At 41.1% G+C, this 136,694-nt stretch overlaps 2 protein-coding genes and 1 long non-coding RNA gene across 19 annotated transcripts in view; 1 reads left to right on the top strand and 2 right to left on the bottom strand.

The window, feature by feature from the left end:
• LOC116183171 (uncharacterized) overlaps positions 1-4,577 on the top strand; it is a 10,997-nt gene extending 6,420 nt beyond the window's left edge. The window contains exons 2-3 of one of the 2 annotated variants that reach the window (XR_004147718.3): positions 1,353-1,445; positions 3,095-4,577. This is a non-coding gene — a long non-coding RNA (uncharacterized LOC116183171). Of the gene's footprint in view, positions 1,446-3,094 lie in introns of both variants that reach the window. The other variant, XR_014952180.1, reaches the window with a different exon arrangement.
• A 27,817-nt stretch (positions 4,578-32,394) lies between these two features.
• Positions 32,395-39,667, bottom strand: KCNJ8 (potassium inwardly rectifying channel subfamily J member 8). Of its 3 annotated transcripts, none has more exons than XM_021539153.4 (3): positions 39,334-39,667; positions 38,651-39,097; positions 32,395-35,218 (listed from the first exon to the last, which is right to left on the bottom strand). In XM_021539153.4, exons 2-3 carry the CDS (start codon positions 39,013-39,015, stop codon positions 34,318-34,320), a joined length of 1,266 nt encoding a protein of 421 aa, XP_021394828.2. In that variant the 5' UTR covers positions 39,016-39,097; positions 39,334-39,667; the 3' UTR covers positions 32,395-34,317. The 3 variants fall into 3 exon arrangements, with proteins under 3 accessions (XP_021394828.2, XP_085425494.1, XP_085425495.1); XM_085569368.1 differs by having other exon boundaries at positions 39,349-39,667; XM_085569369.1 differs by having other exon boundaries at positions 39,439-39,667.
• A 9,593-nt stretch (positions 39,668-49,260) lies between these two features.
• Positions 49,261-118,765, bottom strand: ABCC9 (ATP binding cassette subfamily C member 9). 14 transcript variants are annotated; one of them, XM_085569357.1, is made up of 42 exons: positions 118,562-118,765; positions 111,980-112,083; positions 110,316-110,481; positions 107,003-107,144; positions 106,515-106,636; positions 105,471-105,637; positions 104,567-104,809; positions 100,337-100,531; positions 97,674-97,838; positions 95,995-96,150; positions 94,035-94,169; positions 92,588-92,750; positions 91,897-91,937; positions 90,811-90,953; positions 86,875-86,983; positions 85,639-85,749; positions 85,031-85,103; positions 83,053-83,158; positions 81,464-81,502; positions 78,032-78,070; positions 76,089-76,190; positions 74,625-74,709; positions 74,063-74,143; positions 72,997-73,134; positions 72,399-72,524; positions 71,686-71,782; positions 70,523-70,770; positions 69,478-69,626; positions 68,623-68,692; positions 67,643-67,800; positions 65,503-65,595; positions 62,770-62,872; positions 60,486-60,587; positions 57,598-57,718; positions 56,502-56,632; positions 55,872-55,950; positions 53,418-53,526; positions 53,098-53,201; positions 52,301-52,434; positions 51,958-52,020; positions 50,208-50,387; positions 49,421-49,561 (listed from the first exon to the last, which is right to left on the bottom strand). In XM_085569357.1, exons 3-41 carry the CDS (start codon positions 110,458-110,460, stop codon positions 50,250-50,252), a joined length of 4,725 nt encoding a protein of 1,574 aa, XP_085425483.1. In that variant the 5' UTR covers positions 110,461-110,481; positions 111,980-112,083; positions 118,562-118,765; the 3' UTR covers positions 49,421-49,561; positions 50,208-50,249. The 14 variants fall into 14 exon arrangements, with proteins under 14 accessions (XP_085425479.1, XP_085425488.1, XP_021394863.1 ...); XM_085569360.1 differs by having other exon boundaries at positions 110,316-110,478; XM_085569356.1 differs by having other exon boundaries at positions 111,966-112,047.
• Positions 118,766-136,694: the final 17,929 nt, after the last annotated feature.

Genomic DNA, 136,694 nt, shown 5'->3' with positions numbered 1-136,694 from the left:
TGTCCAAATTCTTGTCTCCCTTGAGCCCTCCCTCTACCCCAGGGATATGCTGGTGATAATTTCACCCCACCATCACTTTGAGCAGTATCAGGGGAGGAAACTACGTTCAAGGTTTGAGGTTTGTCACCTGGAGCTGCTCCAAAGTGGGAAGACTGCTGGGGACACATTGGGAGAGGGGACACCTGGTATATTTAGGGACCTGTTCATGCAGAGCAAAGTGACTACATTTGACAGCATGTGTTGTATGACTTCAGATCCCGGGGTTAGCAGTATGGCATGGGGTGAAGAACAGTTGTCTCTTGCCTCACCAGGTTTATTTTCCATTTACTTATGCCTTACCTTGTCTCTTCCTTTACCTCCAGTTTCCTAGTAGAGGATATAGCAATCAATCAATTTAGTTTTAATTATGTAAAGGAGGGGTAGAAGCAAAGGCCTGAACACTATAGACCACAGAGAACATTTTTTTCTCATATTACTTATTTGTTGGTAATTACTAACCCTTTACATTGAAGGGCTTTCCAGTCACCTGAATTATTTATATTCATTAATAAAACAGTAACATTTCCATTCTCCATGAGTGGCTGCCTTTCTGCCATTTTCTGCACTCATATGAACAATCTCTGAAGAATTCCAGATGAACTAGGGGGAAAAAAAAGGAAAAAACAAAAATCTGAGAAACCATGAAAAGTCTTCCTCTGATTTCCTCATATGCCTTAAATTGCACTGCTGCTATGTCACTGAGAGCTGAGTTAGAAACAAAGGAGTCAGAGGGGCTCCCTAGCAGCACACAGCTGGTCCCTTTAACTTCAAAGGCATTTGCACCAGCCTTTGACCTCCTTCTGAGGGCAAGGAGGACAGCAGTACCCCTTTCACAGTCTCTTGGCTCTGCTTCTTTTATTTACTGTAGATTTACTGCTGCTGGGTAGCAAATCACTCTCAACTTTTCACTTTAGACAGACACCAGAGGTTCTGCAGAGCGTTTGGGGCTCATTCATGGATGGGGTAGAGAAATCCTTAATTCAGAGCCCCTCAAGTCTCTCCAGAGGTCTGGGCTCTCCCACTGAGCTGCATTCATGACTGTGGAGCCAGAAAAGTGACTGGTTCTCACTGCAGCCTGTCCACTTCCCCTGCCTGAAATGAGCACCACAGGAGTCACCCAACTAAGTTTTCCCTTCTTGCAGATTTTTCTTTCAGGTCTCAGAGATGTGATCAGTTCTGCCCAGGCTCCTGTTTCACTCATAGTTAAACTTGTAATTTCCCTGTATTTTTCTGAAAACTTTGTTCCATATCATCTCCACCTTATATTCCAGTAGTTGCTGTCTTTTAATCATCATATTTTTTTTTCCCAGCAGTGTCCTAATGACACTTATAAAATAAAATTGATCAGAATAATTATGCTGTTGGGACAGAAGGGAGTGTTGTTCCAGTTTCTGCCTTTGCTACGGGTAGGTATGGTGACCTTGTCCTTGGAAGCTTCTCTGTACATTTCCTCCTCTGTGATGTGTTGGTCTTGATAAGATAAATTGCAAGGAAGTAATTCCAGTGGCCTGAAACAGTCAGCCCAGCCCAGGCTTCCTGCCAGGGTGTTGTGTATTTCCTTATGTCATGGTTTAACCCCAGATGGCGGCTCAGCACCACACAGCAGCTCCCTGAATCCTTCCCAACAGGATGAGGAAGAGAATTGGGGAAAAAAAGAAGTAAAACCCATGTGTTGATGTAAGAGTAGTTTAGTAATGGAAATAAATTAAAATATAATAATAATATTAATAGTAATGAAAAGGGAGCTAGTAAAAAGAGAGGGAGGAATCAAAGGCAAGAAAAACAAGGGATGCTCCATGCAGTTGCTTGCCATGTGCTAACCTGAATCTGCTCCTGAGCAGGGATTGGCAGCTCCCAGCCACCTCCCCCCAGTTTTTATACTGAGCTCTATGTTCTATGGTATGGAATATCCTTTTGCCCAGCTTTGGTCAGCTGTTCTGGCTCTGTTTTTCCCCCTCCAGTTTTTTTTCCACCTGGTGGCTGACAGAGCCTGGGAAACTAAAAAGTCCTTGATTTACAGTAAGCATGGCTTAGCAGCAACTAAAACATCAGAATGTTATCAGCAGTATTCTCATCCTAAATCCAAAACACACCATTGTACCAACTACTAACAAGAAAATTAACTCTATCCCAGACAAAATTAGGCCTCCTTCTCAGTGCTTTCCAAGCAGATTCAGGAGGTGTGTTAGCTGTGGGCTGCCCCTGGCTGCTGGAAGAATTCCTCCTTCTCTTCCTGGCAGCTGCTGGAGCAGGGCAGGTGCAAACTTGGCCTTTCTGGCTCAGTGAGAACAATTTTGGATGTGACCATCATCAGTTCTGCAGGAGTTTTAACAGCACTCAGCAAAGCATTTTTCCTTCCATAAAGTGCAAGTGCTTTAACTCCACCCATGGCCTATGAAATCAGCTCCAGAAGAGATTTGCATCAAGAGTCATCATCAAAATATTAGCAATGTTACCCACACCAGCAAAAGTAAAACGGGTCAAGTAGAACTATAAAGGTTGAAAAGAGGAACAGTTATTTTAACCAGTCATGTTACAGTAATTTTTGTCTCCCTCTATCACCATCTAATACATCAGACATTGCTCTGGCAGGATTTCCTTATGGAGACACATCATTACAAAAACTCTAAATGCAAAGCTGAGGTTGCTGAGTAGCTGAGTCTGTAAAGTGCATGGAAGGCTGAACCACCTCTCTACAGGTGTGAGTGCAAGGACTTTAACTGAGTGGTTCTTTAACTGAGTTCATCCCATCAGAGCTGTCATTTGTTCCACAGATGAGTTTCTCTTTGCCTGTGTGCCTATTTCACATCTTAGTTGTGTGGGCACAGCTCTGTCTTTTTGCCCTCAATAACTACCTGTCTTCTAATCTTTGATGTGCCTTGATACTCTGCTTTTTGAGCAGAGCAAACAAGGAACTTTTTGATTCTCCTAAGGGAACAGTAGCCACTTTTACCTCTTAATCAAGTGATTTTCTTAAGAACTCTCTCTCATAGGCTTTTCTCTTTATCTGTTTTGTGATTCATGTGGGCTACATCTATTTTGTTTGTTATCAAAGGCTCTGTTCTGATGCTCCTATGGCATTTGTGATGGAAAATGCACACTGCTGTCCCAAGGATGATGAGATCTGACAGCTGGTATCCAGATACAACCAGAGCAGAAGTCTCCAATCATTCCAACCCTTTTCCCCATGGCACAGACTGTATTTAAACTTTTGGTGAACTGATGGTAAGAATCAAGATCTTATTTGTGAACAGACTCTGCTCTGAAAATGAAATTAAAGGATATGCTGAACTCCAGGAAGGTGTAGCTATTCAATTCTGTGACCAACAAAAAAGGAATTGTGCTTGGAGTGAAATAAATGACGAAGCCCATAAAGCTTTGCCCTCACATGAAAAAGAGTCCAGGTTCTCCAAATGACAATGAAGCCAACAAAATTTTCAGGATATACACAGAGAATAGATAGATTAGATAGATAGATAGATTAGATAGATAGATAGATCATAGATAGATAGATAGATAGATAGATAGATAGATAGATAGATAGATAGAATGAATTTTTCTTAAAGTCCATAGCATCTCAGATTGTATGACTGTATGGGAAAATAATCTCACTTAAAGTTTAGGGAAAGCAAATGTTTCTACTGTGCTATAAAAAAGCCAAGCTGGAAGGCAAATGGGCTCAGCGGATAAAATGAAGAGACAAAGACTTACTGATTTTTTTTTTTCACATCAGAGAATGGAGAAACCCACTCAAACTTTCATCCTGGTGAGAATGGCTGCTATTCCTATAAGGGAGTAATTGATTTTGCTATTGCTCTTTGCTCTAGCCCTGGGTACATCCCAGGCTGGCAGAGACACCTTGCAGTGGTTATCTCCCACTTGTCTAGCTGGAACCTGCACACTCTGCATGTGCAGAGAAGATTTAAGACAGACAAAATGTTTCAGAACTTTGTTCTTGGTCCTCAAGGAGTTCAGTGTACATAGGAGGGGATTTCCAGCAGTGCCTCCAGGCATGATGGATCTCTTCAGTCTGTGGAGTAGATTCACCTCTGCCTGGTCCTTTTCCCCGTCTCCTCCCTCTTTTTCTCTGAAATACTAGGGGACACTGCAGGACTCAAATTTAATATAAAGTTGTGTAATGTAACATATGTGCTCACTACTTTAAATATTTTGGTAAATGTGTAGCTGCCATTTTTACCAAACACAAAGCAGAGCTTAGAGGTTTTCCTGTCTGAGGCATGGGAAGCTTCAACTTAAACTGGAACATTGATTTATTTACATGCTATCTGTGACAGAACAGTTCAGACTTTCCAAGTCACAGGGTTTTCAAGGCAATTAGTCAATTTATGAAGCAGAATTATGTGGGTGATTTTTGTTTTGTTTTCTTAATTGGCATATTCTAACCCACGGCAGATGAACTGGTCTGTTACGAAACCAACACACTAAACTGTGAGTGGTTTTATTAATTTACCCAAATAGATTATTTTGAGATTATTTTGGGACATGGCAAGTTTGCTTCCCCATCCACCCATATATATATATATATATATATATATATATATATATATATATATATATTTGCATGTGTGTGCGTGTGTGTGAAGTGTTTACACACATACAACAAGTTTAAAGAACACAGAAAACAGTGGATGCACAGAAATGCAGCACATCCGATGCAGAAACTCATCTCAGTCCCACTGGGTTTTATCATTATTTTATCATATGAAGAAAGACTAATTCTGATCTATGTGCAGCAATGCTAGGGGCAATGATTTTGATTTCTTGAAGGAGTGTTGATGTCAGTTTGGGTGGGCTTTGTGCCTACTCAGAGATCTCCTTTGTGGAGGAGAAAAAATCAGGAGGAGGCACAAAGTGCTGGGATAAACTGAAGAGCTCTTTCTAAAAAGTTGTTCTGGTGCAAGGTGTGTGGTACTTTTCAAAAGATGCTGCTGCTCTCAGGGGTTGTGCTCAGCAGGACATAAAGACATGACACATGCCTGGCAAAGACAGCAGCCCTGAGGTGTAATAAGTGACTCCTGTCATGTCATCATGCAGAAATTACTGCTACCACAGCCAGGCACTGTGGAGATCCTGACCCTGCTGGTAGTCCAAGTGCCTTGGAGTACTTTACAAACACACATTATTTGTGCCTCACAGCACCTCCTGAGCCACTTCATATCACCTATTGCAAGATAAGCAGTGCCACAACCAGGAAGGAAAAAAAAATAGCTAGTGCTGCCAGCAAAATTAGCTTCCCAACACAGAGCAGGAGAAGCCTGGTTTTCAGTGCTGTGCTGCATTTGTTTGGGTTGGACATGTGCTGTGTCCCCAAACAGAGGCACCACAAATGAGAAGCTGTACCTGCAAGAGCTGGGGTTCGTGCCTCACTTTACCTAAAGTCAAATACCTGCCAAAAAAAACAAAACCAAAAAACCACCCCGAACTATTGCTCAGCTCCCAGCCTCCACAAAGCCTCTGGAATGTGCCTGGATGTGATGTTCACATAGCTCCATGTGGGTGCTGAGACATCTGCTACAATTTATTTTTGTGGCAACAAAGCTTGGGCAATTTTCAGCAAACAAGAAAAAGGAAAAAAAAAAAAAAAAAAAAAGCAAAAACAAGCTATCTCTTTGTAAAGTTTTTAAGATGACTGTAAAAAAGAGAGTAAGATGCATATAATTTACATTCTTTTACAGAATTTCTTTTGTTAAGATTTCAGGTGACAGCAATAGATGAAGGGTTCAGATGACAAAGGCTGAAAACTCATCTGGAAATTGGAATGGACAATGGAGTGAGTGAACAACAGATATTTCTACAGTTACATGAAAAATTACGGATAAACTAAAGCTGGATAAATGTTCCTCTCACACTTAGAGCAGGATCTGATGTTTCCATCAACCTGGACTCTGGGAAGGTCATTTTACCTTGATGCTGTTTCATGTTTGGTTGGCATTTGAGCAAGCCTTGTTTAGAGCAGATTCTGTGGGCTGGGATGGAGCAGGACAACTTTCCCAGGGAAGACAACCTCACCTATGGTCATGCCAGAGTCTCCTGTCCTTTCAGCATCCTCTGTTCCCTGGTGGGACACTGGAGTGGGGAGAGCTGTATTGGATGAGCACAACTCCAGCTGTTGGCAACACAATCTCCTTTGTAGGGAACGTGAGGAAAATCTTATCTAGAGCCAGGCAACAGTGGACACTGGCTGCTACTGACTGGCTTCAGAGGAGGGAGCTTTGGAAGGTGGCTTAAGGCTCTGCAAGACAATATTCAGATGAGAATCTGGCAAAGTGTCACTTTCCTCACTTTCACAATCTAGCCATCCCCAGAGGGCAAGATAAACCCACTGAGAAAAAAGAGAACCTGCAGATTTATTTTCTTGCTGCTTGTTCTTTTTTTTTTCCTCTTTTTTTAGTGGCAAAAACAAAGCAAAACAAAACAACATCACAGAAGACAACAGAATAAGATTTCTAAATTGCTTTCAATTGGCCTCAGCTCAGTCCATCAGTCCTTCACACAACCTGATACTGGTTCCTGTGAACATGGGGCCTGGCTCTGCTTGGTGGGAATGCCATAATCATAAATGGAGTGCAGAATTCACAGAAAATTTAGCTGCTCAGGCCCAAGGGATGCACATGTTTCATAACAATTCAGTTTTCCACGTGCAGAAAGAAAAAATTCTTATCCACATAGCTGATGGCCCACCATAAATAGAAAAGGGTAAATACTGTAAAAACATAAAAATTCTGAAATATATAGACCACTAATATGGTAATATCAGCATATAACTGCTTACAGAGTTGGTTAGCTGACCGAGTCAAAGATAAAAGATTTTGATTAATTACTCTGTAATTAGCTGCAAATGCATCATTATCATCAAGATAAAGCACTGCAAGAGTCAAATAGTTTTGGGGAAAAATGAAAGATGTAACTTTCAACTTGATGGATCTATTGTACTTAGCAGCAATGGTCCTGATTCCTTATGGATCTTCTGTTTAGCACTGTACAATTTATATGGAATATCTGCAAAAGATCCTCAAGAGATGGAGAAAATACATAGTAATAGAATTAGCACTACAATAACCTGTGAGGACTAAGCAGGAATATAAACCCACACAGAATCACAGACTCCCAGAATGTTTGGGTTGGGGAAAAAAAATAATCTCATTCCACTCCCTGCCATGGGCAGGGACATCTTCCACTATCCCAGCTTGCTCAGAGCCTCATCCAGCCTGGCCTTGGACACTTCCAGGGATGGGGCAGCCACAGCTGCTCTGGGCAACCTGTGCCAGGACCTCAGCACCCTCACAGTAAAAACCTGACATAAAAGTTATTTTGCTGTCCTGGAGATATAAAATAACAGAGAAGGAAGAGAAAAGGGAAATCTGCTCCAGATGAAGCCATCCCTAATCCAGGTAAAGATTTTTATAGAACATCTTCCTGCCTTTTTTTTTTTTTTAATTATTCAGCTACACAAGACAGCCACAGCTTTATTTTGAACAGGTAATTTCTAGCCTCAGAGTCCCTCCCTCCCTCTGCAAGAGAAAGGAATCAAAACTGCTAAATGCCCAGATAAATTCTATCAAGTGTCGAATTAAGGGCAACAATTAAAAGTAGTCTTAATAAAATTGCACTATTTCTAGAACTGTGGACTGCTAAATGACTTGAAACACCAGGAGTTGATGATCAAGACTGAAAATAAAAAGTCCTGTTAGGATGTTTTACCCTGATTTACAGCATCTTCCATGCTCAGATACCACTAGTTCCATAACCCTACTGGAAACACTCCATATCCCCATTTTCTCTAAAAACAAACCTTTCTTTCTATACTGTCTTGGAGTGATTTGTTATGATGGTGTCATATACCAGGCCTGAGCATTCTCCAGGGTGTCTTATCTGGCTGCAGTTCTGCTGCTGCATAAATGTGGGTGCCACGAAAAGAAAGCCCAATAAAAAGGAAAATTTCCTATGAAACAGCTAGTTAGAAAAAAAGGCAAGGATATAAAAGTCTGACTCATAAGTGCTCCACCTTATTGGTCTGCACTATAGTTAGAAAGGAGGTTTTAGGGAGGATGGTTTTAAAAATAGGCAGGAGAGTGGGCAGAACACTGTCAGCATAGCTCTGCGGAGAGCATTGCAGCATGAGACTTCCAAATGCACTTCCTTATTCCCCATCCCTGTATATTTCTCTCTCAGTTTAACAGGTTTGTCCTCCAGGAAGCATTTCCAAGGTGTTCTCAAATTAAGTGCACAAATGAAAAAGGAGACACAAATGAAAACTCACAGCAAGACCTCCTGTTGGGCCTGTGCTCAGTCAGTTTGTAAGGCGCTGCTTTTTTTTGATACTACCGTTTCTAAAAACAAGGCCAGGATGCAAGAGGAGGCTGAAAAAAAGAAAAAGAGTTGGTATACCTGACTAATATCTACATTTACTCTAACACATAGAGGGATATGAGAAATATATATTCTTATTTGTAAGAATGAGTCATTTTCTAACTGCCTCAGATCAAAAAGAAACATTCTTGATAGATATGCATCATCAAAGTCACATTTTATTTATATTTCTGAAATGTTTGGCAGTGACTGCCTTCAGAGAAAGCCTTCAGGAAAATCTGTTTTCAAACTGGGGTCTCTGGCACTACACCTGCACCTATTTATGTAGGTGTACCAATAACTAAGAAAAGCAAGCACAGAGTGGTTGTTTGTTGGCTAATTAATGTAAAATTCAATACTTTTCATTGACTCTTTATGCTGGTTTGCATATTGAAAAAGTTTGGAAGTTGCAAGGGCTCTAAGCCAATCTGAGCTTCCTTTAGTGTTCCCAGATGGGCCAGGTTTTTAGAAAATATAATTGCCAAGGCAATTAATTTGTGGAATGGTCCCCTAGGGATAAAGCCAGGGCAGCAAGAGCTAATGGAGAGGTACACAGACAGCTGCCAACAAAGAGGCTTCGTGTTCTGCCTGTCAGAGGTTCAGTGCTGAACTCCAGGGGTTTAAAGTACCTTGTGTTCCAAGCCAGGCATCCCAGATCTGCACAGTGCCAAATCATAATCATGTTTTCCCTCTGATGGCAATTTCTCCAGTGGTCCCAGTCCATAAGCACACACACTTCCTCTGAGGGGAACTCAGGCTGTTAAGGAATTTTGGGAAGAGAGTGAAAGATGATACACAAAACAAGTAAAAGATGAGACACATATGTAAAAGATGAAATACAAAACAAGTATGGCATTTACACAAGATACAAATTTGCATCAGTGTTTTGCTTTTGATTAGAGTATTGAGCGTTTGGAAGTATTCAGTGCAAAGTAATCACTAGTGATGCCCTTCATATCATGGTAAGCCTAGTGTATATTTTAATGCTGATACCAGAAATGCTCTGGGAAGAACAACTTTGCACACTAGACTTGCAGGGAGTGCTACTTTTTATTAAACTACTTGGGGAAAAAAATAGGACATTTTCAGGCATCAGGGTTTCAACAACAGTTGCTGGGTTAAATGAATGTTAGGAATGCTCTCCTTGGGGTTTGTGTTCCTTGTATAATTAAGATACAGAGTTACCTGAAATACAGGCAGCCAAGGCAGTCATGTGAAGAAGTGAACCAATTCCTAAAGCAAATGTATCAATGATCATGATAAAATACTCACTTCTACCACCTAGTAGTGACTGCAGATGAGGGGTAGCTGGTATTAGCAGGAGCATTTTCCCTCTTCAGCTTGGCCTCTTTGCCCAAGGGGGCCATGAGTAACAAAAGCAGGTGAGAAATAATAACCAAGCAATACTAAACCCCACTCATTTATTCATATATACTCATATGTGAATCTTGGTGGGTTTAGGAAAAAAATCAGTCATTCCCCAGATATTGTGAAAGAAATGCAAACAAGGCCCAGGTCTGAGTCATTTAGGGCAAGTATATCAAGTTTTGCAGTCAGGAGGGTATTAATGTGCCTGCAAATTTCAAGTGCCCTCATTTGAGGTGTTACAGGTGCTGGACTCAGCTGGCCACGTTCAGACAGCCCTGTTAAACCTGTATGGACACACCAGAGCAGTCACAGGGTCTAATCTGCTTTTAATCTGTGTCTCTGCTGTGAATATTGCATGAGGAAATTGTGGTTAGAGGTGTAACATTCATGTACCAAACTAAACCTGGGGTGGGACCTACAACTGTTTCAGGTCAAAGATAGTTTAAACAGTGATTATCTGACAAACTTCCTTTGCATTGACCAAGTTAGAAAACCCCAACACCCTCTAGTAATTCCTTCTTTGATCTACATGCATTACTATTTTATTCTTAATATACAAGTTCCCCTTTATTGTCTTCATTGCTGGACCAGTCTTGAAGCTGGGTCTCTCCCAAGCACCAAATCTTGATTATCCCAAGACCTTCTTGGCTGGCATACTGGTTTCTTGAAAGCCTTGCATCTCTTAGTAGCAATTCAGCAAGCTGTGGAGCTATGGAGGTTCTGCAGGCTTAAAGAGCCACATTGAATTTATTCTTTAATAAGATGTTCGGTTTTGCCTGTCTGGACTTACTATGCTGCAAAATAAACCATACTATTAATAAATACTATTACTATTGTAAACTGTGCTGAAATGTAATGAGTCAGTCCTTAATTCGTTTTCAGTAGAAAAGGATTTAGGATCAACACATAATTTTCAATTTTCTATACTTTTTAACTGTATTCCTGTGTAAGGGGCACTTCTCTGGAAAGGGAAAGTGAGAATGCATGTTTTCCTCAAAGAATGAATGAAAGCTTTCCAAAATTCAGACTGAAATTATGTATGTCAGTCCTGAATCTGTCACTACCCAATTGTGCTGCTTCATCATACGTAGGACACAGGAATTTCCAATGTTTCTCAGGAATTTCCCCTCTAGAATACATTCACTTCTCCCCTTTTCCACCAGCTGCATCTTGACACCAAGGAGAAAAAAGGAGCGCTGCCGTTTTTTTTCTGAGGCATTCTGGTTTCAGGACTTGTCCGTGTGTGGTTTTTCTGTGTGTAGCACTGACATCTACTGACCGAGCTAAAACCGGGAACCGCTTCAGCTCTGCCTCTGTTTTAATGGCAATAGCAAATTTGGAGTTTCCCCTCGTTCAGCGACCCTGAATCCAGACCCATAGTGCGACATTAGGGCAGTTTTCCCAAAAAAGCCAAGCAGAAACTCCGCTGGCAGCATCACCCAGGCATTACTGCCCACTTCACTGTGCTCATCCCTGTACCTCTGGACTTTATTATCCAGACCTTTGGGACTGCAGATCACTTTAGATGAGCTGTGCCCTCGGCAGGGGTGTAATTTCATGTCAGGAACAGCATGGAAATACATGTTTTATGAAATTCTGTCCCAAGGTTGCACTGGAAAAAATGGCATAAGCAAAATTTACCTGAGCTGATACCAGCAGATTAAGGATCTGATTCAGTCTTAGCAAATATTTGTCTCATTGTGTTTGCAAATAAATAGGTGGAAGGAAATAAATGGTGGAAGTGGGGAATGCAGATAGCAAAATTCTCTGTCAGGTTTTCTGGTTCAAGATTCAGAAGAAGAATTAAGAGAACATGTAGTGAAAATGTGGACCTGTAATGTGCCTGTCAGTTAACGAGTCTCACCTGTTCCAAAGCACAGATGTACAAGTTTTTACATTCAAAGCCACTCTGGAAGGTGTGAATGTTCCAACAGGTGTCTCATATCTTGTTTAATTATCTACTGAGCCTATAATAATTAAACAAGATATGAGGCACCTGTAGGCACATTATTTAAAAAATAATTTAAAGTGCCTTTTCAATTTATTGTTTTATAAGAAATGAGAAAAGTGAGCACCCAACCCACCTTTGCTATATTCTATTACTTTATCTATTTTGAAATGAACAAGGAACATACCAGTAACTCCTATTATACTTTGTTTTGACTCCTTTTAATATTTAGAGAGAAGATCACCAGACCAAAAATATCTGGAAAGATGAGGAAAAGTTTATGAAGCTATTTATGAAACACAAATGGTCATATTTTAAAAACTATTTCTATCCTCATTCCGTATAATTTAGTTTGCATTTTACAGCAGTTAGTACCTAGTGCTTTGAGGTTGGGATTTTCTCGGGAAAGAGAATGTTTGGGCAATGCTCATGGATGCGATTCCTGAGGTGTCCTGCACAGGGACAAGAATTGGACTTGATCATCCTGATATATCTCAGAGTGCTCCCTGAAAACCTACTAAGGCCACCAGTAGATGGTGGTAACAACGCAGTTTCTTGGTAGTTTTTTGTTTTGGTTTTGGTTTTGGTTTGTTGTTGTTTGTTATTTGTTTGATAATTTTCTTTTTCTGTTTTTGGGTTTTGCTGGGGGTTTTTTGGGATGTCTTTTTTGTGTGGGTTATGGGTTTTTTTTTTTTTTTTTGGTGGGTTTTTTTTTTGGTTTTTTTTTTGCTTTTGCTGTTTGATGGAAGGGTTGACAATTTTTTGTGCTCCCCATCAGGCTCCAAATGTGATAATGAAGCACAGTTTCATCCCCAGCAGTGGGGAAGAACACAGCTCCCCTGAAACAGCCACAGAGGGCTGGCTTACAAACCCTGTAGATGTAGTTCTAATTTCAGAGCAGCTGGCTGCAAAGGAAGGGGGTTGTTTTCCTTGCTTGCTACAGATTTTCTTTGTTTTTCTTCTGTATTTAAAGGCTGGAGGGTTTAGATACATGGTTCAATTCCCACTTTAGCAGTAGCACCCACATATTGCAAGGGTGATACTGCAGCAGTTTTGGTTGGTATAAGGTTTTAAAACCTTAAAGCCCTACCAAATTCCTTTTTGAAATGAAATTAAAAAAAAAAATAATATAGAGGACAAGGTAAAGATCTTTCTAACTGCTGCTTCAGTATTTCTTTATCTGCAGCATTGGTTTGGTTTCAGTGGAACAAAATTTAAGCTCATGAATGTTTAAATGCATTTTGACTACTTCCCTGTTCTTGCATACTTCAAACAGTCATTTCAAACAGAAAACTCACCAAACCAAATAGCTGAATCTGTGTCCATTGGACCAATGTCCAAACATTGTTCTGCATATGCATTTTCTTCACCTTTGCAGCCAAGTCCTTGCACAGGCAGCACACTAACAACCAAGGTTTACCCCCACAAAAATCATACTGGAATGTAAAATTTGAATTCCCTCTGTGTCTAAATTAGCACATAAATTTGCTGGTAAAAGCATTTTAGCTGGTGTAACTACGTAATGTGTTCATTTCACTTAACAGCAAATTTGATGTTGTAGCTAAAAGTGTGAGAATATGAGGGAAGTGACACTGATATAGGATTAGTTGCAATCTGAGATGAAGATTTGCTGAATATTGCACTCACTTTGATTAAAGAACCCTATTCTACCATATTCACTTCTTCAATTTGAACATTTATGAAGCCTTCTGAGACTCAGTTGGTAAAGTGAGTGCATTTCTCCCAGAACATAAAGCTACTTTATATAAAATATAAAATTCTATTTTATGCTATCAAATAAAACATCTGACAAAGAAATAACCTTATATAACACATACAGTTGTGAAAAGTAGAAGGCTTTTATGCCTAGTTTGAGGAAAATTTTTCCGTGCATTTAGTGTTTTTTTGGAATTGCAGGATGTGCTACATTAGCATTCATGAATCTTACACCACTCTGTGTGGAATGATTAGGCAATATTGTGATTTATTGGAGCCAGGTGGCCTGTCACCACAACTCCACCGAGGGAGAAGTCATACACTAGAAAACAGCTCTCTTCTCAGGTGTTCCCTTCGCGCTCTTTTCCTTCTTTTTTTCACCAGCCTGGTTCCAGAGCATCCGAAAAATGAGCATAAATCAGGGCTGAGTTTGAGACCCGAAAAACCTGAGCTACTGGACAGGAACTGAGTTGAAAGAGCAATGAGCCAGGCCCTTTTTGTGTGCTTCACAGCACAGCCTGAGCAGCCCCACTGCTCAGAAACATGACTGAGAGCAGCTGTGCACATTGGTCACTGCGCTGCGCTGGGCCTCCAGGATATTCCCTTTCATCATCCCCATTAGTATAAAAATCCAGCCAGAAGAGGTCAAGAAGCTGTAAAAGACGCAAAGCCTCTTGTCTCCAATGCATTCTTTGTGGTCTATTTTTACAGAAATCTCTCTTGGTTCAAGCTGTCCCAAGATTAATGGTTCAGGGAGGGTTAGTCAGCCTTCCCGGCCATGGAAAAGTAATCACGCCACTCAGGCAGCCCAACAAATTGATAAGGTGCTGTGGGAAGTGCTCTTTTATATTCTGGCAGCCTGGGCCCCCAGCCTGTGTCAAGTGTGCTCAGAGGATGCCACAGCCACTCGGCCTAGTGTAAATATCTGCCACAAATCCTCTCCCAATAACGTCAAAGCAAATTCACTCGAGGGAAATGAGCCCTTCCTGCAAATAGCTGTGAAAGAGCTGCTTTGTTGGTTGATGGAGGTATTAAACACTGTTTTCCTGGAACATTTACACCACGGCTAATAACAAATAAGCCAGAGTACACTGAAGCTTTATCATTTGTCATTGCATTTGGCAGGTAAATTAGGGTTTTGCTCAACAACAGCAGCTCTACAAGCTGAGAGAGACTTTGCAGCTTCAACAAGCAGCGAGGACCATCTTGATGCTGCAAGTCTGTGGGAGATAAGGGGTGTGGGGGGACAGCTCCTGGGTATGACCCTTTAGCAGTGTCCCTGCACCCCTCTGGGGATGAAGTCAGGTAGCACAGCTGGGATGCTGCCTGATCACTCGCACTGAACCTGCTCTGCAGTGCTCATCCCAGAGCTGCTCAGGGTTATAAACTGGGTGATAAACCTCTCTCTCCTGCTCTTTTGGAGAAAGTCCTCTCTCTTAGCTCACCAGGCTGTCAGATGAGCTGATGCAGAAAGCAATTTTTTCAGATCAAACCACCGTGTGGCACTTTGCCCTCTAAGTAGGATGGCAAGTGGAAATCATGGGTTTCATTACCTTGTCTCTGTAGATTTTATTCAATCAGATGCAGGATTTAATTCTTTGAGTACCTAATGATGCTGGTTGGCAAGTAGTGATGGTTTGAAAACCTCTTAATCTGTCTCGGTGCTTTACAGGGGAACCTGAACCTGAACTCTTGTTTTCAAACTCTGTCAGTCCTGGCACTGTGACCTTTTCCCTGGGGAGGCTGTTCTGGTGCCCAACCATGCTCTGGGTGAACAACCTTTTCCTGATGTCCAAGGTAAACCTTCCCTGACACAGTTTCATACCATTCCCTCAGGTCCCATCACTGACCATCAGGGAGAAGAACGGGACAGTTGAAACTTATCACAAAAATTCTCTGTATCAGGTTGAGTTATCTTTTTTTCTTGAATCTCTCTCCTACCCTGGGCTGCTCCACAGCAGACTGCTCACCAATTTCTGCTCAGGAAGGTTTTAATCTGGTGGTTTACTTCCTCCAAACTCTTTTTTTCTGGTGTTACGTACAAGAACTGGACCCTCAGAGGTGGCAAGGACAGCTCCAGAGAGCCCCCGCCCTTAGCCTTATCCAACATACACAGCTCATTTTTAGAGGGAGTCCTCTGGCATGGTACATCCTTGGAAGAAAGTATTTGTGTGGATATTATTAATTAGTTACAGTTGGCACAGAAATTGCTTTTGGAATATTAGCTGTGATTATCTTTAATTTTAAAATTTCCTTCCTTCCTTCCTTCCTTCCTTCCTTCCTTCCTTCCTTCCTTCCTTCCTTCCTTCCTTCCTTCCTTCCTTCCAACAGATTTTTCCCTTTTCTACCTATTTTTTTAAAGTTCACTGGTTTCCATCTAAGACAAATGACCATCAGATCTGGTTAGCAAGACAAGTCATCCAAAAAACAGATTTTAGATATGATGCAATTAATCTGTCCCTATTAAGGCAAAGTTCTGCATTATTTCTATAAGGACAATGAAAATAAACAGAATGTTTATTTCATGTTTTGATTACAGTGGCTTTAGAGTCAGACAATAATTTTCATTCACAGATCAAAAAGAACCTTGAAGCTTTAGCGGTTCAACAGAAAGGGAGATGTGGCAAGGAGCTGAGGTTATGGGGTTCAGTTCTAAATATTCTTAAATATAGGGAGGCTCTATTGATGTGGACTTTCTGTACCTTGATTTAAAAGCCTCAGTCTGACCATGAGCTACCATGAGTATGAGCTTTGGGACTAAGACCCAGAATTATAGCTGGCTGTTTATGATCCATGGCTCCAGCTTTAATTTGATGAAACAAGGACAACTGGGGCCTCTATCTCTGTTTTCTTGCCCTTCCTCTTCCCATTTTCTTCTGCTTCCCCTTCGCATTTCCTTTTGCATTTTAACTTTCCTTTTTTTCTCTTTCTCCATCTCATTCTCCTTCTGTCTACTTTGCTCTCTCCTTTTTCTTTTTCTTCTAGAGGCAATTATTTTATTATTATTTTTTAAAAACAGATTAACACTTCATAGAATCATAGGATCACAGATTGATTTGGAATGGAAAGGATCTTACAAACCATCTTATTCCAACTCCCTGACATGAGCAGGGACACCTTGCACCGTCCCAGGCTGCTCAGAGCATCATCCAGCCTGGCTTTGAACACTCCCAAGAATGACAAATCCACAACTTTTCTGGGCAGACACACTTGGTGTTGTCATTGCGTGCTTTGTGAAATTTTTGTACATGAATTTACCTCACTACGAGAAAAGCTTCTGCATCTGTCATGACTTCTGATTTTTCTTTCTCCCAGTCCTGTTTTCCTGCTGATGGGTTAACCTACTCCTAGATAAGTTTTAAAACTCTCAGAGATGCAGCTGTTGAAATGCATGTTAGCTTAATCAAAAAACAAATAAACAGCCAAGATGTGTGGGAAAAGAACCAACCGTACTCACTGTGAACACAGCAGTGTGCAGGATGGACATCTTTTCCCTTTAGTTCCTCCTGTGATTCAAAGTTGGGTTTTTTCCACCCATGAACCATAGAGTAACATTTGATCTCAGTTTGACTTCTGAAATAGGTCACTGTCTGGTTGGGGAGCAGAGATACGCAGACATGATGCGTCTGCTTGGAGATCAGTTTCTTGTGGCTAAGACAGAGCAGATAGGAAAGCATAAATCAAAATAAATATCTTTGTCCCTACTGTCGTTGAAACAGGCTCCTGTGGTATCCAGGGACAGCAGAGGTTTTGGAAAGAAAGGTTGCAGTGTGATAGTATTTTTCCCTTTGTGGTTTACTCAGAATCTTGCATGGGAAGATGGGGAAGGGCTCTGAGCACAGATAATTGGGATGAATCAGTGTTTCTAATTCCACCCAGGATAGCCTCTGTGAGAACTGGAGAGGTTAGCCCCAAAACACAAGACTGGTTTGAAAACATTGCTGCTTGTTTCAAGGGGAGCCAGAGTAAATAATGTGTACAAACATGGCTCTGGCCTCTCATTACAGAGAGCAACATTAAAATTACTTAATCTCCTCTTCTTTATGTTTTGTAAACTAGATTACCTTGAGGGATGAAGCAGACAGTGAAGACTGCAGTGTGGGAGAAATCTCTAACTTCTGGCTCTGTTAATGGGATGGTGCACAGACTTGCAGACTGTGATATGACAAGTTCAGCACCACTGTTTCTAGAACTAAAGAAATCAGTACAAAAATTATTAAAACAAATTATTAAATATCAAAACAAACAAACCAGATATATACAACCCATAGGTCCTGATGGGTTGCTCCTACAAGTAGATTCCTGCTTATTGGAAGAAGCAAATTTCACCTTTATCTTCAGGAAGGGCAAGAAGGCACTTCTGGGGAACTACAGGCCAGTCAGCCTCACCTTAATCCCTGAGAAGGTGATGGAGCAACTAGTCCTGAAATTTATTTCCAAACATAAAGGACAAGAAGGTGACTAGGTATAGTCAGGCACAGATGTACAAATCATGCCTGACCAAGCTTATAACCTCACAGACAAACTGGCAAAGTGGAGTTTAGGTAGGTGGGCAGTGAGGTGACCTGAAAACTGGTTGACCTGCAGGATCAAACACTTGTCACCTGTGACATGAAGTCCACTTACTAGTGGTATGCACCAGGAATTCATACTGGGGCCAGCACTGTTTTAAAATTCTGTTGATGATGTATAAAAGTGATGATAGTTTGATTTCTTTCTCTTATTGTAAAGAAAAATGATCATGCATCCATCATCCTTCCAGTTGCAAAAGTCCCCACGAAGTTTCACTAGATCAAAGACTGAAGACATGCAACTAAATCCATATTGCAGTAATTATTACACTCCAGATGAAAATTTTCACCTCAGCATTGAAAAGTAGTGGGAAATTCTTGTATTTTCATAAACAAGAGAGGGTTATATGTGCTTCAACTGTTTTGTTCCTTCTTACTACTGAAAAAAAAAACAACTAGAAAAATTGAAACAAAACTAATGTAAGGAAAATTACTCTGTAAAACAATACCATGAGATTTTTTTTTTCTCAGTGTAAACTATACCAAGCTCACAGGAGAAGAAAAAAAATTCTTCAGTAATTGTAAATATAGCCTACAGTAATTAGACTGACATATTGTATCTATCCTACCATGGGAAACAATACTAGATAATGTTGAATTGCAGTGTGGTTTGTTTGGAGTTTTAGCAGTAATTACAAATGTTTATTAGGTGGTCCAATTATGGGGTGCTCATAGTCCCCTGCTTCTCCATGGCCTCACCAGCTGCAGGGTGACTGCCCCCAGCTTAGGAATTCCTCTTGCTGGACGTGCCCTGGGAGACTAGGACTACATCAGCCTGGAGCCATATCTCTGGGATATCAGAGAATATCCTGCCTTCTCCGTGTCTGGGAGGAAGCTGGGTAGCTCTGGAATAGAGTGAGCTGAAAGGTCATCTGTGAAATCAGGGGCTTAAGGAAGAATAGAAAGTGAGGCAAACCGAGAGTGGAGGTGCACCCACATTTTTGTGCTTGTGTGAATGCCTGCCTGGCCTTCTGATGTCAGGGACAGCTGGAATCCTGCTGCAGCACCTTCAGGATTTAAAAGAACTTGGACTTCACTGATAGTGGTCAGTCAGTCCCTCACATACCTGTGGTGCTGACAGCTGTAGCATTTTCATTGAGAAACTCTGAAGGGAAGAGGGTCTCATCCCCAGCCAGTGGACTCACTCATCTTCCTAAACCATTAATGGCACTTCTTTCAGAAAGAAGAAGAAACAGGTTTTTTTGTTTGTTTGTTTGTTTGTTTGTTGGGTTTTTTTTTTGTTTTGTTTTTTTCCTAGTTCCTGCCGTATCAGCGAGTGTCCTGGCACACTTGAATGTGAGACATCCATTTGAATGGGTGGAAGAATCAGTACTCCCTGCTGGATGTCTCTCAGAAGGCTCTGAGGGAAGGCAGGTGGGGGGACCCAAGGAGCTGGTGTGGGACAGGAAAGCCACTGGCTATGCAAATGGGTGAGGAGATGTTGCTGTGATGCTCCACCTGTGTCTGCTGGAGGGAGCAGCAGCTGAGGTGCAGGCAGAGGCTGTGAGCCAGGCTGCAGGTGCTCAGTGAGCCCACAGCTGTGCAAACAACATCCATGCTCCCACAGTTTCCACAGAGTGAACAGGTACACAAACCCTTGGATTCAAGGCTTCAGGCAGGATGGGGAACTGTTTGCATTTGGCTGGGGGCACAATAAGAGCTGCTGAGAGCAGTGAGGATCCGTGGGCTTATACAGCCCAGCTTGCATTAAGTTAGCTCAGCTGGTCAGAACCTGGTGCTCATAACACCAAAGAGGGTTGATCCCACATGTATGGGCCATGCACTGAAGACTTGGACTCAGTGATCCTTGTGGGTCCCTTCCAACTCGGAATGTTCTCTGTTTTTGTGATCTGAAGGCCCTGTAAATAAAAACTCAGTCTGGTCTTGTGATGCTTCTTTGTCATTTTTCTGGCTTTCCATCTCAAAACAGGCTACAAATTCTGTGCTAAGCTCTATGATTTAGGTTATACAGCTGAAGCTGGGTCCTTACAAGTTCATCTGATAGGGACAGAGATTTTTCCATACCTGCATCAGAAAGTGGCACATACTTCTGAAGTATAGTCCTTCCCCAAGCCTTTCGTGGCACTAATTGTGTGAGTCCCATTGCCACAGGGTTGTTTGCCTGTGTGGCAGACCAACAATCTGCTCAGCTCTGGTGGTGCAAATCCAGAATTTTGAGTGACTTCAGCAGAGCTGCTCAGAAGAGACACAGGCAGCTGAGGTCAGGATCTGTTCCGCTTAATTAAATAAATAAAGGTTAAGTATCCTGGAAGATCCATTTTCCAGTATCCTTAACCTTCTCTTTGCTGGTGACCTCCTTATTTATTTATTTACTTATTTTCCAACTGAGCTTTTCATGGCCATTTCATTGACATAAATTTTCCAGCTTTTTTAATACAGAACATCTGTGGTCCCTATGCAGTGTCCTCTATAGGTCATGGGAAAACTTTATCTTACTAATAAGCTCCATTCCTCTATATATTCAAGCCCAATTGATGGGGCCAAGTGTGTTTATAAATAAATATTGTCTTGTAATGACCATTTCCATATGTCCCAGAGGATTAGAGATTTTGTCCTTTTGAGCTGGCCAGCTGTCTCCTTTGTAACAGTGAGAATGGTTTTCCTCTGTCTGGTTAACATTTGATTTATGTGGAAATGAACTCCCCAAGGTGACAGGCCAGTGAAACTGAAGAATGCAATGCTCCCAACTATCCTTTAACAGTCAGGGAACTCTGCTCATCCACCCACCCTTCATTTTTCTCTTCATCAAAGTAAATTATGGTTGTATTTATTGAATCTTTCTATTTGTCCCTGACCAGTTCTGTCTGCCTCAGCCAAAACAGGAACAAAAGCATGAGGAAGGCAAGCAAGTTCCATTGGATCTCTGTCACATTTCTGTCACTAAGAGAAATGACCACTGACGTAGGCCATGGTTAAATTATGGGAGAATGTGTTTGCTGGGAAATGCAGAGCATGGATTGCCAAAATATATGGTAAATGATTGGCTCTTCTCTACTGATGAGAGCAGCAAGAAATATGCTGCCATATGGCTTCTCCTCTGTATGAAGTGTGATCCAATAGCTGCTTATCACGGAAGGATGATACTGTGCCCAGGGTTTATTTCTTAACACTGTCCCACCACAGAGAATATGTACTTCTTACACAAGCCTTGATCTGCTCTGCATCCTCTTCCAGTGAGGCAGCAGTGCAAAAGAGGTCAGGATCCATCTTTTAAAGGCTTTCAGAAGAAATCCATTGGAGACTTCAGAAGAACAACACACAAGACTTATTTAGGATATCTGTTAATCTTCTTTTCTGAAATTGTTCCTCGAGCCACGTATGCACATTTTTATGTGGAGATATGCACACAGAGTAAAGAATGTTTATTCTGATTTCCCACTCTCCCAAAACGTTGCACTATGTGGAAGGGAATGAATGACTGGGGATTTCGAGGCTTTGGTTTCTGGTAAAGCCAGTCTGATAAACTGTCTGATCAATCCTCCAGGCTTGATCAATAATGAGAATACATTCCTATGGCTGTAATTTCATCCTGCCCTGTAATCTATCAAAAAGGTAATGAAGAAAGAAAGGTAATTTTCAAGAACTTTATTTTATTATGCAGAAAAATAATCCAAGTATTGTCCTTCTCCCTTAGCATGCTGGTGTTTAGCACTTAGTAAAGAAAGGTTATATCAAAGTAGGACATGTATTTTGGGTATTTAGGTGTTTCTCCATTTTTGTGAGAAATCCAGTTTTGATTGATGCATCAGGCACTAGACAGAGCCTCCCTTTCCTTCCCCTAGGACATGTTCCAAGGGAGAATTCAGCAGAAAACCAATTCCTGTAAATTAAGTTATGACATCCTTATCATGTTTTCCAACTCCTCTCATGTAGCACAAGCTATGTATGTCAGAAGGGGATGCATGCACTGTGGTCTGGTTTTGAGATCACTGAGATTTTGTATTGCAGTCCTGGCTCTTCTGTTTCAAATGGCAAAGAGAAAGCTGTACCACCAGGAAAACTATATAAAATACTATTTGTGGATATTTAATTTCAGGTTTATGAAGTAGGAAAAAACCCAAATCCAAACAGTCACATGCCAAACCAGCACAATTGATCTGTTACTGCTGGGATCTGTTCCTTTTTTGTTGTTGTTATGTAAACTGCATGACGGTCTGGCTTTCCAACGGTGGGAAAATCTCCTGAGAAGAAACGTGTCCCTCGTTTCCTCTGGGAATGCTCAGTACCCTGGAGATTCTTCTTGCTTGACATTTTGTTTCTCAAGTGACTACTGGACCTTTGCTCAGATGAGATAAGTAATTTTTCTTTCCCTGGCTACAAGAAGTACATGTAATTATGTAATTGTAAGGCTTAAGGCTAAACTGGTTTATGACAGTGGACATGCAGGGAGCTGTTGTTTCAGAGTTTTTCTGAGCCAGCCTGAGCTGCGCTGTGTAATTTTAGCCATGTTTTGGTGGCAGGTAGCACAGCAAGCTCAGGAAATCCCTGTTCAGTGGTGGGCCATTGCCCCTCCCTGCTCTCTTACATTTTCCCACAGCAAATTTGGGGACCAACATACTTGAGTGCAAACTAGGGTGTACTTCTTATGTTTTTGAGCCAAAAACAAACCCTATTTATAAAATTAAAACAGATATTTTTTCTATCTTCTGGAAATACAGCAGAGTTAGTGTGAATAAAGGTTGTAAAATATGATGAGGTTTCATCTGGAAAACTTGAAATCTTCCACAAAACACGAGATTTAGATCATGCTCAGATTATGTCAGAACAAATCATAAATTTTAGCTAACCTGAACCTTTTCTTTGAATCTGATTGTGTTTTCAGATATGAGCTGCTCACATTCACAGCATTTGGAAGGCACTTTGCAGGCTCACAGACAGGACAGATCTAATAAATGCACACAAGTGATCCAAACAGTCAACTTAAATTTATTTTCATTGTACAGTGTTCAGATCTGGTGTTTCAAATAGCATCAGTCTACCCTGCAGTGTCTGGAGGTCTGTCTCCAAAAAGAGACAATTCTCTCAAAACCAACACTGAACTGTGAGATGTTAGGGAGTGCCAAATCTTGTTTTCTTACAGGATTAGTGATGTGTCTTTTTTTTTCATTATTAAGTGAGGTTCTGATGCTACATAATCTTTTTCTCCTATTTTTTGCCAGAAAAACTATGGAATAAAAGTTGCCTGCTGCCATATGGAAAAGGCAGCAGAACCTTACTGCTGTTTCCTTTTCCATCAGAGGTTGCACTGAAATGTCTAAACAAAGATAATTGTGGTTGTATGGAAGTTTAGGATTAAAAAGCTCCCTGGGGTTGGAAGGCACACACCCACGCTGCCTGGGAAGAGCTGCTTCAGGATTAGGAAAACTTCCTTGCTAGACAGACTTATGCTCTGGAAATCCTGCCACTTTTCCCTTTGAATGCTCTTCCTGCCTGAACTCCTTAAGTAGATATTTAACTGTAGGATCCTTAAGAATTCTTCTAATTTGGAGGGGCTTCACATAAATGTACAGGGGCTGCTGAACTGTTTAGGATTTCAGAGGTGCTCAGAAGTTTTACAGAATCACAGAATGCTTTGGGTAAGAAGGGACCTCACAGTTCCATCCCCCTGCCATGGGCAGGAACATGTTCCACTAGATCAGGTTGCTGAGATTCCCATCCAGCCTGGCCTTGAAACTTTTTATCTCAGTGGGTAACAGCATCCCCAGTGTTTTAATTTTGTTCTATTTACTCATATTAGCAGAGAGAACTCTACAATTCACAATTTATTAGGTACCTATGTCTTAGCAAGTGATTCCCAAAAGAACAACTGAAATCCAGCACTTGCAGATCTCCCTTTCAGAAGCCTTTGACCTGAAATAAACCAAAACTACATTTAGTTCACCAGAAAGAACAGTATATCTACTAAGAAATGTTTTTAAAACTGTGACCAGCTGACATTCATTTCTGCTTTCCTTAAAAATCGTCCATCCCTTGACTTCTTCAGAGCATTCCCACATTAGCCTGGCTCCCTAGAGGAGCTGTCCTTATCTCTTGGATGACAAATTCCTTCAAGTCTTCTGTCTCTGATATCTGTTTTCCATCTTGCCTGGTCATTGTCTCATTATAATACTCCATGTGTGCTGGGCGTGGCTTGTCCAACCATTCCTGGGTTTTATTCTTCCTTTTGCCCAGCAGCTCTTTATTGAACTGGTTCAATGGAGTGGCCCAGCCAAATTGCTTAAGCATTCACACTCCTCTGTTTACCACAGAGAATCCATATTGTCAGTGCTCAGAGTGTGTGCAAGACCCTCACTGCCACAATCAGTGACTTAGCAGGAGGAAAAGTGGAGGCAGGAATCTGGTTTGCCTTTGACAGCCCCTTGAACTGTGCTCTGGCAGCTCCGAGGGAGCCTTCCCTGGGGGCACATCAGGCACATGTGCTTTGGGGAGCAAGAGGATGCAGGGCTGATCCTCGCTGCTGCTGCTGGGAGTTCCCATGTCACGGTGTGTGACCCAGCTGGGACCGAGTCCCTGCCTGGCTGCAGGGGCTGCACGTAGCTCTGTGCTGGCTGCTGGTTTCCATGACCAAAATCCATGTCCTGGACGAAACGTGTGGCTCCCCTGCGGCATCATCCATGGCTGGGGAGCTCCCCAGGGGCACAAATGGGCACTGAGAGTAAGTGCTACCCTTTAAAAGCTCACATCTCTGAGTGAAACCATGTGGCAAGCTCTCTGTGTCTTTGCTAATGAACATTTCACCCCTTGAAAGGTATTTTTACTTTCTTCTGTGTGCATGGTGCTGATGGGTCCATATTTGTGGCAATTTTTACCAAGCTGAAATGCTTGATGATTTCAGGTACCAAATTGTTGTGGGCAATTTTTTTCAAAGGGAGGTCTGGAATCTGTTGCTACTAAGGAAACCTTTCCCCGTTTCACAACAGGAACAAAACATCAACAAACTTTAGATATGTATTTACACACAAACATCTGTACATCCACACATTTTTCCTTTGCAGTTTATTTCCCCAGTGACATATTCCAAATTACATTCCCAAAGTACCCGTATGAAATGCCTGGAAATCCTAATGGGGATAAGAATTCTTAGCCTTTTTCCACCACTGCATGCAAATGTAAGTCAAGTTGAAAATTGCCAAGAGGAAAGTGACCATGAGAAACTCACTGAGACACTTGACAGAAATCTAAACCAACACATTGGAAAGAGTTACAAACAAAAACCCGTCTCAAAACCAGCGCTCCTCCTGTGACATCATGTCACATTAATCACCGCTAGGTTGACCTAATAAGGATGAAAATTCCCACTTCAGAGCCTGCTCTCCCAGACAAAAAAATGCATTTTCTGCTGTGTCGGACCTTCCTTAATGTTTGCCAGAAGAGATGGAGCTGGAAGCTTTGCTCAGATGTCAGTGTAGTTAGCTGAGGCCCAGGGTGGGAGAGAAGTCCATATTAGTGAGGGTCTTTTCTCCCTAAAGCACAATGGAATCTCTGACAATGAGGATTCTTTATATATGCATATGTATATAGTGGAATCTTTTGGCTGGAAAACCAAAGTAAAAATAACTTGGAGAATCCCTACTGTCAAATCTAGCAGCGCTTCTTTAAATATATAAATGTGTGTGTATATATATATATATTTATATTTTCTTTTCTCCTTTGATTTGATAATGTGCCCAAAGAGAACTTAAGCTGAAGTATTTTACTGATAAATTAATAGTTCTGTGCTTGAAGTGGAATAGGAAAGAATGTGTTGATATACACAGATGCATGGTTTTGGAAAGACTAAGGAGTTATCACCACTTGCTGTCTGAGTGATCTACAGTGGATTGCAAACACTGTGCAAGGTGTGACTACCTGCTTAAAATGAGATTTCTGTTTTGTGGACACCACTAAGAGCCTCTCAGTGAGTGAGTGCTCAGATGTTGGCATCTGAAATTACAAAGATATGATTGATTACATGCTTCCATGCTAAATTGTTCTGCTTGTACATGTGCGTGATTTCAGATTAAATATCGCCACCTGTAATGTCTCTGGCACCTCTGTTTTGAAGACTGTTCCACCTACAGTACATGGTCAAGAAATCTTTATTTCAGTCTTCTGAACTTCTTATTTCTCTAGTTTTGTGCCTTTTCTCTCATAATTGATATGGCTGAATTAAGACTCATTGCCTGCTGCTTTTTATCTTTAACCAGAGTATTGAATTGATATTTGAACAGATTATTGTCCCTTAAGGAAAACACCCATGACTGATAACACCATACTTGCTGCTAATATAAACTGAAGCATATTCACATCTTTAAAATTAGGCTAAATTTAATATTTTATGGAGCACATTCAGTCTTGTATTCCATTTTTCATATGGATGTTGACAGTATAAGGAAGCTGGCTATAAGGAAAGGTCCAGAAATTTTATTACTCTCTTAATTTAACACAAAATATTTAAAGAATGCAGTGAGATTTTGTATATGGAAAAAATAGCGCACGCCAAACAATTTAATCTGATCATCCAAGAATAGTATCTGTTTATAATATGATTTAAAACACCAGCTAAGGCTGAGCAGACAACATTTACTATTACTTGATATATTTTTGAAAAGCTGTGAGACGAAAAGCTGACCACCCAAGGGGAAAACAATTGTCACTTGCTCTCGCTCAGACTCAGCAGAGTTTCTTTCAGTGTGTGTCACAACCCTTCAGTTTTGCTTCATGTCCTGCCCTTCACTGAATTTGGAAACCGTGACAGTCAGCAGAAGCAGCCCCTTTCTGACAGACCAACCCAGAGGATCCAGAATGAAAGACCCAACATCAAAAAATACACCCTGAAGGATAACGAGGCTGGGCCATGGGAGGATGCAATAAATTTCATGGCTATTAAAGAAAAAAAAGCACTTGAGGAAAGCAGTGATGTTCCCTGGATGAGGAAGATGCCGAGCCCCAAACCACAATAGCCCTTTGTAGTCACTCCAGTGCCATTCCTGTTTTATGGTCTTTGTAGTAGACCTCAGACCATAAAATCAAGAAATGTAATTTCACTCTGGCCCACACATAAACTGACTTTCTCCTCCTTGCTACTAAGCCAAAATTTAACAACAGCAGGAATCCAAGTAAACTCCTTTAGCAATGAGATACCCTAGTTTTTACAAATTGTCCCCAGGGACATTTGTCAATGCTGTTTGAAGAATCCATAATTAGCACTGAAACATGCTGAAATGCATAAATCTGCTGGGGTTTCTGTTCCCCCATGTTTGTCTTTTTCCTCTGCGGGTGATTAATTTAAGACTCAGAGAAAAACTTTCTCTTGACCAAAATTCATTAAACTTTCCCTATCCATAAATTTGGAGTGCAGCAGGGACCATTAGATCATCCCATGTGACATACTGAGCAATACAGGCCATGACATGCACAGCTACTCCTGCATTGGGCCAGAAAAGTGTGTAAAGAAGTATCCTCCAGAAAATTACAGCATGTTTGTGCTGGGAGTGATGTCTTCAGATAGATCGACTCTTTCTCAGGGCACAAAAAAAGGTGTTAAACTCTTTTAAAAGGTGAAGAGGGAATCCAATGTGGTTTTTTCCTCTTTGAATTTTTAATAACCTAAATGTTAAAATAATTGCTAGCAATAACTAAAGTATGGACTATATTTTCCTTGAATGGACATTTTTTGTCTTCCTTGCATTGAAGTGTGTCTTGATGATTCTAGAACATTCCTTTCTCTGCTAGCTAATAACTCATCAGTGTTCTGAGAGTCCTCAGCCAAAAACCCCTCAGTAGTTAGTATTTTTAAATATTTCTTTTAATCCATGTCCTTAGTGATGTGTCCTGACTGTGAGTGCCTCAATCCCAGTGGCTGTTTCTCTTGGACAGCACTTATCTTGTCTCTGCAGGCTAAATTTCTCTTCAGCATCCAATAAGGGAATATGGAAACATATTTTATCTTTATTGTCCAGTTATCACATGAGAAATCTCCTTTTTTTTTTTTTTTTTTTATGTTCACAGAATTTTTAAGGAAAAATAGAAAACACAATTCAAGGAGATAGGGTGGAGAAGCATTATTAATATGCTAAGGATATTAGAAATTCATGTCTGTCATCTTAGATTAGTCTAGATGTCATGTAAACACAAATACAGGGAAAAAAATATTTTCATATAAGCATGTGGGGGAGAGAAATTTAACTTTCACCTGGCTATTCAAGCAACCCCCACCAGTGCTTTGAAAACACCAGGCCCAGCAGAGATTATATTCTGTGAAAATAATGAAAGCTTTGTTCTTTCATCATATAATATTTAATGGTTTTTCTCCTGTCAAAGCTCCTTTCTGGTCTTGGACTAACTACTGTTGCAGCTTGCAGCAAAAAACATTTGCTAATAATAACCACTGGAGTGCTTGGAAACTGGTTTCACAAAATGTCCTCAATCTCTATTTTGTGAAGAAAAAAAAAGATGTGGAGAATTAACCATCTTTTTTATTTACAACCAGAAAAAAATAGTGTGTCCATGCTGCTATCCAGATTACAAAGTAAAAGCATGATTCCTGAACTTTATAAAGTGTAGATAAAGGCTCAGACTTCTATGAAATTTATTCATGATGGCTGTGAAGCAAAACCTCTGAATTGACCCTTTGGCCTGAAGTGACACATAGCTTGAGGGCAAAGGGCTATGGCACACATGAGGTGTTAAATAAATCTGAATTTTCCTCTGGCTTTCACTTTACAATGTCCTGAGTAGCCCAGAAAGCCCAGAAGGAAGGGTAACCCTCCTGTGGAAAGAGCCAGGCAGTTGTATAGGCCGGGGCAGATCACTGTGGGATGATGTGCTCATGAAGACATGTTCAAGGGGCAGAACTGTTTTACAAAGCCAGAGTGATGCCAGGGGTAGCAGAGAGGTTCAAAGTGTGGCTTGCAGCAGGGCCTTGCCAGTGCTGAGCTCCAGCTTCTGTCCCTGGCTCACACCAGATTCTGCAAAAGAGAGTTCAAGGAGCCCTGAAGACTCCTTAGATATAGAAACTCCTGACAGCCATGGAATCAGCTGCCAACAGGGAAAGTTTCCTCCAAATCCTATTACTCAGATCTTGGCTTCAACCCTGGAGCATTAATCTTTATATCCCCTGTAAGCACTGTCTGTGTTTGTTTGCTCTGTCCCCACCACAGTAACTCTGAATCTTCTGGGTGTCCCAAACAAGGACCAAGGCTCTCACTGCCATTTTTCTGTTTAAAACAGAAAAGCTCCTTAGGTGAAAGCTAGGAAGAAAAAAGAAAGTGTAATCCCAGACATTACACCTGCCCTGGAAGGACTTTAAAATTACTTTTCTAAGCTTAGAAAACAGTACTGATCTTTTGGCAGGCTGCACAAATAGCCAAAGCATATTAAATATACAGAATAAGTGATGTCAAGTAATGCAGTCCTAGTTACACCGTGTTGCAGAGGGATGGGAATGGTAGGGACACAAATAAGCTTGAAGGGATGATGTTGATACCTTATTGAATCTAATTTACTAAATTATTATCAATGAGATGGACAGTTAATTGCTGACATGAACTGTCAGCACTATTTGGTAGAAATCTCACCGTCATCCTTAACTTGTCAGTCTGTGCTACAACAGAAGGCTTCAAATTTAAAATGAAGCCCCTTTCTGATAAAGTTGCCAGGGAGAGTAAATAATTAAATGTATTGAGCTGTGGTGCTGTCAGCTGATCCCCTCTCAGCAGGCTGAGCTGGGTCAAAATCTGTCCTTTCAGTGAGGAAAGCAGCTCCCAGGCCAAAGACCTCCCTCCTGCTCTCCACCACTGGCTGCCTCTGTCCCTGACCTCTTCCAGGACTGCAAAACTTGCTCAGGAAAGGGGCTTTGCACTGAAGGATTTTTTGCACAGCACATAACATTCATGGCACAAAGCTCTACCTTGTTTTTCTGTTCAGCATCCTGTCATATGACTGAGGTGTCTTAGTGTTACCTCAAAATACTAATATCTTTGCAGTAGTGTTCCAAGAAACAGAGTGTGTTCAGTGTGAAGCAGAGAGAGCCATGAAGATGAAATAAAATTTGGAAGGAGAAAATGGTTCTGGGAAAAAAAAAAAAAGCTCATTTGAAATACTGAGAGAATAATGAGGTAATATAGGTAACATAATATTATTATTCAAAAGGACCATGGAAAAGGTTGGGATACAGGAAGGACCAAGAGTATAGAAGAATGAATGAAGACTACAAAGAGACAAAAAGGAAAGAAACAGGGAAAAATAAGAGGTGGAAGAAATCATGATTTGTTGGGCGTTAGGATTTTTCCTTTTGTTTCTTTCTCTCATAGAATTTTGTCCCATCTGTCACTAAGTGACAATAAAGACCAGTACTTAAGAGAGGCATAAAAAAGGCGGGGAAAGCATGAAGCTGGCTGCTCTCTTACCTGGGAGGTTTTCTCTTTGGAAGGGCAAAGATGCCATGAGATTTTGGCCGGGTGGTGAGGGGCTGGGCTGGGCTGCTCTTGCTCTTGGCACTGGAGTAGGCACAGCCGCTCTGCAGCCGCTGCCCAGAGGATTCGCTGCTTTTGTCATTCCATTCCATCTCCTGCTGTGGGTGAGCCTTTGCTCGGAAGAGCAGTCGTTGGACTGGGACATTATGAACACCCAATCTGACTGGGAGAGACCCTTTCTGACATTCCCCCTTCTCCCTCAGCCCCCTGAATTATCAGGCTAGCCCAGAGATCCGAGGCTTTGAGGGGAGGAATATCAGGAGATGGCACAGATTTCCAAAAGAGGCTCTTACCCCAGATAGGTTGGTGCAGCTCTCTTTATTCTGTGGTGTCCATGTGGAGAGCGGGGCAAAGAGGACGAACAGGAAATGTCAGGGGTCTGTATAGACTTTGGACAGGGTGGGCTTCCCTGGCTCTCCACCAACCCCGTTGGGGCAGGAAGGAGGGGTCCAGGGATATCTGATCAGAGTCACAGGGTCACAGGAAAGGGGAAACAGAGTGCCCATGAGCACAGTGTAACACCTTTCCATCTATTTGGGTGCCTGAGGGGAGAAACGCAGGACCCCAACCCTCTTCCCCTTCCCGGCTTCATGAGGCCGCTGCTGCAGGAGGAGCCTTGCCCAGTCCCACTGCCTCCTCCCCTACACTCTAACCCAGCACCCCCTGCCTGCCATGACACCTGCAGAGTTTCTGAGACATTCCCATGGCTACTCTGCTGTCTGCCCATCCCTGCTCTCCCGGCCACGGCGCCACCGTTCCAGCCCCCAGCCCGCCATTGCCGCGTGAGGGAGCGGCGCCCGCGCCGCTGCAGCGCCCCCTGCGGGCCGGGGGAACCAGCGCCCCCTGCGGGCCGGGGGACCAGCGCCCCCTGCAGGCCGGGGGAACCAGCGCCCCCTGCAGGCCGGGGGAACCAGCGCCCCGGCCCGCCCGCCCGGCAGCCAGCAGCGCCCCTGCTGGCCGTGCCCGGAACTGCGCCCAGGGAAAAGCGCCGCGGCCGGGAGTGGCTGTGGGCTCCTGGTTCTGGTCACATTTGTGCCAGTGTTGTTTGTTTGTTTGTTTGTTTGTTTGTTTGTTTGCCTTCTTATGCACGCTAGTAAAGAACTGTTTTTCCTTTTCATGTATCTTTGCCTGAAATACACTTAATTTCAAAGCTGTAATAATTCAGAGGGAAGGGGGGCATATTTTTTTTCATTCCAAGGAAGGTTCCCACTGTCTTGGCTTGTAAGATAAGCATGTATTCTATCTGCCATCTGTTGGAGGCTGGGCAGTTTTCTTATCTCTTCCAAGAACAATGTCTCCCTCAGGGGAGATATCTTCTGTTAATGGGCCATTGAACGAATCACTGCATCACTGGTAAAGTTACATCATCCCATGGTGAGATGCTCCACCCAGAGGGAGGAGCCAAGCATCCCTACCTGCATAAAATCAGCATTTTTTGGGACACCAGAGCAGCCCTTCGCTGGATTCCCAGAGGAGCAGCTTTCTTCTCTGCTGGATTCCCAGAAGAAGACCAGGCCCAACTACTCCATCACCAGACCTTCAGAGAAAACTCATCACTTCAGCAGCATTTCATCTGCCCCTCCAGGAGGAACAGCCACCATTTAACTGGACTATTACCAACACCCTGACTCCTCAGGGTGTCAGGTTTCTGTTTGTACTAATTAATTTTTTTTTAACTTTTAATTTTTTAAATTTTTATTTAGTTTTTCTCCTAGTAAAGAACTGTTATTCCCATTCCCATATCTTTGCCTGAGAGCCTTTTAATTTTGAAATTGTGGTAATTCAGAGGGAGGGGGTTTACATTTTCCATTTCACAGGAGGCATTTGCCTTCCTTCACAAACTCCTGTCTTTTCAAACCAAGACACCCACCTTCCTTGGCAGACACCTGTCTTTCAAACCAAGACATTATTGTAACTTTTTTTATTACTATTTTGTATAAAACCTGCTTTTGCACAGCATCTGACTTAACCATGTATCCAATAGAGAGCCTCAGAGAAGTTCACAGTCCTGGAAATGGAGGACAGAGACAAAATATATGTCCTTCACTCTGACTCTTCTTGGAAGCTGCAGCTGATCATTGTTTGGACACACAAGGAACAGATTAATTTCTCCAGATGTTCACCATCCACCCTTCCAGAAACATTAATGGGTAGGCCAGGGAATTAATGCTTTCAGCAGAAACTTCAATTTCCTCTGCTGATTCAGATGAAGTATTTTGTCAGAGTTTTTGTTCTGAAGAGCACCTATTCCAAATGCAGGGAGTCCACACCTTGGAGCAATGCCCCTCCATGTCACCATCCAACACCTTGAGAAGCCTGAAACCATCCATCCAACAACTGCTGATGAGCTACTTCCAAAGAGAATGAGAATGCAGCTTTGACTTTTGACTGTTTCACCTTAGAGAAAAAAGCAAACATTTAAATGTTTGAGAGGCTTGGAGAGTCAGAACAAGGATAATACTTCTCTTGAGACACAGACATAAGACAATTTCTGCAAGAGATTTGAACAGGAACTTGTCCATAGTTATGCTTACTTACATGGGAACAAAACATGTATCAATTTAGGCTACCAAATGTGACAGAATTCATTGTCTTACTTTTATGTATTCCTGTAGAAAAACTTGTGATGACATTTTTGAGAAGGCCCCAGGTAAAAAATGCCCATTTTAATTTGAAGAGGAAAGCTTCTTCCCACCAATTCTCAATGCCAGATTATATAAAAACACAGGTGAGGCACTGCTAAAAACACAGGTGAGACACTGCTAAAAACACAGGAATTCAGCAGCATCATCCAAGTCCTCCTGAAAAGCACTCAGATAGTTTTGAAAATACTATATCTAATATTATTGTCAGGCTTCCCTCTCATTCCCATTCAGGAGTTCCCACTGGCAAAAAGTAATCTCCTTCTGGAGGATGCAGACTTAATTCTATGAAAAGTGAAACAAGTACCCGTATTTCCTTCCATGTATGAATCTATCAGAGAAAGCAAAACAGGATTTGGTCTTCCATCATGAAGAGAATGTTAAAGAGGCATCTGCTTTATCCAGCTTGAATAATTTCAGTGAAACAGATGCCCAGGTGGCAGCCAGGAGATTTCTCAGCTTGGCCTACAGCTAATCTAACATGTGTGTTGTCCTGCCAAGTATCTCACCCTGATAAGAAGAGCAGCACTCTGTTATTTTGATGGACTTTCTGCCTGGAGTGACACCAACTTTCCTGTGGGATGGACAGGTTGCTCCACCTGACTGAATTTGCTCTCAAAATGCCCTTGCCACAAACCAATGAAAAAGAAAAAGCCTGGGAAACCAAAGGTGAAATAAATGGTGGCTCTTCTCCAGTGAAATCCTTGAGGAATTTAGCGATTGCCTTTAAGAGAACAAGGAATTCACACAAAAAGATCAACATCCAAATGTCATGCACAGAATCCATGGGAGCTGTTGAATACAGAAGTTTTGTAAAGCACTCACTTGCATAGGAAAGCCCCACATTTTGTGACAGCTGGCAGAAGATAAGAAAGAGACCCTTGATATGAAAAATACAATTTAAAAAATCAGCATGCCATTAAAACAAGCATAAATACACATTATATTACATGAGTGAAGTGTGTTTTCTTTAGTGCACGTGCCCTTTTTTATTAATTCATACAGTAAGTGCTAAGGTGTTTTCTAATGCCATTAGGTGCTGCTTTCAGTAAGTAATGGAATAAATAATTCTTGCACGGTTCTTTTCTGCATTGTGTTCTCGTTTTCTTAAGTAAAAGGAAATTGAAGCAAAACACCACAGGTGCCTCCTCCTTCCGAAGCCCAGTGCCCTAGCACAAAGCTGTGCATCATGTTTCTGAGGCACTCTGGCTCCCCTCGGGTGTGATAAACTGCACTTTGGGCACGATGAGTGAGGAGTTGGTTCTCCGTATGGAGTTGCTCCTCCGAATGGAGTTGTTTCTCCTCATGGAGTTGCGCTTCCTCAAGGAGTTTTGGTGGGACAGCTCGCTCTTCTGCAGGGTCTGGATGAGGATGGAGGGCTTCTCATCGAGCTCCCGGGCACTGCAGCGCGGCGCAGCCACTTTGACAGTGTTGCCGAACTTGGAGTAGTCAACAGCATACACACCTTCCTCCTCAGTGACAATGGGCACGAAGCGGTGACCCCACAGGATCTCCTCTGCCACGTAGGATGTTCTCGCCTGTGTCGTGATGCCCGTGGTTTCTACGACCCCTTCCAGTATCACGATGAGCTCCAGGTCCTGGAGCGCCAGGTCAGAAGCAGAGATATCATAAAGAGGACTCCGCTTGTCAATGACATGACAAATGATCAAGGGAGCCACCAGGAAAATGTTGTTGCTTTCAATGGGGTTATCCACAGGGATATCCACTTGGTGAATGGGTATGACTTCTCCTTCAGGGGTCATGGTCTTCCTCACAACCTGGATTCTCACTGAGGCGCTGATGATCATGCTCTTCCTCAGGTCCCCCACCCGGAACATGAAGCAGAGCTTGCCGTTGCGGATGGCGATGACCGCCTGCCGGCTGAAGATCAGTGTCTCGGCCCGCCGGTGAGCCTGCGCCGTCTTCATGAATATGCAGCCCAGCATGACAGCATTGATGATCAGCCCCACGATGTTCTGCAGGATCAGGACCGTGATGGCCAGGGGACACTCCTCCGTCATCATCCTGCCGCCAAAGCCAATGGTCACCTGGACTTCGATGGAGAAGAGGAAAGCGGAGGTGAAAGACCTGTAGGGGAAGATTGCACCCAGTTAACTCTCAGGACACTGAGCACAGACTGAGAAGCTGTTAACATGTACTTCCAGAAACAAACTTAAGGATCTGGTGTATGGCTCTAGCACACATAAGCCTTCTGTTAACACCAGCCAAAGCACTGCATGCTTGCTGGCTCAGATTTGTGTGGTTGGTTTAGTGTCTGATGGTGGCAGGGCAGACCTCAGAGCCTGAGCTCCTCAAAGACAATCTGGGTGACCCAGAGCAGCTCAGGGAATCTCTGTCCAGGAGCACAGGCTGCCCACTGGCTAAGTGAACAGCTCTGGAACAGCTGGGTTTTCCACCTTCTCTATCCCATGAAGCCCTTGGTGGAGAGAGGTGGTTTTGGCAACCATGGGCCATGACCTGGCACACTGAGACCCTTCCACCACCTGTGTAGGGAAAGGAAACAGGGAAAACTGCAGCACTTCACTCATGCTACCTGAATCGTGTCCCAGAATTTCCTGGCGGGGGAAAAGGGGCTTTCCCAGATTTGTGCCGTTTCCCAAACCCTTGCTCGCCTTGTGAGTGAGCAGGCTGCAGAGAGAGGCCGGTGGCCCCCAGGTGCCCCCTGCACACCCTGGCAGCAGGACAGTGCTGTGACCCAAGGCTTGGGTTCAGTTCACTGCCAGGCCAAGACCAGCAGGAAAATTTCAACACAGAAGTGGGATGTAGAATTGTGGGTTAAGTTAAATATCCTAAAATGCTACGATGCTGGACATCAGCAAATGCTGTCGTCAAACTTCCCAAAATACATTATTTATTGTAGCCACAAAGTGATATCCCCTGTATATATCAAGGTCCTTAACTTCCTTTTATATTTATTTATTCTTTATTCCTTCCAGATACATCCTCCCAGTGCAAGCCAATAAATATGAAGCATCCCAATGCTTAACAGGGTAATACCAGTGGGAAATATATTCTGCCCATGAAGATGGGTCTAAGTAATTAATTTAGCTTGCTTTGCTTTTCAATTAATCTGCTTTTAAATACTTTTTTTTCTTTTCTAGCCATAATTTCACTGGGGTATTGAGGACACATTTAAATAGCATAGGCAATATCAAGGATAATTTTCTGTGCAATGAGAAAGTCCATATTTGAGAGAACTAACCAGTCTCTGTGCAGGTATCTTTGAAATAACTTAATATTTTGCCTTTTCTATTCTTCTTAATCACTAACAAATTCCTTTGTATTGTGGGGGTTTATTTTGTATTTCACTCTGAAAAAATCAGGGACAAAGGAGTTACTGAATAGAATCCATAGAATGATTTCTTATAATCATGAATAGTTCGTTACATGCAGAATGAAGCTTCCGGATTCAATTTCAGTCAGCTTAATTCAGTTTAAAACTCTGTCCAGTAAGTAGTCTGACTTTCCTTAGCAATACCCTTCTTTAAAAAAAAAAGAAGAAAAAATCCCACCTTTTTAACAGTGGAAGTAAGTGAAAGAGCAAGTTTAGAAAACATTTTAACCATGTGAAATGAGAAAGTGCAAATCACACTGTTCCCAGGTCCTTCCCCTCAGAGCTATGTAGCAGCTTTCCTTTTTGGATGTTTGCTTTCTGTGGCAAAGAGATGTGAGGCTTAGAAATTTCTGCACTACTTTGTAAAACTAAAGGGCTGTGCAAGCTCTAGACACTGGTTAAAATTTCCAAAGCCAGGCTTTCCTCTAAATATGTAATGGCACCTACCCAAGAAGCTCTCCTGAAATATCTGTGGGCCTAAACCTCAGGGGAGTAGGCTAAATTTTTTTGTCATGATTTTGGCATTCCAATACTAAAGGTATTTTACACCCAAAAACTTGCTATTCTTAAAGATGTCAACAATCACATCATTACTTCATGACTTTGACCAAAGTGGTAGGCAGATTTCCCTAGGAAAGGAAAATATTTCCCATGGCTTGGACATGGGCACTGGAACAGCTGTTGCCTGGACACCCCATGAGGGAGGGGTGTGTGCTCTCTGGTATGGGCTAAACCTGAAATGATATTGATTCATTCATTTTGCTTCCTAGCAGGCAACCTGGAAGAGCCACAGGCCCCAGTTGGGATGAAGCCCTTGGCCGCCAGCTCAGGATCTGCAGGGTGACACAGCAGGCACGCCGAGGGAGCCACCAGCCACGTGCAGAGATGTCCCCTCAGCTGACCCTGGAGAGCTGCAGGGTTGTAGCTGTTCACTAATTCCGGTTGGACAGATCCCACAAATCCCAGAAATGCCGGGGGTAACACTCCTGCGGGTGCAAGCTGGGTCATGACATCTCATTTCAGAGGAAACTGCTTGTGGCCAGACATTGGAAAAGAAACAAGACAGCAATCCCTGCTCCAATTCCCCCCAACCTGGTGAAGGGTATCTTGGAAAAATCCCCTCTTCTTTTACCTTACAAAATCCCCATTTAGCAAAAAAAAACTGTCAAAACAATGACGGAATTAAATCTCTGCTACCTCATAAGCCAGATACAAAGGCCCTTCAGACATGGTGAGGTACCTCAAAACTTTGTGTGAGAAAGGAGAAGAGGGAAGTGGATTCACTGATATCTCAGAGCACCCTGCAGCCCACAGACCCTCACAGCAGTGCTATGTGTAGAGGCAGATTATCTGGGGCAGCCTGGTGGTACATAAACAGGACTTTTCTACCTAAAAAAACTAGTGCTAAAAAAGCAGATTTAATTGATGAGATCCTGAAGTGATCTTATGGCTTACCCCGCTTGTGTCAGCTGTCAGTACCCTGACAATTGTCATGGCTGTGGGGACAGACAGTAAAATACTTCAACAGGTGATATTTAATCCAGTCATCCCTTACATTTTCACAGTCTGACACAAATGCACGGTGTGGAAAGTGTTCCTCTGTCCAGCCACTGGCCTATTGCTTTACCAAGGTATTTTGAAGCCCTGCATATTTAACACTCTCAGGAGAGTCATCTTGAAACACACTTAGTTTTGCCCTAAGTGACACATTTCCTGGCACCTCTGACAGCCCTGCCTGACACCCAGGGCTGGCTCCCTGCCTCTCAGGCACCGCTCTGGAGGGAGCGCCTCTGGCCGACGTGGCGCTGGGGATGCTCCCGCTGCCGTAGACAACGTTACAATACATATAACACATACCCACTCTTGCAGCAGGCTCTTATCTCGACAGGCAATCGAGTTACCCACAGAGTGTGGAGACACATGAAAAGCAGCAGGTCTCCCTCTCTTTCAGATCCTGTAAGGAATCAAAGACATCTACAGTACAGTATTTTCCAAGCCCATGAGGCTTGCTGAATTTATGCAATCTAGAGGAAAACACTGCACTTTTCAGCTGTCTCAACCAAACCCAACGGTTCATGTAAACCAAAAGCTGCACTTCAGACAACACCAGGACAACTGGCAGCTCTGTCCCCGCCCTTCCTTCATCCCACCAAACTCTACTTTACCTGACACATGTCACGCACGGTGTCCACTTTGTGCTGTTCGAAGGGTTTTCTGTGCTGGGGTCCATGTCGCCATGGGCGAAGGCCACCAGCCACCACATCATGGCAAAGAGCAGCCAGCTGCACAGGAAGGACATGGTAAAGATGACCAGAGTGTGACGCCACTTCAGGTCCACCAGGGTGGTGAAGATGTCCTGCAGGAATCGCCCCTGCTCACGGATGTTCTTGTGGGCCAGGTTGCAGGCGCCGTTCTTGGCGATGAAGCGGGCTTTGCGCGGGCGGTCACGGATGCGCGGCTTGCGCAGGTTCTCGGCAGCGATCCGTGCCAGCACATACTCTTCAGGGATGATACTCTTGCGAGCCAACATCTTCCTGCCACCATAGTCCACTCAGCAAGATGCAAAAAGGGGGATGGTCCCTCTAGCAAGTATCTGCAGGGCTCGCTTTACCCTGCAAAAAAGAGTGAACCTGGTCAGAGTTGTCAGCTGTGCAAGAAGCCCCGATTAGGTACCCCCTGCCAACCCAACTACATTAAATGCTGGTTCTACAGTGCCCTCTCTCTCTCAGACCATCATTTTTATATGAGCAGCCGGTGACAGCTCGTAGCAGAAATGAAAGATGCTATTTGGAGACTCCTTGCAGGAAGGGAGGCTGCACAGCAGTCTCACAAAGTCAGTGTAAAGTACCGTGACAGACACCACCTCGGTTCCTCAGGCTGCTTCTCCGGGAGACAGTAGGGCTCAGATGGGGATCAGAACACGAAGCACTAAGTTATTCGCATCCTTCAGGACCTGAGGAATCAGACGTCTGTGGTTTGAGCCGAAGTTAGTCTGCGGAGACGCGTGGAGACTCCCTCCTCACGGCTGCAGCCCCGCAGCGCATCCAGCAGCCTGCCGGGAGCCCCTGCCTCGTCCCCCGAGAGCATCACAAGAAGGAGCTGAGCTGGAGGTGCGGCAGGCAGGGAACGGGACTCCTCGGAGCAGGCGGTCGCATCTTCCCTCGCAGCTCTCCTTCCCTTCCGGGATCAGGCGGGGAAACCCTCCCTTTATTCCCAAACTTTGTCCCCAAACGGGTGACAGAACAGACCCACGGAAAGCCCGGCTCCCCGGCGGCTGGCCCGTCCCACCGGGGAGGGCAGGGCTGTCTGACCCCCCGACGCCTCGCAGGGTCCCCCCAGCCCCCGCTCACTGCAGAACGGGGCGGGACGCGGCCGGGCCGGGCGGAGCGCGGCGGGCGGAGCGGGGCTCGGCTCGGGGGATGCGCGGAGGGGCCGGGGCGGGGCTCGGGCCGGGGTTGCGGGGCTCGGGCCGGGGATGCGGGGCTCGGGCCGGGGATGCGGGACTCAGGCTGTGGATGCGGGGCAGGGCCGGGGCTCAGGCTCGGGGCTGGGCTCGGAATGCGCGGCCGGGGCTCGGAGCGGCGGCCGGGATGCGGAGCACGGGCGCACACGCACACGCTCCCTGCGCTGCGCGGTGCCTGCGGACGATGGGTTGAGGGGGTTTTAGGCAAGTTCCAGCCCATTTAACAGCGGGACGAGGTGCTAACGCTGCTGGTCTGTGCCATTTCTCTAGTTACACAAAGCTGCGCGCCTGCCTGCTAACCCTGGCAAGCCAAGAGTTGCGCCTTCCTAACTTTATCTTCCCTCGAATCTAGCTGAGACAGAGGAAGCGAGGCTTGTGCGTAAGAGTTTGGGGGACCAAAGCCAGAATCTCACGACCTTTGCAGCTTTGGACAAACTTAATTACCTGTCTCTGCAAGAAAGGAAGAAAGACATTTCTTTTCACGGGTCACAGCTCTTGCTGAGCAGTGTCAGGCCCGTTGTAATGTTCAGCTGGGAAATGCACACTGGCAGATGGGGATTTGTATTTGGGATGGAATTATGTACAATGACAACCTCTCCCCCACCTCCCCAGTGAAATCCCTGAAGTTCTTTCTCTTTCCCACTGGTTGAGGTTAACAATTTTGGCCCTTGTGTTTAATGGAAACTTGCATTCTTGAAAATTGCAGGGGTTTTTTGTTTTGTTTTGTTTTGTTTGTTTGTTTGGTTTTTTGTCCTGAAATCTTAGCGTTTGCAATGGGAAGAATAAACAGTACATCAACTTTATTAAAATATCTTAATTCAGATTTTAATGAAGCAAAATGCAGAGATTGTGTCAGATTAACTCCCTCATATCCAAGGAGTGTGAGAGAGAGTGTGTGTGTGTGCGTGTGTGTGGTAGGGAGGTTCCAAACTTTTCTGTGTATTACTCAAGTGAATCACCTCTAGGGCATAAAATTTCTACAGAACAAAATTCCTCACTCCCCTCTGTAAACTAGGGAAAAGCTTGACAGGCCTGCTGCAATCAGGAAGGTTTTAAGCATATTCAGGCTTGGAAAAACTGAGAAGGCACATTTGACAGGCAGTGTAATCCTCAGCTTGAAGATATCCACCCTGCTGAACACATGCACGTGCTTAGCTTTAAATAGATGAGTGGTTCCTGGAAACTTCTCCAGCACTGGCCTTTGCTAATACCACATACCCGGTAGCCAGAGGAGACAGACACAAAGCCCCAGTCATATTAGGCAATTAGCTAAATATTTATGTGTGAAATTAACTTTAGGCAGATGGGAAGATGAAAAATCAGGGTCTATGCCAAATGCCTTTATATTCTAACCAGACTCTGAATACAAACACATAAAATCACTTGGGTGGGTATCTGCAGGGTCAGCATTGTTGGTGTGTGGCACTTCATGGGCCAGGCTTGGAGAACATGGGAAATTATCTTTCTACAAATGAGGTGGCAGAGACAACTCTAGAGGGGCTGACTCACTTGTTTCATGCAGCTCCAAAAGTGCATCTCACTTGGATGCAACTATTGGAAATAACTGGTTTAATACCAGTTCCCTTTCCCTTTTTCCCTTGTCCTTATTCTCTTCCTCTGCCCTTCTCCCGTTTAGCTCCTCTGAAGTATTTGTTCTGTTCTAGGGCTAGAAACAAGATTGGTGTTCCCCAGTACAGCTGCTAGGTGCACTTAGAACATAACTGCAACACTTCCCACCCCTCACTTCTTCATGAGATCCTTGACTTGTATGACTTTGCTTCTGACACAAATTAGCTCATGCCACATGCCCAAGTGCACAGTTTGCTCTGAAGTTCTTGAAACCCACAGCTTTATAATCGGGGACACAGAAGCACCAAAAAATTGGTTGTTTTATTTACTCGCCACTTCAGAGCATAAATGCACGTGTGTGGCTGTTTTCAGCCTTATCCTTTCTCACTCAGCCCCTCAAGCTGCTGCTGCTTCCCACCCCATCGCTGCAGGTAGTGAGTGCAGCTATGCCTGTGTGACACACAGTTAATGTGTGGATTAGCAGCTGGTTTGGATCAAGCCCATCTTTGAGGGCAGGTGGGAGCAAGGAGCAACATTCCTCAAGCTACTCAAGTGGAACAGAAACTGCTGCCAGCACTGGCACTGTCAGGAGTTCCCTGTGAGTTCTCAGGCCCATGTGTTCCCTACTAACCTGCTGGAGGTTTCCTCCCCCTTATCTGGGCACCAAGCAGAGGCTGAAATTCTTGTAGCTGAGATAGGAAAGGATCCATCAAACACACGCAAATAGTCTTGGCATAGCTCCAGTGTGGCTGAACAAAAGTTACTGATCCTTTCACCCACCATCACACATTGCAGAAAAAGTGCTCACAAAATCCCATCTTTTCCTCTCTGCTTGTTCAATACTGGAAGAGATGCCTTCCTCCTCACTTCTACTGGAAATGAGTTTTGAGGAAGTCTGCTGGGCCATGACCACAGGGATGTGAGGGTCAGGAGCTCCAGCCATGATTCTGAGCACAGCATCCATTTCCCCAAGTTCCAGTCTATGAATATGCTCTGGAGAGTGACAGCTACTAAAACCCTTCCCTCTGACCTTTTAAATACTTGCATGGTTTCCACATGCACACTTCAGTATGAGATTTAAGTAATAGCTGGGAAAATCTCCTAAAACATCTCCTAACCCATATGGTAGGGAACAGAGTGTCTGAAGTGTTGTGAACACAGCCTTTTCAGGAAAAAAAATGATCAGAATTGATGGCAGTTTTCGGTCCAGTTTTCTTATGGCCCTTCATGTGTCTCCTTGCTGTTTCATTCCCCTCCACCCACAAGCATTACTGATATTATGGTAAATATCACTTTACAATTATGCCTATCTAAAAAACAGGATTAAATAATGCGCTTAGACATGAATCTGAAATTTCCACATTATAGCCCTGTCCAGCCCTTTCAGAAAATCCTGCTTTGTAATAAGTTTTGTTTGAAATTCTAATCTTAGCTTAGAGATAGGATGACTTTGCAGGCTTCCAGAGATGTCATGCACTTAGAGCGAGGCTTCCACAGAGACACAAAGCTGATAAGCCATATTCGGATAGCGTGGGTGAACTCTTCCCTACATGAGCTGGCAGGACATCCATCAAACATGAAAGAACAGAAACTGCAAACTAAGGGCATCTGTTACCCTGAGCCAGCTCTTTCCCCTGCCCCCTCCCCACCCTCTATTTCATGCAAGAGCAGCAGGACAAAAATAGTTCTTATCATCAGAATACATGTAACTAGTGCCCCTCATCCAATGCAAGTTGCATAGTGAGGTTTGTTCATTACATGCCTTTTCCTGGAGTTTATCCTAAGGCTCTGGGAAGAGCAACCCCAGTTTGAGACTGTTTCTTTGCCTCCCCATGCCATAATTTATGGGAAGGCTGTAAATCAGTTTCTAGGTGGATTGAACATGGTTACAGTGAGTCTCTAGCTTTGTTCTTAGAGTGTGATGTCCCTTAGGTGCTTCCCCTCCCTGGCTCACTGGCTTTTCCAGGGTTAAATTAAGATTATGCCATTGACAGAAGGGAGATGCCATGTCACACCTTCAGATCTTATCACACAATATCTGGCAACTCCAAGCCCTCAAATCTCAGATACTCTGGTGGGATCTGAAGAAACAGATGGCCCCAAATCTGAATGATTCAGCCATTAAAATCTGCAGTACTCAGAGATTCTTAGGCTCCCACCTTCCTGCCTCTGATGGAGAAGTCTAATGGTCATATTGCTGAAACAGTAAGGGCCTAATGTGGCTGGGGGAATAAAAACACTTATAACCATTAAATATGGAAGAATATGCTGCCTTGGGGCATCTGTAGCTGTGATCCTGAAGGGTGGAGGTTCTGGACCATGTCATTTACACAAAGCTGCATTAGTTCCTTAGTTACATGGTTAAATATTTTACTGCACATTGAAGTGATATTTATGGATCTAGCCCAAAAAATCCTGAAATAAATTAAAGGGAGAGTTAAGAAATGTCATGGGAATAGCTGTGAGGAACTCTGGTCAGTCCTAGCTGGGACTGTTCATTACTTACTTATACTTTTAATCCAAAGATTGTATAACCATGTAATGTATTTATCTATAAAGCAGTCTAAAATACATACATGGGAATGAATTGCAGTGGCCACTGAAATGTGCAGTGTGCTGGATTATGTATTATTATATAACAGCACATGGGATGAAAATCCCCATGTTCCATGAAAATGAATGGAGGCATCTTGCATGTGATGAATGACAATTACACCTAATAGAAACCAATTAAAAATATATTTTAAATAACTGCTTGTTCATAGTGTTCAGAAGGTGGTTTATTATGTTAGAGAAATGAGCAGCCCCTGCCAGGAATGTCTGTTCTGTTTCCATGGGTAGTATCTAGCAGCAGGCAAATGCTATCAATAGTGAATAATTAATAGTAATTGTAGTAAATAGATTTTCTAAAAATCTCTCTTCTCTTGACAGATTGCACTTGGAAGCTTCTTGGCTTCATTCAAGCCAACACTTTAAGCTGTGCTGCCAAAACAAAACAGCATCAGCAAGTTGCTAATTTGTACGAGTCAGCGAACTTCTGCCTCACAACAATTTTTTTCATCATCTGAATACCTGATAGTTTTTCCCCACAGTTCCGCACAGAGGTCAGTTCTAGTGCAGAAAAAACAGAGCAGTAAAAACCAGTGTGGAAATGATTGGGATGTTTGCATGGCAATGAATAATGTGATTTACAGTTTTGTTTTCAGACTTTTCTTAGTAGTCTCTTAGTTTTGCCTCTGAAAGGATTTAGTTTCCAAAGAAACTGAGGAGTTCTTCACATGCCACCATGGAATTCATATCAGAGAATTTACATAACATATTCTGATTTTAAATAAGGCTTTCAAAAGATGCTACTTGAGGATGCAAGTATGCTGAGTTAAATCTTGCTTTTAATCACATTTAGTGGGAGAGTAATTGCTCCAGAGAGCTTTTTACAAGTGGCACTGTGGCTTCAGTGGATATTTTAGAGTTGATTTTGACTGGCAGCATCACACTGGGGACACAGGGTTACAATGCTTCCAGTGGGAACATACTCCAACTTCTGACTCTAGATAATGGAACCATGATAATGAAGACACAGCCCCTGTCCACAGCTTTTTTTATAAAGGTAGCTGTTGACTCAAGTGTGTTATATCTCCATTTATTTATTTTTTAAATAAAATACCTACAAGCATTTATGTAAAATGATTGTGCAAGGTTTCCTTCAGCTTTTCATGATGCATTAACAAAATTGCCTGTGAATGTATTGACATCTTTACACTATAAAGCACAACAGTCCATTGCTTTGGGAAGCAAAAAGATCACGATCAATTAAATGAAACAACTTATTGCACAATGAGTTTTTACTACTTGACCACATTTGAAATTATATTTCTACTTTAAGAAACCACAATTCAATATTATTGCTTTTTGCAGTGGATTTATATATAATGAGATGCAAACTTCTCTGGGCTATGTTCTTGTTGGTACTGAGTTCCACGGAGGTGTATGAATTTATAGCAGAGGTCTGCTGCTATAACAACCCTAAAAGGGGCTTGTCCAAGTGCTTGAAAAGCGTTGGAGAATATATTCTTTCAGCTGAATGATACAGTTGGGAAAAGCAGGAACACTCCTGCAAATAAAGATCTTTTTCAGGTCTGCAGTGAGACTGGAACTTAAAAACACTTGAGATACCTCTTGTATGCATCACTTAGCCTAACAAAGCAGAGATCTGTCTCTGCAGACTTTGCCTTGCTTATGCCCCTGGCTTAACAGAGCAATCCCAAACTGCTCAGGGCAAGTTCCAGTGTTTCCTAGCACAATTAAGTTTGAGCTCAGTAGAAGTTTTATGGGATATTTCTAGTTTAGAAGAAGCAGGCCTGAGATGTTATGAGCTGTGATGAGTTTGATGAAAGGAAAGGAGCAGAGCCAGCCCTTAGACCTGGCTCAAGGGTGGGAAAGATAACCATTGGTTGTAAGCCCAAGGTTAAGAAGCACTGCTGTGGCTCCACGAGCAGTTGCACAACCAATTTCTGTTCTCAGAGGGGACCTGGAGGAAAGATGGGAAGGGACTCTGTGAGAGAGTGCAGTGGTAGGAGGAGGGGGAATGGCTTCCAATTGGAAGAGTATAGGTTTAGATTGGATATTGGAAAGAAATTCTTCCCCTGTAAGGGTGCTGAGGCCCTGGCACAGGTTTTCCGGAGAAGCTGTGGCTGCCCCATCCCTGGCAGTGTCCAAGGCCAGGCTGGACAGGACTCAGAGCAAGCTGGGATAGTGGAAGGTGTCCCTGCCCCTTGCATGGGGTGGAACAAGTGAAGCTTTAAAGTTCCTCCCAGCCCAAACCATTCTGTGATTCTGTGATTTGCAACAACTTTGCTGTTTCTCTCCCAGGAACAGTTAACAGAAAAATAATGCAGATGGAATGAGAAATATTATTTAGAATCTATCACAGAGATGTCTTTCCTCTGTCTATAGTTACATTTACACATAGCCAGAGTTCAAATTCAAAGCTCCTTTGCAAAAGAAGGAACTTCATAGTTCTGAAGCACAATATCACAACACTGAAAGATTGCTTAGTTTAATGCTTAGAAAAACAAACCAACCCCCAGACATGATGTCACTAGAGTAAGTGTCCCCCTGAAGAGCAGGAGTGTTATGACAGAAAGAAAGGAAAGGGGAAGGATAGTGAGTGCAGAGCTATGTGAGAGAAAAAATGGGGCAAAGGGCATGGAGCTCACCTGGATAGGAGTGGGAGGGCATAGGCAGAATAAGGAGCATCCAGAGATAAAAGCAGGAGCCTTAAAGGTCTGTGGCACAAGGAGATGATGAAGAAAAAAGAGCAAGGAGGTTGTGGAAGAGAAGAAGGACTTACCAGCAGAAGAGGCAGTGTGATAAGACTCAAAGAAACAGTCTCCAGGCTGATGTCTCCTTTACTGTGCACGTGACAGCCTTAGGAAACTGCTCCCAAACAGAACAGATGTCAGACCTTTACATGAAATCAAAAGAAATTTGTTTCAAAGATTTCATCCCTTCTTCACCCTTTTCAGTAACAAAACAGCTGTGCAACCACTGGCACCACCCTCCTCCTTTAGAGGAAAACACAAAAATTGTTCAGCCTAAGCCCTTGGGGAGTCTGTACCATCATGTGGACAGCAGCTATAATGGGAGGAGATCTCCTGTGTCTGCAGCAGGTTATGTTCCTTATCTTGTAAGATTTGTGTATGTTGAATGGGACTAATGCTTTAGAAATGGGATTGTGCTTTTAAACCTGCTGGGCAGCAGTAGGACACGCTGTCACCCAACACTTCAGCCATGGTGAGTCCAACACTGGGGCCGATATTCCTGCACTCCTCCCTCCAAACAAATGGAGAACGATGAGTTCTCTCACCCCATCACTTGTTCATTTTCTCACATATCTATTTTCTTTTCCATGTGTTCAAGAAGCAGAGCTCAATTCTAAAGCCGGAGGTGAGCAAAGGAGGTGCTTCTCACACCTGTAATGGCTCTGGGACAAACCTAAGAGAATAGAGGTGCTAATTATTGGCCCCTCTTAAGTATTACAAGACATAGTCCCAGGCCCATGGCAACCCTTTAATGCAGTGGGAACAGGGATCTCATTGAACTGGCTGGCACCTCTTAAAATAAATCAGGATTGCATTGTTACAAAGACACACAGATCAACAAAACATTTTGCGTTTCATCTTTATACCCAGTCTGACAGCAGGGAATCCAATTATCTTTTTGCTGAACACAAATTAAATTAAGAATAATTTTGGGCATGAAATTTGGATAACAATATGTGCTTCTGCTGCAGGCATCTTCTTTTACAAAATGTATTTCATTTGAATGACAAAGATCACCATGGGGAATTAATCCAGAAAAGAACAAAAATGCTTTCACAGCAGTAGACAGGGAAATCACAGAAGTACTTCCTCTCATCAAATGTTCAACACTGAGTTCTTTTGTTTAGTTGTGTCACACAGCTTTTATTTTTAATAATTCAGAGAAAATAAAAACTTAAAAAAATCAATTTAAAAAGATAAACCACTGTATCATTTTTTACACTGTGAGACTAAATGTAAGCCAAATTTCAAGTCCTATGACAAATTATTGCGCTTTTTTTTGGGGGGGGGGACACAGGGGGGCAATAGCTGTGCCTTATGTTATTTGAATGCACTAACAATAGGCTTAAGTGCACTCAGTGATCTTCCCAAATGTTGTAGCAGCAGGTGAATAAAAACCACCTTGAATAGTACCAGTGAAGCTGATCTCTCAAGCTGTACCTTTGAAAATATGCCTGTGAAACTCCTTTTGGGTGTTTAGTGTCCATGGGTCAGGATCAAACTATGTGTGACAGTCAGGTGCAGGCAACCTTTGCAAAGCTGCCTCATGTAAATATGTGTCTAACTTCATCTACATTCTTGAAGATGTAGCAATAATTTGAAAATCACACCTTCTTGCACTAGATCTGATTTAGAGGTAGGCCACAAATATGTAAAGGAAAATAAAGGTTGTCCCCAAATAGAACTTGAAGGACTAAAGACATATAAAACAATTAGTGGTTTGTTAATTACATGCAATTTTAAGCAGAACATTTTAGTAGACATGTTTAAAGGATTGGCTAATACCAAGTTTATAAATTCAGATGATTTTTAATACAAAGTCTTGAGATACTGTACAAAATTCCTCTATAAGCAAATCAAAGCATGCATAATCATATGATTATCAGATGATTTGAATCTTTAGTGAAAGTTGGAAGAATCAATATGGATTTAGGAACTGACTGTAGGAATAAACCATTGTTGCAGTGAAAATAGTTCTGTCACGACTGAAGTGTGTTTACTAAACTGAAGGACAGGAAGAATATCCTTATTTCTGATGAAATTCCTTTCCCTCATTCACTACTCCTCTGCTACAACTTGGAGAGCAAAGTTTATGCCTTTGGAATGCAGCAGATTGCCCCAAGTGTGATGGGCTTGGATGTTTTTCCTAATTTTTCCCTCTGGGGACAGAATGCATCTGGGGAACCTCTTGCTTCCTTGACAAACTGCACGATTTGATTTCTGGTTCCAGCATAACATATGCAGTTTATAAGATCAGTGCATTCTTTTTCTCTCTTTAAACAAAACTAAAGTCAATAAAAAGTCTAAGGAAAATGTCTAATTCTCAGGAAGTAAAAACTTCTCCCTCCATGTGTGTGTGTGTGTGTGTGTTAAGTTTAATAGCTTTGAATAAAGTGACATTTTTCCTGCTTCAAGGCAGACATGTATTGCAATAGGCTTTATTAATTTGGAAGATGGAAGTGTGAAGAAAGAAGCTCTAAAAAACAAAACAAAACAAAGCAGGTAAAAGTGATGTTACACTAAGTAGAAAATATTTGCATTTCATCTATTTAAAAAGAAGCTGTTAGAATGCATCGTGTGGCTGTTCACATGTCAGCCCGGACAAAGGAAGCGAAGATGCCATCTTCCTGGGAAAGCAGGTTCTCAGGAGTATCGTATTCCAGAATGTTCCCCCGCTTCATGACGATGACCAGGTCTGCAGTGAGGATAGTGTGAACCCGGTGCTGCCACGAAGGAAAGCAAACAGGTTTTCATTTGGATAATTCTCACTAATGAGCCTCCTGCAAGGCAAACCCCATCTGGGAAAGTCTGTCCTTGTTTACAGCAATATTTGGAATAGATCCTTGTACTTTAACATGAAGAGATCTTCAATTACTTGACAGCCTCTGCACCAAGCCTGAAAATACTTAAGCATGAGCTTCGCTTTTTGCCATTATGGACAACACAGCTGGTGGAATAAATCCTATGGCCCCAGTGAAACACGTCTTCTCCCACGGGAAATAGGGATGAGAAGCATCCTGCACTGCCAGGTGGCTTGGCATTCTGCTCTGCTCCTTGGTCTCTGCACCCCAGCAGTCTGCTCTCCATCAATCTCAGGACACTCCTGGGCTATTCCTTACTGTAAATCCCTCTGAGATCTAATTGGAGTGTGCTCCAGGCAGCAGTTTAATCCCATAGGCTACAGGTTTCCTATGACATGATAGTTTCAGTGTCAGCTGCATGAGATTTACATGTGATCTGCATAAATTGTCATGAAATTAAACATACCCAGGAACCACGCAAGAAACACCTTCTTGCACTATTCTCCCAGAAGCTGTGCAGTAGAAAGAAAGCAGAGTGAAAGGAAACTAAAGAGGTAAAAATAACTACCAAAGAGCCAGAAGTCCTGTGGACAGTGTGGACTGAGAGAGTCTACTTGTGAGTCTTCACCAAAGTGGTGAACAGGCCGTCCTCTTTGAGGAGTAAGTTTGAGGCAGTGTCACATTCAACTAGAAAGCCCTCAGAAAGGACTAGGACAATATTGGCGTCCAAGATGTGAGACACACGATGCTGGAAAAAAGAACAGAAAAATAGGTGGGTGAAGGAAGGATCAGCTGTGAATGAGGAGAGGAAGGAATGAAGCCAGCTCCGTGAGGACAGCTAAATATTAATGTGTGCCGTTTCACTCGAGACACTGACTTCGGAAAGGCAAAGCCGAAGAAAAGTGAGATTCCAGCCAAAAAGACAACAAGCATGAAACTGAAGGACAACAATCTCACCACCAGAATCTTCAGCATTTACACAGCCAAGAACCTTGGAGCACATTGTAAATGAGCTGGGTTAAGTGGCTTGCCTGATACAAACTACTCAATGACATGCTTGAAACCAGAGTCCAGAAGGCCTGACTGTAATCTCTAACCACAGGACCGGATTCCAGACAAGGCAAATGAAACAGCTGTTGAAACACATATTTATCTCATGGAGAAAAGTTCTGTTTGTTGTTTAATGCTGCTGTCACAGGTGAAATATTTTTAATGGTATCCACCATGTGTCTGAGCACATATATGTATGAACATGCATGGATATATGAACACACTTTTGGGGCACTAGAAGTGGCAGGAAAATGGGAAAGAACGTCATAAACCCCTAGCTGAAAAGCTATTATTTTGGGAGGTAATTCCCATTGATTCTGATGCCTTAAGTTTTAGCTTTCATACTTTTCAGATTCTGTACTGCTTTAGTGTGTAACTCTGAACTTCATATAAAGTGTTAGCAAGTTCTATTCACAGTTTAGTTTGACAAAACAATCCTTTTCCAGCTTGAGAAGCAAGGACACTGTTGCAGCTTCAGGCCCCAAAAGTATAAAAAACCAGCAAATTGAGGAAAGCAATCTGGGAGGATGGGACTTCATAACCTGAAGCTGTAACTGGACAATTAACCCCAATATGTAAATAGACCAAAACTTATAAAAGTGTGAAAACGTGTGACCTATTGTCCATCTTGGGTGGAGCCATGGCCAGGCTCTTGTACTGCCCAAAGTGTATCCTTGGAAGACCTTTTTAATAAATATCTTTCTTATTCTTTAACAATGTCTAGCCTCTGGTAGCTTCTTTAGGCATCAATCCCAGTTTTCAAAACTTTTTTTGTAAACCCATCTTTTTATTCCAAAAGAGAGAAAAAATAATCCAGCTTGAGAAACCACATCAAGAATATTATGAAATCTCAACTCAAATTTGTGCTGCATTTGTAAGCATTACACATACATAGCCTTCAGAAGCAAAATTCAAACTTAGATTTGGATGCAACTTTCAGTAATGGTTCAAACCATGCACTTGGTTTCAATTTTTCAGTGAGAATGACTTCAAATTTTGTTGAGACAGTGCAGATGCTGAAGTTCCCTGTAAAGTCTTTGTTCAGATCCAGGTGTTTTAGTTTGATAGCAAGACAGCATTTACTGCAAAATTTCCGGTTGATAATAGGTGTCTGACTTCTTCTGGTATAATAGAAATATTCTGGCCTCGTGGTTTAGTTCTATTTTGGGAAGCTTTTAGTTTTATGTAGTGGTGTTTAACTGGTGAAGGGCAAAGCTAACTACCTGAGGAATGAGGAAAAAAAGAGCTTTTTCTGGCTTAATACTTACCGCTATTGTTACAACAGTGCGGTCGGCGAAGGCAGTCATCACAACCTTCTGCAAGATGTTTTCCTGTCAGAGGAAAAGGCTCACTCCAGTTACTTCATCCTGTTACATTCTAAGTCACATGTTTTCAAGCATATTCCACATTATCTCTTTCCCAGCAGGGAAATGTCACACACACAGATCAAGAACTTATACGAAAGCAGAGGTTCTCTCAAGCATTTTATCCTGAGAGAAATAAAAACACTGCCTGCTTTTTCTGCTACAGAGATCACACACTTCATGGCTGATGCTTAGGGAAGATGCCTTTCTCCTGGTAGATCCCTAATTAGTTAATTGCTGTACTCACTGTGGCCATGTCAATAGATGCTGTGGCTTCATCCATGATGAGGATGCTGCTCTTGCGGACAAAGGCTCGAGCCAGACAGAAGAGCTGCCTTTGCCCCACACTGAAGTTTTCCCCTCCTTCTGTGACCATGGCATCTGTAACAAAGCCAGTTCCTGTGATCATTACACCCCTGTAATGCTGCCCCTGAGAGCTCTGCTTGTGCACTATTCCAGGGCCAAGCAAAATCCTCATAAAAGTCAATAACCATAATCTTGAGTGACCAGTGAGATGGAGGGATACCAAGAAAAATGAGCACAGCCTCTTGGGAAAGGAGAAATATGTCACTGAACAAACAGTTGGCACAAATTGTTAGAAGATCTGGTAGTCTGCAGGGTAATATCTTAGTAATATGAAATGTACTTGATATGGAAATAAATATGTGAGATTCCTTCATTAAATGGATCTGAAACTGTAAGGAAAATGCTCTGTCCGTGTTTACAGCTCTGCTTGCAGAGACAGGTTCTGCTAAAGGAGGTAAAATTTTTCTTTTTTTCTTTACTAATTATCCCACTGTGATCACAGAATCATAGAGTATCCTGAGTTGGAAGGAGTCCACAGGATACCAAAATCCAACTCTTGGACATGCACAAGACAGCCTCAACAATCACACCATGATGCTGATGTGTTGCAGGATTTTTCCATATGGGCCTGTCACTCCCACATGATGATCTGGAGTGTCAGATGGGATGGATCTGTTTATCTGTGTGCATGCATGATTCCATTATTGGCCCATGATCCAGAAATTGGTTCAGACATACCAAGACCTCCTGGCAATGACTTGACCATGTTCTTCAACTGAGCAATCTCCAGAGCTTCCCAGAGTCTGTCATCAGTGCACTTGCATTCGGGATCCAAATTAAATCTGCAAAGAAAACCATAGCAGGAGTCTCGCTACTGCAATTACTTTCAGGTTTTCTGCAAATGAGCAGCTTGGCATTGTGTGTTGCTCGGCAGGCTGTGCAGATGGACTGGACTGAGCTAGGAAGGTTCTTTGCCTTTCCATCCTCTCCTGTCCCCCAGCTCCCATGCCAGGCAGGCTGTGCAATGCTGCCTGCCACCCCCTATGGCATACACCTACCGGATGGAGCCACTGAACAGGATGGGGTCCTGCAGAATGATGGAGAGCCGGGACCGGAGCGTGTGCAGAGGCAGTTTGCTGATGTCTATCCCATCAATCACTATCCTCCCTGTGCCAAACAACACACAGAACACCTGAGGGAATTGCACAAAGCACGTGATCCACAGGCAGCAGGTGGAAAGGTGGAACAGCCCCTCTGGGCTGGTCTCTAGATGATGGGATACTGTCTTTGTGAGCTCTCAGCACTGTCAGACACATGGGGAAGGTGAATGTAGCTAATAACATAAGCCAGGGATGTCTCAATTTATTAGTGACACTGCCACCTTGCTCTTTTGCTTTTTCTTCCCTCCACCCCCCCTTAAGGGAAATTACATGTCTTTCCTTCTGTGTAATGATAGCACCAGAAGGATAATTTATTATGGGTCAATTACAGCCAAACAGAGCAAGAACAAGAGCAACTTAAGTTGCTGTACCTTTCTTTGTTCCCCTTAAATTCAATAGTTGCTGAAGATATTTCCTTTTAGAAGGAGCACAATTTCTTTTGCACAATATATGCATGAATATGCGGGGTTGAAGGAGATGGGGAAGGGAGGGGCCAAGGCAAACTGAATGAGAATATGGTAAAGGTTATTTCCATCAGGCACTTCTGCATTTTTCATGTGGATTGCTTCTCTAGGCAGCTGCACTCCCCCTAACATTCATTTAATCAGTTCTCTCTCCCAACAGTGAGAACTTAAATGTGAACTGGCAGGTGCATGGATATTGAGAGCTTTATAAGTGTGTCCCTTCTGTCATTCCCATTGTCATGATACTGAATTTTGTAGGTTGTTCTTTGTGACCCTGCTTCAGTGGAAGATTTCATTACCCCCCCTAGGTGGACTACATCTATGATTGTAGTTTTATGCTTTTACTATATGGCCAGAAGAATCAAGATTTTCTCTGTAATGTACAAAGTCCAATTATTTTCACACTTCAAGAAAATCCAAATCAGGTTAGAGGACTTCTGCTTGAGATATTGGTGGTTGCATAAACTTAAGCAATTCCTTTTCTTCACAAACAAGGACATTAGAGTGGGTTAGCAGAAGATGAGGTAGAATAAGGAGGGGAAAATTAATATGGCATGCCTGGGGAATAGGGAAATGCATATTTGATAGAAGCCAGGGTGCTCAAGGAAAAGAGGAGACGAGAGGACCTAAGGGAAAAAGTAAATTTGAGAGGAGTTGGGAAACTGGGAAAGAATTGAGGGTTTGTCAAGCAAGACATAAGATAAATGAGATGCTGTTTGAATACAGGATAAGAGAAGGGAAACACTAAAGAACAAAGTAAAAGTGGGGAAATAAAATGGTACAGATAGAAATTTAAGGAGATAACAAGGACCTAAGGATCAACGTGAATAAAATTTTGGCTCTAGTAAAGTGACTCGAAATATTATTATGTAACTTTTATTAGAGTCAGGACCCCAGCCAGAAGTGGACCAGCATGGAAGCCAAATATAGGTCCAGCAGGGACAGGGATATGCACAAAGGATAATCAGCTTGATTAGAAAAAGCTTAGATTTTCCCATTGGGAAAAATCAGGGATACAGGAGAAGCAGACAAAGAAAATACACACAAAGAAGATTTAAGTAGAAGGAAACTTCAAGCTGGCCATAAGCATGGTTATTATTTCTTTGCAATATTTATATATCTAGGAATCATGGTCATGAATCAGAAGCCTGTGACCATAGACACATATAGGCACAGAACCACTACAAAAGCAAATATCAGCTGCATCAGATTCACTTATCCTCCCCATCCTACCAGGCTTTCCCTGGCAAACATTCCATGCACAATGGCTAAAGTAGAAATGTGGTAATCTTAGAAACAAAAAGATTACTTTCTGGTGGTTTTCTATATTCTCTCAACAGCACACATGCATCTGTATTATAAATGCTAAAAAGTATTTTGTGCCAATTAGCTGGGACAGTTAAATGCTGCAGGATGAAAACATAGCAATATACTTCCAACCCTTGAGTCAAATTCTGCTGCAGTGGGAAAGCACAATAAAATAAAAAAAAAATCAAGGGAGTGGACTTGTTGAGTTCTAGTTTATACTCTGCTAATATTTTGACAGCTATAATAAGTTAAGGCAGTTATTCTTTAGGCAAACATTTAGACACTCCAGAGACTTACATATTTTTTGTCCTGTCTCAAAAAATGCATATTGTTTTGTCAGACCACATGCAAATTAAAAAAAAAAAAATAGAAATATAATCTGTGCACAAAATTTCCTGGGACAACCAAGTGCTATTCACAATAGGGCACTTTGTACTTTGAAGGATTAAGCATAACACTTCTAATCAAATCTCTTCTGAGCCAGAGAACCAGGTTATAAACTATCAAAAAGGTTTCTCCCTTCTGAGGAAATAAGGGGGGAGTAGTTGAGGAGTGACAACATATTGCAGGGGAAACTGACCATCAAAAATATCCACCATTCTGAAGAATGCCAAGGACAGGGAGGACTTGCCGCTGCCAGTCCGACCACAGATCCCAACCTGCAAAAGATGGAGGATGTCACTTACTCACTTGCTCCTTACTTACACCTGCAGCTCTTTTGGGAAAGCTGCACTGGATTGTGCTACTGGTGAGTAGAAAGGTTCTTCCCAATGGCAGGGAAAACACAAAACAGGACAGCAAGCACATTCCCCTTTTCTGCTCCTCATCACAAGGACTTGTCCCATAAGCATTTCAGCATTTTGACATGGATGCCAATGACACTCTGTGCTGAAATGTAAGATAGTCTTGTGTTTTAACACAGTTCAGTCTTATGTCCTTCTGATTTATCTGCTATTTAGACTTACTTTTGTGCAAGGAAAATGGACTTGGAAAGATGGGATACTCAGAAGAAAAATTGATCCCAGCCAAGAAGAAGCTTCTATCAGTGTAAGTTCTTGCTCTGTGCCCAGGGACCTCAGAGAGGACTGTAAATGTATATATCTGCTAATATAAGTTGTTATTCTTATCTTCTGCCACTTTAGAAAGGAAAGTTCTGTAAAGAAGGATCTGCACCAGAATGAGGATGATGAAAAATTGCTGGACATGGTACCTTTTGTCCTGGCTTGATATAGGCCTTCACATGCTTCAGAACAGGCTTCAGGTTGTTTTCATAGCGAACACACAAATTTTCAATCTTGATTTCCCCCTCCTGGGGCCAGTCTTTGGGAACTTGAGAGGGATCTGAAATAGTTACAGAAAAACAAACAGAAAAGAGTGCTGCTAGAGGGTCACTTTACAACAGTCACCTTTCCCCCTCTCTCCTGCCTGGGCACCTTCCTTCAAGCCACTTGAGAAATAGAGCTCCAGCTCCCTGCCAAGGGGAGGCTGAGCTGGGAACTGCCTGGCAGGCACTTGGCCTCCAGATCTCCACACGCAGGGAGAGAGGGCAGATCTAAAGTGTCCCTTGGCAGGGCGAGAGGGAGCAGCCAAAGGAGCGGAGAACGCGGTGTCAGGGCAGGGTTAGCGCGGCCTCGGGTCAGCCACCGGCACAGGAAGGGCAGCTTGAGGAAGGAGGTTGTTGCTGCCACACAGCATCAGCTGTTGTCATTATCACAGCTCTTGTTTCAGCCTGATTTGTGAATACGCAGCAGGTTTTGTCTCTGGACTAAGGAGCTGGGCTTTCCAGGGAAGCTTCTTGACCTGTGAGCCATTTCTTGCACTTCAACCACTTCTGAAATAGCAATCAAGGCCAATTTGAAGTGTGTGGAGCACAAATTCCAATGTACAGCTCAGAGAAGAGTTGCTGAGGTCTGCTTGCCAACGTGGCCCTATCTTTAGTCCCCCATCTGCTAGAAAGATCAGAGATTTTGAACCATGTGACATTTCTAATTTTTATCCTTATTTTTGTTTTCTAAATAACTTACATGGATGTTTTGCTCATCTTGTCTACAACTGGTATTTTTGATTGCACTACAGAGTCCTGCTCTGTCTCCCTGGCATTTGATAGGATTTTTTTTTCATGTTGACTAATGTGAACAACATATTTTCATAGCTTCTCTTAGCTATCCTTGTCACTCACACCAGTGGCAATTCCTACACCTCAGTGAGAATAGATTTTGGCTAGAGAGGTGTGTACATTTTGCATGACCAAGTCTACCATTCTTTCACATTACCATGGAAAGCCCCAGAAAGATTAAGAGCAATACCCAGGTAGCCTTCGTAGTTCTCTGACTCCATGTTCAGGAAGCTGTGTACTTTTTTCACTGCACCCATCTGCACTTCTAGATCAGCCAGATTCCTCACTACCCAGTTCAGGTAGTTGGTTATCTGCATCACAAAATGAAAACAAGGACAGGGTTCAGCCTTCTTTCTGTTCATCTACCCATTTGGAAATAAAGGTTGGATACATTTGTGAAAATCCTTGGCCTGACTCAACACAGTCTTTAACATTACAGAATTCAAGACTCAGTGCAACAACATCAAATCCATAAGAAGCCAATCATATTCCAACACAATTAACCCTAAGACAGCAGTTTGGTGCTTGGTATTCTCATCCTTGTTTTTTGAAGGAGAAGTATGAAAAAGTTGTACCTAAACTCTGACTGATTGAGGGAATCTCTTGTTTTCAGCATCTAATAATCAGTATGGAAAGGTGTCTTCTTTAAGCACACAAACACAGAAAAGAATAAAAATTGAAAGTGCTGTTTGGAAATATTTTCTATTATGCATATTCTAATGTTTCAAAGTCTGCAACTAAAGATTAAGAAAGTTCACTATTTGCAAATATATTGAAAATATTTTATGATAGCTTCATTTCTGCATATTTAGATAATCCATTTCTCTCTGTGGAAAATTTGAGAAGTTTTTAGCATAGAAATATATGAGAGGGAAAAAAAGTATTATCAGTTCAGCAATATTTCCTGGTTCTTATTCTCAATTGTAATGAAAAGGATTTGATCAATAATTAAATCAATAGTAAAGATATTACTTTTAGTAGATAATCGTTAATTATTAGTTCTCTAACAATACTCAGTAGCTTAGAAAAACTCTTTTCTAGGCAGGACTTACTATTTAAGGCTGAAAATTGTAAATCTATTTCCTAAGTCTGGATTTAGGTGTTTCTGTAAAAAAGAAGAACTGATCTTATTAGGAAGAGTTGATTGCCAAGAACCTTTAAAATTTGAGATATTTTATGTACCTGAATGAAGTTTTAGAAATCTAAAAATAAAAACATCCTATGCACAAACATATTCAGAGGAAGGCTTTGCCATTTTTTCTGGTGAGTGCAAAATAAGGACGTTATTTTGTATAAACCAGAAAGTCTCACTTCTATATTACTAACCTAATACTGATGCAGGAAGCAAACAGAAAATAATTTTCACTGAGATTCAGCAAAAATTGTTGTTAATTTGGAGGACTTGGCTGCATGCTTTATCCTTAAGATAGAGCTCTTGATGGGGTATTCTTTCCTTTATGTTCAGATACCTGCTTATTTGATGTCCAGCTTTTGAGTTAGGAAGTTACAGAAATAGGAAAGTTTGCAGACAAGCAACACAATGTGGAACTGCTGCTTGCAGTGGCAGGCTGCTATCCTAGATCTGGCAGATTTGATAACACAGCCTGGCACCCAAAAACTCTGCCCATTACCTCAGGCTTCATCACAGTTGTGCAAAGGAGTTGGCAGTGTTTAGAGAAAAGGAAAGAATAAGCTCAGGATGTCCACTGTAAACACAAGCTCAGTACAAATAGTTTGCTATCATCTAGGTCCAAATATCAGCCCTCTCTCAGCTGCAAGGAGTAATTAGTGAAAAAAACACCAAACTATGTCAGGAGAGACAGGTAATGATCCAGCTGCCTTCAAAAGTTCTTCAGGGTTATTGTGGGGCAGGAGAGAGGCAGGTGATCACTTGGTGCCTAAAGCTCTTCTTCACCTGTTTGTTGTGCTAGACTTCAGCACGTGCCTATTTCCCACCAATGATCTGTTTGCAAACACAGGCTAAAAACAAGGATGATGCAGACATCCTGACGCTTCCAGATCTCTGCTAATGAAGCAGCATTGCCAGGAATGTTTTCAGAGTGAAGCTGAAGCCCTGGGACTGATTCTCAGTTGTTGACAGATTCTCACACTGTTGCAACAGCAGCACAGAGGGGATCTAAGGTCTCCCTGAGGCAGCTGCTGAGGACTTTCTGTTGTAGCCATAGGCTCACAAGCATTTATGTGCAAATCCAGATCTCAGGGTAAGACCCACACCTTTATCCTTTCTTCATACCAGTGCTTCAAAGCAGACAGATTTTTGCCATTTTGGTTTCAAAAGTTCTTCCTGTCACTATCATCATCCCACCTTTGTCCTCACTCTCGTGGTTCATTCAGTGATATTTTGTTCCCATTCTCATAATTCATAATTCATACTCTCTGTGGTGATTGTCATTCACTCTGTGCTCATGATGAACACTCAGCTTCTCTTGCAGCCAGGCACACTAAAATACTGTTCCTTCTCCTCCCTGCTAATGGCAGTGGCAGAATGAACCAGCTACTGCACCACCACGACCTTCTCATCCCTAAGCCCATCTCCTCTGCATTCCTACTGCTACCTGGCGTGATGAACCATGCCCATAAAGGTCCCAGTCCCCAGATCCATTAATAATTCAATCTTGGGCATCTCAGTAATGTCCCTCCAAGGGCAAAACCAGTAATTCTGTTTCTTCAGCAATTATTTTATTTGGTCTTTGGTTAAAGATTACCCAGATGATGACAATCTGTATTTCCTGGCAGGATTTGCCATTTAGAGGTGGAAACAGCACTGTGTTGTACAAAACAGAGTGCACAGCAGATCCTCTTACGCATTTTTAATTTTCCTGCTCCACTTGGGAGCACACAGGGCCTGGGAATGGTTGTGTTTTTTTAATTGGCTCATAAAACCTGAAGCAAATCCAAGTTGCCCTGAACTCTCTCAGCTTTGGCTCGAGTCCATTATTTGCAGGATTCATTTTTTTTTCAAGATTAAGAAATCTGGGAGATGACAGTGTACACATAAAAATATTATAAAATTAACTTGTTGGTCTGGAAGTTTTTACACTTGGCCTTGGCACGTACCGTCAGAGCATACAGGAGACCCAGTCCCACAAACCCCGAGTGTGGCCCTTCGGTGATGGAAGTGACAGCAGCAGTCAGGACAATACAAGCACCCAGATAATCCTGCAATGAGAGACAGGGGGACAAAAAAGAAAAAACATGCAGCAACCAGAACATTTCTTTACCTGTGCAACAGTTCCACTTTACCAAGAATTATTTATGTAATGACACCTAGCCATTCATTTTGTTTTTTTTTTTTTTCCCCTGGAAGAGATCATGGTTGTGATACCCAAGCTGAAATACTCAAAGCAACTTGCTGAACACTAATGAAATTGTGATGCAAATTCATTTGGGCCAGGGCATCCATGGTATCAACCACAAAAAGAGCAGGGATCAAAAAACCTAATAAGCATATTAAAAAAAAAATCATGAGAGATATGTAGCAGGGACACTCCTAATTCCCACTACTAAAACAAATCAGTTCCACTCTCTCCACTCTCCTTCAGGTCTTCTCAACTATGGGTCTGCCTCCTGAAAAAAGAAAGCATCACTGACTTCACAAAGTCAAGGAAGGATTTTGGTTGAATTTATACAGATCATGCACATGTTTTATTGGCAGGAGCTGGAATCAATTTTCTTGATGTTTACCTCAGGTTTGAAGTATATACTACATGTCATCTCATGGAGTCAAGGTGCTGATTAATGGGATATAGTTGGTATTCCCACTATCCCACTGCTGCCGGCATTTACTTTGGATCACATTTTCCATTCATTTTTCTCATCCTGTCTCATAATACTGTGTCAGGAATATTTCCTTCTGAGATTTGAAATGAGGGCTGCCTAGTTAATCTGTCTAAAAAATATGTTGATGAGCAGAATATAGACCGAAATTTTAGTGGGGGATGGATTCAAACTGGCAGAGGAGGGAGTTAGATTGGCTATGAGGAAGAAATCCTTCCCTGTGAGGGTGGTGAGGCCCTGGCACAGGTTGAGCAGAGAAGCTGTGGCTGCCTCATCTCTGGAATGCCAGGCTGGATGGGGATCTGAAGAACTTGGGTTAGTGGAAGGTGTCCCTGCCCATGGCAGAGGTCAGAACTGGATGGGTTTTAAGGTCCCTCCCAATGCAAATCATTCTGTGATTCTGGGATTCTGTGACTCACACCTATGGATAATGGTCTTGAGCCTCCATCATCTGCTAGGACAGGACTTAACAGCTGCTGTTAAATCCCACAAACTTTTTGATGGTCTTAGTACTACTGTGCCATTAGACAGAGCTAGATGAACTATTCCTTGGCAAGGCCACATTATTTCTAATGTCTGATGAGGCGAGGTGTATTCTTGGACGAAATTCATTCTGCATGTAAGCAAGTCTAAGACTGTGAGACATTAACAGGCTTATTCCAGGATTGGCTGTTGCACTGTTATTTATCTGTCTTAGATTTGGAAGCAATTTCAGCTATTTTGGATGCTGTAAGAAGCTGAAAGCTTCGAGCACAAGGGAAAGTTTTGCCATCATAAAAAATGAAGAATAACTTCACTGCTCAAGCAAGTAAAGAAGGTGAGTATACAGCCTTTGATGTGAGGGTTAATCATGCCTGTTACTATTTATGTCCAGCAGAATCAGGCCACTGCTCTGTTTATTCACTGCTCTTTCTGTTTCAGATGAATAATGGAATCACAGTTACTTTTCTTGCCTCTTCTTGCCTCACAGATCAGAAAAGTCCCTCAAAGAGAGCCAAACCCCAGGAGCCTACGTCACTGTCAGTTGCTGCATTGTGCCCTGCTGTTATTTCCTTTCTGGAGTCTAGTTCTGCTATCGTTCATGACATCAAACAAAAAAACCCACAAACAGTATGGACCTGCAAGCTTACTGCTGAAGAGATACTTCAAGACCTGGGAGATCAGTGTGCCTAAAACAGCCCTGGCAGAAGGATGGCACAGTTCACAAAGCCACTGAAAAGCCCCTTTCTGCCTTGAAAGCAGCTCCTGCTGTGGCAGGTCTGTGGATGCTGCACAGTAGTAGAGAAAGTATTGTTTGAAGTTATGTAAATGTTTGCTCTTGCACTCCCTTCAGATGCTAGACAGCACACAGCAGAAGATGAGGCAGACTTGTATTTTCTTACTCCTGGCCAAGAAAGCTGAAAAAACCCTCTGGGTTTAACATAACAATCCTGATCTATTTTAAGGAGCCATGTGTATAATCTCCTCGCGAGATTAATACCCGTTATTATCTTCTCTGCATCAGGCAAAGTCTCTGTTTGCTTCCAAGGTTTCAAAACCACGGCTGGGACAAAACTGAACGTACCGTCCTGACCTCCAGCCATCTGTTGGCAGCTGACAGAAATAAGTAGGCAATGTTGTTCGTATCAGTCAGCTCCAGCATACGTTGTTTAAATCTGGCTTCGTGCCTGCCGAAACCAAAGTTGTCACATTACAATACATTACGCACTCACACACAAAAGGATGAAGCATTAACTCTGCTCTGCCTTCTTTTCCCCCAGCTCAAAACTTTCTGCCCTTTTGTTTTTGCTGAAGTTTGGGTTAAAAGCTCTTCCCTTAGAACACACATCTGCTGCCACAGCTGCCCATAGCCAGAGTGACATGGGGAGTCAGGATTTGTTTGACAAGCAGCAAGGGTTTAGACCAGAGTCTGTCCCCTCAAAGAGATTTCAATGCCAGGGTGCTGAGACAGGTTTTGTTTCCCAGACCTAATCTACTTTTTATATCTGTGGATTATAGTCCACTCCTCCCACAGCTGAGTGCTGCTGTGGTCCCTCAGCAACTCCTCACAGGCACCTAGCAAGGGCAGAGAGCTCACCTGTCAGGTTACATCGGAATTCAGAAGTTACCTGGCCAGCTGCAGGGCTCCTCAACAGGGGTGACAGCCCTAAAGTTTCAACTAAAATGGATATAGAGTGATCTGGAAATCAAACCTTTCAGCTACTCAGCTCAGCTGTTTTCTCAGCCAGTCACACTTTGCCTAAACAACTGGGAAATTACAATCAGGGAGAGCTATAGATCACCTCTAAATTAGAAAAATGAGTGGTATTACCTCCACTGCCACTTGTTCCTCTCTCCCCCATCACATTTAAAGACCAGTGCAAGGATGCCAGAGCGCTGAAGACCCAATGTACATTTGGGAGGGGAAGGGGAAATCTCTATTGGTGCAAGTGTATTAAATTCATGGTGCCTTGCACAGTTAGATGGAAACCATTTTGCTGGAAACAATATTCTATTATCTGGTGAATACCTCACTTGATTAAACCATCTGAACTTCAGTCAGCAGCTCAGTGACTGTTTTACCTTTCATTTCAAAGTCTCAGGGCCCTGCTGTGAAGCACCTCTAATGCCTATTCTTCTAGAAACTTCCCTTTTTTCCCTGCTATTTCCCAATGATATTTTATTTACCTCTGCACAGCTTGTAAATATGACAAGCAACCTTCCCAGAACAACTGGTAATAGTAATGATGTGGGGAGGAACAAGGATGCACTGACTACTCTGCTCATCTGCTTTCCTGGCAGCAAAACTCCTGCTCTCCTAATGGAAAATCTGACACGCTCAATCTGTGTTTTCATCCACGTTCAGCTCATCTTCTGGGCACTTTCAGACTTTTATCCTGTCAGATGAGGAACAGCAAAGGTCACTGAGATTGCTCTCTGATCCAATTGTACTGCTTTGCGGTAAGTTATGTGAGGAGCTGCTCAGTTTTATCCTGGAACATACTGAACCCAAATTGCAGAGAATGACTAACAGGACCAGCAGTAAATACAAACTTGCAGACAATAAATGCAGGAGACTTCAGGTTTGGTGGGCAGTGGAGCACAGGCAGGGAAATGAAATGGCTTCGATTAGCACCAGAAATCCTGAAAAACTCAATTGTTGTGGTGCCTTCGGGTTGCCTTTTGCTCCCTGCCATCCAAGACCACATTGCCTTTTTGTGAGGCAAAAAAGAGTTGAACCACCCAGAAAGTGCTAAGCTCCTTCATCTTCCTCAGGAACTAACCTCAGGTTCATAACCTTCCTCAGGTGATGAAAGGCCACTCTGAACCTCTTGAGAAGTACTCAGCATACATCAGCATCAGGCTCTAATGATGATTTCCTGTTTCAATACATCATTCTGTTGATAAAGCTAGTGAAAGCATTTCCTGTTGGCCCCTGGCTCACACCTCATCAACACAAGAGTGTTTTTGCTTGTTCTTCCACAGGCCTTACTGCAACACTCTGTGCTAATAGCTGAGGTCCTAAAGCTTAGCTTGACATGAGGAAACAGCCATAAGCTGATCAAATAGGTGTGGAAATGTCATTGCTGTGGGATCTGCTCTGGTTTGGAATTCTTTATAGTGCAGAATGGGTACAAGGTGCACTTACTGGGAAAAAACCTGAAGCTGTCACTTTGTCAGAGTCATAACCATAATGGAGTGAATATAGGAGAGTCTAGCTTATATTTCATGTAGTAGAGAGAAAATATATGCATGTAAAGCTGGCAAAATTCTCTGGATCTTACAGAATTGATTTTTCAGTTTTGATTAACAAAGAGAGGTTTTACAATATTAAAATCAAGTCCTGTTCTGCTGCACTTTTCTTGGAAAGTCTCCAAGTTGCACACTGCCTTTCAATTGGAGAGTGTCATGATGTCTCCTTGCTTGGAAAGTGGGTTAAACACAGAACTGATTCAGGGACACTTGGATATAGCAGGGGGTTTGAAGGGGCAGTGCCACTGCCTGCTTGGCAAAACAGAGCTCCCTGCTGTCCACATTAAAGGTATGGTTAAAATAGACTCATAAAAAGTTTAAGTATCACCTCCTAAAAAATGTAATCACCTTTAATACAGTGGAACACCAATACATGTGTTACTGAAAATATGCAAAATGTTTAAGAGGCATGGCAAAGCAACAGGAAAAAACATATTTTTTTTTTTCTTTTAATAGCTTAATAAAGTTCTTCACATTCAACAATTTGCCTTCAGACATGCTCTAAGGAAGCTGAACAGGCCAGCTTGACCCCCAAGCCTCCCTCTAATAATTTTACAAATTTTACCCGAATGCTCTGATGGTGGTAAGGCCTTCAGCTGTCTCAGAGAAGTGACACAGCAGAGGGAGCTGGGTGCTGTCATCAAGTTCCTGGAGGTCCCTGGGAGTACAAAAAACAACAGAAGCCCATTACAATGTAAACATTTCTGTCTGTAGAAATTTTGCTGCATAGCTGACAAGAACAGACATTTTATATATTGCACTATTCTTTTCAGGATCAAAAAAAAATATATTTCTATAGTACAGAACAACACTGGCATGGGAATATAACATTCCTTTTTTTTTGCCACAGCAGCCTTTGAATCATCTCCCTGCTGCCCTCTCCATCTACTTTTGGTCACTTTAAGCTTCTATTTTCCCCCCAGGGATAATGACATTATCGTGTCTCTCCTGGGTAAAAACCTGCTATCTGTTTTAGACAGATCCTCATTACCTTTTATTCTCACAGGTTCTGATATATTAATAACATAAAATTAAATTCAAACCCATTGATTTTAAACTTTATAGCATGTTATTTCTGACTCTTAGGTCAGGTATATAATAGGGTCTGTGTATCAGGAAGTTTATATATTTTATGACAACAGCTGGCCTAACAAAAAAGCTGTATTTCCACAAGACCTGGCCTCATTTTCCATATCTGGAAGTAGTACAACATGCTGAAAGTAAAATATTTCAAATCACAGCAGATCTCTTTGTGCTGTTAACATTGGTTGTAGCAGAGACAGCACTGACAGAGAAACAATGAGTGATAAATTTCCCTAATTCTGAGACCTGCATGGAGCAACAATATTTAAGTCCAAAAAGTTTCAGTCTTTTAAAAGAGGAACATTTTCCAAACCAGAGAAAAAAAAAATTACATCTTTCTGTAACACTCTGTCATTGGCATAGCAGCCAGTTGTACAAACAGAAGAAAGTCCAGATCATTAGAGATTGAAACTGTTATCAAAATCCTAATAATTTTGCACACTGTATTAGATGGGCTAGGAGAAACAACTGCTCGATCTTGCTGAATGTTGCAGTGGGCAGAACCGAATTTGTTGCTGATGTTTTGATGATAAATATCTTCCAAATTTATGATGGAAAATACACAGAAGTTTGTGAAAGATGTAATGGAAAATACAACAAAGAGTCAAAGTGCTGCAAGAAATACTGTAAATATTTGCATTTCTAAAAATTAGTGAGGCTTATATGCCTGCAAAGGACTGCATGTAAGTGAGCTACAAATACTGGCTGAAGCTATTTCTTCATCCTACATTTCCCAAGACTAATTTTTAGGGAAATAAATTGGATGTTTTAATTTCTATTGCCCATCAAAAGAATACAAGTCACATTTCAAGTGATTTAAAAGAGTTTAATTATCGGAATAATCTGAGAGTGAAAACCAGGTCTCCTGATTTGTCAGACACCTTGAGATCTGGTGTACTGCCACACACAGCTTCAGTTTGGAGGACTGGTGGGGCAAAAACAAGGTTTCTGAAAAAATCTCAGACAAGTTAAGCAACTTATTTCAGATTTAAACATTTCCGGTTTGTGAATTCTGATTACAGAGTTTTCTTTTAAATAAATTTTCCTGGAAGATTCTGGCTGACAACAAAAGACTAAGGGATTGAATTTAAGAAAAAACTTCAAATGGCTTGCTGAAGATGTTTTCTGAAATTATAGGATAAATTTAGCACCAGAAGCATGACTCTCTTTTTGCTGAAAAAAACTGTACTCTTTACACCCAGCCAAATCACCCTGAATATGGAACACTCTATAGTGGAAATTGCTTCCTGTGGAGCTTTTTCCCCAGTATGAAGGAAGAGCTGTTAATCAAAGGAGTTATTTTCTGTTCTCTACAAACCCTCAAATGTCAAAGATGAGTTTTGACCAGTTGTAAGCTCAGCTGATTCACAAACTTCATGTTCATTTCATTCTAGAGCCAGAAAAAAAAATCCATTCAGCTGCTGTTACTTCCCCAGATACCCCATTTATAGCCAGGTCAGTTGGAAATATTCCCCAGTGCATGTCTCAAACTCATGCCTCAGGTTCAAAAGTAGGATGCCATGGCCATTACCCTCTTAGCTCCTACAATCTCACATTCCACCACAATTCTTACATACAATATTTCATGGAGGAAACTTTCTGGGCAGTTCTTTAATACATACTTGGAAGCAACCCTGAAGTATTTCTGGATGAAATAAAATGCTATGCCCAGGGGCACGAGGGCCACAAGGAACCATGGAGTGGCATAGGAGATCATTCCAATGGCTGACAGGCACAGCAAGGTGGATCTGGTCAGAGACTCCAGCGTGGGAGGGATGTGCTACAGGAAAATTAAAAACATTAATGAGGAAAAAAAACCCTGGTAGCACCACTATACACCTTTTCCTACAAGAAAAGTGAAATAATACCACTATGTACTCACTGATAGTCTCCTAATATCAGGAGTCTTTCTGTTTCTGTGGGTCTCATAGCCAAATGTACAGGGGTTAAAAAATGATTCAGTAGGTTTTTGTTTTCTAAAGGTCAGAATTTCAAATATCACGGGGAAATAGTAGCCATTTTCACCTCATTTATATATCAGGTAAGGAAGAGAACATTTTTCTTGATATGCCAGATATTTAGAGAAGTAGAATGCTCTGTCTCAGAGTCTCATCATTTTTATTCCATGTTCCTATCAACCTTACATTCAGGATTATTGTTCATCCAAAAATTTTAATGGACAGCCATAGTGAAAGCCCTTTCTCTCCCTGAATGCTCTAAATCCACATGTTCCGCCAGCCACAGTGGAACATTTATTTGTCATACCTACTCCCATATATTCAAAGTTGTTATATTCTACTGTGTTTCCTGTTTCAAGCCCAAAATCTGCTGTTTTCTTCATCCAGGTCTTCCAACAGAATCAACCAGTCTGCATATGAAGAAATTAAGAGCCCCTACCTCCCACTATGTTTATTTTGAAGGTTACCTGTCCTCATTATTACAAATGTGTGCACTTTTTAATTTGAGTGTCCCTATTATCATTCCCAGAGCTTGGGTTTGCTATGCTTTTCTCTATTGAATATTTTATTACATCATCTTATTCAGATCTACATGAAAATTTGCAGAGTTAGGATAATAAACCCAAATATATTGATACATCTACCTGATCAATGATATTTGTATCTGCAGAGAAGCGATTCAGAATTAGCCCCAGCGGAGTCATGTCGAAGAACCTGTTGGACAAATTAAAACCAAAAAGCAACCTGTAGAGGAATTCCAGTTTTGGATTTAAAGTCCAGTCAGACAGAACACAGAGCTGTGTATAGCCATTGTCTAAAACCAAGCAATAAATATGAATAACATACCAGATCATCTTATCTGCATCCTGACTGTCTAAATGTTTCTTTTGGCACTTTCCCCTGAAAAAAAAAATTGTCTCCTTTTCCAAAAACCTGCTGTCTTGTGTCCTGATCTTCCCTTCTTGCTCCATCAGGATTTAAGATCCCTTCCAAAGATCACAACCCATTCCTGGGCACCAACTAATGGCACCAACCTCCTTCTAATGGGCACCAACCCCAGATGTTTCACGTAAGCACTGTGATAAATTTGTTATTCAGGCATCCTTTGGCCATTCTGCTGCCTGTGAGGCTCTGGGTATTGTGCACAGAAGAAGCTTTGGTGTGCCCACATGGTTTGACAATGTGGCCATTGCTCAGAGCTGGAGCTGGGTGCCCTGGAGCCTGAACTGCCCTCAGAGCTGTCCTTGAACCCCCAGCCCTGAAGGGGTGGCAGCTTTCTGAAACATTTCAGCCAGATAAAAAACAGGGGCAAAATTTCACATGTTACCTCATGGAATGTTTCCCCCCCCCACCATAGTTATCTCACTAATCATTTTCCCTTTTTGAGGCCTTGAAGGAAACAGCTCAAATTCAAGAGCTTTTCCTGGGAGTACCCTTGCAGCTACAAAGAGGACAGGTTTTGACCATTTAGCTTTTCAGGGACATTGTTTTTGCTGTACCTGATTGGTCCAAGAATGATCTTGTTGAGGAGATTGTGGTGCAGGTTCTTGGCTGCTGTGAGGCCCATCCACTCCACAGTCAGGGATGTGATGAGACAAAGGACAATCCCAGCTCCAGAGAGGATGCTGAAGACAGCTACATGATAAGTCTAATGGAATGACAAATACATCAATCCTAGAAATAAACACCCATTTTTCTTTTCTGCTAAGAAGTTCCCAAGGTACCTGGTGCCCATCAACTAATATATAATATATATTGTATTACGTAATTATATACCACCTTTGGGAAATAAAATAAATATGATGGAACTGCAGTGATGGAACTGCAATTCATTACTTCCACATAATTAGAAGTTCTGGCAGGTCTAAGATCCCTCAATCTATTCTACCCCTCAAGACCTTGAAATGGTAGCTCTTACAACTGTGAACACTGATTATGTGGACAAAAAAAAAAGGATTGTTAACCAAGAAATGTAGGGAAAATGAGCAGAACTTCTCAAGAATTAAGGCATTTGAGAGATGTTGGAAAGTTCCACTTTAGCAAGTTCAAGCATTATGAAATTCACAGAGCAAATCCTAAACTGATCTGCCAGGGTTATAGCACATTTAAGCCTTCTGAAAGTCTAGTAAGTGGATTCCATGAGATATTATACATCACTCAAATTTACAGCTATAAGCAGATTGTACTAAAGCAGAACAATTGAATACTTCCATTTTTTTTTTTCTGCAGGACACTACTTGACAGCCAGTTCTTCAGAAAGTGGGGTCATTGACTTAGGAGACCAGTTGTAAAATCCAGATGGAAATATTTAGTATAAAGCTCCTTACTTTGAAAGGTCAATTATTTTTCTACCATGAAATATTCTTCTGCTTCAGTTCTGAATGGTCAAAAATATTGATAAAATTTGAATTGCCTCATTTAAACATTAAGAATCTGTTCGTCCTGTAATTTCAATCCAGCTGGCTTTTAGATGAACAGCAAAAAATTACTTTAAACATGTTTTCTTTCATTTTTTTCCCTGTCAGGCTCCAATATCTGGCTCACCTTCTCTGTGCTCTTATCCTCATCAGCATTCTTGGCTTCATTTGCATTGTCCATGGATGTCCACGTAGCAAGCGAGTAATCTATGGCCACAATAACTGAGTGTTTCAACAGCTTGGAGAAAATCATCAGAAAGAGCAAGAAAAATCCTCCAGAGGTTAGGTATCTCCAACAGGTTTTCCATGGCATCTTCGTCCTGAGCCTCAAGACAGTTGACATGTTATCATCTTCATCTTCTTCCTCTTCCTCCTCTGTGACTCAGACATTTGATCAAGTTAGCATGGATTCAATAATAACTATACCTTGTTTTACCACATTTGTTGGGCTTTTGTTTTTTCTTCTGCTTTGAATTTAAATTTTAAAGTCAAAATTCATTTTGTCATTTAAGAAGAGCAAACACTTCAGACATATTCTCATAAGACTTTCCCTGTGCTCTTTAAGCAATTCTGTATTTTGACTTGTCACAGTTTTGTTAAGAAAAAGTTTTTATAAACCAAGTCTTCACTACTTATTATTTAGAGCAGAGACCAGGCTTTACCCTGTTCATCAGCTTTTATTATACAGTTAGCAGAACAATTTGGAAGATTTTAGAAAATCCTCCAAACCTTTCCATCCAGACTCTTCATCGTCTGTTTGCATGAAAAAGTTCCATTTTCCCCTTTAATCAAGAGTACTAAAATGATAATTGATCACATTCTGTTGAAACACAAATGGTGGAAGACTTCTACTATGGAAAATATATATTTCAGAGGTGTATAAATGAATTTTTTTTTTTTTTTGTCCCAGATAATAAGAATATATATCTCAGAGCCCTGCAGGCTGCACTTGAGGAAGGGAAATGTTGACATGCATTTGACAGCTACCTCATTTTTTTTTCTTTACAATTTTTTCTGTTGCTGTACTTCTATCTCATCCCTCAGTAACTCCAGGCACTGTGAGTTAGCAAAGACATTAACTTGCTTTGATACACTCTTATCTGTGCATGATATTTAGGGAAATATATGGAGAATCCCTTAAACAAGTCCAATTGGAAACAGGTCAAAGTGTTGGGCTTTCCACTATTATTACCAGGTGTCATCAACAGAGTCACACTTTGCTACTAAAAACTGCCAGCTATAAAAAGCAATGAAAAATGGTATTAAATAAAGTGAAATTGTAAAACAAACCCTCATCTTCATCTTCCAGTTGTGACTTGGATTCTCTGGGGTACATGGCTCTTCTAAGGGTTTTTCTCTCAAGAGTTGTCTGATCAGCTTCCATATCCTAAAATAATTAGGTTGTTATTATTATTAATTAATAATAGGTTTTATTCATTTGAGAGATCATTTATTAATTCGAGAGCTTAGCTGCTCACCACTTGTAGTAGTACTTACAGTAATCTCAAGGAGACTTTATATGGATCATTTAACTCATAGAATGGAAAAACACAGTATTTTTCAATTTAAATTTCAGAGAATTCAGCTTTGCCCACTTCTTTCCCTCTCTCTGCCATTCTTTCATTCCCTCTTTTCTGGGATGGTAAAAACTTCAAAAACAGTCTTTAGAGAATCCTAAATGTTCATGGCAATAACAGAATAAAAGGATAAGAGACAACATAGAAAGTTTCTGGGTCCAACCCTTGCCCCACCAAAGGTTCAGCTGTGCACCACATTTCCAAGGGTTTCTTGGCTCAGATGTGCTTACAAACCATCCATAATGGATATACCACACACTTCCTGGACAATCTATTCCAGCCCCTAAAACTCCTTACAGGTCATGTGGTTTTGCCCTGAAGTCAAGTTGAAAACTTGCTTCAGACATGCTTTGGGGGTTTTTTTGAAATTGAATGACAAATATTTCTTTGCAGAAAAGTCATCCTTGCCTAAATGTTCCCATTTACCTTTTCCAACTCTTGATCTTGGCGATTCATCAGAGTTTTCCAGTGTTCATATAGCTCAACATCCTTGTTTTGGATATCCTTTAGTGTCCCTTCTCTAAGAACCATTCCATCCTTCATTGCTATGATCTAGGGGAGAAAGCACCCAGCACTCAACAACACAGAAACCATAATCACTGATCTGGATCCTACAATATAGGTCTCACCATTAGTGACACTACCACTATGCAAATTTCTTTCTTTATTTTATTCAATATTTTATTAATAACTTCTTAAGTTTGCTGGCACAGCTCATAAACTGAAACTTGTGTAAGTCATGCTTTCCTGCACATGTAAAAAGCATTGAAAAGAAAGGCTAGACAATTGCAATTGAATCAAAATACTTCAGGCCTTTTAATGAACAAACAAACCTCAAATAATGTAAAAATAAAATAGCTATTCCACTACTGTGTTAGTTAATGTGGCAGTTAGCTACATGGCATATGGAATTAAGGAGGGACTCTATTGCAGAGAAAAGCAATAGTCCCATTAAATGTTATGGTGTTAACTTCAGGTGTACATTCATCCTTAGCAAATTTTCCCCTGGTACCTTTTCTCTTACCCAGTCAGCATGTGGCAGATATTGTAATTTATGTGTCACCAGAACAAGAGTCCTCTTGTCCTCTTGCAGAAACTTCAAAATCCCTTCCTGCATTAAGTGATCACTTAAGTGAATGTCCAGTGCAGAGAATGGGTCATCCTGCAACCACATCAAATTGAAAAATATTAGAACAGGATACAAAAGTGAGGTTTATTCCTCATATAGTATTTTTAAAATAGGAAGCACCTGTCTTTACTGATGTTTCATCTCTCTTTAGTGACTAGGACCCAGTCAGAGGGCTGTGCTCCAGTGAGCTGGACTCCACTGCTCTTCAGTTCACTGCAATGGACTCAGTTTCATTTCTTGTGTCTGGCTGTGTGTAGTGCTGGTGCCTCACTGACAGAGTGCAGGAACACCAGAACTGAAATTTCCCATCCAAATTTGAAAATGCCAGGATCCAAAGCCAAACTTGGGCCCAAGTTTGGTGTGAAACTGGCACAGGAAAATTAAGGCAGAGTTAGCAACTCTTCTCATTTCCTGCAAACTAAACTACAGATGTGCTTGATCTTTACTGTGAGTGAGTGTGCCTGGAAATAAGGCAACATTCAGATAAGGATATCAATATGTAAACATTTTTTCTTCAAGAAGTCTCACCTTAATTTTGAAGAGGCTCAAACAGCCCTTTCATGAACCTCCTGAAATTCCTGATATGCCTTGAAAGTAATATAAAGAAAGGAAAGTAATAAAGAAGGGAAAGGCTGTCCAATTCCACAGCACTCTGCAGGAGAGTACTGAGCCCTCAGACTGTTCATTATGGCTCCTTATCAGAAATCCTGCTGATTTCTGTGGGACTGTGCTGGTAGATCACCACTGAGAGCAAGGAGGAGTTAAGACAATCTTTTCCACTCTTCCAGTGTAAATCTGTGCAGGAATTCCCACTTTCATCAGTCTCCCAGGATGTTTTAATGCTGTCTCTCTATAGCTTGGTTTTGGAGTTGAATGCAAGTCCCCACAGCTCTTCTAAATATAAACTAAATATATTTTATTACTAACTTTGCATGCTTCATGTGAAAAAGAAAAATCTTACCAAGAAGACAATGTTGGTGTTCTGGTAGAGTGCTCGAGCTACGCAGATTCTCTGTCGTTGGCCTCCACTTAAATTAATCCCCTAATAATTCAGATGGATCAAAAACAGTCATCTTTGAATAAACATTAAGACAGGGCTTTGGAAATATGATTTTTTTAAATGACAGAGTTTATAGTAAATAAAAAATGTCATTAAATTGCTAATTCTATTGATAAACAAGCATAGTCCTCATATAACATCAGAAGAAAAGTTATTATTCATGGGTAAGTGTAAATTATGAAGAGCTGCACTGAGCACAGTAGGCTTTTCAGATTGAAAATGTAACCAATACCAGCATCAAATTTTGCAAGCAAAACATGGGAGACTTTGGTCAAGAAATCCCATTTGAGAAATAGCTGAAGAAGCAGAAGAGATTTCAACTTTTTTTGGTAGTAACACTTGGTGAATGACAATTATTTACCAGTCTGGCAGCCCAATACAGAGTAGAACTGTCTGAGTGACATCAGGAAGTATCTTCTTAATACAAAGGCCAAGCAGAGATTAAAGCATTCACATTATTTACCCTTTCTCCAATTTCTGTCTGGTCACCAAATGGCAGTAAATCAATATCAGGCTGCAGAGAGCAAGCATCTGTAACAGCCTTGTACCTGGAAAAACAATGTGGTCATTGCAATTGTTCACCCAGCCACTCACTCTGCTGACACAAAAACCTCCAAGTAGACATCACCACGGAGTTTTTATTGCTCTGTTATGGCTGGATAATTGTAAAAATAAGTAGAGCAAGATGATTATTGAGAAATAATCCTAGAGCATTGTAAATGAAGCATTATAAAAAAATTACATCTTTATTAGAAGCCTTTATTGGCAAGACGCCTTTTTAATTATGTAATTAATTGAGAACATTCCTCTCTATCATGGAGTTGTTTTGTTGGACTGCAGAGTGTTTGAAGACATTTTCAATTGAGTTTTTATTCTTCCCCCTTTAAGTGCCTCTTCATTTTCTTTGGAGTGATGTTACAGGACAAAGGATCCTTACAGTGCTTCTGGTCTTTCCAGGACCAGAAAATCATTTGTAAAATTTTGAAATTTTTTTTGTGAGATTTCTGGGTATGTAGCAGGTGATCTGCTGATGAGCATCTGAGATCAGACTATACGAGTGATGAAATTCAGTCTTGCCCCTTTGAAGCTAGAGAAACAAGCTGATGGATACAGTGGCTGAAGAATCTGGTCCCTAAAATTTTGGTGCTTTTCTGGATTTCGAGGCATTTGGTCATGGCTAGGTTTATTAAGTCAGAATGGAGTCACACATCTTAGCACAGACTGAGAGGAACAGGGTGTATTTTCAGTAACTGAAAACAGAGAGAGTGCTGCCTTTGAAAATATCTGCTATTCGTTTTCCTTAAGTCCAGTCACTTTATCCACATTTATTAATGACCTTTTAAAAGGCTGGAAAAAGCAGGTGCAGGATAGGCACAATAGAAGTTGTGCACCTCAGCTTTCACACTTCCTTCTCCTGTATTTCTAAAGAAAGAATTAAGGCCATTCCCTGGAGGCACCCCAGCTTCATAAATGCTGGTTTTGGAAAGTGGCTGCTCCAGTAACTTGATCACAGCAGGATTAGCACATAAACTGAATGGAAACATGCCTAGAATCCCTGTTTCCAGAGTCCTTTGGCAACCTTGGGCTCCATTAAACTAAATAAAATTACATAAGTAGTCTCCAGAGATGGGATTCATCTCACCTTGGAAATGATACATATGGCTTCAGCTGTATTCCATGGAGAGCCACTGCCACTGTGGGATTTCTCACAAACATCTTAGATACATGCTCTGGTTAGAGGAGCATCCTGGCATAAACCAGAAACCTTCCTCTGAGGTGAACAAAGTCAGGTCAGCCAAATCCACCACAGGTTTAGCATGAACTGATTGATATCTTCCAGAATCTACAAAATTCCTCCAGAAGATACCAAAAAAAACCCTCTTTAAAAGGAGCTTCCAGGTGTTTTTGCAAGAAGCTGGATATTTACCTCTGCTTATTAAAGGGGCTGCCAAAGATGATGTTCTCCTCCACGGTGGCATTGAGTAGCCATGGCTTCTGAGCTGCATAAGCTACGGAGTACCTGTTCCTACTGCAGACAGACACAGAGCTTTAGTAAGAAACAAAGCCCTCACACTATAAAATGTCTAATAATCAGGTTTTTAAAAGTTAATTTCATGAATGTGCATTCAGAAAAATACAGGGAAACACATAAGCAAAACAAAAAGAAGGGAAGAGTTTTAAATTCAATGCTTTTGTTAGAACAGCACCCACTCTCTCCCCTGAAGGCAAAATCTACACTCTAAGTTGCATTCTATTCTACCACAAAAGGCTGCTACCTACCTCAATCTAGTAATTGCAATTCAAATCTAAAGGCAAATTATAAATGATTCTAGAAATATTAAATTCTCACAGAAGTAGTTATTTGGCATGATTTTCTCTAACATGAAAACACAGAGAGAAAAGGTACTGTTCAAATGGCATTGGCACACTTGACCTGCTGCTTTCTGAAGTGTGAGATTATTTTATGTAGCTACACATATAAAATACCTTTTCCTCTGTGAATATTTTTTCCCTTTCAGTTTATTAGATCCTCAATTATACTGGAAAAGAGGCAGTTTAATACAGATTGGGAAGAAATTATGGTAGCCTCCCAAGGATATATTAGATATATTTTAAATGTGTCTAAATGACTCATTACATTTGCCAATAGGGGCATAAATGTTCTTTACTTCTGTCCGTTTTGCCAAGGTACAGCAGCAAAAATGGACATGTAATTTCAAAAGTTTTTCTGAGATGCCCAAGGTGACGTGAGGAAGGAGGTGTGAACTGGTACCAGCTCCTGGATCTGAACATTTATCATAGAATCATGGAATGGCCTGGGTTGGAAGGCACCTTTAAGATCATCTTGTTCCAACCCCTGCCATGGGCAGGGACACCTTCCACTAGCCCAGGCTGCTCAGAGCCCCATCCAACCTGGCCTTGAATATTTCCAGGAATGGGTCAGCCACAGCTTCTGAGTACTCTGTGCCAGGGCCTCACTACACATGCAATAAATAATTTTTTTTTCTAATATCCAGTCTAAACCTTCTCTCTGTCAGTGTGAAACCATTCTCCTTGTCCTGTCACTCCAGACCCTTGTAAAAAGTCTCTCTCCATCTTTTCCTTAGGTTCCATTCTGGTTCTGGAAGGCCATAATGAGGTTCTTTCTCAGTCTCTTTTGACAGTATTGCTTCCACCAAAACATTTGCTTAGCTTCGTTTGTAAGCATGTAGGATTTACTATTGAGAGAGGGGGTGCTAAGGCAGGAGAAACAGCTGGTTAGAAGCTGTCAGCAATATCCCAAAACTTCCAGGAATTTTAGCTGTTCATATGCACTTAAATGAAATATGTCCTCAAGATTATGGGGCAACAAACCATGCCGTGGCTCCCAACCACAGCCCTGTGTGCCACTACCTCTCTGTCATTTATAACACACTTTTAGTGGAGCTTATCCTTCTTTTAAACCTGGAGCCAGGGGTGGAGTCCCTGCTTGGCCTCAGCTGGAACTGAGCTGGCTTCCTCTGTGCCCTGTTCCATTCCATCCCAGGAACCCAGTGCTGGGCAGAAAACCCAAAAAATATGTGGGAAGAGACACCTAATGATGCCTCATACCTAGAGATTCTGCCTTGCATGGCAAGGAGAACACTGAGCTCCCACTGAGGTCAGACAGGAGCTGAGCACCTTTCAGACAAAAGACAGAGGTAGTGGTTCACTGGCTGGAGAAGTGTGAGATCCACTGGATTTGCACAGTCTATCAATTAATCCCACAGTAAACAATTATCAACATGGTAAGAAAACAGGGAGATGGCTTAAGAGCACAAAGATGAGGATTTGGGGAAATTCTGAAGAAATTAATGAGTGTTTTATGATACACTAGAAAAGAAATAATACCTTCTGGATGCTTCAAAAGAAGGTTCAGTTTCATTTACACTGTAAGTTATGGTAAATGACATTTAGTAAGCAGGAAATATAAAGAATAACATTTTGTGCTAATTTTACACACAGTGAACCTGGAGTTAATTACATACTTTAAGAATTCAGCATAATTTTGGGTTTTTATGTTCTTGAAGGGAAAACAAACAAGGTCTAAGCAAAACCATAATACTTCTCAAAATGTGACAGTTTTGTATCTACAAGGCATAGTGGCTAAAAAGGCAAATTATGTTGTTAGAAAAATGTATTAAAAATGAAAATTGTATCATAAAAACCTATTAAAGATTAAAATATCAATATTGCCTGGCAAGCAATAAGTTAGCTTCTCCACAGAGTTCTGCCAGTGGCCTGCAGAAGCTGGTAACTAATGTCAAATTTCCCCTGGAGTAAAGATGAGTTTTGCAGCTACTGTAGGATCAGAACAGGTTTTGAATCTCTTTGTAGCACTAAGGCTGCATAAAGCTATGCACAGCCCTACAACATGTAGGTTTTCCTTGTCATCCTCCACTTCTTAAGGATCATATTCTTAATAAATACATTCTGAAAATCATGCAAATATTAGCAGTGACATGAATGATTTTGCAACTCCCTGTGTTTGGTAATTGACTTTTTAATAGTGCCAAGAGACTGGAATGTCAGGGAAAGCACTTTTGGACCAGCAATGATGCTCAATCCAGGCATAGTGATGCATCACTGCAAAGTGCAAAACCTAAAAGAGATTATATCAGGTTACATATACATAGAAATGGGCACTGGAAGGGGGTAGAAAACTCATGCTAAAACATTATTTTCCTGACTAAAAAAAAGCCATGAACCAACAAATCCTCTTCTCTCAGGCCTATGAACACCCCAGATAAAACACTTTAATGCTGAGACAGAAATGACTGCTTGACTGCTGGGATACCAGTAAATGCAGCTGCAATCATTAGCAGCATATCCAAGTTTAGAAAGGGCATAAAAATTCTAATAGCATGCAGAGTCCTTGTAATGCCAGTCTCATGGATCAAGCATCTTCCCAAAATGCCAGAACTGAGATATGTTGTTTTCTGTGCTGCACATCGGCTCTCTGAAAACTCAGATAATTCAGGCCTCCTAAAATGCATAGTCTGAATTTTCTTCATACACCAATTGCCAGAAAATGTGCTGCATCAGAGGGGAATAAGTCTCTGAAGTGTCAGAGAGCCACACACTGAGGTTCAAAACAGACAGCCTCTCACTAAAACTTGGTCTCTCATTCAGCAGAAGCTTCTCTACAATGGAAAATATATACAAGAAAGCAAAAGATGAAATCTAAGAAGAGATTGAAAAGGAGTTGGGAATTAGGTGAAGGCAAACAAGAAGAAGAAATCCTAAATTTGCTCTATTCAAGACCTCCAAACTTTTATTAGGAGAGCACTGCAGTGACAAAGAGAAAATGCTTTAAGGTGTAAGTTTGGGAGCACCCTCTGAACTACAAGTTAACAGAACCTTGGGCACAAGCCTTGCAAGACTCCCTGCAATTCCATGCCAGATTTAATATGCTTGCTCTGATAACCAAACAGAGTTTCTCAATGGGCATGGACTAATTTTAGGAGCTCTGTTTCTTAAACCCTTTTTCCTTGTTTAGATATTTCATTCTCAGCTTAGCTTAACAAATAGACTTTGATTCTCCCAAATTATGAATGAGATTTCTGTGAGAACTCACATTCACCAATAATCCCATGAATAAACACAGAGAAGACCTTTGACGAGCTGGGACCTTCACAAACAAGGGGATTAACTATTTGGTTTTATACTTGCTGAATCTGAGAGAATGATCTGATTACAGGGCATGAGAGTGGGCTGAAATTGAAGCTCCTGAGATTTCTAAAAAGGGTATTTTATTTGCCTGAGGGGATTAGCATTTATTTCCTCTAGTTTCTCTTTTTTATTGAAATGTGGTTATTTATACTGATTTTTAGCTGTACTATAAAATATACATATTGCCTATAATGGGGTGTGGTAAGTTCAAGTCTGAAATGGTAGGAAAGGCCAAACTAATCAGTATTTTTTATCAGATTCTAAATATATAAGATAAAAAAAAAAAAAAAAAAAAAAAAAAAACAAAGAAAGAAAAAAATAAATCAATTGAAATCAAGGTTTTAAGGAAAAGTAAAAAAGACCTCTTGTTGACATTTAGACACTTTTGTGGTAACTCATAATGTTTTAAAATAGACTAAAGCATGTCTGAGCAGGCCCTGAGTCCCTCATCCTACAAAGTAATGAGGGAAGAGAAGAAAGGTGTACAAAATCTCTGGGATACCCCTGTAACCACAGAATGAACCATTTCCTCTGCTAATATAGGCAGGAAACTGAGGCAAGATGAGGACCAAGCATCTATACAAATTCCATACATGACTTTAGAAGAATTTAGGTTTGTCCCTGCAACCAGAACTGGTAGTTCTGCTGGTTCTGGCCACTGACATTTATTGGGATGATTTTTTTATCCCTCCAGTGCTCATTATGCCCTTCAGTCCTTTCTGTGAGCTCCTGTGGTTGTAATCTTTGGGTGAGTATTGCACTTAGCAATCTTTCTGAGGGGACTTTTCCTAATATTTGTCACATTCTTCTGGATACTTGAGGATCTGTTTAACAGTTCCTGTGTTTCCTGAACTTTTCACCTAGTATACAACAAGCTGTGCAGAAACCATTTCAATGTAGAAAAAATCACATAGCAAGTGAAGTTTCCACTTAGCCTCTCTTGGCTTGGCAGTCTGAGAAGATGGTTCTGATTGTTTGGCTTGATGTGCATGAGGGGAATACCTGTCTCTGCATGATGCCCACAAATTATTAAGAAATAACTTATTAATAAATAATTCTCATCTGAAACAGGCATGGCTGAATGACTACACCCAGACAGCCCCATGCACCAGTGTCTATCAAGCTTCTCAAGCTGATTGCTCACTGGGAAAATGAAAACCCAGCTCCATGTCTAAGGATGTCACATTTTTGGGCCATGTCTCATATAAGTGGGAAAAACTGAGACCCAGCCCATAAGATTTGCCCTGGCCAAGATCTTTTACAGAAAGATACATGGCTGTGCTTTATTTCCCTGAGATGCCAAAGCAATGACAACCCTGGCAGCTGGACACAAAGCTGTCGCTGCAGTCAGCCTCTACAGCAACAGGGTATTTGAATCAGTGATGACTTGCAGGATTGTCCCAATACAACTGAGGCTGCAATCTCATCCATGCTTACAATTTCTGTGTTGTTACAGCTGAATTTGTAAAGGAATTCACCTAGCCTGCATTTCATCCCTGGATCAGTTGCTGTGTTAGTCATGCATGGAGAATCACGTGGAAAGGGACTTAAAAGAGTAAATAGGACCTTTATTATGGTTTTGCAAAAGACAGGAGCCACTTAGTTAAATACCTGAAGTCTCCTTCTGTATTCATCTGTCTGCCAGGCAGTCTGAAATTACCAGCAAAATATAACTATGTTTGCATCAGCTATATGACAGTTATAGTGTGCAATGAAAAAAAATCTGAGGTGTTTGCTAAAATCTGAGTTTCTTGGTGTTGATGTGGTGATGTACAGACTTCTAATCAACTGACAGCATGATTCTATCTCTTGAACAATATTAAACTTTTTTTTTCACAATTCATAGTAACAAATTATTTCATAAGCTGTATCTATTATGTTCCTAAGATTTATCATTTTTATAATCTTTCTAAGGTTCCGTATCTTTATCTAGGAAAAATCTGAGTGTCAAATACTTCTTTCAAAACAATTGTGAGAATAATTTCAAGGTACATTCTACTTGTTCCTTTTTTTTTTTTTTAACTACTAAGAAAAACAATGCCTGATTGTGGTATAAAAACCTTCATTGCATGTCTCAAAGAAATTAACTGTGGTAGGTCACATATTCTTGTTCCTTCAAAGCCTGAATTCATATATAATTAAACTAAATTTAGTGTAGCCTTGGCTACAACTACACCTGCTACTCCAGTGAGATAATATGTTTAGAATAGCAGAAAGTGAAGTATAGCTAGAGAGCAAAAATGCCATGGATACTATCACAGGAAAAGCAAAATCATCCAGTTTACAATAGTGCTGTAAGAAAAATATGACGAAGTTACAAGTCAAGGGATGGGGCAATAAAATATTGGTCTCTGTGACAAAATTCCCTCTTTTCTCAGCAAAACGATAAATGAGAGGAGTTTGGCTTTATAGTTTTAAAGAAACAGAACTGATCTTTAAAACCAAAGAATAAGTCTTGGGGTTACAGCACATCACTTCCACTGTCTCTACCCTGCCTAGGCTTGAAGAGTACTTGCTGCCCCACTTCATTTCTGTGGGATGTTCTCATTCACTGGTTCTGAATCCAAGGCCTGATCTCATGGGCAGTTCTCCTTTCAGAAACAGCTTTTGCCCAGCCTTTACTTTTAAGGTGTTTGGTGTGCTCAGGCTGCTTTTTGAGTGTATTACTGTGAAGAGTGACACTGTTCCATAGGTGAGGCTTGGGTGAGTAGCAGGGAAAGAGAAAAGCATTGCTCACATGTAATTTTTTTTTTTCCTGCCAGCAGTAGCAGCAGTTCTGAGTGGAAATACATCCTTTCCTTTAGGCTGGCACCCCACAGATCCCACTGGGCTGGAGAAGATCCACACTTTCACTAGTGGGTACAGGAACAAGGTGACAATGCTGCCTTCAATTATAGAGAGTACTGAGGCGTATTTGATAAAAGGAGTAGCTTTTGCTTTCTATCTAGGTAATTTTCTAGGCCAATATATTAGATATTAATCACCAGACTAGCCTCTTTCCCTTCCTGGGGCACCCTGCTCTGCATATGATAAAACAGTGAAAAATCCCTCCTGAGTTTGCAGGTGATGCATTCCAGAGAGGATCTGTGTGATGGCAATCACTCAACATGCAGTTCTGAGGCATGAAGTTTGCATTTCTCACAGCAAATCTCAGCGTCCTCCTTAAATGAACACAGCAATTAATAGCTATATAAACATACTTGCTCCAGTGAACTTTTCCCTCCAGGGTCTGCATCTCTCCCAATATAGCAAGGAGAAGTGAAGACTTGCCACAGCCAACTTGGCCCACAATCATTGTCATCTGACCTATGACAATAGTAAAAACAACAAAACACTTTTAAAAAAACCAAAAAAAAACCTGTTATACTCTAGTTCACAAGGCCCAGCTAGATTCAGCTCTAGAGCACTTGAACTGATTCAATAATTTTTTTAGCATCCACTACGTAAATGGGCAATATTGCATATATTCATCTACCGAAATATTGGATTTCAGCAGCACATTAATCTCTAAAGGAATGAGACTTTTGCTCTCACCTATGTTAACATTTGTTTTATGGGACTGTGTTACTCTATGAAAATTATTTAGGGTCAAATGATATATGGTGGGAAGTGATGATTCAGCTTGGAGTGCCACGAAAATTTGGACCAATCTAATTAATGAACTGAAATGAATTTGGGCCAATCTAACAAACTGAAAGAAGATCCATTACTCTTCTCTGCTTTGCTTTACTTCTCCTTCCCACCACACACAGACACTTTCCTACCTCCAGTCCTACTCTGCAGTGACAAGGGTGCTTCTCAGATCTTCCCATAAACTGATTGAACTCACTAATTGTGCTGGGCAGCCCATTTCATAGAGCCACAGAATGTTTGTGTTGGAAGGGAGCTTACAGATCACCTCATTCCACCCCCCTGCCATGGGCAGGGACACCTTCCACTATCCCAGCTTGCTCAGAGCCCCATCCAACCTGGCCTTGGATACTCCAGGGATGGGGCAACCACAGCTTCTCTGGGCAACCTGTGACAGAGTATCAGCACCTTCCCAGGGAACAAGTTCTTTCCTCATACACAGTCTAACCTGCTCTCTGTCAGTGAGAAGCCATTCACCCTTGTTCTGTCACTCTACGCCCTTGTCAAGAGTCTCTCTCCATCTTTCTTGGAGACCCTCTTTAGGTACTGGAAATTTTCCAGTTAAGCTTCTCTCCAGCTGGGAGCCAAGGGTCTTATTCCTTCCAAAAGAGGCAAACTCTGGCTCACCCAGCTTGTGAACCCATGGCCTCAGACTTTAAACTCATTGGAGCAAAGCTACATGGAAACAAATCATACAGGCTTGGGGATCACTAAATTACCATGTGACAGCAACCTAAAAAAATACTCTATTTTAAAACAAAGCCCTTGATAGGAGATCAAAATAAAGCATATGACTATTAAATAACATGAAATGCCAGCAGATGGTGTTATAAATATTACAGCATTATCAACAACAAAAAAAAAGAAATAAAATTGTTGTTATTATTAATAATAATAGAAAATAATAGTCACTACTTTTCACACTTGCTATGCAAGTATTCCAAAATAAACCAGCATTTTATAAACCTGTGGAATCCCTAGCCAAAGACATTGAGTATGCAGGGAATTACAGGAACTCAGCTTGATAAAGAGGAATTCATTAAGAAACAAAATAATTAAGGATCTCTTGACAGAAAAATCCCATCTTCTGAATGAAACCAGTTGTGAACTGGAAGACTGTAATGTGGGTAAATAGCAGGAAAAGTATAATACATGAGTGTTGCTGAAAATAACATACTGAGTTAGATGGAACCTTAGTTTGAATGACTCTCAAACTTTGAGTGAGAGTTCTTCTTTTTTTTTCAATTTCTCTATTAAAAATAATAATGATATTTTTTAAACCATTTTTCGTATTTATTCTAATTCTTGACTTAGTTTGTGCAATTATAAAACTATATAAACTATATAGATATATAAAAGCCACATCATTTATCTAATGATATTACTATATGAATAATACAGCTCATGACATTGTATACACTTTTAACATCTATTTTTTTCTTATAAAATTCTAAATGTGTACCTTTGAGCATTTCAAAACATCAAGAAGTGTAATTAATAACAATTTGACATTATATATTTCATGTTTAAGGTGTGCTTTCATCTTACCTGTTGGGATTCTAATGTTTATGTTGGACAGTGTAGCTAAACCACTTCCCCATGAAAAGTATCCATTGGTCACCTACAAAACAATTACCACAAATCAGATATTTAAAAACAGGAGGGAAAAAATTAGAATGATTAATTTAGATTTAAAATACCTTCATAAAATAAATCTGATGAATGAACACAGCATGGTATGGTTGTACACACAGAGAAAAAAGCAAGCTAAATTGGTAAATATTGCCAAACCCCAAAAAATTTTTAAAAATGTGAATAAGAAAATATAACTACACAATTGTATGTAAGGCAAGAAAGGGATGATCTTGAGCTGAGCTCTGTTTACCAAATACTTTCATTCTGTCAAATATGAGACTAAAGACTTGGACATCAGATTCATGATGCCTCTTTGTTTCATGAGAAGACATGGAATAACTATAAAAACTGGTCTGAAGCTTGCTCTTCTCACTGTAAATTTAGCTAAAGTGCTAACTTATTTAAGGGCTTGCTCTTGCCATGGAAAATTTAAAATAACAGCATCAATTGGGCACCATCAGGTGCTGTTGCAGGAGGACCTGCTCCTTTATTTTCATGAGAGAAAACATTTTCCAAACCACCTTAATGGCCACATCATCGATCTCCACAGGCCGTGTCTGCTTCCTTGCTGGCTGCTCGTAGCTTTCCAGCTGATACCTCAGGGGCTGCCTCCTGTTGATGGCCTTGGTGTGCTGCACAGAGAGAAGTGAAAACAGGAGAGAAGTTGGAATCCTCATGAGAAGACAGCATTTGGTGCCCTGTAAAGCAAACAATCTATTCCCTTCCCTACCACCATTCCAGGTCAGGAGAAGCAGCCAGTGCTTTTCAATATGTGAAAATACATATTGAAAAGATAGATAAAACAGATAGACCACTGTCATGCACACATTTTAAATGTTTTAAACACCCTTAGCTGAAGCACAGAAAATACTGGGTTTATTTGCTTCCCATGCATAGCCATCCCAAATTTCATCTCTACCATCCCTCTCAAACCCTCTCCCCCATCATCTTCAGTCTCTGTAGGATTAATCAAAAGGTGGACAGGACAAATAAAACAAGAACTGAAACAATCTAATTTTTGTTTCTTTTATTGTCATTGTTAGCCCAGAAAAACAAGAAAGGTGTTTCAGGTTAGCAAACTAAAATAAAATTTATTTTCTGCTAATCCTTTCTTGCTGTTTCTGTCTTCAAGTTTCAGTCACATTTCAAATTGTACAGTCAGTTTAAACTGTGGAAATATATGGCTTTAGAAAAAATGTCAAAATGAAAAAAACACCTTTCCCCAAATCATCTTCATTGTGGCTTTTTGTCTTCAAATTTTACTGAAATTAACTCTATGTTTAGTACTCCAGAAATAGCATTTCAGAATTAGTTCCTATTTCACAAAGTTTGGTGTTGTTTTTTTCTACCTTTAATTCTGAATTTCCCAAAGCAGGAATTGTTCCTCCCTAAGGATGCCCAGTATAAGATGAATTGTACAGGCAATATATAGTACAAGCCCCATAACCATAAGATATCCACCTTCTATAAAAATAAAGAAGGTTGAATTTTAGTCATATTTAAATATGTTGGCATATTATGATTGGTTTATGTTGCCTTTTTTTTTTTTTTTTTTAACCATTGACACTTCAGCAATGCTTTAGTGTGTTTGGAGACACTTAATGTCATAAAAACATGGAGATTAGGACATAAAAGAGACTAAACTGGTTCAATATTAGAGCCAGCATAGTAATCAAAGCTCCTAGGCTCTGGCAGTTTGTGTATGGGGCTATATGGCCTCTCTGTTTTGAAATTCAGTGTCATAAAGCAGAACTTACAAGTCCTGTGTGCTTCTTACAGGATTCATAAGGTACAGAGCTGTCTCCCCCTCTCCAGCTGTCATCTCCGATCTCATCACTCAGGAGAAACTCATTCAGCTTCTGTACACTTGAAAGAAAACAGAGGACAGTGAGTTACATAAACCCAGGTTTCCACAAATACATTTCCTTTTTTGTGCAGTCATGCCAGCAGGATTTATCAGAAATGTTCCAAAAGAAGTTCATGGGATACTTTCATCTGCCACCCTGATGGCAAATGAAGATTTATGGGTGTGGAAGAAGGACAGATGAAAATAATTAAGCATTGTACTGGTAGCTGGGAATGAAGAGCAGAGCAAGTCATGGGGTGCCAAGGGAGCTCTGTGGGAATGGCTTTCCTCTTGGCAGGCTTATCTCTTCTGTGCCTTTCTCAGGCCATTGCAGGCAGGGTGCAGAAATAAGTCATTCACCCACCTCCATCCTCTGGAAATGCCAGGGCAGTGGGTGTATTGTAAATGCAGTCAAACCCAATGGGAAGAAATTATGTTGTCTGACTCAATTCAGAAGGCTGAATGATTTCTTTATTATAACTATGCTAAAATACATTAATATACTATATAAAAAGGAAGAGACTACTTTCTCTAACTCCATCTCTAGCACAACTAGTGACCCTCTCTGAGAGCCCAGCCCCAGGTGGGTTGGATTGGCCATCAGGCTCAAACAATCCTCACCTGAATCCAATCAAGCACTCACCCCAGGTAAACAATTCTCCAAACACATTCCACATAGGAAAAACAAGGAGCAGAAATAGAAATTGTTTTCTCTTTCATGTCTCTTTGCGTACCTCTATGAAAAATCCTGAGAGGGAAAGAAATGTGCTTGCCACAGTGGGTGCATCCTGACACAGCTTTTGCATCATATAGAAGAAGATATTAAAAATATTAGAGACTGTCCAAAGGAGGTCATGAGGATGGTGAAGGGTCTGGAGTGCAAACCGTATAAGGAACGGTTGAGGTCACCTGGATTGTTCAGCCTGGAGAAGAGGAGACTGAGGAGAGACCTCACAGAGGTTCTGCAGCTTCCTCACCAGGGGAAGTGAAGGGGAAAGTTCTGCAGCTTCTTTGTGAGGGGAAGTGAAGGGGCAACTATGAATCTCTGCTCTCTGTGACCAGCGACAGGACTCAAGGAAACAGCATGAAGCTGTGTCAAGCAGGTTTAGGTTGGATATCAGCAAAAAGTTCTTCACCCAGAGGTTGGTCAGGCACTGGACCAGGCTCCCCAGGAAACTGGTCACAGCTGACAGGGTGCAGGGAGCATTTGAATAATGCTCTGAGGCACAGGGTGGGATTCCTGGGGTGTTCTGTACAGGGCCAGGAGCTGGACTCAGTGATCCTGATGTGTCCCTTCCATCTCAGCATATTCTGGGATTCCGTGGTTCTATGCACAGCATGCACACACAGCTGGGTACTGCACACCTCAGCACAGCCATGGCCAGCCTTGGAGACACAAGCAACTCTTTGTTTAGCTCTTAAAATTGTCCACTGGGAATTACAGCATACAAGTTCAATTCATTCTTCATCACAGGAGGATTTGATCCTCTTTTTGTCCCCCTTCTTTTCAGAGCACCATAAGCATCTGAGTATCATTCCAGGGAAGGGATGAACAAAATCAGACACCAGTCATGGTAAAGCTATTACCTTTCAAAAACTAAAATCAAGGCACATTGGGCCAGATACTAAGAAAGCAGAAGGGCATATGCCTTCAGATCAGTGATTTGAACATTAATCTGCAAATGGAAAAGTAGTCCATTTCAAAACCTGTCTGTGTACTTTGTATTAAATTATCGGTATACCTTCAAAACACAGAGACAGGTTAGCATGAAAGCACTGCTATTGTCATTATTTCCTCCTGCCAGCATGCCTGTTCCTTTCTCTTCTCTTGAACAGTAAATTTATGTGCCCCATAAATTCTGATATGTTTCCATATCAGAATTTCAGTCTAACATAAGGGTCTAAGCAAGAATTTATTTTCTTGCAGAAGATACAAGACCTTGTTTTGATCATGCAGCTAAAATGGCATCAGCCCTTATTTTGCATTTGAATGAGGTACCCCAATAAGTTTTAGTAGGACTAGAACTACTCTTGAACAGAAAATTGAGATTCTGACTGAAGTATAAGCTCTTAATCACAAAAATAATAAGCACATAATCATGTATGTATTTGAATGAGGATAGAGCCATGAAGTGGCCAAACACAAATTCTTTATCCTTCACTTGGGGGATATGATGTTCATGGGAGAAAGATGTTAGGAAATTAGTCTGACAAAGGATGCAGTTTGTTTTGGCAAATCTGGTATTTAAATATTGCCCTGAGGGGTGGCCAGCAGTGTTAAGGAAAATGTACACACCATTTTGATATTAGGGCTATGCTAAACATAGTACAGAGATGTAGAGGCTTGGATGATTTATAGAGGAGCCTGGAGATTTTCCACTACTCAGAAATCATTTTCAATCTAGGGAAAACATCTCATGTGGCCCTGCTCCTGCTTTGATAAAAATAAACTCTGTTAATTTTTTTTGTTTTGTTTTTAAAGTCAGTGTGGCACTGGCAAATTACAGCTGTGGAGCCTGAAGTCCTCTTGACTTCTGTTTGGTATTACCATTACCCACCAAAACCAGTAACAGCAACAATGCCATATCTTGCCAATGTGCCTCTGCCTTGGCATGAAGGAATGATGTTTCTGGGTGGGAAGGTTAGTTCTGCCTTGACATCCTGTTAGTGCTTGGCATCTGACACTCTACTGCCAGCCAGGTGTCATTTTGCATATCTTGGGACATCTTGGAGGTGTGTAGGTCTGCATAACCACACTATGACTGTGACTGTCCGTACAAGCTATAGACACAACACCCAAAAGCCTGAAATTAATCTTTTACCAATCTGCTCCTTCAAGATTAAGTGCCCTATACCCCAGCATGAAGAAAGCTGCCCTGTTGGGCTGTTTTACGGAAATAAATACCTGGAACAGGATGCAGGATATCATTAAATTATCACTTATAGCCCAATGTGCTTTATGTGAAGGTAGGGTTAAGCCAGTTACTCTTCCTTGCTTCAACAAGGAGCTGAGAGAGAGCTTCACACCAGGCTCTCTCACCCCTCAGTGCTGACAAGAGCCCAGAGCGTGCTAGGAAAGAGTGGTGGTGGGTGGCCAGAGTGTGAGAGGAGGAGCATCTCCCAAGGAAGAACAGTGCAGCTCTGAATCCCAACTGCTAAAGCTAGTGAAATTGTAAAAATAATGAAACATTAGGAATCATAGAATCACAGAATGGCCTAGGTTGGAAGGAATCTTAAAGACCATCTTGTTCTAACCTCCCTGACATGTGCAGGGACGATTTCCACTAGCCCAGGTTGTTCAAAGCCATGTTCCACCTGGTCTGGAACACTTCCAGGACTGGGGCAGCCAAAGCTTCTCTGGGCAACCTGTGCCATGACCTCACCACCCTCACAGGGAACAATTTATTGCTCGTATCCAATCTAAACCCACTCTCAGTCAGTGTGAAGCCATTCCCCTTGTCCTGTCACTCCAGGCCCCTGTCAAGAGTCTCTCTCCATCTTCCCTGTGGGTTCCCTTCAGGCACTGCAAGGCCACAGTGAGGTCACCCCAAAGCCTTCTCCTCTCCAGGCTGAACAATCCCAGTTCCCTCAGCCTTTCCTCCCAGCAGAGCTGCTCCATCCCTCTGCTCCCCTTGGTGTCCCTGCTCTGGCCTGGCTCCAGCAGCTCCCTGTCCTTGCTGTGCTGTGTTTCTTTGTCTCTGTGCCATACAGTGAGGGTCACTGATTTCTCTCACATCTTTAGTATCAGAGTCCCACCTCATAACACTTTTCCACGTGAGCAGGTAGGAACCTTTTCTGGTGCTGAACATGAGTGTTCAGGAGTGGAGGAAGGAGAAGAACCACTTACCTCACGATGGCCTTGACTGCAAAACGAACCACAGTGGAGAGCAGAAACAGAGGGGTAACCAGGATGTGGAACAGTGACAGGGATGCAAATGCCTGGGCAGGCTGCAGTGGCTTGTCATTGGTGTATGCATAAGTCACAAATGTCTGTCACACCAGGAAAAGAGCGTGTCAGGACAAGCACTCTTGAACAAGATAGACAAGGAAAGCAAGCAAAATATTTTGCTCACCTAAGGCTAATAACTACCTAAGTTCACTGGGAATCAGGATAAACTGAAGAGAAAGTGTGTTTTGTTAAAGCAACATAGATTTTAAAATCTTGCCAGTGATTTCAAGAGGTTTACACATTGAAGAGTGAAAAAGTTTTCATTGTAAAATCTAGCATTTGATTACAGTTTTGTAATTGACTTTAGGGCTTACAGGAAACACACATCCCAGAAAAAAACCCCAGTAAGAATCTAACAAATCTTAGGAGTTTTTTTTTCACAGATGCAGAATTCTGGTCATAAATGTTCCAATGCTTGTACACACTCTCATCATACTCTGACCTCAAAATCTGGTCTACGAAAGCTCCTTACTGGCCAGCATGGCATAGTTCCTCTAGTGCATGAGGCTGAGACTTAAACCTAGCTAGAGGAAAAGCAAAATTTGTTCCTCTTTAAACTGCAGAGTATCTTTTCTTGAAAAATTTAATGGTGCCTCATAATGCATTTTGAAACAGGAATGAATTTTGCTGTTAAAGAACAAGAAAATTCACTCAAAAACCCTTTCAAAAAGAGCTTTTCATAATGGGTCTTCTTTCAAGTTGCAATGATCTATCTTTCTTTCTTTCTTTCTGTAAAAAATTCATGATGTAATGATTTTTCTTTCTTATAGTAAAAAATTATTTTTATCTTTGGTTTTACCAATCCACCTTCTGGGAATGAAAACTTCCAGTGTCATGCTTTCCTACAGTTAGCAGGGGCACTTTAATTAATCTGCTGGTTTTATGAAAAATAACAATGGTTTCCTTGCTTCCTTTTTAACATCTCCTCCCCCCAATTTCCTCTTCCTTTTTTATAAGGAAAACTGAAAAAATTCCATATCTTACTGCAAGAACAGCTGCTATTGGTATGGCTGCATTCATAAAAACTGGAAAAGAGAAATAAAATATTCATCAGATTACAGGAAATAAGACAAAACACTATTACAATAACTGTTTGACACTAAATAATCCTGTTTGACACTAAAATAATCCCGTTATTTCCAATTCAAGTAATTAAAACTTCTAAAGAAAAATTAGTCTGCAGGAAGAAGTTTCCTTCCCTGATAGTCAGAGATCTTAAACACACTAATGAATAAGCTGTGGAATTCTCTCATTTGTCTACTCTACTAAGCTAGGATTAAAATCATTATGTGCACAAATAATATGAAACACAACTAAAACATTACTCAACCCTTCGACGTTGCAGAAAACACAATTTATATGCAGAAAACATAATTTATCTTTGCTGCAGTCAGAGCTGCCAATATTATCTGGAGCCTCCTTACTATAAAGCAACTCCTAACTGTAATGTCATAATGAAGGTAGCAGAAAACTTACTGCAAAAAAAATCAATTATATGTATTTTAGCCTTTTGAATTTCTGTGTTATGTATTTATCATGTTTTTTTATTTTAATGACATTACACACAGACAAAAGTGTCACAGGCACAGCTGTATCTCTCTTTAGTTCAAGTTGGGAGGAATGTTGACATGAAAAACAGGATGATTTTCCAAGCAATAAAAACTCAGTTACTTACTGGAAAGAGATGTATGAAGTGCAAATGTTTTGAGACTGGTGAGCTCTTTCATTCTGGTTTCTTCTACACTTGTACAAAATATGTGCTCCCAGGCATACAGCTTTAATAGTTTAATGCCTTTGAGTATCTCATTGGTTTTCTTTAATCTCTCAGTAGAATAGTCCTTCATTTAAAGAGAAAACCAGGGGAAAAAAGTTGATAACAATTTTTAGTCTTAATGACAACCTCTTTTCTCCTCACTTCTGTTGTTAAATTCATTTTATAAATAATTTTATTCATTTGTGATTTTGTACAGGTGCCATACTGAGAAAAAGAATATAAAATTTCATTTTCTTTGCATTAAAATATTTACAACCATTAGGGGAAAACTAATTGACCCTTTTCTGCAAAGAAAAATAACTCAAAACATCCCAACCCTTCAAAGAGAGGATGAAACTCAGAGAGGTGGGTGAGTAGGTCAGTGGTGTCCATAACAATAGACAGAAACCTAAATCAGTGTATTTGCTGATGCAAGAATTATCTGGCATCTAGTTGTGGAAATAAGTGAGATATTTATCAATATATTTAATTGATAATTAATTTCCCCTAATCAGAAAACAGTAATTATAAGTTTTGGTAAAATCATAATCCAAAAGATATTATGAGTCAGAGGAAGTCAGAATAGAGCAACAGGAATGATTATTTCCAAAATTATGCAAGGACAAGTCCTCTGCACAATTTGTACCAGTTATAAAAAGTGGCACAACTCAACAGGATTGAAGTGTGCTGGCAATTAGACCCATGCATCAGTAATTGGGTTACTTGAATATTAAGATAAAAGGGATCTCTAAATATTTGGCAACTTAAATATCAAAGGCTTATTTAAAAAGTTCAAGGTTCACAGCAATAAAGTTAAAAATTAGACAAAGGAGCAGAAAACATTTCTAATTGGTGAACTAAATGAGGCAGAAAAATACAGCACTGAAGAAATTAGAGATGAATATATAATAATCCAGCAGTGCCAACTGATTTTTAGAAAATACCAAAGCTTGGGCTGAGAGTAAAAAGTCTCTAGACTTTACAGAGGGAGGTTGTGCACATTCTTTAATACTTTCCTGCTATAATTTATCAGTCATTTGCACTGTTTGCTGACATCCCATGAAATACAACATCTGCATGTGGGAATAACACCCTTTCATGAAGTGGAATTCAGACAAAATTGTGCTAGTTGGATTAAAAATACCATTTGCAGAGAAGGCAGGTCAAGGCCCACATACTTTTTTGAGATTCTCTTCTGACAAATTGTGAGGAAGGAAGAGACCCTGAGACACAGAAAAACAGACAGGGAGGGACAATGCAACTGAGGGATGGCCGGCCCAAATGCACACAGTGGTTTTCCCTAACTAAAAGAGCAGGACCCAGAAACCCTGTTTCTGGATCACAAATGTCACTGAAATAATTCACTTACAAGAGTGCTTTTCTGTGCCTCAGCCAGCTTGGTGGCTATGAAGTACTGGATGGGAGCTAAGAGCACGATAACAGCAGCCCCAACCAAGGCACTCACTCCCAGCAGGTTATAGAGGAGGATCACACCCATTATTATCTGTGAAGAGAAAGGCAACACAGGGTTAAAAAAAAAAATAAAATTAAAAAAAAATAGATTTCAATATGCCAGAACCACACCAAGAGAAAAATGTTTGTTCTTCTAATAAACACTTAAATGGTTCATAGAAATCAGCTGAGCCCGTACTCCAGGAGGTCACATTTGGAAAGTGTGGGAAATAAACCCAGAAGCTTTTCTTTTTGACATTAACTAAATAGTTTGTGTTAGTGCCTGGTAGTTCTAATTCCAGACTGGGTTTCCACAAAACTAAAGGAGCACTAAAATGATGGTGCTTGCCCCGAGGCATTTTACAGAGCTCCTGGCCTTAAGTCCTATTTACATTAGAGCTCCTTACCTCACTCTGGAAGCATTCAGAGGTCTAAGGGCTGTCGTGGATCACAGTTGCACTGTGTTGTACTGTCCCTGTGCAACTGCAGGCAGAGGGACACGGCAGACAGGCACTGAAGCATGAAGCAGATGTGCTGGGGCTGACACAAACTGAGCTTGGGCATCAATACCATGCAGCTCTGGAGGAAAATGCTGCCTTAGCCCTCCAAAGGGTTTGGGAACACTTCCCACAGAAGGTTACCTGGGAGTGGCTGTGGTGTGACTGCTGTGATTCTGGTTCCCAAGTTAATTCAAGCTCTGCTATATAAATATTTCTATTAAAAGCTCCACTTTGTGCTAGAGTGATGTCCTCAGCGATAAGAGAGCATACAGAATTAGTTGCATATCTCATACTTTTATCTCTTAAACAAGTCTGTCTTTAAATCTCCCTTCTTACTATACAACATCAGTAGTAAGAATCAATAGTGTTTAACATTTTTAAAGCAATATTTAGCTTTTCAGGCTCCTGTACTGCAAATTACCATACGTAGCCACAGTAATCAGATCACCTGTTCATTTAAATAATTTTCAAAGTATTGATAGCAATGCTTCCATCCACTTTAGTGAAATTAAACCATATATATAATTTCTAATTTCCGTTTCCATGTAGCCTTTTTTGCCTTTTTGTCATAAACTATTTCATGACACTCTAAACCCTACCCAACCCATTAATAGTAGTAATTACTGACTAATAAAAGAGATTACTGAAACAGTTTCAGGAAATTCAGCAAAACAGATCTATTATAAGAGTTGGTTCTACCCCTTTAAAACATTCTTTAATGTCAGTGGGATCACTGACAGGTAAGGATCATGCCAAAAACACCCTGAGCTAAAATTCTGAAGAGGCAACAGGAGTCCAAGCTTCATGGAAAATCAGCATGCCTCAGGTCATTAAGTCATTGGCATTTTTGAAGATTTCTTTCAAGGTAAATAATCTCAACCTTTCCTTCCTGAAGATCTGCCTCCATTTATTTCCCAGCATTTTTGAGAAGCAGATGTGTTCAGTGAGTCAGTTTGCTTAGATGAGAGCTCCTCTGAGCATTGTCAGTGCTCATGTCAGTCACAAAGCAGGCTTCAATTGCTGTTGGTCCTGCCACAAAACCCTGTTACAAGTGGGCACTGCAGAAGCAATGCTTAGGGCTGATGCCAGGTGGCAAAATAAAAGCAATGCATTTGTATCACCAGTGGAAGAAATAGGAGCAGGAAAAGGATTGCAGGTCCTCATTCTTCACAGACAAGGAAATCCTGCTTAAAAAACCCTCTCTCTTCACTGGCCCTTGGAAAAACACCTTTCTAGCCCTTGGGGCACCTTTCTGCTGTCTATTCTTAGTGGGAAGTGCAGGCTCCCCTCTGGATTTTGCAGCAGTGTCCCAGAGCTGCACTGTCCTCAGCCAGGCTGGAGGATCTCTGAAATCTGGCCCTTACTCAGATGCACTACCTGAACAGGCATTGCCCACAGATTGGGGCACAGGAACAAGAACCACATTAATTGGTTGGTTTCTATGGCAACCAAATTATTGATTTGTCCCAGTGTCATCTCTCCCATGGACAAGTTGGATGTAGAAAGCCTCAGGATCTTATTATATATCATTGCCTGTAAGAAAGGAGGAAAAAAGGAAGTTACCAAAATGATGTAATTATAAAAGAGCAGTAGCAGTGGGATGTTTCAAACTGCATCATCAGCCTTTACCTAGGACAGCCCTTCTCCCAGTCTCTCACCTGAGACAGAGAGAGATGGAGACAGAGTGAGAGAAAGCACAAGAGAGAGAAATGACTTTAAAAAACTCCAATTCCTCTTAAAATGTTTGTTGCTTAACGCAGACCTAAAATAGAACAAAAAATTACAACAAAATATCAAAATTTAGGAAACCGGCCAAAGAACTTTTTTAACAAGCATTTGGTGAGCCTGCTTTTCTGTGACACTGTCTGTCAAAGAGATCCTTGTTTCTGATAAGACAGGTAAATTCATGCTGTGAAGTTTGATCAGAGTGGGTATGTATTCCTTTGGGTTCCTTTCCATTACCTGGCCATTCCTCTCCATAAAATTTGTAGGAGTTAAACAAGGTTTAAAATTAATCAGGGCTTACATCTACTGAATTTTAAAGACAAATATTGTGAGCCCAATTTTCAGTTATGACCAAACATCGAATGCTGCAGCTCCAAGGAAGTTTTAAAAATAATTTGTCCTTTTTGACCTATTTTCTTCATGAATAAAGTATATCCTATAGATTTAATCAGAAATGCTTGGTAAATTAAATCAGCTGCATATGCTCCTAAGAGTCCCAATTTTGGTAAGTGGGAGTCACAAAAAGGAGTCACAAAAAGGAAATAACCAGGAGCTCTTTCATCCCCGAGTCTGTACCAGCTATCCTGGGAGAAGGAAGAAAATGTTTGAAGCAGCTCCATCAATCAGAGCAAATACAAAAAAAAAAAAAAGAAGCTTCCATGCTGAGATGATATTCCCATGGTTAGTTGCATCTGGCAAAACATCAGTTCCTGCTTCTGGATTGCTACTGCATCTTGAGGACCGTGGAGAGCCCTGCAACACCCCCCACCACGTGCTGGGCTGTGCTGGCTCCAGTCCATAAATAAGGCTCTCACAGAGGGTTAAGGGATGCTGGGGTTACAGACACAGCCCTGCAGATGAATCACTCCCATCCCATCCCACAGGGCTCTGTGCTAAAGGGCATAAATATCCAGTCACCACTCCCGACGCATGCACAGCGTTCCCATAAAACAAGGACACTCTGCAGATGGCTCTGTCCACATTCAGCAGAAACACACTCACAAGCAAACTCACAAAGCAGATTCAGAGCCAAAATGGCACTGCTGATCTTCATCTATCTCTCATTGTCTGCAAAGATGTGTTTTCGTATGTATGAGTTTTTATAGGTGTTAAACTTCCAACAGGTTAGAATGATGGGATTAGTTTTTAGCAAAGGGAATTGATGCCAGCAGTTTGCCAGCACTCTTTTGTCCAGTTTTCTGTATAGAAATACAGCACATATCTTCCCTGAAACCATCATTTCAAGCTCAATCTTCAGATGAAGGACAAAACAAAGGAAAGGATGAAGCTGGAGCTGTTATTAGTGAATCTCCTGGCAGATCTTTGCTCACCAGTAAGGCACCCCGGAGGTTGATGCCAGTCTCTGTAGTCACATAGTAGGAGGCCTGCAGGAATGTCCTCTGCAGGATAAGAGCCAGGAAGAGAAGGACTGCCAAGACATAAACATTCCTGAGGAATTCCTCCGATGAAAGGTAGGAGTTTGATGGATCCTTCACCTGAATAGAAAGGAAAAAATGATGCAAGTGCCGTAGGAGGGATTGTATATTCCCGAGAAGCTGGAAACAAGCAAATTTAATCATTGCATTAGAATAAAACACATTGCTGGTATTATAGGAAAGCTATAGAAATCAGATTTCTCACTGACCTCTATATCAAAATAATTTGGATACAAATTTAAAACTCTGCTCCTTTTCCAAAGACTGAGGATTGAGATGTTTTAGCAGTTCTAAAATGATTTCATTTTAGCAGGAAAGGAACAATAAGATCACCGTGTCTGCCCTGTCTTTAGTTTCCCCATCAAATTGTGGTGATTTGTAGGATAGAAATGCTACTCAGTAGAAAATAAAGCTCATTCCACCTGACCCACAGAAAAGCTGCAAGAAAATATTTTTTATTATATGGGATTAGTTATTTATGTTGCATTTGCATACTATGGAAACAATTCCTTCCAGAAGTATAGTCAATTATAGCCATAAATTCAGAATAACATTAGACTATACATGCCAGTATTCCACACAAAATGAGATTTAAATGCCTCAATATGGAAGAGAAAAAAAATATTGTTTAAAGCCCTTTGTTTTCATTTTCTAGTTTTTGTGTTCACTGTTCTGCTCTGTTTCAGGCAGAAAAGGAAACAAATGTACCAAAATACTCCAAGGAAGACTGTTCCTTTGGTATTTCCGACCCAGCTGGAAGCAGGATGCACTGGAATTCTTACAGGGAAAAAAAAAAAAGAAAAAAGAGAAGGAAAAAGCCTGTTCTACTGAAATATCCAGCATGATTCTGAGATGAAAGGTACGGGCAATATAAGAAAGAAAGCAATTTGCCCAAGTGTCCTTGAAAAAAGAGTTGCTTAAATGCATTAATGGTGTGATAAATATATTTGAAAACTTCCCTCTTAATATTCTGCTGCATCTAACTTCCCTTTGTTTTCATAGTGGGGGTATCATTAAGAAAATAACATTAGTAGATGGCTTTTTTTCAATGTATATAGAGTTCTCAGGAATTAAGGCAGAATAAGCATAAAATTAAATGTATTCACATTAATTGGAACTAGAGAGAATTTGAAGGAGTACTGTTAAATAGGAAGAAAAACCAAGGGAAAGTTTATCAAAATCCATAAATTAAAGGCACATGCATTCTGAAAGGTATCCAAGAGAAACAGTGACTATCACGAAGTCAAGTGCTTTCAGGATCTCCAATGATTCCAGTCTTCCCTTTAGCCAATGCTCATTAAAACTTCAAAAAGCAACAACTGAAGCCACTACACTGAAGAGGACAAAAGATAAAGGAAGCAGACAAGGTACAAATTCCTAAATCTGAGATCCAGAAATTATTTTCAAGCTTAAATACTTTGTTTGTTCACCATGCAAAAAACCCCAACATTTTTGAAGGCACAAAAGTATGCACTTTGCTTTGTAACTCTGTGGCTCAAATCTTGCATGTGCAGGTTCAAGGATGATAAAAAGCTTTGTTTGATAAGCTGTACAATTAAACTCTCCTTCAGTGCAGTGAAAGCCTCAAGCCAAATTGAGACCATCAGTCAAGAAAATGAATGTCATGAGTGAGCAGCCAAGAAAAAGATATGTGGATAGTGATGAGAGTCAAATACTTTATCTGGAGAGGAAAACGCTATTCTGTTACATACCTATCTGCTTATTTAGAGATAAAACACTCCAAAAACTGTATGGAGATGTTTCTCTGTCACGAGACAAATGCAGGAAAATATCTTTATAACTTCTTCTCTGGTGTCAGTAAAATAATTTTACCTGTATCTTTTCATTAGTTACTCATAAATTCTTTTTCTTGCGATAGAAAATGTTCTATAACAGAGGCTTGCTCAGCATTTAGATGTGATCCCTGAAAGTTCAGTCTCAGTGAAATTTGAAATGAGCACTGATCTGGCATCTCTTGTGCTTCTCCAGTACCAAGACCACCATTAAGTCAAGTGGATACTTTTCAATTTCTCAGTATGTGCCAACGCAGTTCATCACAGCAGCAATCAATACAATCAGCCACAAATAGAGACTGGCTACTGTCAGCTTCCCAGTGTAAAAAACAGATTTGAGAGAACTCAAAACTGTCAGTGAATTATAAACTGACAATTGGACAGGAATTAAGCAAATTCCCAGGCTGGATGCATCACTGAGGCACCACCAGTGTGTATCCTGCCTGAAACAAACAGGAACAGTTGAAAAGGAGCAGAAAAATGGTTCCTTCTTCCCAGAACTGCTGGGATGACTCCATCAAGACAGCTGAGGAGCTGAGTGGGGAGCCTCCACAGCCTGTCTTCCATTCCTACCCAAGTCTCTCATTGCTCAGGTTTATAACTTGACTGTCTCTCACAACAGAAATATTCAATTTGCTTGAGAGAAGCTATGAAATAACACAGTGATGACCACAAACTTATCAAAGCATGCAGCCAGCTATCTTAAATACCTGATATGACTCTAAAACTACTACCAGAACCTTTCAATCCACATTGTCAAGATACCTTTTCTGTGGCATTTGTATTATTGGTTGTATTCTGGAAGCCCTGGACAATGCCAGAAATGCAGAGTGGCCCAGCAAAGCCCAGCAGGTCGGCCAGGTAGCGGAAGGTGCTGCTGAGCAGGATTGGCCGTCCAAAAGCGCTGTACATGGCCAACCAAATGGAGGGACTCCGGTTGGGATGGTCCTCCACCTTTTTCTGCAAAACAGAAACAGGTACCCAGTGAAATAATAGAAGCCTCCCAGGCTTTATACAGCAACATTCCTGTCTGGATGCCCAAACGGTTCCTGAAAGGTGTTTTGGACCAGGTGAGGCAGCAAACACGCTGTAATTATCGACAGATTTCAGACATTCTTCACAGCAAATTCCAATTCTGCCTCCTCTTGGTAACTGTGGTTTCTCACCTCTACATCCCACCACTTTTCTCAGCCTGTGAACACAGGAATGCAAGCACAGATTATCATCCTGGCAGGCAGCCATTGTCCCTTGTCACATGTGTGCTCAGGGAAAGGTCTGACCTTTCAGACCTTTGTTCATGTGGGTAATCCTGGTTTCACAAGCTATAAAGGCTTCTGATTGCAGGAAAAACATATGTCAACTACAGGAATATAGTTTAATTTAATTTATCAGGAATTTTTTCCATCTCTTGGATGCACTCCAGGATGACACTTCAACCAATCAATAACTATGCTCAAAAAATGAAAGCAGCATACCAGGATGGGAGGTAAGATTAAATCAACCCAAAGGTCCTTTCTAGCCTTCAGATCTGTGAATTTACACAGTAACACAGCTCTTGGCTAAAACACCAACCAGCAGATACAGCTTTGTGTAATCAAAAGAGTTCTGGTATCTTTGAGGTCCTTTCAGTTTAACAAAGGAAGAGTTTTACTGACCAGAGCCATGCTCTGCAGCATGCCTCCTTGCACTTCAGGCAGCAGCTTTTGACACTTTAAACAAGCATCTGTCATTTCTCAAGTAGCACAGATGCCTGCAAGCTGCAAGCCAAGCCAAGCCCTCTTGAGCATTCACAGAGACATTTTAAGCACAGCCAAGCAACAACCACCCCCTGCCCCAGCAAGTTCACCAAAGAAAAAGCAAACGTGCCTGTAACCTGCCTGGCTGCCTCATGCCTTTTTTTCTCCCTCTTTTCTCAGTTTTTCCCTTTTATGCCATTTCCACAGTGAGGTGGATTATATGCATGATGCCAAAAATGGGCAGGTGGATCAGGTGGCTGCCAGAGACTGGGCCAGGCCAATGCAAAGAAGCTTAGGAAGGAGAAATAAGCACCATGGGGTCAAATTAGAGCCACCATTTCAGAAAGGGGTGAGAATGAAACTGCTTCCTCTGAGGAGGGAAAGAGCACAAGGGCCTCGTGTGTGTTGCCCAGACAAAAGGCTCTGAATTTGTGGCCTAATGGGTTTTGAGCCTGAGTGCCCTAAAAGGATTAATCATCATCCTCAAATAAATTATTAATAACTTTAACAGCTTGAGAGGAGCTAATTTATTGGGTAAATGGCTGCCATCTTTTGGGGAAAAAATTGTTATATTATTCTGGGCATTCAATTAATAGTAAATTTTTAAAATGGCAATAGTAAACCCTTATTTCTCTAACAATTTAACAGCCATTTTCACTGTTACTGCAATTCACACATTGGCCATCACTATATGAAATCTGTTTCCTTTTTATTGGAAAAAATACTAATTAAATTATCTGTTTTATTGCTAAACATTGGGGTTTTTTCTGGGTTTTTTTTTAATCAGGACTTTGTATTAGCTGAAGTATGTAACAGAAAGAAGGGAGAAAGACCTTTTTCTAATTATATATTCCCTTCCAGAATGATCCTTGAGTTTTATGGGCTTGCATAGAATGTTGTGGTATTAATTAACCAGTCTGGGCTGCTGTTCTCAGCTGTGCCACTTGATTAGGTTTTCCTTGTCTTTGTCAACATCTTTTCAGATTCCTAATTTTCTCTACCTTGGGCACTCCACAGCTGGAATGAAGGGCAGTGCTTTGTGATAAATCAAGTCACCTGTAAGGCTTGCCTTAGTAAATATGGAAATCTGACTGTTCCCATGGTTCTGGAGCTAGCAGTATAAGCCTGGTGCTGAAGGACAATGCCCTGTCCCTGTGATTGATAGTTAACACAATTTCATTCCTCCTTTTCTTTGCCCTAACAGCTAAGATCCATAGTGGCACATGAATAGCGGACATAGGAAACTAATGATCCTTGACTTTAAAAATTGATTTTTCTATTAAGTGCCCAAAAGAAAAAACATCAGGACAAACTATACAGGATTCAGGCTGGTGGATTAAACCAAATGCAATATCAATGTGCTAAATCTATTTTTGGATATGTGATCTATGATGCACTGATATGTGGTGTGCAACATCTAGACTGCTTCAATAGAAACTGAAACAAATGCCAAGCAACAACAGAAAGAGGATCACTTTTTTGGGAGGGGTGGGGGGGATATAAATGGAATTATGTGAGAATTGATACAATTATTTCTATTTTCATAGCATGCAGAAGAGATAGCAAGACAATGTCATGTGAGCCATCTCAAAGGCATTTCACAATACAGAGTATTCAAGGTCATGTTCAGCATCTTTCATTAAGGTGTGAGAAGAGGGGTTTGGGAAGGAACAGGAGTTTTCTCTCTGCAGGGCCACAGAGCACAGCTGGGATCAGCTATCTGCAGGCTCAGGCTGGGGTAACCCCCCTTAATCCAGAGAAGGCTGTGGGGCTCCCCTCACCAGTTGCAGGAGATTAGTGTAAAATACACACTTGGCAGCAGAGACAGTGGCATATCACCTCCTCCAGACTGCAGACCACACTCCAGTCTGAAGAATTTTCCTAATTCTGTGGCTGTTTTCTGGCCCACCCAGGCACAAGCCAATGCATTTCTCTACAGGAATGAACAGCAGTGAGTCCCACTGCCTGGCTCCTTGGATTTGCTGTAGCCATTTGGCTTACTTTAACTTTATCTACAAAATACCAGTTTACTTCAGGGTTGCAGCCTGTTGTGGAATAGTAGCACAAATGTGCTAGAGGTTGTGGTAATCTCAAGGCTTTAAGCAACTGCAGAACACAAAATACCTGACGTAAGGCAGCTTCAGAAATGTAGGTGAGTGCAACTGCATATATAACATTTATATAAGTGTTTATATGTGCATGACACACACTGAGGGAAACTACACACTGAAAGTTTGTGCTCATGCACATGAAAAATGCACATCTACCTTGCCTTTTGGCATCTGAACTGCATTTTTGTGCAGGCACAGACAGTACCTGCAGATGAGAAAGAGCTACAGACAAATGCTGGCAACCGCTGTTGTGCCTGTCATCATCAATGGCACAGACTCAGGTCCTTGGGCCATGTAGGTGCATATCCCTCTTTTGCCTCTTTAAGTAGGGCTCAGGCCCTTTAAGGAGCTGGTCTAATGCACTTTCTCCCAGGCTGCTGTGAAAAGCTCAGTTCCAAAAACTCAGTAGCTTTCTGCCTAAAGCAGAAGGATATTGATCCCTGGTCTCTGAAATCCTCAACTGCAGAAGGAAAGAGAAGCAAACTATATCTATTAAAATATAAATAATTGTACTGATAATAGTTTCATCTCAGAAGGCACAGAAAGGAGCCTGCAGCTCCATTAGCTGCTGGGAGCAAAGAGCTGCCTAAATGCATCCAGAAGTTTCCCTGGAAAATCCTGCTCTACCCAGTGAGTTTTCCCAACCATGCTTTCTGTACTAAGTCTGGCTGGGATGGAGTTAATTTTCTTCATCACAGCCTGTATGGTTCTGTGTTTGGGATTGGTGACTAAATCACTGCTAAGACACCAGTGTTTTGGCTATTCTTGATGTGTGGTTTTGGCTATTTCTCTGAAGAAAAAAAAGTGAAGATGAGTGTTTCCAGCTGAAACTATGGACAGAGTGTCTTCCAGTTTCATAAGTAGCTAAGATTTAAACAAATCTTTCACTATTAAAATCTAGCAAGTGATCAGTTTGTTGTGGTTTTAGTTTCCAGTTGCACTCAGTTTGGCAACTCTCTCCTGCTATAAACTCACTTAAAAGCAAACAGTAACTATTGGATTGGAACTTCCTACGCCAATGTTTCACCTTGGAACAAACAGTCCTAAGATAAAACTTCCTAAAACAAGGATTTAACGAAAGCTGAAGAAATTCAAAGGGACATTTTGGCTTTCTAAAGCTGAACAGTGACATGGACATCTATTATTACCTTTTGTTCCTCATAGGCTTCTTTGAGACAGACATAATTTGTCAGTGCTCTCATTGCAATTGGGAGCTTCCCAATGGCCTTCAGGTCCACAGGTTTCTTGTGAGCAGAAATAATGAGAGTGTTCATCCACCAATAAGTTGCCTTTGAGAGCAAATTGACAAATGGCTGCAGGAACCTCACCCCCAGATCCTGCAGATCTTCTGGAGGCTTTACTTTCTGAGGGTTCATGAAAAACACATACCTCTGCAGGGGAGAAAACAGAAAAACATGGGTTCAGAAATTATTTTATTGATAGTAATTTTTTAGTAAAAACTATGTGCAAGACACAACCACGGTCTCAAATTTGCTTTTAAAGGTAATTATATGTTGAATTTAAATATAAATTTGTTTGCAAATAGAAGCATTTCCATTTTGACAGATAACTGGCAAACAATTGAGCAACATGGGATGTGGATACTGTTCTGAACCCTACCAGTACCAACTATCTCAAGCTGAACAACAGTAAAAATGAATTCTTGTGCAAAAAATTTAATTCTAAGTTATTATGGGTATGAACATATGCTAACTTAAAGATTCACTACATAAATAGTTAATCAGCACTAACACAGCACAAGTTTTACAGATTGCATCCACCTAGACCTTCCTCATGTGCACAAATATAAATCCATCTACACTTTATGTAGACAGGCTTGCACACACACCAAGTCCAGGGGATACATCAAGGACATACATTTTACAGAGATTTAAATCACCATTGATATCCACAGAATTAACCAAACCTTTATGGCTAAGCGAAACTTGGGCCTAAACTTGACAAAAGCCAGAGTTCCTGGGACTAAGGAGCCATCTTCACCCCCGTGATGCCACTGATATTCTTCCAGATCCTGAGGGAGAAGGCACATACCCTGACTCGGATGACATTGATCTCCACAGCCATCAGCAGCCCATAGAGGATGACCATGATTCCAGTGATGCAGAAACGCAGCTGAGAGAAAGGCACCCCGTCCTGGCAGTATCTGACAAGCTTGATGGTTTTGGTGACAAAGGCCATTATCCAGTAAAGGAACAGGGCTGTAAAACAGATGCACATGCATAATTTAAAAGTAAATTAATACATAAGTGTAACTACAGCATTTTAGCTTTCATGGCTTGATACAGTGCAGGCAGAGTGATCCTCTATGTCACCAGCCCTTGTTTTCTTTTCTGGGCCACAACCCTTCAAACAGATCCACAATGGCAGATCTTCACACAGGTACAAAAGTCCACTGAAGGAGACTTAATCTGAAGGGGAGCTTTGTTCTTATGGTGAAGGAAAAGGCACACAACAGAAGACATATTGCCTCTTAGAAAAAGCAGGGTGCATCCCAAGTGAGAATACAGAAATGTGCTCATTTTGAAAAAGAGTTTATGGAATTTAGTGTGGGCCTGCATCCTGGCTGGTATCTGTCAGGGCCTTGTTTAGGTGGTTGAGTTACAGGCAATTTGGACAATATACTTGCATGGAACATTATTCTGTCATGTCTGGTCTGACCATCTCCTGACTGAGAGAGCAGACAGGATAATCTCAGAATCAGATGCAAAAGGTATTGAGAAAGAGCAGCATCTGCACAGGAGTTTGTGGTCACATCATGATTCCCAGTGGCCTTTTAACTGCAGACAAGTTTTTCCTAAAATTATCACCAGGGTTAAAGAATACCTAAAAGTTCGTGATAGAAATGACACAGGCATGCATGGCTTTCTCTTTTGTAAAAATTTTAAAAGTAGTTTTCAGTGTGTACCTTATGAAAGGTGTAATAACTCCTATGATACCACCAGTTGCAAGAGCAGAAACTTTCCTCTCTGTTTTAATAATCTCACACATTTCACCATCCTTCTTAACCTACACAAGCTGACTTTGGCTAAAATACTGGGATTTGTAAAAGCACATAAATATCAGACCTAGACTTACCCAGCAGTAACTTTGGAAAGTTGGATGTTTCAATATTATGGTAATAGACTATGGATACAGTGGCAGCCACAAATCCCATTATAGCTGGTAGAAAGAGATGCAGGTGGCGAGATTTCATTTGTCTGAAAATAAATATGGTATAAATTAGTGTAATTAGTGCCTTTTTTTCGCCATTGTGTGAAAGCATAGGTGTTCTGCTAATTTATTGAAGAGGACAAACGTTCATTTCCTAGAGACAAAAAGATTTTTGTCCTCATGAGTGCTTAACTTTGATCAATATTTGCTTGCCATTATAGCTTGAGAGAAGAATGAATGGTAAGAACAATGGCTTCACCTTCATCCCATTAAAACCTGGACAGTTCCTGAAAGGATTCTATGAACTTTTTGGGGGAAACTTCCTCATGCCTTACTAGCCAGCCAATCAGACATTAACACTGTCCATTAAGAAATACAATTAGCGTTGTTATCCACCAAACTCTGATACTTACGTGTCAGAAACAATCCCCTCTGCTATTTCACACACGTGCACGAACAGCAGGGTGAACGTCAGGATCCACCGAAGGTTGTGCCCGGGGAAGTGCAGCCAGGTATTGTGGTGAATCTGCACTTTGGAGCTCTGGCTTCCCCAGCCTGGGAAATGATAGCAAGGAAAGAGAAAGGTTATCTCGCAGCAAGTCAGTGACTGATCTGCTTATCAATTTCCTGGGCCACATTTACATGCAGTCAGTACAAACTACAGACTACAGGACTGTTGTTACTGAAAAGATGACCAAGGAGTATCTCAGTTGCCCGGTAATTTAAATCAAACCCTGAAGACAATGAGACAATCCTTTTTTCAAATTACAATCAAAGAAAAATCCTTCCTGAGCAAGACAAATGAAAACAACAACAAAAAAACCCACCCCAAGTGGCCCCCTCAGACGACAGGGACCAACAGAGCCGAAGTGACGGCGTCCTCACGTCTTCCACAGTCACAGAAAGGGCAGGAAAAATTTCCAGCTGATGTAAAAGTTGCATCCTCAAATGAGGCCGCAAAGAGATGCATTTACTCAAAACAAGTAACATTTGTTATCTGTTTCAGGGGTTGAGAGCACAGTCTGAGTGAAGAGTGATTTCACAGCTTCTCTCCCTCAGGTGCAGCCCAGCCTCTGCACTGCTGGCCCTTCAGGGCTCTCCACACAGCGCCGGGACTCAAACTAATTAACAAATTCAACTTGAAGCCAATTTCCCTGTCATCACCTCAGATGTCACCTCCCCTTTCCAGCAGAGATCCTCTCTGAGGGCAGCAACCCAGCAAGAGGTGGGACACAGAATATAGTAAAAAAATGCAGTGAGCCCCAGATGTTGAGATGAAATTATGATGTCCGGCTCCAGATCAGAAGGCTGAAGGATCTGCTTTATTAAAACTATACTATATTACATGAATATACTATTTAAAGAGATACCATACTATTCTACATACTTGCTTCTTACCTACCTAACTAATTAACAAAACCCATGACTCTCTGCTGAGAGTCTGAGACACAGCTGGATATGACAGGTCACTGAACCCAAACAACCTTCACCAGAATGCAACCCAGCCATCACTTCAGGTACCACATTCCACATGGGGAGAACAAAGGAGCAGAGACAAAGATTGTTTTCTCTTCTCTCTGTGCTTCTCCTGAGAGATGGAATTATGTCTCTGTCCAGAGAATGTGAATGTCACACAGAGGATCTGAGGGAGGTGACAGGGCTGGGGAAACTGAGGTTTGATCACACAGCGAGCCTCAGCTCTGTCTCTTCCTGCACAGGTACAGGGCTGTGCTCAGCCAGAGGGCCAAAAAGTCCCTCCTGCTGTAAAGCAGCTCCTGGAATTCCCTGACAGGCTTCCCAAAGCCTGTAGGGAATCCCAGCAACAGCACATTTTGGGGAAGTAAAGAAATCAAACCAAAGGAAACAAAACTAACTCGGTTTAAAACCCAGGATGTGCTTTTGCTACACAAGGATGCAGTGCCTAATCATGCTTAGGGGCTCATCAGGCGACTCAGGAACACATAAACCAAAACCTAAGTTTATTCATTCTTGGAAACTGTCAGCATTTCACCATTTCATCCTTGGTTAAGACACAAAATTCTGCAAGAAGAAATTATTCTCTCTTCTCCATAGCTATCTCAAGCATTTTCCACAGCTTTCTAAGCCTTTTTTAAGCTAATGGGGTTTTCTTTGACCTTGCTCCTGTTTTTTGTCTCTCTCAAGCTGCTTTTTATTTTTATTTTGTCCACACAAACCAGCTTATCATCAAATTTCTTGTTTGGAGTCAGTGTATACCATGGACTCCAGTTGGCTTTTAAAGCTCTATTCAACAGCTACTTGTCCTGATAATTAGCATATAAAATGGAAAACAAAGAATTACATACTTACACAAATAGCATACAATTTAAAATCCTATATTTTTTCCTAATGTTGTCACAAAATAGAGGGAATTTTCAGCAGCTGCAATACTATTTAAAAATTAATAAAAATTAAAACCTCTAAAAAATCAAAGCAGCACCTGATGCTAGAGTGTTCTAAAATATTATATCTGCCCTCAGACCTTGCATTGTACTTCCATTAAATACTTCTGTACAAAGCCCTGTCCTTCAAGGATGACCTGCATCTCACCTCAAAGGAAAAGCCAGCACTGAGGTAAAATTCCAGCACTGTTGGAGAGTTTCCATAACCCTGGGGTTTCTTTCTAGTCTTTATAATTTGTTATAATTTGTTTCTTATTCTCTTGATTAATTATTTAATTAGTTTTTTGTTGCTGGATCATGTCACAGTTAGGTACAGGGTGTCTTAGCCCAAAGGTTCCTGTAGCATTTTATTCAACCACTTTGGAGTCTTTTTGCATGATGAAGGCCCTTAAATCTCCTGTCCAAATACAGTCCCAAAGTCAAATCTTCCTTGTAGAAGAAATGCATTACCATCTATACATGCAGCACCAGGAAGGTAACATGGAAGAACTGACTTGGCATTTCTCACACAGTTGTCAGGAGAATATTTATTTTCACTAATACTTTTGATGGTTATTCAAGTCGTAATCTCCTATAAGCAGTTAGAACATTACTGTTTGATCTCTCTGGAAAAGTATTAAATTGTATTTATTTCACCACTGCAAATTAACTGGGATAAAAAGGCAACTGTAGAAAAAACATATCATTAGAGTACTAGCTTAGATGAGGTTTCTTACAAGACTATATGAGTTAGAGCCCCTCCACTGTCCCAAATTCCTCAAGAGGGATTTATAATTTCTTATTTTTTATTTCTGTTGGGAAAAAAAATATATATCTCTATTGCTCTACTTTTTCTTACAAATGTTGGCAAAAGAAGAAATTTTTCTATTTTAAATATTTCTTACACCTATCCTAGCCTTAGATCCAAGGTGAACATTTTGGATATTCTCTGTAATTCATGTAACTTCAAAGACATTCAGACCCACTGCTCTAAGTCTTCTAATATCCAGTAATAACAAAGGCTGCAAGTTGCCAATTTCAAATCTGAAGAAAATTTCTGCAGAGAGAAGTTTGATAGCAAATTTGGATCTGATCTCTCTGGTTCTCATCCATCTCTTCAAGCTGATTAGTTCAGATTTATATCTAAAATTCCCACATTTCAGCAGGTTGGCCTCACATCCTTCGGATGAAGCCATTCTTCCTCTTCTTTTTCAGAATTCATAAATACAAAGCATTTAATGGTTCCACCAAGCCCATGCAAACATGACTGAGTATAAACACATGCTGGAGTGTTTGTGGGATGGCAGGGCTCCATGGAATAACTCACCAATGAACAGAATGGGGAAGGTGATAAACAGCAGGAAGACATGAGGGACCAAGTTGAGGGCATCCACAAAGCAGACGTTCCTGAGGACACCAGCACTGATGTTGTAGGCTGAGGCATTGTCATTCCCACAAAATGCGAGTCTCATCTCTTCCAGAGGTTCTGGCTACTACAGAAATGAGAGAAACGTTGACTACCAAGAGTGCCAGCATTCCCTTTGGCTAAAGACAAAATAAATATAATAAAAAGACGAGGAAAGAGCATATTGAAGAACCCATAGAGAACAACACAGTTGCATTTTGAAAATTATTTTGGGCTATGTCAAATACAAGCACATTAGAAGGCCGTGTTTATATGACATTAGTATTATTTATATTTTCATAATATTGTTTATATTTAGCTGCATTCATTATTTAAGTGCTATTTTTAATACATTATGCTATAACTTCTAGTACTCACTGAAGGCACAAACACTATGCTGAAATAGCTCTGTGAGACTGTAAAGAAAGAAAGTAGAAGATTTTAAAAATAAGGATTTCCATTTCTCGTAACAAAACCAAATGGACAAAAGTTGAGCTGTGTGTTGCTGTTTCTTTGGAGCCATATCTCCAACAATTTGTTGCACTGCATTCCCCGTGCAAGCTCTGAACCTTTGGTATTTGTGATCTGGCAGCTTTGCACCCACTAATATTTTGTATTTATTTCTTCATTGTCACATAGAACAATGGCCACACACAGGAGACATTACTGAAAAATGACCAACTCTTAACCAAAGTAGGTATTGAAGATTGCCTAGGCAATAAATCAGCATTTATGTTTGATCCTGAAAACCCTTAAACATGTGCTTAGACTCATCCCAGCAGTCTCTGACTTCCGTGACTTCTTGTGAGATTATCTTTGTACACCACGATAATCTCCTGTGTTCGTGCTTGCAGAGCATGGGCCACAGAGTGATCCTGAGTAATGGCCAGGTTCTGGCTTAAATCAACCTGTGCATCATTTATCCTTTCAGTCTTCTTTACCAGAAGATGAAAAAGGACTGCAAACAAAGTCTTTCCTTGCTCATTTCTTTGCCTGAAACTTACACAGAACAACATAGTGCTGCAGAGTAAGTTGTGGAAACTCATTTATCCACACCTTTTTCTTTTCTCAAATTTTACATGCTAAAATAGAAGGAATAGATTTAATTCAGCAAATCATCTGTCTGCAAGAACGGTGGCATTAATAGGTTTTGCAGAATCAGAACAAGATAGGAATGCAGAAAATGCAGAAATGCAGTTTAAAAACAAAAAAAAAGTCAGTTGAATGTAGAGAAAAAGATTTCCTTCCTTCCTCATATAGTTACTAGTTCTGTAAGTTGTTTAAACAAGATAATCATAACAAGGTAAGTATAAACTACACAGGTAGTCCCTTAGAGACAGAACAAATATGCAGATCTTCACAAAAATATAGAATTCAAAGAAGCATATTGAACCTCTGCTAAAGCCTCTGTTAGTGTTTAAGCAAGTTCTTTTTGGATCTGAAAATCACACCCATATCAAAACACATCAGAGAAAAGGAGTTCCTTTGAAAGGAGTGTAATAAATGCACTCCCTTTCCCAAATATATCATCAGTTTATGGCTGAGATTCACCAGAAGTTAAACGTAACTCACATTCAGGTACTCACTGTGAGGCAAAAGCTGAGGGTCAACCAACTCAAACTTCAGTAACCACCATCTGCTAACAGTCCATGTGCTGTAACACAATTTGATGGAGATTTTGGGCCATTCTCTATAATGAATAGAGTGATATGACCACTATCATTCTATAATTTTATTTTTATACCTAAATATATGCATAAGGCTAGTAACAAAAAAAGAAACATTCTGTTCTGACTATATTGAGAAGTTATTAGCAAAACAAAAAAGGAATTTAAAAAAAAATACAAAGAGGTTGTTTGGGTTTAATTTGTGAGAGCTTGACATGTCTTCTTTAAGGGAAACATAATGATAATGGTAATCTCTTGAAAATCAGAAGTGCTGTTTCCTCATTTTTATCAAAGGTCAGAAGTCCAAGGGAGTTCTGCTGGGAATTTTCCTCCCTTTCCCACAAGGATGACTCTCTTCTGAGACAGCATAAGATGCTGTTGTGGTCTTGTGGTTGGAGCGGTACTGAAAGGCAGGAGAATCCTGGGTTCAGATGAACACTGAATCATTGACTCCCTGTGTAGCTTTTGGCTTCTAGTCAAAAATCAATCTGAGAGAAAGGATGGAAAACCACATCCAAGGGAAGCTAAGGGAACTGCTGGTTTTACCCCATTTTTCTGGAAGGGAAATAGAAGAGAGGTAGCAGATGTTCAAGTGAAGGACTACTAATTGCAGGAAGAGTGTTTTCTCCTAACTGGAGACCACCATCATTTTGCAGAGGTTTCCTATCACACCTCACACTATATTGCTAAAAGCTCTTGTGCAAGATGTGTCTTTGAAGAATCACATCTGAATCTTCACAAGAATCTGTGCTGTGCCAGTTTTGTGATGGAGTATGTCCAGTAACGCTCTTAAAACCAATTGTCCTTTGCACATTGCCAGGGTTGAGAAAAGAACCTGGTCCTATTAATTAATACTAATATCTAGAGACAGTGCCCATCATACTGGTGATCTTTTTCAAGAAAAGGTAAGGGCAGTCTACTCACAATACTTTTGTTCATTTCAAAAAAAGAGAAGTAGAATTTAATTGCCTTCTCTTAAAAATAGAGAGAAAAATCAAGCCTAGGTTGGTTAGTTTGTAAAAATTGAAAATAAAAAAGATTACATGGCAAATGAAATGAGATAGGGTAACTGACACACTAAATTCCTAAGATTTTCGATCATAAAACCTCATCATGAATCAGTTTATCCAGTGACCATGTTCATTAAACTTCCACAGGCTTAAAATCTATCAAAATATTCTGATCAGTGTTGTGGTGATGTGCTGCCCCAATGCAGCTTTGGCTTCATAAAATGTCAAATCATCAAGTGTACAACTTCCCTGTTTAGCAGCACTCAGCTTGGGACACACACCAGTACAATTTGGCACTGACAGGAGATAGAGGAGATAAGAACTGCGGAAACCTTAACAGTCCTGTGATCCTTCCTCCCTCCCCTCCTTTCTTCCACCCATTTTTCCATTTCCACTGGGAAACGAGCTGTGGCTGGAAGTGGAGGACTCATGTTTTGCATCTGTTGGCATATCCAAAATTTCATAACACCTGCTGCTGCTGGCAGTTCTCTGGATGTTCAAGAATGGTGAATGAAAACACCCTGCACTACCTTGAGCTCAGAGAAATAATGTCATCTCCAGCGTGCCTTGTGGGGAGACAGGAACCACTCCATCCTTCCCATCCATTTTCTGGTTCAGAAGGCAGATCCCACACACCCTCCACAGTTTTGTGACTCAAACCGCTGGACCTTGCTCTGCTTTTTGGAAAACTTAGACAGAGGGGAGACTCTGGAGTGGAAACATGCACAGAACCATCACTCCCTGGAATAAAGCATGTAATGTAGTTCCTGACTCTTGGCACAGGTTTCCTAGATAAGGGGAATATACTGGATGAAGTTTTGCTGATATCAAAGGGAGGATGCTTTGCATTTATAGTCAATACCCTTTGGTTGGAAGCTGAAATTAGCTATTACTTTCTGCAGCATCAGGGCATGCCTCCAGAAGCTCATTTTCATTAGCCTCAAAGTTTAACAAGCTGCCTTCTTCCCCAAAGAAGGACAGAAAGAAAGCCCCTAAGGCAGAACAAATCCTTGATTTCTCTAGACAGTACAGGGCATTTTTCAACAATGCTTTTGCAGCTGCACTAAAAATAGCAGGAGTTGGACCATGACAAGTTTTCAGATGCAATCTCTCCTCCAATGAAACAGTGCAGCCTTCAGTCATTTTCAAATAAAAATTTGATAATATAATGGCAACATTTCTTGTGCCCACACTCAGATCCCATGCTTGGAAAGTTAAGTGTAACTACAGGAGGACACATTTTTAGAGGTGCAGAGTAAGCTTCAGACTAATTAAAGAGTCAAAGTTACACTTTTAAACAGGATTTCAGTATTGTAAGTTGAAGAGATCTTTAATAATTCTAAGAATTTTAAGAGGTGTTAAAAGGCCTCAGCTACAATGACTTTCAATGAGTCCTAGTTTTGAAAGCTTTCACTCAAAAACTGAGCCTGGAAATGAAGACAGTTTGAAGATCTTGATTACAGTTACCCAGTGAAACAATGAAAAGGCACCATTCCCTTCATTCTGTACAACCATAAGTTTTCATTAAATGAAATGGGAATGTGGAAATTAAGGGGAAAAAAAAAATCCACCCAAAAAACCAAAGCCAAAACATGAAGAATTGAAGAACTGCAGTGTGCTTACTGCTGTAAGTCATTGAAAACTGCAGCAGGAAAGAAAGAGGGAACACTTCTGTGACTGACCACTGATCAAATTTGGTTCCCTGAATAAAAATTAAAATATTAAACTATTCTTCCTTTGGCTTTTACTCTTCTAGTAAGTAAATGCTGGGCTTCAGTCAGAACTACATCTGTAGAGAGGGAAAAAGAGGTATCTTGCCCATGTGAGGAAGTGCTGCTTCTTTCTCTCCACACTGAGCTTTATTCAAGTACATCACTAAACAAACTGAATACTAATTCTGCTTTTCCCACAAAAAACTGACAGAATGCTGATCACACAGAACAGTAAAACCTGTAATGCTGAAGGTCTTTGAATTAGACCTAAGCAAATGAGAATACAGAGCTGACTCAAGTTTTCCCACCCTGTGGTCAAAGGTGATTTTCTCCTTCCCAAAGATGAGGAGGCAGACTTTTTAGTCTGTATGTGAGGAGAAATCAAAGAGGTAAAACTGAGCTGCAGAGCCACAGGAGGTGAAATTTGAAGAGATTTCTGTTGTAACAGGGACAGAAGAGATTAAAGCCTTTAATGCTCCAACTCAGAGAGGTTATCACATTCCAGAGCAGCAGCTGCCCTCCTACACCTGCCAGGACCCTTCCCTGGGAACACTGGAAACAGCACTGCCTGGGAGGGTACACAGGTGAATTAAGCAGCAAACCCAGGTAGGTTCATCACCCTCAGCAGTCTGCCTGCCTTGCTGTGGGCTCACAGTCCAGCAGAGAGCCACACAAACATACTTCAAGTCTCACAATTAACAGTCCTAATCACTGTGGTGCTGTTCCCAAGATAAGAAGCCCTGCTCACATCAAGCTCAACATCAGAGCTGAACTGCTGCAGTTGCCCTACTTCAATTCCCAAGCTGGCTCATGCAGGACTGTCTCAAGGTCATAGCAGTGGAGAAATGTCCACCAGTCTCTTAGCAAAATTTATCTGCGAGTCCCAAACGAAGGGAGAGGCACTGGAAAGCAAAAGCCTCTTCTTCTCATATGGATTGACCTTTTCTCTAAGCTCATGCTCAGGTAGGAACCTTTGGAGCTGAGAGCTTCTCTACAGGGAGCTGGCTTTGACTGGCAATGTCTGAACAAAATGGGGGCAGTGTAACTACCACACTGAAAAAAGAAATTGTGTAACCTAAAAGTGAATATTCTGCAGAAAACAGATGAAGGGGTAGCAAATTATTTTGAAATTTATTGGTCATCTGCAGTTATGAACCACTACTTTTCATCACGGAGTAACAGCCATTCAGAATAACTTGAGGTGCTCATAAACTCATTTAAAAAGACAATGTTATTTATAGTCACTACAAAAAAAATGGCTTTCCCAGAGAAAGTTTCACTTGCTGTTGAATACAGTAGGCCAACAAGTTATTCTGGGGTAATTACACCAATGTGGGTACATCACAATTAGCTTCAGTGCTAATTATAGCAGGAATGTTATACTTTATTATAATGTTGCCAAGCATGCTAGGTTTAAGCTATCATTTCAGACATGGAAATGTTGTAATGGGACAAAGATCATCTGATAACAAGTGTGTGCCATCTGAGGACAGCAGCTACATTCAGCAAGGCAGCAGGAGTGCCAAGTGCCAGGTAGTTTTTTGTTTCAACACTTGTAGGCTGGAAGGCCTTCATCTTTCTAAGTTACTGCCATATTACTCACTTTAATTTCTGTCTTTATGAACTCTACAACTCATCAGAGATTCTCAGAGGTGGTTTTTCCATCTCCCTTTGAGAATGGCTTGTGCTGAATAGTCAGTATGAGCTAAAGCCATCAGCCAAAATTCATGGAGGAGGGGAACAGAAAGAAAAATCATGAGGATGGGCCCATGTTGGTACCAGTGAAAGACAAGTTTCAGCTCTCCTTTACATCATTTGGGAATCTGATTCCCTGTGGGTTTACTTTAATGCAGATATGAACTATCTGAACAGCAGTTCACCCTTCAATTAAATAGCTAAAAAAGCCCTCATGTCCTTTAAGCATTTAAATTTTTATGCTAGGGTCCCCATTACTGGCAAGTTAAGACTTCCTGATTTTAGGCTAAGGTGGACAGACACAGTCATAAGAGAATAAAGAAAAAACAGAACTAAAGTGATTAATGAACAAATATTCCCTGTGAAGAGAAGTTTTGGGAAGAAAGAAAATAGGTCAAAGTCGTAAACATGGAAATGACAACACATTGAACCTAAGCACTCACAAATCTCATTTTAACAAGCATAAATGGGGATTCTCAGGGCACTAAGCCAGTTCATGAGATATATTTTCCGTAAGCAATTCTGAAGAAGACAATGGAAAAATGGTAGATAATCTAAATTTCCATTAAAATTATGAGAACACCCTCACCAAGTACAAAACTATAAGAATCCTAATTAAAGACATTTTAACTACCTTAAGAGTCTTTTAAAGTGGACTTTAAAATCTTCATATTCAAGAGTTTAATCTTACCTGAGTTATCACTCTGATCGTCATGCTCTGCAAGGTACTTATGACTACAAAAAAATGAGTATAAGTACACTCCTCAGGTGGAGCTTGTTTGGGGGAATAAGAATATTTTGAAAACATTTATTGCAGTAGTTCTGTTGTCCATACTTAAAAAAAAAAAAGATATAAATTGATAGTTGCACTTCCTAATTAAAATATATCTGTTTACAGAGCATATTTGTGTCTCAGTTCAGATCAAATTTCATTTTGGTCTTAAACATAATGTGCATTATATGCCCATATATACATATAAACATGTATGTATATACATATGTGTATGCATATAGGTGCAGGGTGAAGAAAATACTCGGAGTTTTACAAAAGTACTGAGTTCTTATCTTCTCGATAAATCACAAAAGCAAAATTTGTCTTTCCTTCTGGAATTTCCCATAGTACATTTTAACTAAGGACAAATTATTAATTTATAGCTTTGAATGGAAGGCCTAACTCTGAGGTTTTCCATAGATTTTAGGTTAGTACTCTGAATCTTTTTCCTTTCTAGGTTGAATCCTTCTAGTTTGCTCTTCTTATCTTCCTAAAAGCACTCTAACCCAACCCATGGGATCTGTAGTCTTGCAAAGAGCGCTGCTGAGGTAACGGCAGAAAGCACTGTCCCTTTAAAATCCACTTTATCAAAAATGACCACATACAAAAGACAATTTCCTTTTTATTCCTTATTGAAGCTGTGACCAGCTATGCTCCACAGACCCCTCTTCCTTCCCCTGGGCCTCGGGATGATGAATTACCTCTGGTGCCTGTCAGCATTCGCAGCGCAAACTGCCGTGTGCCACAGCCTGATCCAAACGGTGCTGAAGTCAATGCAAAGAATCTCATTGACTTCGGGAGCCTTCTGGATCAGGCTCCAAACACAGGGAAAAGCACAACGGCAGTGGTGCTAAAACAGGCTACTGGCACTGCAAAGCATTTCACACAAACATCTGCAGTGGTCTCACACATCTAAATACATCGTTTTTTGGTTTTTTTTTTCTTTCTTTCTTTCTTTTTTGGAAAGCTTCTCCATACAGTGCGATCCCCAACACCAGCGTGCTACGCTGCCTGCTGTAAAACCTTCGACTTCACATTGCCAAGACAGGACAGTTTAAAAAAAGAAACATAACCCTGTGAACAGCAGCAAAGAAAACATCAGCAGGATGGGGACGGTAAAGGCTGAGAATGCCTGCGAATGGAAAAGGAAAAAGAGATTGGAGTTGTAATCCCAGGAAAGAACGAGGAGCAGCCCTGTCCCACAGATATAAAGGGAAGGAGGAGGAGGAGGTGGTTAGTGGGAGATAATGGGGGGAGGGTCATCGCATGCCCCGTTTGCTTGCTGAATGTTAGATCAAACTCTGCAGCTTACCTTTGTAAACACAACCCCAAAATACCAACCCAAAGTGTCACTCGGTTGTGCTATGTGATCAATATCATCCCGATGGCAGGATTTTCCTCCACTTAGTGAAGCCGCTCCAAGCCCTGGAGTGGATTATTTTTAGGCTGGTGATGGGAAGATCAGCTGCTGCCTCCTATCGAGTTTCCAAAGTGCACAAACTCTTCTTGCCTTTCTCATACGCTGAAGGGGGCAGGAAACTGGGAAGAGACAGGCAAGCAAAAAGCACCAATTTTTTGCCTCCTGAAGCTACAGTCCCCTGGGATTTCTTCTGCTTGCTTTTATTTTCATTTTTCCCTCTCCGGAGCAGTACGATTCCAAGAAGCTGCATTGCAGCACATGGACTATTGGCAGACAGCTATTCTAAAGTAATTGATTTAGACACGGTAGTCTAACTTTTGGCAGGCTTGCAGAGATTCAGCTTTTGATTCCTATGTAAATAATCTTGGATAATTTGAATTTGACGACATAATTTCGCATGTCTTCCACACATTAAGCAGAAAAGTCTACTCAGATATTTTACTTTACTCACTTACCTAAGTCCCTCCAGCTCTTCTGCTTAAAATACAGACCAAATCTTGCTTTTTGATCACACAGGTCTGCTTCTTCTGAAATGGCTTTTTAAATACTTGAAATAAAATTCCAAACTAATTTGACGCTCACACCAGGAATATAGTTTTCAACATGATAGCCCTTATTTATGTGGGATAACATTTTTTAGTTGCAAAACCCATTGTATATGTTTACTTAGAGGTAAAGAAGTCCCAAGAGAGCCCACATGTGGTCTGTTGGTTTGTTTGTTCATTTTCTCACAGCACCATCAAACAAAGATGAACCAAGATTCGGATTTTTCCATCATGACAGTTTCACTTGAGCCTTACAACTTGAGGCCTCAAATTACAAAGATCTGGGACTTGTGGTGCAGCACCGGACATGTGGCAGTGCAGGGTGGTTTTGAGTACAGCTGTTGGAATCACACAATAGCCTGAGCTGGAAGGATCATCCAGACCAATTCCTGTTCAGTCATTTGGTACTGGAGCTGGAGGCCCTTGGGACAGAATTCTGCTTTGACCCCACAGAATCCAGGGATTGCATCTAGATCATTAGAGAGCAAATGATTTCCAAGGGATTGAGGCCAAAGATCTTTCTATGAATGGGGTTACAGAGAATGCTGAGCTGAGAATGGACTTGGATGGCTGAGGCAAAACACCACAGAATTTATCAAAACCTTGACAAACCCAGACTGCTTATTTTTCCCTGATATTTCAAACCTGAGTGTTGTAGGGATAAGGAATCAGAAACCTCAGAGCTAGAGATAATTAGTACCTTTTGTTAGCTCCCATTGATTTCAAATACCAATAGAGCTTTACACTTCAACAGATCTCAACTCCAAGGCACTTTGAAATCTTTGACTTGTGTTTACTTTTTTTTTTTCCTTTTATTTCTTCCCTTTTCATGTATGAAATGCTTTAAAAAAAAAGATTATGGATTGAAAGCCTCTGAGTTCTGCTATATATCTATGATTGTTAAAGAAGATTTTTTAAAAATAAAAATCTAAAAAAAACAAATCTAATAATCTGAAATAACATTGTCATGTAATATTTTTGAAAATACATTTAATTTCTGACGGAAGCGAGTAACATTTATGGACACAATTTTCTTCACCAAAACATTAATATTTAGTTCACTGCTATTCAGTTCTGTCTTTTCTACAAAATTGCTTAAACAGGAGGGGAAAAAATAAGGCAAAATTAACATGGAATCAGCCAGCATGTTTCATTTTGCTGTTTCTAAATGGGGTACTTTCATTTCTCTACATTACAAGCTAAAGTGTTTTGAAATGCATTTTAAAAGGATTAAGAAAACTGAAAAGCTCTGAAATGTCAGAACAGTCAGCCCTGATCTGGCATTTTGTATCAGGGCTTTTCGATTTGTCAGGGGCAAGGAGGAGGGGGAAGGAGGGGGGGGAAATGGTAATTGCGGGAATTCAAAATGTTTTAGGGAATGTTTGGACGTTTAAAAGAATGGAAACAAACACAGGCCGAACCTCAGGTATCCCCACATCCAGCACGTTTTCCCAGTCAGCCTCCAGAAGACGAGATCTGGTACCGACATCTCCCGAAGCCGAGGGTGATTCAGCTGCAGCGGGGCGGGGCCGAACCGGGCACGGCACCGCCGGACCGAGCCGGGCAGCGGCACCGCCAGCACCGGGACTGCCGCCCTGGCAGCGATGCGGGGCGGGGGGGAGGCATTGCGGGGAGGGATGCGGGGAAGGATGCACGAAGGGATGCGGGGAAGGATGCACGAAGGGATGCAGGGAAGGATGCACGAAGGGATGCGGGGAAGGATGCACGAAGGGATGCGGGGAAGGATGCGCCACCCCCTGGGGCTCTCCGGGGCACTCACCGGCGGCTGGGTCCCTCCGCGGCCCCGCAGCGGGGGATGTCCTGACCATGGCGGATAGGCAGCTTAAAGGCAGGAGTTGCTTCACCTGATGGCTTTAGGGAGGGAGAGGCAGAATGCAAAATATTCTTAGCGGATTTTAACAAAAGCGCTGAGCTTTGGCTCCTTCTGTCTGTGAAATCCACGGCCCGGCTGGCACTGATTTCTGCACCCTGGTGGGCTTCCATCAGCTTGACCAGCTGAACCCAAAATAACCAAAATGGTGGCGGAATAGCACGTGTGGGGAAAGGTTTTCATAAATTAGGACTCACCAGTGTGAGGAAAATTACCTGAATTTCTTTGCCACATGTCCTGGCTGAGCACCCTCCATCTGAATTGTCTTGGTTTATTTAATTCACTAACCAGGAAAGGAAGAGTGGCTGTGCTCTGGACCCTGCTCACACAACGACCTGTTCTGGGTTCAGCTGCCACCAGCTCTCTCTGCTGTTTCCCATATTGTGGACCAATCCATGGGTGCCCTTCTACAGCATTTATGGCAATCAAAGCACTGGGCCATAACGAGTTTCCACTTATTAGCCAAACTGAAGGAGATGCCTGTGGGCTCCTTGTCTTTTCCATTTCTTAGCTGAAGAGCTGAAATCACCATCATTTCATCCACTAAAGTAGCTGTTTTGGAGAAAACCTGTGGCAAGCGCATTTCTCTCCCTCTCAGGATTTTTCATAGAGGTGCACAGAGAGAAATGAAAGAGAAAACAATTTCTATTTCTGCTCCTTGTTTTTCCCATGTGGAATGTGTTTGGAGAATTGTTTACCTGGGGTGATTGCTTGATTGGATTCAGGTGAGGATTGTTTGAGCCTGATGGCCAATCCAACCCACCTGGGGCTGGGCTCTCAGAGAGGGTCACGAGTAGAGTCAGAGAAAGTAATATGTAGTTTTAGTATCCTCCTTTTCTATAGTATATTGATGTATTTTAGCATAGTTATAATAAAGAAATAATTCAGCCTTCTGAATTGAGTCAGACATCAGCATTTCTTCCCATTAGGTTCACCTGCATTTACAATAAAAACCTCTCATTGTGCTGAACTGGATAAATTTCTTGACTGATTTTAAACCAACTTACATAATTTATACCAGGGCTTTATGCTAATAAAAAATTCAGAGTCGATTATACAAGTTATGGACTATCAAGTCTTTATTTTGCTTCTAAAATTGTCACAGTGACAGAATCCCCACAGTGCTGTGTCAGAACTTGTGCCACCATATAAAAAGATCTGACTGACACAGCGTTCAAGATTAATTTTACTTTCACTTACAACCCTACTTAAAAAAAAAAAAAGTTTGCTATTTTCTTATTTTTTATTTTAATTACACATTGCTCATTTTATCTAAAGAAAAATTAACAGATACACCAAGAAAATTGTAATGAAGTAGCAAAGACTTAATTTTTTCTTTTTTTTTTTTTAATGTCATAGAAAATGCAGCCTGTTCTTTGGATAAATTCTCTGTCTGTTTAAAATATTTATTGTTATTAAGCTTGGAGAGGGGAAGCAATAGAAGCTTAGCATTATTTGAAATATTTTCCACAACTTTTTTTAAAAGTTATCATGCCTGGTTTCTATGGGGAAAAGTGTTGTGGAAAATATATACAGCAAAATTTCAACAGAGCAATCTAAGTAATGAACAACTGTATATGGAGAAGAATGAGAAAATCTCAGACCCCAGAGTTCATCTCTATAAAAGGTGTAGAAAACCAGAGGCCTTGAACAGGAATTTGCAAAGCTTCTGACCTTTGAGGGACAACGGCGCCATGGTGGAGTCAGAGGCCCCAGACATGATGCTACCTTTTACCTTGGTAACTCTTGAGCTTGGCAAAAGTTAGATCCTGCACACAACACAGATTTTCAGATCTCCAGGTTTACTTGTTCTGCTTTACAAAGGTTTTTGTTTTACTAAAAAAGAAAAAAACCAAACCAAAACAACCCCACAACAAACCACCAACACAGGCAACCAAACCCATGTGGTTTACATTATACTATTTTTTTTCCTTCAAAAACCCAAAAAGTCTGATAGCTATTCCTTTCATATTGAAGGGCTTTTCCAGGATAATGCAAGGTCTCCACATCCTCTGAGTGTAGAGGCGCTGCATCAAAAATACCCTAAAGTACTTTTGTACTACAATTTAGGTTCTACCCCCACAGACCCACTTGTACTATAAATTACAATGATATTGTAGATTTTACATGTATGTCTGTGTGTGAGGAACTGGGGAAAAGGGGATTCTTTTTGTTTTTAAAAAAACACAGAATTTTTGAAGTTGGAAAACACCTCCAGGGTCATCAGGTCCAACCTGTGACCAAAACCTTGTGAGTGCCAGACACATCCAGCTGTACCTTGGACACCTCTAGGGATGGGGACTCCCTCCTCTGTGCTATATTGGATTTGAGTCCTCTAGGCTGACACTGGACAATTCAGATAATTCTTCTGCATTGCCCAGAAAATCTTCATTATTTCTAACCCAGCAAACCCACCAGTCAGATTTTAAACTATCTGCACCCAAAACAGAACTAACGTGGGATCAGGTTTATTTTCTCCCATTAAACTCAACAAGGCATCTACATTGTCCAGTCTCATTTACAAATGCTGGATTTTAGACATATCGTAGTCAGAAATAAAAATTTTAGGTGTTTAATTTCAGAGTGAATGCCTGAAAGGAGCATTAGATACTAAACACAGAACTTGCCTCACCCGGGATTAAATGGCAGATGTGTGATTGCTGATGCGTCTGCCTGCTGCTAGATTCCCTATATAGCATTTAGAGAGAAAAATACATTTTCAGATTATTATTCTTTTCATTCTAAACCAGATATAGAAGACAGTGGGAACTAATTCCACCCTGCATATGACTATCTCATCTCCTGGAGGATGACAATGTCTATATGGTTAAAGATTTGAAAACTTTACCTCTATAGTTTTCTTTTTTTCTTATTTGAAGTATGGAAACAATTTTTCAGCCTGATATATATTTTTGCATCTTTATTTTAAAAGGACAATAACCATTAAAAGTGTCTGGTAGAGGTCATCTCTACCATTTTCTCTACACTTGGTAGAACCCACACAGAATGTCTCCCAAATGCCTTTCCATCTCTCATTGTAATTCCATAAGTATTCCTACTTGAGACCTGCCTCATTCTATGCTGGGGAAAATGTATAGCATAAGGAAAAACAAATTATCAAAACTATTAGAAATATCTTTGATAGGAAAAGATGAAATTCATTTGCCTATACTAACCCTGACATCTGTTGCATACAAAATATAGTTTTCTTTTTTCCCTGCTATTTTTCCATATAGAATAAATTCTTTGAATTCCACTACCTTAAGAGGATGTATTTAATCCTTAAGAAGATTTGTATCTTTTTTTGCAGGCAAGATATGTAGTGCAGTGTCTTGCTTTCAGAGAAACATTCAACCATAAAGAGTTCTACGTCTGCCTTTTATCTAAATCCTCATCCTCCAGTTCTCTGAAGCTGCATATCTGTAAGCTGGAAGCTTCTTAACAAATCTCTGTTCAGACTTCTGGGAACAGAGAAGAACTTCTGTTCAAATTCATTTCCATAAAAAGGACAAACCCCAAATAAATTTAAAATCATTGTGATCACACTTTATGTTGTATTTCAGTTAATGATTGGTCATCCAGGTAATTCAACTGCTGCAGATTAAGTTCAGGATTAAGTTGAGAATTTAATACACTCTGCCCTGTCCTTTGTGTTATTTGCTACCCCTGTATTTAGCACAAAATACTGAAGTCTTGGATCTCAGTTCTTTTCTCATTCTCTTCTACCTGATGTCATCTGCTACCCTTGCTGGAAATCAGGGAATGGTAATGTAAATCTAAAGTCCATTTTATAGTGCACAGAGCTTTATTAAATCTCACTTTATGTGGATTAAAATTTGGAATAAAAATTAAACCAAAATATCAAGAATAAGTTAAAATTACTTCTTTACAGTAGGACATGTCAATGGCCCAGCAGTGGAAAGCAGTGTCTTAGCAGAAAACAAATTTGAAAACAAAACTTCCTAAATCATCCAGGAATCAGCAAACTGCAGAAACTTTATGTCACAAGGAATGTTGCAACCACAGATTCTCCCAAAACACTTTCTGAAGCTCCTGGGTAAGGTATATCTAAGGTACTTGTGTAATACTTCATCACAGGCCTGTGACATCCAGTCTGACAGCGTGGTCAACGGGTTCATATAAGTAAAGAAAAAATTGCATAAACTCTTACAACAGATTCAGGCCCAAGACAACCACAGTACCATATGGTACAGAAATTATAGAACATTAAACAGCCATTCCTGGGGAGCAGTAGTAGCAAAACACCTCCCTGAAGTGCACAGTGACTCCAGGCAGGCTCTTGGCAGACAGCATAAGATTTATTAATGTGACTTCAGGGACATTTACATCAAATTTGCTATAAAAAAGCAAAAGGTCTGAGAAATGTAAAAGGGAATTAAACAGACTTTCATCATTGTTCACTCTCTGTTCTACAGCTTGTCTCTGTAGCAGTGAAGAGCAGCACCATCTCATTTCAAGTGGCCCAAAGGATTTTTTTGCATTTTTTCATAAGAAATGCTGGCACGCTGAGGCAATCTAGACACCATCACAATAATATGACCAAAACCACACTAGCCAAATCTTCACTTTGTGAACTGGTATGTAAATGGACTGCACTCAGCTATTCTGATTAACTGATTCTTCCCTGCTCCCAGTTATCTCAGGAATAATGCACATACACCCCTGGTCTATGTGCAATGCTGTGTGTAATGTGTTAAGCATTCTCGCTCTAGCTGCAATTAAAAATAAACTCCATCTGTACAATCCAGACCCAAATCTGCTCTGTAGATGCAATATCACCCAGCAGTTGCTTCAAATTACAGGGTTACATCTACAATGAGACATATTCTGTGAGCCAGCTTGCAACAACTGGCTGCAAGATGGGGCTGAGAGATGTCTGAGAGAAGTTGAACACAACTGGGTTTAAATTTGAACCATAAGGCAACAGGCACTAGGGGTAAAAATCATAGTTATATTACATGTTGCACCTGAACAGATAAAATAATATCTTCAGGAGGTCAAACTCCCATTTCTCTCTTCAGAAAATTCTAGATGGAAATACGAGTTCCTATGTCCAATAGTCATTTCATACGTTGTAGAGTGCCCTGAGCAGCTGATGTGCACGTGAACTCTTTTATTTAGACTAAAAAGACCACAACAAACTCACTTTATCTGTTGCTATGGCAATAATACGTTGTTGGAAAAAAGTAGCTAATGCTATTGTTATTCATGTGATTCCACAGAAATGAGAAAGAAACTGTGAGAAAAGTGAGGGGAAAAAAAAGAAGAGAAACTTTAGAGGATGTCTCTGGGAATATTTGTGTTTTTCAGGGAAAATACAGCTGCACATCCTTCTTACCTTCATTGAGCAGACCTTTTGTAGGTGGCTTCATCTGAGCTGGATATTTGGCTAAATGACCACTCAGCCCAGGTAGCTGGTGTTTAATTAAACAGGTTCAATGCTAGTTGATAGGAAAACCACAAGTAGCAGAATTGGTTGGAATTTTATTTTGAAAAGTTTTTGTTATTCTGTCTTACTCATTAAAAAAAAAGAATTAAGAAGTATTTATGTTATGTATTTACTTTTTACTTACAAAAATACAGTAATTTTTTCTTATTTCTAATTTTTTCTCCCTCTTTTATTTCCTCTCTCCTTTTAGAGGCAAAACACAGAGGAAGAAACTGGAAAATCTTATTTTTATGATTTTTTAGGGTCCATAGTACCTTGTATTTGTAGAGATGACAATTATGATAACATTGTGAAAACTCTTATGTGTGAAAAATATATATTTCTTTTTCCTATGACATTTCTCTCAGCATTTTCAAAGTGCAAAATCCGAGGCTCCATATTTTGAAAGTTTTAACTTGTCTTCTCAAGAAGCAGTGCTAACAATGTTCCTACTGAAGCTGGGAGGAGATTCAGATTCCTGAACTCCTGAGGAAACTTCCAGAGCTAAAAAGAGAGATATGAATTGAAGTAATACAAGATGGGGAATATATGGAGCGATGTTATTCAATGTATTAAACATTTTATTATGTCTGGGGAACCCAGTGAAGTGGGATCCTGATAAATAAGCTGAAATTCTATATTCTAGTGGATAATTTACCGTGATTTCTGGACACAGTAAAAACCAAGATTATTGTTTAGAAAACTTTCTCTTCTGCAAAAATGCATCTCAGATTTCACCAAGAAAATTTACAAGGGGCGAATAGTTCTCTCATCAAAGCATTCTGTGTTTTGATATCAGGTATCACCAGTAAAAGTGATTTTGAAATTTTGAAACAATCTCCTTCTCATTCTCATTTTGAAGCATTCAATTCTGGTACCTGAACAAGATGTACCAGAACCCAGGCATCTTCTGTCTATGTATGGAGCTGTGAGAAGAGTGACACAGGGGGAGATTCCTACTCCATACTAAAAACTCTTATTTTCAGACCAACAGGTGTCACCCCCCTGAGCTCTAAGAAATACATAAATAAAGACAGGAAGTTACTGGATGGAGCTTCTGGAATACTTGATATAGGGAAAAGGGAACACACATAGGAGGCAAATCACCCCGAAATTTAACCAGGAGGCAAAAATAATTGATGGAATTGTTGTGTGCTTGTGTTCAGTGTGGCTGTGGTCAGTGCCATGAGGTGCTCTGGCTCTACCTGCACTTTCTGCCTCAGTACAACTAAGCTATCTAAAAAAAATATTTCCGAGTCAAAGATAAATGCTTTAGGTAGTTTGCACAGTTGGTGAGGGCTAAAGGAGATGTAATGCATTTCAAACACTCTAACAGGTAAGAGATCCAATTGGCACCATTCCCAGAACAGGTCTTTGCAAGTGCTGTACTGTCAGTAGTTACTAAAGTTTTCCAGCAGTCCTTTCCTTAGAGACAAAGCAGAGATGTGATATCTGTTTGTGGTTTAGAGCATGATTTGAGGTTACATAGTACTGAGTCCCCCATTTCCAAAATTTCCTGGACTGCTTTCATTTTGAAAATGACAAAAAACCTTGCAAAGGCAAGGATAAGAGTATCATAATAGGGAAGATGATAAAATGACTAGATAATGCCTGTCTCTAAAAAGCAGAGCTTTCTGTGTCCCACTCTTTTGCAAGACACAGCAAGGAAAAAGTCCCGGGTACATGAGTTACTCAATGTCATCTTAGTCACCTCTTGGCCCAAATGGTCACCTCAGCCCCCTGTTTCCCTTCAGGAGGCACTTCAAGCAAAATTGCATGGCTGAAGCTGATCACCACAAATCAGAGTGAAATCAATCAAAATTGCATGACTGAAACTGCTTAAAACCGAAGCCAACTATAATATAATTTTATAGTGAACGTTCAGTGTCTTCAATAAAATAGTAATCCAATTACTTACTCCACAATCAGCACAGTACTACTTTTGAGTAGGGTTAATTTAATGAAAAATAAGAATTTATCACAGATGTCCTATGGCCTGTACAAATACATATTCAACTCCTTGCTTTCCCAGCAGCAATTACAAGTGAAATGGGGTGCCTGGAAAGTCCAAAATGAGAATTTGCTGGCTGCTGAGTTGGACTGTGAGAAAACCATCTTCCAAAACTTTCCGTGGTAGTGACACAGGAAGATTGTACATGCAGAGCTGAGCTCTGCAATGCTCTCAGCAGCTGTCGTGAGGCAAGTGAGCCTAAGGAAATGTGACACAAAATATTCTGAGAAGACAGCCGGGCCCAGGGGGGCACAGAGCTCCGGGAACTCTCCGGCTCTACCCCCATGGGAATGGGAAGTGGATTTCCCAACAGCCTGAATGACAAAGGTGGGATCAGGAGACTCTGTACATCTTTCTGCAATTCACATGCTCATAGAGAAATCATGAAGAGGACTATTTATCCAACCCTGCGAATTCCTGCTCAGCCTGTGCTCGTGATTCCACCCCGGGGCTGCTCTGTGGGTCCCAGCCAGACATGGGCACAGGACCTGGCCCAAACAACAGCTCTTCCCTTCTTTGCTTCCCATCCAGCTTGAGCTCTGGACACAGGGAGGGTGTTTCCTTCAAAAGGAAGAGGAATAACATGCGTGCACAAGGGATTCATCTCACTTAAAGGGAAACCACCACTGCTCTAGACCTGAAAGAACAGGAATTCCCACTCAACATAGCCATAAAAGAAGCAAAAAAAACAGTAATTAGAAACTGCAAGCTGTAATAGCATAATGGCAACAGCAGAAGCCATTCTTTGTACAACAGCCTTAGATAACTGTCTGGAAATCTGTATACAGTAAAAATAGTGATTTTGCTGAGTTCTCCCAAGACACATTTTGACATCACTGTTATAGTAAGAAGAAAAATTCATTGCACCTCTGATGACGATTCTCTCAGTTGATTATTGCTTGTTGCTGTGCCACATGGTGTTCATGCTGCTCTAATAATGGCAGTAGATAGTACTGGTCCAACCAGCTGCCAAAATGACATGTGAACACTCCTTTGGGTTGCTGATCCTGAGTTGCTCAGGGTTACACCAGGCTGTGCTACAGCAGCAGTTTCAGAAGGCATAGCAGACTATGAGCTGTGTGGATCTATAATTAAACCTACTGCCTTAGACTGACAGAGGAATAAATTGCTCTAGACTAGGCAGAAATAAAGCTCTGTTGTGATTAGACCACAATTTCAAATTGTGGATCTCTCTCCTACTGAGAGGCAACACACAAAGCTTTGCACTTGGCAGACCAAAACCATTAGCAGCAGCCAGGGATGTTCAGTGTCAGGCAAAAAGGAGGCACTCTATACACATTCCTGTGCTTCGAGTGAAGGAATTTGTTAATATGTAAAATAAACATGCATTTCAGAAATAGTTTTGACATATATTGTGGGCAAACTGCTGCAGCAGATTGAGGATGTTTATGCTCTCAGCTGGTTTAATGACCCAGTGCACAGATAAAATGAGTGAGCTGGCTGCTAAAGTGGCAGACATTTGTAACAAGAAATATATTACGAGTGTTACAAACACAGAGTGAATGGAAACACATCTATATGACAGCAGGAGATGAGAAAGTAGAACAAGGGGTAAAAGAATAGCCTGTACTGGTAATGAAGAATACCATTCCCTTGACACTGTTCCCAGAATGTTGTTCTCAGCAGTAAAATTGAGTCTTGTCATATTTAGGGCAAACCCAAAATGCCTGCATGGAAGCTCACAGGACAAGGTGACTTCACAGCACAAGATGCTCCAGCATCCTCACAACAGGATGGCAACAAGGCTGCAGCTTTTTGTTCCCCCACTGGCCTCTTGGAAAAACAGACGTAAATTTTCAGTAAACAAGTTAAAATGGACAAAATCAGCAACTTTTAAAAGGTTTGTGGAGGCTGAAGTACGCAAGAACCCAAAACAACAGACTGCCCTATAACAGTGACTCCTAAAGGTTTTCAAAGATCCATCAAAATTGTTGTCAGTCAAGAAAACCAGAGAAATGATGAGCACATGACAGACAGTGGGTGTCCTTTGCTCTCTGTGTTGCACACAAGTGATCCTTGCTGGGGAGACCCACATGGGGATGTGCAGCTGTGATATGGGACTGTGAGTGAATTAAATATTTGAGGGAACGTTAATGCAGAACATCAACGTACACAGAGATTTTATAATTCGGTAAAATGTTCTCTTTCTCTAAATCTAAGATTTTGTTACACTGAATTTTCCCCTTTTAATATTTCTGTGTCCCTTGGTGTCTTCTACTTTAGCATTTCTAACATATGCCACGATGTAACTCGTGCTTGCAACCTGTCCAAAACAAACCATTGACACGACAAAGATTTTTTTCTTGCAGAAATCTTTTACTTGTGTGACAATAAATATCAGTTCCCCTCTCAGTTTCTACTTAAAGAGCTCCATTTCCTCTACTAGTTCTTCACAGTTTCATTATAAGAAGGAAAACCAGGCAGGTTTTTTGGTCTTTTGCTTTACTGGCTGTTAAAATTCTTTACCAGAATTTTTTGGAGTTGATTTAGAATCCCAAAAGCTGGTTGATAGACAAAATATATAAGAACAGCAGGCTACAAAAAAAATCATTTGTTCATGCATGGGATAGAGATTCACTTAAAAAAAAAAAAAAAAAAAAAAAAGAGAGAGAAAAGAAAAAACACTCACAAAATGCTGAACCATGAAATTCCCCAACACTGTAAGAAGATACATACAAGTTGGAAGAAAAAGAGTGAAAAGAAAGTAAACATCATTCCTGCATTAAGACCCTTAAGTAGGATGGATTTTTTGAGGATTTTAGGGATGATCAAGATTAAATGGCACTGGTAAAGTTTGTGGGTTTTTTGTTTTGTTTTGTTTTGTTTTAAATTAAGGTAACAAAGATATTTGCAAGTTGGAATTCGGGGAAAACTTTTTTCTGCTTGTAGATCTGGCTAAAAGCTTAACCATGTCCATGTAATTAGGACAAACTAACCTGGCATCTGAAAAAGCTGCGTATTTGGGTATACCTAACTGTTAAAACTCATTTTCCAGCTGGGGAAAGCTGCTGACCCAAAGTTAAGTTGCTTTCAGATGCTCTCTCCAGGTACTTTCTGAAGGATATTTGAACTGTAAACGTTGACTGTACAAAGAACCTGATGTATTCAGGCTTCCAGCTCATTGTTCATTTGGACACCTGAATTTATGCAGGATGAATCTAAGTCTTAGTATCAAAAATTATGTGTACATGTAAATGTCTGCAACATTGACTTGATTTGCCAAGGTGTTTGGATCCTTTTATAGTAAAAATAAATCAGTGTTTTTACTGCAAAAATGGATAATTTTCACAGTATTTTATATCCGGATGGGTAATGCCTACACTATTTGTCAAATAGTGCAATAGTCTAGGTAATAATAATAATAATAATTATTAATAATAATGATGATAATAATTATAATAATACTTCAGAAGTTTGAAGTTACTATTTAATATTCATATTTCAATTCTGATTTCTTCTGTGTCCATGAGATTGCCAAAAGGAACACAGCCCATCCAGCAGGCACTGAATTAAACACCGTGCATTTCAATCTGCTGCAGCAGTTTGCTCCAATTCATTTCTGCAGAAAGCCCAAGAAATACGCCAGTTCAAGCATAAACTCTGAGCAATCATATTCCTTCCTGCCTGCTTTTCAGAAATTTCAGACCCTTGAACACTTCCTTTTTTATAAACATGCTAACATTTATTCACCTAACTCTCCTGTATGGACAAGCTGTGTACGAAGCTGTGCACGAAGCTTCCAAAAACAGGAATGGGTAATTTGATAGATTTTACCAGGCCCATTCCCTGTTTCCTTTACACTGCTTTGACTTCAGCAGAACTGCAGGGATTTTACCGTAGCTATCCATGGTTCAGGAAAGGAGATTTGGAATTCTAAACTTCTGTTGCTGCAGAGGGGCCTAGAAAGAGCATATCCCAGTTCACCCAGAACTTCCCACTCTCTGCTTCCACTGAGCCTTCCTTACCTGTTTCCACAGCATTCCTTAAATCAGGTATGTCCTAGGAAAAGACACAACCCTGCAGCTGGGCGCACCTGCACTGCTACTTATGGAGCCTCCATTAGGCTGCATGCACACAAAATTAAATCCCAGACCCAGCTGGGCCAACAGCAGTTAGGCAATTGGTTTTTAAATGCATTTGGCTTTGACCCACACTCCATGAGGCTCCAGTGTGGAGAGAGAACTGCTCTGACATGCTTTTCCTGGCTTTTCACAATACAAAGTGTGGCTGTCAGAAAGGGCAGAGCAGATTTCCAAACTGGCAATTTGGAAGGACAGGGCTAATCCCATGCCAGGCAGTTCAGAGGGTGTTTGTGTGAAAGGAGACCCCAGCCATCATTACTGAGAAGTTTCTTGTCCAGCCATGCCTGATACGCATTAATAGCAGCCCCACACTGCAGAAAATTTCCCCAATTAATCAGCTAAGTTCCATTGCATGCTCCCTGCTAGCTGGGTTACAGTCTCTAAGCATTAACAGCTCAGCACACACCTACTGAACACTTCTGGGTTTGTCCATTTGCTCTTACACACGGACATGAATGAATGGACTTCTTTCTTCAGAAAAACAATAATAATAATAAATGATAGCAACTGAGTGGTGGTCAGAAAGGAAACTCACAGATTTTACTATTCCCAATGGAGTCATATGGCATGGAACATATTTTTTTTAAATAGCTTTATTCCCACTGATTTTACTTCTATATCAGCATTTCCTTTAAATGATCCAGTTTGGCTCTTCTTGTTCAGGGACAGTCAGGAATGACAGGATGGAGATATTAGTGAGGGGAAGGGAACATGTGCAGTTCCAAGACCTTGTCCACACCATGGCATGTGGGAATGAGAGCTGCAGCAACTGGTGGTGATAGAGGAGCTAAAAACCCTTCCTCCACACTGCGAAACTTGTTCCTGCACGCCACTTTCATGATGCCCTAAACCAGGTTGCATGTCTCAAAGATGTAGAAAGCATTATATTATTTGTTCTGCTCTCCACTTCTCTGTTATTAGAATAGAAAATGTTCTTATCTCCCCGAGTGCTGTGACCCACACAGTCCCCTCCAGGAACAAGATCCCCCGAGTACAAACACAGAGAAAAGAGTTAGGATGTATTTAGCTGAGTAATGTGTGCTCAGAGCTGAGTTTCATCCTTGGATACTGGAGCAGGTGGCTGATGAACCCTCTGAACCAGGCAGAGTTACTGAGACCAGAAGGCATAAAATGCTCCTTGGGTTAAAAACAGGTAGAAAGGAAGGGCCTGGAGACTCCCCCCTCTGTCTGTTCTGGCAAATATTACCAGACAGCAACAGTTTAGGTAGCTGGAGACTCAATTCAGAAATGCACTCTTGATCTGAACTAAAGATGTATTTGAACCATTAGTCAAACACTTGATCCTGGGAAAAAAAAATAAACCTGGAATAAATAATCAAGAAATTTTGGTAAGCACATAAAATAAATTAATAGTCGATAAAAATTTACAGAGAATGAGTCAAACCAGTATCACTTCAACCTACAAACCCAGACCTGTGTTTAGGAGGAGATGGAGTAGATGCCCTCTATCATAAGCTCAGTGAAACTCTCAATAGCTTTCACATAAATAAACTACAGGACTGTGGTTTTCACAAAATGCTTTAAACGTGGGGACAGGGCTGGTTGCTGTAGGAATGACTGCAGGAAACTTCCTTGGAGCACACACAGCCAGAGGGGCTGTAAATCTCTGGCTATGCCCCAGCTCTTACAGAAACAAACCAGAGGTCAAAGCAAGCCAGTGGCTGAATTATGTCAATGTTGAGCAAGAAAAGGTAAGTGATAGAGGTGTATAAATGAGGAATGTGAAGCAGTAATCCTTCTGATTCACTCCCTTGCAATATCCTGTTTAATTCTGAGCACTACATTAGAAGCAGCCCAGAGGAGAATAACGGTGATGATGGGAAGTCTGGAAGATCTGAACCAGAAGAGTGAACTCATGGCTCTGATCCCAAAAAGGAAAAGTCTGAGCTGAGATGTGGCCTGTTTTCAAGTAGGCACATGCCTGCTGAATCTAATCTCCAGATGTGTTTTGGATAAGACAGGAATGAATGGACTCATATTACAGAAAAGAAGATTCAGTAAAGCTTAGGAAAATCTTTGCTATCATACAAATCTCTGTATTGCTTGGACAGGTTATCCAGTTAACATCACTAATATTCTTTAGGACTGGGTTACATACGTGTCTATAAAAAAGGACAGAAGTATTTAAAATGCTTCTTTGAGGACTGTTTTGGCCCTGTGAGTTTTGGTTTTGGTACGATGAGAAAAAAAATTAAATCCGTTTTAATTATTCACTGACCTGTAAAAACATTCTTGCTAGCTGAACCCCATCTAGTATGGCATCTGTAATGTGTGCTAGATGCCCTAATGTCATTTATTTCCTCTGTAAATGAGAGTTAAACCCAGATTCAGCTCCCTGCTTGGGAATTGTTAGACTGTGAGAAGAGAACTGAACTGTATTATGTAGCCAAAGTATTATTAGTGATAAATCGTAAAATTTTCACAATGTGGCGAACCAAATTACAGGTGGTTTTAATTTCCTCACTGTGGTCAAGAATGGGCTGTCCAAGCTGGCCATGGGGTGAAGAAACCAGAGGATATGGTACTTAGTGCCATGGTCTCTTGATGTGGTGGTTTTCAGTCAAAGTTTGGACTCAATAATCTTGGAGATTTTTTTTCCAACTTGGTCTGCTGTGGGCACAGCAAACTCTGACAGAAGCACAGGGCTAAATGTGTGGGAGTTTGGATGTGGCAAAGATTTAAAATGTTAGAGTTAAAAAAATAAGAATTAAAAATAAGTACATGGAAAGAGACCTGCATAAATCACACTCCCCAGAACCTTATGGCTACTAATTTCATCTTATTAAAAAATAGAGGCCTGAAAGGTGCTGCCTTGATCTGCAAAGTAGAAGAGCAAGCTCTCTATCTCTGCTGGGTCTCTTGGAACATTTCAGAAAGAACAACCAATCCCCCAGTATGAATATTCTTCTTAAATGCCTGCCTACTGATGAATGTAAGTGGGAATGTTTCGTTTGGCAGTGATAGATAAGGTCCTTCAGCTCCACAACACATCTTGAATAACCAGAGGACATCAGTGGTACGTTTTCACCATGGACTGACACAGGACTGAGCTTCTAAGTCTCCAGGAGTGACTTTGTGCCTTCAACAGCCTCTACTTTCCACTTTCTAAAACCATATTAAACCCCAAATTCCCTTGCAGCCTTCTGTCAGCAGTGAATTACTTTATTTTGCCCATTCGGTTTCTGTAAGACAGCTGGAATAACAACACCGTGCTTTCATGCTTTGATACATTTTTAGGAAGAGAAAAGGAGCAGCAAGGAGCTCGCTCCAGCTCCCCTTCCCACCACCAGGCTCCGTGGGGCTGCTCTGCCCTCTGCCGGGGCTGCTCCGCAGGGAAGGGAGTGAGGCTGGAGGAACCCTCGGAATTTAGGGACGGAAGAAAACCCGGAATTGTCCTGCACGGTGCCGGGGCTCAGCTCCCTGGGCTCCCAGCCCACCTCCCCTCCAGCCACGGGTGCCCACAGGGTGGCAGCGCCGTCCTGCGAGCGGCCGCACAGAGCTGCAGAACCGCGGGATTAGCACGGAATTCTGATTATAGGAACCTCCGGAGATCGGCCCGTCCAAGAGCCCGCCCAGGTTCGGCCACCCGGAGCGGGTGGCACAGGAGCGTGTCCAGGTGGGGCTGGAATGTCCCCGGAGAGGAAGGCTCCAGGTGCAGCTGTTCCAGGGCTCTGCCACCCTCAGTGTGCAGAAATTCCTCCTCCTGCTGAGCTTCTCGTGTTTAGTTCATGGCCAGCGCTCCTCGTCCTGGCACTGGAAAGAGTCTGGCACCATCCTCTCGGCGCCCTTTGAGATATTTGCACGCATTCATGAGATTCCCTCGCAGTCTTCTCTAGACTAAAGGGATACACACCACAGAGGTCCGTCCATCCATCCATCCATCCATCCGTCTGTCTGTTATTTGTAGTAGATATAATTCGCACCATTTCTAGTATGATAAATGTGATATTGAATATTTGTTGGAGTATACACATTTGTATTAGGAGTCCCCCAACCCTCGCAGGC

The sequence above is a fragment of the Lonchura striata genome, chromosome 1A, assembly GCF_050655825.1.
Source record: "Lonchura striata isolate lonStrDom1 chromosome 1A, ASM5065582v1, whole genome shotgun sequence".
Taxonomy (NCBI): Eukaryota; Metazoa; Chordata; class Aves; order Passeriformes; family Estrildidae; genus Lonchura; species Lonchura striata.
The sequence above is the reverse complement of the archived record's forward strand: the minus strand, read 5'-3'. Positions and strand labels throughout refer to the sequence as shown.

Coding starts and splice junctions, on each gene's coding strand:
- KCNJ8 (XM_021539153.4), bottom strand. CDS start 39,015: ATGTTGGCTCGCAAGAGTATCATCCCTGAAGAGTATGTGCTGGCACGG. Junction 35,219..38,650: donor CCGTGCGTGACATGTGTCAG/GTAAAGTAGAGT, acceptor CTTCCCCTACAG/GTCTTTCACCTCCGCTTTCC.
- ABCC9 (XM_085569353.1), bottom strand. CDS start 110,460: ATGAGACTCGCATTTTGTGGGAATGACAATGCCTCAGCCTACAACATC. Junction 73,135..74,062: donor ACACCAACATTGTCTTCTTG/GTAAGATTTTTC, acceptor ATGTGGTTGCAG/GATGACCCATTCTCTGCACT. Junction 67,801..68,622: donor ATACAAATATCATTGATCAG/GTAGATGTATCA, acceptor ATTTTCCTGTAG/CACATCCCTCCCACGCTGGA.